The 144,179-nt window shown below is 39.3% G+C and overlaps 1 protein-coding gene across 1 annotated transcript; it reads right to left on the bottom strand.

Moving 5' to 3' along the window:
• Positions 1–68,393: 68,393 nt before the first annotated feature.
• Positions 68,394–123,247, bottom strand: SLC36A4 (solute carrier family 36 member 4). Its single transcript, XM_044752354.2, has 11 exons — positions 122,956–123,247; positions 105,116–105,239; positions 103,870–103,960; positions 102,565–102,653; positions 101,296–101,391; positions 99,378–99,462; positions 94,398–94,625; positions 92,415–92,513; positions 88,947–89,116; positions 78,882–79,051; positions 68,394–72,648 (listed from the first exon to the last, which is right to left on the bottom strand). Exons 1-11 carry the CDS (start codon positions 123,005–123,007, stop codon positions 72,335–72,337), a joined length of 1,518 nt encoding a protein of 505 aa, XP_044608289.1. The 5' UTR covers positions 123,008–123,247; the 3' UTR covers positions 68,394–72,334.
• Between the last annotated feature and the right edge of the window lie 20,932 nt (positions 123,248–144,179).

Below are 144,179 nucleotides of genomic sequence, written 5' to 3'. Positions count from 1 at the left end.
TTCCTCTAGAAAGAATTTGTTTCCTTCTCTAAGGCATCTCAGGAGGCATTTCCAGGCTAGTGCCACCAAGTAATGTGATGTGAATTTGGACTGCAAATCCTTTAGAGGGCTGGTTTTTGGTTTCCCTTCCACAAGGATAAGTTGTTTTGGTTTTGATTCCTCCCTGGCTCTATTCAATGCTAAGTTAACTTTCTTTGAAGTCCGTTGGGCTGGGAGTGAGCTTACTTCTGATTCAGATGTATTCTGATGTGTAGCCCCTTTAGAATCCCAGCTTAACATGAGAGGGGTCTCCTTTGAGCGTCACCAGACTTTGATCCCTATTCCCAACACCACAAGGCCATCAAAAACCAAGTTCAAATTTGCCCAGCTCAGCAAGTGTCATCAGGGTAAAAGCAGATTCTGTGTGTTTATTCCTGATTAAGCCATCTGAGTTCCTGCTCTCCTTTACAATTAAGTCTGGTAATTTCTTATAATGTTAACATATAATTCAGAATAGACTAATGTGTGCTGTGGTACAAAACCCCCTAATATCAGTAACTTAAAACAATAGAGATATATTCGTGATAATATACGTCTCCACGTCAAGTTGCAGGCGATGTGCTTCGTATTTCCCTCATCCATGGATGTCTGCAGGCTGAAAGAGGCATGATCATCTGGAATGTTCATGGTTGCCATGGCAGCAGGAGGGGATCATGGCGAGTCACATATTGACCTTAAAGTTCTGCCAAGAATTAATACAAAACAGTTAACTCTGCTCGTTTTACTGTCCAAAGCAAATCACATGGCCACATCAACTGCAAGAGGGTGGGGAAGCACAATGCTACCATGTGCTCCAAAGGAGGAGAAATTACCAATTAAATATTGATAAATATCCCTAATGACTAGCATACTTATCAACACTTCTATGCTTGTAAAGACGTGTTTTTTTTAAATATTTCCAGTATTTTTGTTGTTTTTAGAAGGAAATTTGGCTCAAATAATCCTATTTCCATAATTATATTCCCTTTTTTGCTGATATACAATGAATCTTGGTTAAATATCTCATGGTTACATATCTCTGTCTAGGTTAAAATATCTCTCTCTCGCCAATAGTCCCAACATGTTGAAAAGCAAATTTATGGCTCTCCAAGACGTTCAGCTATTGAAATACGAAAATTTCATTTTCTTTCACAGGTCTGTAAACTTTAACCAGCGAAGTGTTATAACCACAAAACTTGTTTAACATTTATTTTAGGAAACTTTGTTTTTTCATTTAGACTGTTAAATATATTTGTTAGAGGAAATTGATTTTGCTCACAAGCCTTAAATGCACTCACCAGGTCTTCTATTAATTAACCCACTATTTTACATATATTGAGTGGTTTCTTTCATTAGCAAGAAAACATCAGACTCTGGTGAAGACTTTTCTGTCTGCATCCTGCTTGAAATAAAAAGTGCTTCTAGCGGATTTCAGTTCGAACACAATACGAAAGTTCTTTCTTAAGAAGGTCAAGTATGTTTGAACACATAGGAGATAGAGAGTGAACAAGACAGGTAAGGCTCCTGATCTCATGGAGCTGACATTCTCAAGCAAGGGTCAACAAATGACAGGCTGCAGGCCAATTCTACTGTCTCTGCCCTTGTCAGCTGCCTGGAAGTCCATGTCCAGAGTGACGTTGAAGCCACATGTGAAAATGGCATCTCTCAGCCTGGACCCTAGAGTGACAGAAAGGAGACAGAGGCTCTCTCACCATAAATGAAAAGCAAAATTCTATTGCATAAAGTCGTTCACATTTCGGTACTATGGCCACACAAAAGTGTTCTGGATGTTGGATGATATGAGGATTCACTGGGTGAAATAGAGGCAGAGAAGGAGGAGCAGCAGCCAACAACAGGTTTTGGGGAGAGGATAATGAACATGTGTGAGACACTGGAGCCAGACAGCTGGATGGACCTGTCTGGAGCTCAGGTGAGAGTTCCTAGCTGGAGAGAATAGATCTGGAGTTGTCGTTCTTCTAAAGGTAATTAAAGCTGTTGGTGAATGGAAAGGCCCACCAAGCAGTTGAACGTTTCTTTTCTCTTTAGGCACAGAGCAGATGTGCAGAGCCCCATTGTGGTGTCCTGGGTCTTTCATTGTGAAAGAGTTATCTATTCCAAAAAATGCTTTTTCTTGCCCTATGAACTATACGATAAGATACATGTCTCCTCTGTAAATGTGAAGAGATTCTTCCCTTTCATTAGCAGGGCCCAAGCAAACAGATGAAGCAGTGGCCTCTGACTCCAATTCGCAGATAGTGAGTACTAATGAGAACAGGTGCCTTCAAACACCAGCATATGCAGAAAGCAGCAACTAGCTACGCCGCACGGCTGAGAGGGAATCAGGCTCAAGAGTCAGCCAAATTTCTGAAAAGTTCTTCTCTCCAGGGTCGGTGGAATCCTGCTGTCTGTTGAGATGAGTGACACTGTCAGTTAAACAAATTTTTCTGATTAAGCTGCACATTGATTTCTACCATACTGTTAATACTGAAGTATTTTAAAATAAATTACCATAAAGTAAATATAATATACTGTATTCTTTAACAGCATAAAATTCTCACAAAGTCATACTCAACATTCTTACCACTGACCTTTGATGATTCCAATCATTGCTGGCAATGTAAAAATGTACCTCCCTGTTTCCATACCACTAAAAAATTAAAATTTTCCAGAAAAGAGAGAATAATACCTAAAACAAAACAAAACATTCCATCAGCATACACATCACTCATTTTAGACACAGTGTTAGAAGGAAACGACTTGGGTCTATCTATCCTGACATAGCAATCCATCAATTCCCAAGGTTATCATCAGCAGGGTTAAAATAACTCCCACGAGACTCATTTTGGCTACTCTACTGTTTTTATCAACTATTTTGGGGAAGAGTAGTAATTTGTTAATATGTTTTTTCAACAATATGTAGGGGTACCTTGTCAGCATATGAGTATAACATCTTTTGATTCAAAAAAATTATGGATAAAGGTTTGCCAGCACTGTCGTAGATAGAGTAGTTCTAAAAGTTTGTCGTATTAAACACTTAACAAGGGAATAAGCTTGTTATCAGGATCATAAGTTTTGCTAACAGTTAGATGGTATAATGTTGATCTCCCCTGCAGTATTTAAGAAAGAAGCTTTCTGAGTGAGGTGTCTCTGGGCCTACAGTGTAACTCCATTAGGATTCAAGTCTCTAGAAAGAAAACTTATTCTTACTATATTCTGACCAGGGCAAGGGAAAATACACTGTCAATGTAATCACAAAATACACAGTTCTTTTTAACGCCTGCCTAAGACAAATTACAGATACCTACATGGACCAGATACTCCATCCATGTGTGCTTCCTTCTGGAAGCTTTCCATGGTTCCTCCTAGCTGTCCCTACAGAGACCTCTGGGTAAATTAAATGTACGTGAGACTCCTTGACGTGTTAACTCCTTGACAAACTCCCACTGAAAGCCTGTGCCTTTGCACCCAATTGGCTGCCTCTGAGTGTCTCAAGGAAGTGCTCATTCTGGGAAGCTGAAAGGAGAGTAATCCTCCAGCAATCTGTGGCCACACACTTTCTCACCACGCAGACTCAGCAACGCCTGATGGCATACTAAGGAATGTGAACCGATTGGAATTACTTATGTGAGCATCCCCCAAGCAAAGCGGAACTACAAATAATCTAGTTCCTATCATCTCAGAGATTGCCCTCGATACACTGCAAGGTACAAATTCCTCTATCAACCCAAACCAGATCTGCATTTCAAGCAAAGGTGGTCGCTGACTAAAACCGTGGTGAGACAGTAAGATTCCTCAAATGTTAGCATGTTCTGGTTCTGAGACTTCTGACCACTTGTTAACAAAAAGTGGAATATAGCAAGAAGTTGTAGGTGAACTGTCATCAGACGGAGCAAATGAAGAATATTCCCCTATTCCTCTTCAGAGAAAAATATGATTATTACTTTTACCCACCATCTAGACATGTGCTGTTCAATACAGTAGCCGCTAGCCACGTGGGGCCACTGAACACTTGAAATGTGGCTGATCCAAAGTGAGACATGCTCTAAGCATAAAATACACACCAAATTTCAGAGATAGAGTATTTTTTAAAGTATTAAATATCTCATTAATGATTTTTATATTTATTACATGTTCAATTGATATTTTTGGTATATTTATTAAGTAAACTATATCATTACACTTAATGTCACCTTTTACTTTTAAAATATAGCAAATTTTAAATTACATATGTTGCTTGCATTTGTAGGTCATATGGTGTTTTTACTGGACAGTGATAATGAAGAAATTTCATCCTGCTCTGATTTAAATAGAGTGGGGAAGATAAAGTCTTCAACTGCGCTCTAACACCAGCTCTGGACTAACAGTGTGGTCAAAGAGAGGAGATGCTTAGACTTGCCTGTCCCGAGGGTCAGTGTACCATCTGCTGATCCTTGCATGCTAGAAGCACCGAACTTGGACTGCATGTGCAGAAATCCTGGACAACATGAACTGACGCTACAGAGAAAATCCAGAGCTCCTGCTGAGTAAGATGCAGCAACGTAAGCAAGTGGCTGTGAGGTCAGAGGCAGGTTCTAGGAGAGCGTCTTGTGTGTTAAAATTGACCTGGATGGCTTTGCCATGCAACCTGGCACAGGTAAGCACCAGCCCAGGGGAGGGACATTTCCAACACAGCTTAACCATATGACAAATTCCATTGTTTACCCTGAGGAAACATGGAGACATGGAAGGATGGGCAGCTTCCCAGACGTGCTCATCTTATGGGTCTGGGGAATTAAAGATGATCCTGGTGTTGATGAGTATAGCTGCTACTAAGGGAAAAGCCTGGCTTATTGTACGCAAGGAAGAGTTTTTACGCATCATGCTTTTCTTCTTTCAAAACAAAGTGGAATACATTTCTTAGTTTTAGTGTGGGAGAAAGTATGAGTTTGAGGAAAGAGTGAAAAATCACCCGTAAGGAAATAAAAAATAGCACGAGTCAGTTTATGACTGACAGATTATAATCTTTATTTCAACAACTGATGCAACTCCTGTCAGGAGATGCATGTCTGTAGAGAGTGGAAGATTGGCAGTAGCAGTCTAATTGCTCCAATACCAGTTGTTTTATTTATAAAATAAATAGGCATCCTGTTATTTAGACAGAAGAAGATGGAATATACTTTTACATTCTGGCTAAAAGATAATCCTTGCTGATGTTAATATTAAAAAAAAAAACCCTGATTAATCATAACACACCAAGTAAATAAAAATCCATAGCCACAATAATCCTTAAAAAAGGGGGAAGTGTAAGATAAAGCTCTTCTTTATAGAAGAGTGTCAGCTAATGAATGTAAAAGGAATAACGGAATCAGAAATTCAGTAATTCCAGCCTCCATTATAATAATTGATTCAGGCAAGCATCTTCAATGGTTGCTAAAATCAGTAGGTGAAATTTGGTTGGGAAACGGAATATTTACAGGGTGCCAAAGTATCAACTCATGGATTTCTCACTAATGTGAAAGTAAAAATATACCTTTGTAATGAAGGCATCTGATGACCACGTGCTTAATCAAGTGATAAAACTTACATTACTAATTGCGGAACATCATGACATTCTGGGCTTCCTGATGTGATGTGATATAAAGTATATGACATTGTCTATGAAGTATTCTTGCCAAAAATGTTTATCCTGAATCCAATCAGGCCTAGAACTGCACTATCCAATACTGGCCATGTGAGGCTAGTGAGCAATTGAAATGAGGCTAGCCTGAATCAAGATGTGCTATAAATGGAAAATATTGAATACTGAAAACTTTATATGAGATAGAAGAATGTAAAATATCTCATATTGATTACATGTTAAAATGATAATATTTTGGACATACTGGGTTAAATGAAGCATATTATTAAAATTAATTTTACCTGTTTCATTTTATTTTTTAAAAGAGTAGCCTTAAAGTTTTGACAGTTGTATCAAGTTTCAATACTTCAAGAGTCTTAACAAACAAAAAGTAGAGGAAATTGGCATTGGCATCACTCTCTCCAGCAGTATTTCAACAGACCTGGCCATATATGATCACTATAATTATGTGACAACTCAATAAGGGTCCCTTAAGGGTGCCAAATTTTTCTTTGGCTGATAGGTCAGGCTCACATTTAATTAAGAGATGGAGTTATTGACTGGGCCCACAGAAGCTCCTCTATTAGGATCTTCTTTCCTAATATTATAAGACAGGAGGAACAGATGCTCACTGCAGAAAAACCTTCATGATTACTAGTTACATACAGTTCAAGAAGGATCAGATACAGCTAGAGGTTATAACTTCATCACAGATGCTTTTCTCAATGCACACACCTGTGTGTGTTATCTCAGACCCCAACTCCGACTTGGTTCATTCTTTGAGCTGTAATATATTTAAAAGCGATTGTCACTATTTGTGGAGTGTGTGTAAAGCATTCTGAGAAAAACCTATGGAGTGATGGTGTGACCTTCCATGGGAATCCTCTAATGCTTACTGCTTTTGTCACCTTTCTTTTAATGCATTGTTTGTCTGAGTTTTTTACTTTTCCTAAAGTTTTCTCCTAAGTTTCCTCTTACATTCTGTAGAAGTCCCATCTCCTTTTTGATTAATTTCTTTACTAACCACAGTCGTATAACATTCTTCAACACATCCACAGTCATACTTTGTAACTATCCTCATGTGAGGACTAAAAATATCAACATTTCTTTCAAAAGAGATGCAATCCTTCAAAATAAACCTTGGAAGCTTCTTCCCCATCCCTGCCCCATTCGTGAGGTCCGTGAGGTTATATTAACTCCAAACCAACATGGATCTTCTTTACCTTGCTACAGCTTCCAATTCCTCTCCTCTTTTTGGAAAACCATTTGTTTCTCTTAAATATTCCCATCTCTCAGGAGGCACAGGTGTATCCTCACAGTGAGAATGAGAAAAATACAAAGTTTGTCTATTCAACCTTGACCTAGTGATCCTAGCCAATGCAATAAGGCAAGGGAAACAAATACAAGGTGTAAAGATTAGAAAGGAAGAAGTAAAACTTTCATTATTCACAGATGAAATGATTGTTTATAGAAAAAAATCCAAAATAAACATTCATTATGGAAGTCAGAATAATGGTATCTGTTGCAGGGGTGGAGGGAGATTGACTGGGAAAACGACAATGGAATTTTATAGGGTGATAAAAATGTTTGATATCTTGATCTAAATGGTGGTTATGTGAGTATTTTCAAGTGGAATAATTCAATAAGCTGTACACTTAGGATTAGTGCATTTTGCTGTATTATTTACACCTCATTTATACAAAATATCTTTTTAGAAAACAATAAAAATTTGCATAGTGGAGTTGGTGCCCACTAAAGGAAATTTTGCAAATATAGAAATATTTTAAGGATTGTCTTTATTTTGTCATAATTGTCCAGAAACACAATTCCTTCAAGTCAGAACAAATTCGTCTGCTTTTAAAACAAACTTAAGCCTCCTAAGTGAAGTCTTTCCTGGAGGGAGAGAGACAGCTTACACAAACAGCTTCTGTCTTAAAGACCATGTTTTTGTCATGGCCTACAAACAATTGCAAACACTGCCAGTAGCCTTTGGGCATCCGTTTTTTTCCTTTATTTCTTGCTAGCAGAGCCTCAATTTTGTTTAATGTCCACCAGTTCTCCACCTGACTTCTGGGAAGATGACCCCATTCCTAGCTCCAAGGTAAACCTGATTCAGTGAATTATAGCAATTCCCATTCTCTTGGCAGGAACTGGTGTAGGAGCATGTGACACAGTTCTGTTCAATCACATGGAAAAGAGAGAAAGTGTGTGTGTGTGTGTGCGTGTCGGAGAGGTGCTTCGGGGAAAGATCTGTCTTTCCTAAGAAGGAGATACCAGAAGAGAAGTTTATTTCTGCCTCTGGATGCTGTTTCTGGGAAGGAGTACAGCTTAGAGCTGTCAACAGCAGCCTCGATGAGAACCAGTCCTGAAAGAAGGCTAATGTTGATGATGAGGGATGAAAGCCCTCTGGACCTTTTATAACATTAAAGTTTGTGTCATGCCTCTTTTTCTACCTCTAGACTTCTGCTAAGGTGACTGAGGGTCTTTTGTTACTTGCAATCAGATACCCTGGTTGATACTGAGATGGCTACCTGCCTCTCTAGATTAGTCACTCTAAATCATCATCATTACATTCCAGCCAAACTAGCCATTTTAAATTCCTCAAACTTATTATTTTTCTCTCTCACCTCGGGACCTTTGCATGTGCTTTTGGCCTTTACCTGGAATATTCTCTGTCCTCCCTCAACCCTTCTACTCCTCAGCACCTACCCATCTTTCAGATGTCAGCCCAAGCATTATTTCCTCAGAGAAAGATCCCTGACTCCTCAGACTAGGTCAGGCTCCCTCTTATCCTCTTTCCTTACACCCAGAACAGGCTCCTAAACCAGTCAGTTCTTTCTTAAAATGGTCAAACCAGCTTTACGAGCAGAAAATTTCCACTTGTGGCTTTCTGGTAACTAGGTATTCTTTCCTGTGAAATGGAATCCTGTGACTTGGAGGACTTTTTTTTTTTTCATGAAAATACTTTTTGTCTGTTTTGGTACCTGAATATAGATTTACATTTCTTTCTGGTTTTGGGGTTTAAAAAAAATTTTTATTGCAGTAACATCAGATTATAACATTTTATAACTTTCAGGTGTACATTGTAATGTCTTTCGAATTCTAAATTAATTACATCAGTTCACCACTCAACTGCTAATTACAATCCATCACCACATACGTGTCTAATCACCTCTTTTGCCCTCCTTCCTCCCCCCTTCCCCTATGGTAACCACCAATCCAATCTCTGTTGCTATGTGTCAGTTTGTCATTGTTTTTATCTTCTACTTATGAGTGAGATCATTCATTATATAGCTTTCTCACTCTGACTTATTTCATTTAGCTTAATACCCTCAAGGTCCATCCATGCTGTCACAAATGGGTGGGTTTCATCAGTTTTTATGGCTGAGTAGTATTCCATTGTGTATATATACCACATCTTCTTTATCCATTCATCCCTAGACGGGGATTCCAAGTCTTGGCTATTGTAAATAATGCTGTGATGAACATAGGGGTGCATGTATCTTTATGCATTGTGTTTTCAAGTTCTTGGGATAAATACCCAGCAGTGGGATAGCTGGATCATACGGTAGATCTATTCTTAATTTTCTGAGGAATCTCCATACTGCTTTCCATAGTGGCTGCACCAGTTTGAACTCCTACCAGCAGTGTACAAGGGTTCCCTTTTCTTCTCCACAACCTCTCCACACGTATTCTTTTCTGTCTTGTTAATTATAGCAATTCCGACCAAGTGAGGTGATATCTCATTGTAGTTTTGATTTGCATTTCCCTGATAGTTAATGATGTTGAATACCTTTTCATGTGTCTGTCGGCCATCAGTATATTTTCTTTGGATAAATCTCTGTTCAGATCTTTTGCCCATTTTTTAATTAGGTTGTTGGTTTTTTTGTTGTTGAGATGTCTGCATTCTTTGTATATTTTGGATATTAACCCCTTATCTGATATATGGTTTACAAATATCTTCTCCTGATTGTTAGGTTGTCTTTTCATTTTGTTGATGGTTTCCCTTGCTGTGCAGAAGCTTTTTAGTTTGATGTAGTCCCATTTGTTTATTTTCTCTATTGTTTCCCTTGCCCAGTCAGACATGGTATTTGAAAAAATGCTAAGACTGATGTCAAAGAGTGTACTGCCTATGTTTTCTTCTAGAAGTTTCATGGTTTCAGGTCTCACATTCAAGTCTTTAATCCATTTTGAGTTGATTTTTGTGCATGATGTAAGATAATGGTCTACTTTCATTCTTTTGCATGTGGCTGTCTAGTTTTCCCAACACCGTTTATTGAAGAGACTCTCCTTCCTCCATTGTGTGTTCTTGGCTCCCTTCTCGAAAATGAGCTGTCCATAGATGTGCAGGTTTACTTCTGTGTTCTCAATTCTGTTCCATTGATCTCTGTGTCTGTTTTTGTGCTAGTACCATGCTGTTTTGGTTACTATGGCTTTATAGTACGTTTTGAAATCAGGGAGTGTGATACCTCCAGTTTTTTCTTTTTCCTCAGGATTATTTTGGCTATTCGGGGTCTTTTGTTGTTCCACATACATTTTAGGATTCTTTGTTCTATTTCTGTAAAAAATGTTGGAACTTTGATAGGGATTGCATTAAATCTATAGATTGCTTTAGGAACGATGGACATTTTAACTATGTTAATTCTTCTAATCCAAGAGCACAGCATATCTTTCCATTTGTTTGTGTCTTCTTCAATTTCTTTCAACAATCTCTTATAGTTTTCTGTGCATAGATCTTTCACTTCTTTGGTTAAGTTTATTCCTAGGTATTTTATTCTTTTTGTTGCAATTTTAAATGTGATTATATTCCTAATTTCTCTTTCTGCTACTTCATTGTTAGTGTATAGAAATGCAACTGATTTTTGTATGTTGATTTTGTACCCTGTGACTTGACTGTATTCATTTATGATTTCTAAAAGATTTTTAGTGGATTCTTTAGAGTTTTCTATACATAAAAGCATGTTGTCTGCAAATAGTGAAAGTTTCACTTCTTTTCCAATTTGGACCCCTTTTATTTCTTTTTCTTTCCTGACTGCTCTGGCTAGGACTTCCAATACCATGTTAAATAAGAGTGGTGACAGTGGGCATCCTTGTGTGGTTCCTGTTCTTAGAGGGATAGCTTTCAGTTTTTCTCCATTGAGAATGATATTAGCTGTGGATTTGTTGTATACAGGCTTTATTATGTTGAGGTATTTTCCTTCTATACCCATTTTATTTAGAGTTTTTATCATAAATGGATGCTGTATCTTATCAAATGCTTTCTCTGCATCTATTGAGATGATCATGTGATTTTTATTCTTCATTTTGTTAATGTGGTGTATCATGTTGATAGATTTGCAGATGTTGAACCATCCCTGCATCCCTGGAATGAAACCCACTTGATCATGATGTATGATCTTTTTAATGTATTGTTGTATTCGATTTGCTAGTATTTTGTTGAGGATTTTTGCATCAATGTGCATCAGTGTTATTGGTCTATACTTTTCTCTTTTTTGTGTTGTCCTTGTCTGGTTTTGGTATCAGGATAATGTTGGCTTTATAGAATGAGTTAGGAATCCTCCCTTCCTTTTCAATTTTTTGGAAGAGTTTGAGACGGATAGGTATTAAATCTTCTTTGGATGTTTGGTAGAATTCACCAGGGAAGCCGTCTGGTCCTGGACTTTTATTTTTTGGGAGGTTTTTGATTACTGTTTCAATCTCCTTACTGGTGATTGATCTATTCAAATTCTCTACTTCTTCTTGATTCAGTTTTGGAAGGTTATATGATTCTAAGATGTTATCCATTTCTTCTAGATTGTCCAATTTGTTCATGTACAGCTTTTCATAGTATTCTCTTATAATCTTTTGTATTTATGAGGTGTCCATTGTAATTTCTCCTCTTTCATTTCTGATTTTACTTATTTGAGCATTCTCTCTTTTTTTCTTGGTGAGTCTAGCTAAAGTTTTCTCAATTTTGTTCATCTCTTCAAAGAACCAGCTCTTGGTTTCAGTAATTTTTTCTATTGTTTTTTTAGTCTCTATTTCATTTATTTCTGCTCTGATTTTTATTATTTCCTTCCTTCTGCTGATTTGGGGTTTTGTTTGTTCTTCTTTTTCCAGTTCCTTTAAGTGCACTGTTAGATTGTTTATTTGGGATTTTTCTTGTTTGTTGAGGTAGGCCTGAATTACTATAAACTTCCCTCTTAGAACCACTTTTGCTGTATCCCGTAGATTTTGGCATGTCGTGTTTTCATTTTCATTTGTCTCTAGGTATTTTTTGATTTCTCCTTTGATTCCTTCATTGACCCATTCGTTGTTCAGTAGCATTTTGTTTAATCTCCACATTTTTGTGGCTTTACTGATTTCCTTCCTGTAGTTGATTTCTAGTTTCATATCTTTGTGGTCAGAACAGATGCTTGGTATTATTTTGATCGTCTTAAATTTATTGAGACTTGTTTTGTGACCTAATATGTGATCAATCCTGGAGAATGTTCCATGTGCATTTGAAAAGAATGTATATTCTGTGATTTTTGGATGGAATGTTCTGTATATATCCACTAAGTCCATCTGGTCAAATGTGTCTTTTAAGGCCAGTGTTTCCTTATTGATCTTCTGTTTGGATGATCTATCCACTGGCGTCAGTGGAGCGTTAAAGTCCCCTACTGCTATTGTGTTATTGTCTATTTCTCCTTTATGTCTGTTAATAATTGCTTTATATATTTAGGTGCTCCTATGTTGGGTGCACAGATACTTATAAGTGTTATATCTTCTTGTTGGATTGTTCCCTTTATCATTATGTAGTGCCCTTCTTTGTCTCTTGTTACAATTTTTGTTTTAAAGTCTATTTTGTCTGATATAAGTATTGCTACCCCCCCTTTCTTTCCTTTGCCATTTGCATGGAATATCTTTTTCCATCCTTTCACTTTCAATTTGTGAGTGTCTTTAGGTCTGAAGTGTGTCTCTTGTGTCCAGGACATATAGGGGTACTGTTTTTTTTATCCATTTGGCCACTCTGTGCCTTTTGATTGGAGCATTTAGTCCATGGATATTTAAAGTAGCTATTGATAAATATGTATCTATTGCCCTTTTGTTACTTTTTTTTCCTGAAAGTTTTAGTAGTTCTTCTCTGTTCCTTTCTTCTTCTCTTGCTTTCTTCCCTTGTGGTTTGATGGCTTTCTTTAGTAGTATGTTTGATTTCTGTCCTCTTACTTATTTGTTTACTTGTTATAAGTTTCTGATTTGTGATTACCATGAGGGTTCATATGTAACATTCTACATATATAGCGACCTATGTTGAGTTGATAGTCTCTTTAGTTTGACCTCTTTCTAAAAGCTATCCTCTTTTATTCCCCTCCTCCCGCATTTTAAGTTTTTTTTTTTATTAATGTTATGATAGATTACAACCTTGTGAGATTTCAGTTGTACATTTTTGTTAGTCATGTTGTGGGTACACCACTTCCCCCTCTGTGCCCTCCCCCCACCCCCGCATTTTAAGTTTTGAAATCATATCTAATCTCTTATTTTGTGTGTGTCTATCCATTACCCTCTTATCATCAAAATAGGCAATTTTAGAACTTTTGTCTTTTAATGTTCTTATTATCTCCATATGTGGTTGATCTGCTACCTTTACTGTATTTTTGCCTTTACCAGTGGTTTTATTGCCTTTCTTTTTTTTTTTTTTTTTTTGATAATTTTCTTATCCCTATTTGTGATCTTCTCTTTCCCACCTATATAAGTCCCTTTAGCATTTCTTGTAGAACTGGTTTCTGGGAGATAAACTCCTTTAATTTTTGCTTATCTGGGAAACTCTATCTCTCCTTCCATTCTGAATGATAACCTTGCTGGATAGTGTATTCTTGGCTGTAGGCTTTTCCTTTCAGCACTTTAATAAGTTGTGCCACTCTCTTCTAGCCTGTAGGGTTTTGGCTGAGAAGTCCACTGATAGTCTTATCGGCTTTCCTTTGTATGTCACTTGTTGCCTTTCTCTTGCAGCTTTTAGGATTCTCTCTTTATCTTTAATTTTGGACATTTTAATTATAAAGTATCTTGGTATGGGCCTCTTTGGGTTTATCTTGTTTGGTGCTTTCCATGCTTTTTGCATTTGGACATCTGTTTCCTTCCTTACGTTAGGAAACTTTTCCACTATTATTTCTTTAAATAGATTCTCTTCCCCTTTGTCTCTGTCTTCTTCTTCTGGGACACCTATAATATGAACATTAGTGCACTTGATATTGTCCCACAATTCCCTTAGACCTACCTTGTTCTTTTTAATTAATTTTTCTTTTATCTGTTCAACTTGGGTGATTTCCTCTAGTCTTTTGTCCAACTCACTGATCCATTCTTCTGTATCATCTACTCTGCTATTGAGTCCCTCTAGTGAATTTTTCATTTCCAGTATTGTATTCTTCATTTCCGATTGTTTTTTTTTTTCATATTTTCCAGTCTTTTGCTGATGAGTTCACTGTTTTCATCCAGTCTTCTCCCAATATCTGTGAGCATCCTTATGAGTTTTTGTTTGAACTCTTTGTCAGGTAGATTGCTTATTTCTGTTTCATTTAGTTCTTTTTCTGGAGTTTTATTCTGTTCCCTTGCTTGGAACGTATTCCTTTGCCTCCTCATTATGCCTCTTTCTCTGTGCTTATATCTACGTATTAGGTGAGTCAGATATTTCTCCTTTCCTTGGAGAAGTGGCCTTATGTAAGAGACACCTTTTGAGGCCCAGCAGTGTGCTTCCCTCTCGTCACTAGTCCAAATGTTCCAGGAGTGACTGCTGTATGGGCTATGTGTGTCCTTCTGCTGTGGCATGGTTGCTCTTACTGCAGGTACCCAGGGAGTCTAGGCTTTTCCCCCATGGCCAGCTATTTGTAAATCAGGTTTGAGGAGCCCCAGCACCATTGGCTACAGGGTCTAGTAGCACACTCCTGTTTCAGTTTTCTTGTTAAATGAGTAGGCACCCAGTGTAGCTGGTTGCTAGGCTCAGGGACTTACAGCTTCTGTATACCTCAGGCCTGCAAGGCTGTTGTCAGCCCTCTTAAGATTGCGGCTGAGTGGGACTGGCTCCAGCCATGGGAGCACCCAGTTGTTTCAGGCTTTGGAAGATCCTGCTGATCCCCTTTGTGGTTGTTTGCGAAGCACAGGTCTTCTGCCACTGATGAGCCCCACCTCCCCCCCACAGGTCCGCACACACTGTCAACACAGTCCCATGGAGTGCACCCAGTCGCCCCACTGCAGAGGACCCCACCTCTTCATCAATGCCCCCCAAAGTTCACCTGGTCCACACACCAGTCCTGCTTCACAGAGGCAGACACACTCGTCTGCCTCTAGAAGATCCAGGCACCCAGCCTATGCAGGCTGAAAAGTTGCCTGACAGCTTGCTGTTGGGTGGGGCTGATCCCTAGGGTGTGTTCCCTGCCATGGCTGAGCTGGATGAAATCTGCACTCTAGTGAGTGTGGCAGACCCCTGGGCTAACAGTCCAGGGGAAGAACTCCAATGGCATCTGCCAGCATCTGTGTCAGCTCACCTGTACTAGGTCACAACAACGGCCACCACCAATGTCTCAGTCTCCAGAGAGGTCTCACCTCTCACCGAGATGCACCTAGAGCCTACCAGGTGAGTCTCTTTTCACCAAATGGCTGTGTACCTTTCTTTCTGGTGATTTTAGGTTGCTCTCTGAGATGGATGAATTTGTGCACGGGCCCTTTAAGAGCTGGCCTTATTCTGCTTATGTCAATAGCTTTGCTGGGGATATTTTCCATTGCAGTTAGTAGCTAGTGAAGCCAGATACTATGACACTTGTCTCAGTTGTGCTGAGTCTGAAGGATGCTTATAGTGGTAATGTGCCCTCACTCAGGTTTCTGCTCCTCCAGGAAGGGCTGTATACCTTAGGGTGGCTCCTGCCCAACTGGCTGTGAAGCTCTGCTGCTCAGGAAGGTGGCTTTTTCTCTCCAGAAGAAATTTCTGCCTCTTCTGCCTCAGTCAGGACTGTCCCTGGTTGTTGGGGTCCTTTTTGCCCAGTTTTCAGTTCTCTCTCCAGGGTAATTTTTCCAAGAATAGTTGTAACCTGGTCGAGTTCAGAGTCTGCTTACACTGCCGTCTTGATGAGATCTCTCAGAGGACTTTTATTCAAAGGACAAACAGGCCCTTGCAAGCTCATCAGCTGTGTAGGAACTACATTCTGTGCAAAGAGAAAGATGAAAAAGCAGCTTATGCTAGATAACTACGCTACAGATCAGTCTGCTCTCAGTCTGAAGTGTCTGGAGAGAGTCTGAGCTAGGAGCAATGTCAGAATATGTATTCCACATGTGTCCTTGGAGAAAAAGACTACGAGCAAATTATATTAATCTCCTTGTTGGTACCCAAAGCCTGCATTTCAGTCATTTTTTAAAGAAAGGGAGTTTGGTTGTGTTTACAAACGTGGGAAGTGTTTTTTCCTCTGGAACCTCAGGGTGTATTATTAAAATGATGAATTCCCAGCCTAGTAAAGTGAAATGACACTCTGAGTCATGATAAGGAATGTCTTTTCTGAATAATGCATACAGAAACTTGTTTACTTCTGACTCTGGTACCAAGGCTGTTTTTTTCTTCCTAGGTTTGAGTGCTATTTGTTCTCTGGGGAAGGCTTTGCCCTGCACTGCGGAAGATACTTCTAATTTGATACTTTCTTGGAGCCTTGGGTTCTCTTGAGGAATCAGGCTTTGTACCAAGTACTCTCCAGGACCCTGAATAGGCAGGGAGATAGGAAACCTGAGTTCAATCCCTGGCCTTGCCCCAGACCTGGCCTTAAGCTGGTTTCTGGACTTCTCTGGGCTTGCTTTCTCTGCTGTAGAAAGGTAGTGGTAATACTCACTTGGCCTAGCTCACCAAGTGTTGACTGGGGGAAAGGGCAATAAGTGTGAAATGCAATGCAAACGTAAGACATTCCCATATTCCTATAGCACAAGCACACTGCCAAGTGGATGACCTGAATGACTGGGAGCTACTTTGTATGGAACAAAGTGTTCTCAGCTCCTTTTTTGCTTTCTATAAAGGGCTCCAGCTACTATTCTCCTGCCATGGGGCCCAACTAAACTCCTGCAAAGTAAGCCATGACTGTGTTACAGACACTGGGGGGATACATGGTTCCTGTGTTCAGGGAGCTTATACTTTAGCTGAGGAAAGAAGATGTATATATGTGTGAAGAGTTCATGGAAGGCAGACTGTAGTTAATGTCTTTGTTAGTGTATTAGTTTGCTAGGGCTGCCATAACAAAGTATCACCGACTAGGTAATTTAAACAGCAGAAACTTGCTTTCTCACAATTCTGGAAGGTAGACATCCAAGATAAAGGTGTCGTCAAGGTTGGCTACTTCTGAGGCCTTTCTCCTTGGCTTGCAGATGGCCATCTTCTCCTTGTCTCTTCACATGGCTTCCCTCTGTACGTGTTTGTGTTCTAACCTCCTCTCTTTATAAGGACATGTGCCCATTGGATTAGGACCCACCCGTATGACCTCATTTTAACTTAATTACCTCTTTAAAGACCCTGTCTCCAAATATAGTCGCATTCTGAGGTACTGGGGGTTAGGACTTCAAAATAAGAGTGCTAGGAGGTACACAATTCATCCTATAACACCTGGTTTCTAAATGTTGGAGTGTCTCAGCGTTCTGTCCTTTTTCGTCTCCATCTTTAATCTTTCTGCATATGATTTCATTCCCTCCTGTGATGTTAAATACCATTTATGCTGATGACTCCCATAGCTATACCCTCAGGATTGGATCCCTCTGAGCCCTAGAATCTATGTAGAAATTGTCTAATTGCATCTCCTCCTTGGATGTCTAACAAGCATCTGAAACCTAACATATAAAACCAAACCCCACTCCTCTGCCTCGCCTCCTCATTTCTGCTCATCCATTAGTCTCTCTCATCCCTATAAGAGGTCCCTCTCACCCCCAGTCACAATCCTGTTGGTGGAACTGATTACATCTGAAAATGTGTTTTTATTTCCATATGTGCTTTTTGCCTGATCCCTGAACCAGAATGTCTAGTGCATAGTATGCACTCAATACATATTTCCTTGAATGAATTGTCAAAATGGTTATACAGATGGTATTAGCATACAGAGGGAGATTTCTCTGGGCTAGGGAAGTAAAGTCGATTCAGGGGTGGGCTGGAGCTGGCTTGAACCAGCTCACAAGAGACAATTGTCAAATTTTCGATTGTTAAATACAGCCATTATTAAAAATTAAGTTAAAATTAAACTGTATTAATAATAAAGGTAATAAATACTTGACATCATTTCTTAATTATTTCACTTTTTCTTACTATTATCTATGCTTTTGAGATTAATTTTTTTGCATCTGATGATAGACATACTTTATATTGGCAAGCTACTGCTCTTCTCTTCCCAACTCTTCTTTCAATGACATCACACTAGTAGACTGAAATTGGCTATAGTGGGAGTATTTACCCTATGGAAATCAGTAAATGCTATGAATTAATTTGCCTGTTCTTTTTTTTTTTCTGGAGAGCTAGTTGTGAAATATTTACCAGCAGGCCATAGCTTCCTTTTAAGGTGTCCTTGAAGCACGGTGAGAATCCATATATATGTGTATATATATATATATAGGGATGGGAGGAGGACTTTAGGCAGTAGCCAGACCATAAACAAAGGTCCCAAAAAAGAGACAGTATTTAGGTTTGGAGACTCATGTTTGGATAGAGAGAGAGAGAGAGAGAGAGAGTCTGTGTGTGTGTGTGTGTGTGTGTGTGTGTGTGTGTGTGTTGGTAGGAACTGGGGGGAGATGGGGAATGGAATCACCCCAGCAGGGCCTAGAATATTAGGCTAAGGGGTTTGGATTTTATTTATAAGCAATGGAGCACCACCACTGAAAAATTTTTAGCAGCCATGTCATGGGATAAAGCATATCGTAAATGCTCAGTGAATACCTGAGGAATGAAATGAAAGGGGGCACTTTTAGTGGAGCAATCACTATTCCTAGTTCTTCATAAGCTCTACCAAGTCTGTAAAGAACCTACGGAATCTCTCTGAATGTGTGAGCTGAAGATGCTCACCAGAGAAAAGAATTATTCTCTCAGCTAAAACTTCTCCAGATTTCTGTGAGCAGAATGAAATTAAACTGAGACTGCATTTAGGCTATAGATTGAGGGTTCCTCATCCCTGAATAGAGAAAACTCAATGAAAAACTAAAGCCAAAATATAGAGTGAAGATGATCAGTTTGATGAAAATTCAAAATGGTTATCCACAGGAAAAAAACTCACCGTGACTTTAACTGCGAATAAACCTGCTAATATACCTTCTCCACTGGCCTGAAAAGGTGAGAAAATGTAGTTTTCAATATATTTACTTAAGGGCACATTTCTTTCCACAGCTGAAGCTCATTAGTAGCAGCTAAAAGTAATTCGAGGGCTAATTAAAACAGAATAATAAGGTTACTGAGCACTAATGATATGATACTCATTGTTATCCATTCAGTGCTGCTCTTTGTGCCTCATCCGTTCTTGGAGGAAGAGCATGTGTTCTGCTAAATACAAAGGGGTCTTGCCATTTTTATGGTAAAAATGTCACAATTATGCACACAGAAAGAAAATCTTGGAAGAAGAAAAACTTGCTACCTCTCCCCTTACATAAAGTAAATGATAAATCCAACAGCGTGAGAGGTATCTGGACCCCAGTGGCCAATCTTCCCTTCTTGATATGAAGACAGTTATATATGGAAAGATAGAAACTACTTAAATATTAAAGGGAGAATAAGGAGACCTTAACAATGACATGAGTGTATTTGCAAAAGCAAAATGAAAGCATAAAGCTTTAATAAGCAACAAGAATCCCTTTGTTCAGAAGGACATGATCAACCTCAAAATAATGAGAAAATAAGAAACTTCATTGTTTTAACTTGAGCTCATCCGGTAATATTGATATTGCCAAGTAAGAAATGACTATATTGCAAATATTATTTTTCCAGAAATGAGTCTAGACAAGAAAATTACACCATCAGTTTCAAGTACAAAACAAGTATTTGCATATACACTTATATAAAAGCCTGCTGGACAATTTGATGACGATGACGAAAAGGATGTCATATTGAAATTTCCAAGGAAATGTATATAATATGACGTAAATACAGAAACCCGCCTATTCTAAGACTCATTCAAAACCAGTCAACACATTACAAATGGGGAACTCTTGGTAATGGAAATACCAGCTAATATCTCAGTTGAGTTTAGCAGAATATACCCAACAACTAATCTACTACAAGATGTTTTGAGTCTCGAAGGTTCTGAGAACTTTATATATCGTCTTGAAAGCCAGAGAAACCTCTGGTGAGTGGTTGGTTTAACCTGCCTAACCCAATTCAGAAGATTTGATGGATTAGAGAGATTTTAATCTGCTTTCTTGGCCATAGACAGACATTGTGCCTAACCACATCCCCTGACTCTTGTTCAGTCCCAGTGGTTTTCCCCATTGTTGTCAGTAAAAGCTTTGTCCCATCTCGGTCTGGTCACATCACAGCTGTTTGATTGCTCCCCATTCCCTGAAGATGAGATGAGAGCCTGCAGGCACACACACAAGGCCCTCGTCTTGGATTATCCATCGATGTCTGCTCTGCTGTATCTTATGCCCAACCAGAGCTAAGCGATGGCAAACTGCAATTTTTGAAAAGAACTTTGCTCTTTCTTGCTCCCTGAACCTTCGCATATCCAATCCTCTGTTCAGAAAGCCTTCTCCCTCACTTTTTCCCATGCCGATTCCTACTCATGTGACAAGACTCAGCTCAAGTAACATCTCTTTAAGCTTTTCACTATTCTACCCTCTCTCTAGTCTGAATTCTCAAACACGTATTGTTCTCTTTCTCTCCCAGTTTTTTCTGTCTCTACCCCTAGCCCATGGGAGACTTGAGATCATTCAACATTCAACAAATACTTATTGAGCGCCTACTATGAGCTAGGAGCTACTCAAGATGCTGAGGACGCAGCCATGAACAAAGTAAATCCCTGTCCTCATGGAGTCTCCCCTCTAGCAAGGAAAAGTAGGTTAAAAAACAAACAATTGCATACTGTTTCCTAACATTAGTAAAGATTTTAGATTCTGCAAAGAAAGAAGCAAGACAAAACCTTAGCAGTTTATACCCTGAATTAACTTAAGCAAACCTTTTTCTGGTTGTTTTCAGTGTGAGGAAACCTAAGGCAAAGAGATGTGCATAGACTTATTCAAGGAAAGTTGTAGGGTTTGTTGGTAGCAGAGCTGGGTCCTCAATCCCATTCCCTAACTGCTGGTTGAGTGTTGTTTCCATTCTTCTAAAATATGATGATGCTCAGGCAATTCATTTACAGTACAGCCTTGACTGTGATCAGGATATTTTCCCCCCAGCTTTGTTGAGATATAATTGACATATTGTGTATGTTTAAGGTGTACAATGGTGTTGATTTGATACACTTATATATTGCAAAATTATTACCACCATTGCATTAGCTAATACTACTATCATGTCACATTATTCCCGTTTCTTTTTTGTGGTGAGAACATTTAAAATCTACTCTCTTAGGAACTTTCAAGTATATAATACAGTAATATAATGTAAACTATAAGCATTGTGCTGTACATTAGATCCCCAGAATTTATTCACCCTATAGCTGGAAGTTTGTATACTTTGACTAACATCTCCCCATTTCCCCCACCCCCACCTCTGGTAACTCTATGAGTTTGGCTTTTTTAGATGCCACATACAAGTGATATTATATAGTATTGTCTTTCTCTGTCTGACTTAGTTTATTTACCATAATGTCCTCAAGTTCTATTCATGTTGTCGCAAATGGCAGGATTACCTTCTATCTCATGGCTGAATCATATTCTATTGTGCATGTATGTATATAAAACATCTTTATTCATTTATCCATTGACGGACACTTACTTTGTTTCCATATCTTGGCTATTGTGAATAATGCTGCAGTGGGGGTGCAGATAAAATCAACTCAAAATGGATTAAAGACTTGAACATAAAACGTGAAACAGTAAAACCCCTAGAAGAAAACACAGGAGATAAGCTTCTTGATATCTGTCTTAGCAATGATTTTTTTGAATTTCATACCAAAAGAAAAGGCAAAAAGGCAAAAATAAACAAATGAGACTAAATCAGTGTCTTGTTAATAGTAAGGGTGTAAGGTTATTTGCATGAGGTCGAGTATGGAGTCCAAAGCCCAGCTGATTTAAACCATAGCCAAGCTATGGTTTAGCCAAAATGATCAGCTTCCTGTGAAAGCTAGTACTCTAGAAGGTCACGAAGTTTCTAGAGGAAACATGATTTTAGAAGGCAGGACTCTGGAGAGGTAGCTGCATTAGCTGTGCCTCCTCTCATTGTCTGAGGGTTTCTGACCGAGTGGTGGTTCTGTGGAATGCTGATTGACAGGAGAGAGAAGTCAGGGACATATCCTGCAGGAATGTCTTCTTCCTCAGAGGGACGACAGACGATTGTGTGAAATTTCTGTTGGAAAAGCAACCTGAATGGAGATTCCTATCTGACATTGCCTTTCTGAGTCAGTGATTTCCATCATCTCTGGGAGGGTTTGGATGTGCAACTTAGTAACAAAGGTAGAGAAGACAAGGTCCCACCTTCAAGCCTTTGCTCCTGTCATTCCCATGCCTGGAATGCCCTCCAAGCCAAATACACTCATCCTTCTGAGCCCTCCTTCCCCGCAGTGTGCCCAGACTCCCCTGGTCTTCACTGGGCTCTCCTCCTCATGAATTACTGTTCTTTTATAGTTCTTAGAATATATTTTGTTTTGTTTTGTTTTTATTTAAGCCAGAGTTTCTTGACCACAGGACTGTTGACATTTTGGATTAAACAATTCTTTGTTGTCCTGTGAATTGTAGGATGTTTAGCAGCATCCTTGGTCTTTATCTTCTAGATGCCCAGAGCCACTACCCCCAAGTCAGGACAATCAAAAATATTTTCAGGCATTGCTGAATGTCCTTCGAGCAACAAAATCACCCTGGATTGAGAAGCCCTGATTTGAACCCTCATGCATTTATTAATAGCAATCATAGCAATACTGCATTAGGCGTTTATGTACTAAGTACTTTGCCAAGCACTTTACACAGAATGTCACTCTTGATCCTCTGATAGGGAATATCAGATAAAGATTATTAGCCCCATTTTATGTCTGGGAAAACTGAGGAGGTTAACTTGCCCAAGGTCACAGAGCTAGAAAGTGGTGAAGCTTGGATGCAAAAGCAGTCCTTCTGACTCCAGAGCAGGTACTTGTAGCCACCACTCTGCACAGCCTGGTCTCCCTTCCTGCCAGCATCCCCCAGCCACGTATCTTCTTTTCCCTGACAGTGGCAGTTTTTTCCAGAACCAGAAACTTTTCCAACACTCACAGAGCTAGACTTACTGTACCACCTCAGAGACTCCAGCACCAGTTAGCCAGTGCCCCCTCCTCAGAGGTGTGGGTCTCAGGTCCTTGGGGCCCCTTTGCTAAGCACAGAAATGCCGGAACCAGCTGTGGAGCGCCCCCTCCTCTGCGATCTAAGTTACGGCTTGGCAGCAGTTCTTCCTTAAGCTTCTAAATTTTAATAGTCCCAAACTCTTCCCTCTGTTTCCCTAGCCCAGGGTGGACGCTGCTTCTTGCATTTGTCACCTCTGTGATACTTTTTTATTCTCTTTCTGACTTTTTAGTTACCTCGTTAACAATTCTTGATACCTAGCTAACAATCCTGTATGTTAAATTCTCTCTATTATATAATAACTGGTGTAGTTTCTGTGTCTTGACTGGCCCGTGACCAATTCAGATGATCCCTAGGACTCATCAAGCTTCATTGTTAAGTACCTCCAGAGGCAAGTGGCAGAACCGAACACATTTATTTTATGAAACTCAGGCAATTATCATATATACTCAGAGATTTGAATGTGCCTCCTGGGAATTGTGATATTTCTCACGAATGTCAACATATCTGATATTTTGTTTATGATGAAATCATGGAGGGAAATGAAATAGAGACCATGGTACAAGTAATGACGGAGAGAGTTATCATTTAATTTTATCCTACTTTTCACATGGGGCCTCTAAACACGCAGGCAACAGGCAAACACAATACACTGGAGAGGGCAGCAGAATCTGTCTAAAATGAAGTTTAAAAAGAGGTACATTTAATACAGCAATAAACCGTTGGTAGGAAATTAAGTTGAAATAGGTCCTTGGGGGCCCTTTGGATCTGCACACTAGGGAATTTCTTCAAGGGAAGAAATCAGTGGGGAACAGAGTCTAGGATGATAAATCCCACCAGTCCATTTTGATTAACAAACGCTTTTTCTCCCAAGTGATAAGATGTAACATTAACGAGTTTTAATCATGGAAAACCACACTTCATACGTATATCCCCAGCATGGCAGTTTTAACATCTTTTCAGGTATAGTGCTGTGCCTGCAAAATGTCTGAGGGCTTCAATCACACAGTTTTTGTAGTAAATTTTAAAAACTTGCTTCAAAAGGCTAACCTTATGCCTAAAACATCCTAAATTATTTTGAGCCGTCTGTTACCTGCTCCCAAGGGTTCATAGGCTCCCTGTAGGCCTAGGAATCACGTGCAGGAGACTCTGAGGCCTCCACAGAGAGCCAGCTTCCTGAGTGGTAACCCAGCCCATCTGACTTGGGCCACAGGAGGCCTGCAGCCCTGGAAGACTGCATTCCCATCAGGGGCCCTTTGCTGCTCCAACGATAGACTCCCACAGAGCCCAAGACTCTCTGAAAAATGACAGCTTCTTGGTAGATTAGCTAAGGATTCCCTGCAAGTCTTCTCAAAACTCCCACAACATTTCTTCTTTTCCTTGAGAGTGTGACATTCACTAGATTTCAATGTTTACAACTTCACAATTCTAGGGATATATCTGGGGTTCTACACAAAGGACTTTTGTAGGCCATGCTTAGTTGAAAATTCTGCATAGATCCTAATAAGATTTATTAAATAAGCAGATAAAAATTACGGTCTAGTGGAAAGACTCTGGGATTCTTACACTAATTCTAACAACAGTTAGCCTTGAAACTTAAATGAGTTGCCTAATCTGCGTTAATTACCTCAGTTGTAAAGTGGGAAAAATACTATCTTTAAAATCTTGCCCTCCTCATTGGAGAAATGGCTGATTCTGGAACTGGGGCAGGAAATAAGATGAGCCCGTAGCCCTCTGCAGTGCAAGAAAATAGGAAAGAACTCAAAAATAAGCAAACAAACTACCTACTTCGACAGGGATATGTCAAAGGCGTACAGGAGCCAAGTGACAGAGCTCCCAATGGTCAAAGCTGAAACAATTTGAGCAACAAAATAAATAAAGTAGCATTGGATTATAAACCCAAAGTATAAAATTAATGTCCATAGTCTATACAGATATAAATAAATGATTGAATAAATAAGAGAGAAGTGACAAGTCTCCCATGCATAAAAATTCCAAATAAAGTATGCATATATTCCACCCTTGACGGGGGAGAGCATAACTCTCTATTTCCTAAGTGTGGGCTGTGCAAAGTACTTCTTGCCAAAGAGATAGTCTGGAAAGAGAAGAAAGAAAGAGAATAACTTCATAGTGGAAAACCTGACAAACACTACCTCAGTCAGGTGATCAAGGCTGTATCAACAGTGATAAATCATCTTGATAGTACGTACCCCTGATATGATGCGATTAAAATGGCACTTTAGTTCTGTCGTCTACCTCCCAAGAGTGAATAAGCCCAGTCTAATCATGAGAAAAACCTCAGACAAATTCCAACAGAGGAGCATTCTAAAAAATACTTTAACAGTATAACCCAGAACTGTCAAGGTCATCAAAAACAAGGAAAGTCTGAAAAATTGTCACAGCCAAGAGGAACCTGAGGAGACACAACAAGTAAATGTAATGTGGTATTCTGGGTGGGATCCTAGAACAGAAAAAACATTAAGTAAGACTAAGGAAATATGAATAAACTATTCACTTTAATTAATAATAAGATATCTAATAATAAGATTAATAATAAATAATAAGATATAATTAACAATAATAATGAATATCACTTCATTAACTATAACAAATGTGCCATACTGTAAGATGCTAGGGGAAATTGAGTAAGAGAGTATATAGGAATTCTCTATACTTTCTTCTCAATTGTTCTATAAATCTAAAAAAACTGTCTATTTTAAAAAATATGAAAGATTCAGAAATCACCTACACTCACACAAAAATCCTCCCTTCCTGAAACTCAGGGAAGGTGTGAGAATAAGGAAATTGATATGTCTTACTTTACTTTTTTGAGGTCAGAAAGTTAAAAGTTGAATGGCAAGTATTGTTAATTGTGCACCCAATATCTATTCTTCCTTCCTTCAATAACAACAAACACCCAATTTTGTTTGGGAAATCAAGATGCTCAATTAAAAATATTCATTTCTCCAGGCTCCCTTGCCTCTAGGAGTGGCCATGTGACCAAGAACTAGCTATTGAGACACACGTTAATATGAGTCTCTTGGAAAGCTTGTTAAAAAGTTCATGCATCTTTTGCCTTTTATCCTTAAGCCTTTGTCCCCACTTCTTCCTGCCTGGAACACAGACACATACCTAGAGAGGAAGCATCCATTTTTCAAAGATGAGGAAACAAGCCACACACTATGGATGGTGGAACAAAAGTGAGGAAGAGCCTAGATTCCTGTTGTCACCATGAAACTACCCGATCCATCCTCTGCCCAGCTCCAGATTCCTTTTCACATGAAAAAAAGTAAACCTTTCTATTTGAAGGAGGGGGGATATGACTATTTGGATAAGTTGTGCCCCTGTTCATGCCAGCAGGTGTATCAGCCAAGATGATACAGGTTGATTCTGATCATATCAAATCATTGGTCAATTCACCTCAGCCAAAAAAACAGACCAGTCAACGAAATGGACAAAACAAATTTGTTGTGTGGGCACTGCATTGGGCAGTTACACACCTTTTTATTTCAGTCTTTGGCAGTGACGCATGGCGTTGGCTGTTGAGTCAGCGTCTGGGGAGTTTTACTTGGCCTTCCAGGATGGATCAGTGGGTGAGAAGGTTCAGCAGAGAGCACTATGAAATCATCGGTGGCTCCGTGTTTCTTCCATTCTTCAATTCTGACAGCCTTGCAAGCTGTCTTTATTTCTGATAATGAGGCTCTCTTTTCGCCTGGGCTTCCAGGAAGTTTAGAACAAATTTTATGCTAATTATATGTTAAGCATGCTATTTCCTGAGAAGTGGTAATAATTTTTTTCCTTTTCTAATTTTGTTATTCTTTTTGAGAATCCTTTATTATAAGGTACTTTGAAATCCTTTGAAGAAGTAAGTCGAGTACAAATACATATTTTCATATGTACATAGTTTGGTTAAGATTACGTAATAATTTGAAGTGGCTGCAGTCCTTTCTGAAAGACTGATTCAAAATAACAGGGCTTATTCCTAATGCTCTGTGGACTTTCCTTTTTATGCCATGTATTCTTTCATGCTCGCCATTCAGGAGACAGCCCTACAAACTTCTCCAGATGTGATGAAGGGAGATGTTTGGATGGCTCCCTACAGAGTTGAGCTCCAAGGTTTTTATATGAGTTTTCTAGAGAACAAATGTACGCCAGCGTCAATGGATGGCATTTATTTTCCCAACTCAGGAATAAATCAAATACATTGCTGTTTTCGATGACCAAACTGTCAAATACATCTAGATATCTTTTGGTCCTCTTCTATGTTTTATTTTTTTATTCACTGTTTTGCTCTTTGAAAATAAGACTATGAAAATTCAAGCTTTGAAAATATCTAAGGGCCTTGGCAGCCAAATGATTTTAAAAACGACAAAAGAAGTTTTAAAGCTCATAGTTAGAAAGGTAAAGAAGTGGAAGGACACATTTCCTCAAGAAACTAAAAGGTACTGGCTGCTAACATTGAATCATCTCTACGTTCCTTCTGATAAAAAGTTAATGTTTGGTTTCCAGGGAAGTATAATGATGATAAGATTTATTGTTTTTTCATTGCCAGTCATTGTGCTAAGAACTTGGCAAACACTTATATCATTTAATCTCTATAACAAGCCCATAAGAATAAAATCAGGCCTCTTTTTGAGGAAGGAAAATATGCAATCTGAAATAGGAATGGTCAGGGGCCGGCTGGTGGCCGAGTGGTTAAGTTCATGTGCATGACTTCAGTGGCCCAGGGTTTCACTGGTTCAGATCCTGGGCGCAGACCTAGCACCGCTCATCAAACCATGCCGAGGTGGCAGCAGAACTAGAAGAATCTGCAACTAGAATATACAACTAGGTACTGGGGGGCTTTGGGGAGAAGAAGAAGAAAAAGTTAAGATTGACAACAGATGTTGTCAATCTAAAAAAATAAATAAATAAATAAATAAAATACTTAATTCCTGTTTTAAAAAATAAGTAAAATAAAATAGACATGTTCCTTTAAGAAGGGAATCAGCTTTAATTAAAGATAAAATACAAAGGAAAACATTCCTGAAAATACTTAGTTTCTACAGATACTATGCTCTAAAGGCTTTATTCGGTGCTGCCAAAGAAGCTGAACCAAAGCTAGAGACCCGGAGCCCATTTGCTGATCCCAAGGAGGATGAAACCTGTTACGCCAGCTCCTCCTCAAACTGACGCTTTGCTCTGATGCTCTCCTCCTGGGCAAGGGAAAGCCGTGAAAACTCTTATGATGGGAAATTGTCTTATTTAAAAACCTGCTCTTATCTACGTCTGACTAGATGTCAAGATTTGTCAAATGTGTTTTGGTAACTGTAGGCAGTCATTTAATAAGTTGTATATATTTTCAATCACTTTAGATGTAACTGAGCTTAAATTTATTGGGCTTTCTATTCTCTCTCTCTCCCTTTTTCTCTTTCTATTCCTTTCTCTCTCTATTTCTGTCTTTTATTTCCTGCCTAAAGCTAAACTCATTGTTGTTTAACACCATAAGAAACTCAAAACACTTCTAGTATTTGAGATAACAGCCATTTTGTTATCTTCCATCTGTGCTAGTTCAAAATAGATACACTCCGGCAATCTTGAAAATAATAAAACAGCACAAAACTTTGTTCTTAAACAAAGTTAAAATTCCCCGATTGAGGGAACCAAGACCTAGAGAAGCACTTGGAGAAAGTCACACAGCTAATAGGTGACAGAATTGTAATTCAAACCCAGGTCGGCCTGATTTGAAAACCTATGTTTCTGGCCAAAGGCAAAAACTACACTTTACAGAATTTATTACCTATAAGATGGGATAAGAACTATAAATAATAATGCTGAGAGCTAGCATATTAGAAGCTAGGACTGTTTTAATGATTTAAATTTATTAATCCATTTAATTCTCACAATAACCCCAGGAGACAGGTATTATTATTATCCCCATCATACAGATAAAGTAACTAAGGCACAAAACTGAGATTAAATACCTTGCCCAAGGTCACAGAGCAAGGGGTCAACTGCAGATGGTGAGGATCCAGAGCGTAGACTCTAACTGCAGCGTCACAGACCTTACAACAATTAACAACATCCATTTCTACCAGCAACCACCAACTGGAAAATGCTATAACAGCAACAAAACTATAGTTTAGAGGAATTAATCTAAGAAAGAATAACAAGATATCCATGGAGAAAATTCCTTGAAGATAACTCTGTTTTTAAAAAACCTTAAAAATGGGGGCCGGCCCAGTGGTGCAGCAACTAAGTTCGCACGTTCCGCTTTGGCGGCCTGGGGTCCACCCGTTCAGATCCCGGGTGTGGACATGGCATTGCCTGGCAAGCCATGCTGTGGCAGGTGTCCCACATATAAAGTAGAGTAAGATGGGCACGGATGTTAGCTCAGGGCCAGTCTTCCTCAGCAAAAAGGAGGAGGATTGGCAGCAGATGTTAGCTCAGGGCTAATCTTCCTAAAAAAAAAAAAAAAACCTTAAAAATGGCTAACTAAAATGAGAAATATCTCATGTTCATGGGTGCTGCCTCACAGGTTTTGGGAAAATTGAATGAGTGAATAGATGTAAAGCCCTTATAATAGCTCCTAGACAAAGGAAATGCTCCATAATATTAGCTATCATTCTGCTTTGGAATCAGACTCACCACTTATTGATAGTATGACCTTGGACAAAGTCAAATGATTCTCTCTGAGCTTCAATTTCCTCATCCATAAGAATCGAATTAATAACCAGTGTCTAGTGCTGCTATGAGAATTAGACGAGATAACCAGTAAAACCAAACCTTGCCCAGTGCCTACTACATGAGAGGGACTCCATTGAGGTTGATAGTCTTCCTTCTCTGGGAAAAGACAGTGTCTTCTTTTTCTTTTGAATCTGCTTATCCCGTGTTCCCCAGGCTTTGAGATTTCAGGCATCAACAATATGTCTTCTTTGTTTGTGTGTTAGTTTCCCAGGGCTGCCATGGCCAAGTGACACTGAGTGGCTTAAACCACAGACATTTACTGTCTCACAGTTCTGGAGGCTAGAAGTCCGAAATCCAGGTCTCAGCAGCTTGGTTCCTTCTGAGGAGCTTGAGGGAGAATCTGGTCCATGCTGCTCCGCTCCTAGCATCTGGAAGCTTCTTGCATTCCTTGGCTTGTATATGCTGTTCTGTGTCTTCACATCATCTTCCCTCTACATGTCTGCCTCTGTGTCCAAATTTCCCGCTTTTTATAAGGACACTAATATCGGATGAGTGTCTATCATAATAATCTCATTTTAATTTAATTACCTCAGTAGAGGATTTATTTCCAAATAAGGTCACATTCTGAGGCAATGGGGGTTAAGATTTCAACATCTTTTGGGGAGATGCAAATCAACCCAGAACAGTTTGATATTTTTTTTTAATTTAAGAAGCTGATATGTAATTGCCAGGTTTGTTGCTTTACTTTTTGCCAAACCAAGTCTTAAAAACAAAATACTTGCCATCTATTAATTAATTATTTCATTTAAAACATTTTTAACGCTAAGCCAAAAAAAAAAGGGCCTCTTCGGCGGCCCACGGTTCACTGGTTCGGATCCCGGGTGTGGACATGGCACAGCTTGGCAAAAGCCATGCTGTGGTAGGCGTCCCACATATAAAGTAGAGGAAGATGGTCCTGGATGTTAGCTCAGGGTCAGTCTTCCTCAGCGAAAATAGGAGGATTCGCAGCAGTTAGCTCAGGGCTAATCTTCCTCAAAAAAAAAAAAAGGAAATTTTATTGCTCTGAAGCAGACACGGTTTTCCAATATGTTCTAAAAAAGCAACTTAGATGAAGTGGAGGAAACAGAACCATCTGGGTTTGTGGGCTGTTTTCCCCACTAAGATCAGACAGATTCTGTATTTATTTATTTAACATACTGGGAGTCCTGAGAAAGACTGAAAGAATTTATTTGAAAATCAGGAAGTTTGCTACTAAAATGACGACAACAACAAAACATCTCTTGACTGCCGCTGCTTCTAGGTAGTAGTATGAAGCTCACTAAATTCTTCTTGAGTTATTTGTCTTACGTTTCTCCTTAGATTATACTGTTCACATATTAGCAGGTGCTATAGACCGAATGTTTGCATCCCCCCAAAATTCACATGTTAATGTCCTAATCCCCAGTGTGATGGCATTCGGAGGTGGGGCTTGTGGAAGATGGAAGATGGTCATGAAGGTGGCTTCCTCATGAATGGAGTCAGCACTCTTATAAGAAGAGACACAAGAGAGATGATCTTTCTCTCCACCATGTGAGGATACAACTGAGAGACACATATTCTGCAAACCAAGCAAGGAGATTTGACCAGGAACCAAATCTGCCAGTACCTTGATCTTGGACTTTCCAGCCTTCAAAACAATGAGAAATAAATGCTTGTTGATTAAGCCATCTAGTCAGTAGTATTTTGTTAGAGCAGCCTAAACCGACTAAGAGTGCAAGTCCAAAGCAAAATTCTTCTTCAGCGTCCTTGCTGGTGCATTGGGCATGTCAGCACTCTGCTTGGCTCCTTTCTTCCATTGTTGCCAATTTCTTCTTCCAGCGAAGTAGTCTCAGGTATTTCAACTTATCTCTTGGGAAAGCCGTAGGAAGGCTGTGTTCTAGGCCACTTCCAAATCAGGGAACAAGGATTTAGTAGTCAGATTTTTCCATGCTGAAGAAAATAGTCATCAGTGTGCACCTCTCTCCCTCTCTCTCTCTCTCTTCCTCTTCCTCTTTCTTTCTCTGCACTTTGTACTGAGCTTTGAAACTTTCCAGCAAAAAGTATTCCCAAATGGCCAGTTCATTTGACTCTCATTTCAGACTGACAGTTTTATAGACAAACACTATTTAGAACATTTGCCTTCAAAAATAAGTGATGGCTCCCTTCTGCCCCAATTATTATTTTTTCTTTCTTCTGGTAACTGGTTTTCACTTATGCTCCATTTGAGTTTTCTTCACCCACAGAAAACATCAGCTACTTGATGCTGTGAAGCAGCTGGTTTAAGACATCTATTTACTGTCCTTTGATATTAGTGATACTGCTAGCTAGCTATACAGTAGAAATGCTGTATTTTAACAGTTTATGTAGCATTTAATTAAGAAATAAAGTGTAATGGGATGTGGTTTATAAGACTCATTAAACATGCTCTGGAGAGCCTAACTGGTCTAATACGTATTTTCATCTTGTAGTACGTGTCTTTTTAATAAAATCCAGCCCCAGAAGATGCTTGCCAAACTGTTTTATTTTTTTCCAGTCTAAACACCTAATGAAACAGCATTTCCTTAAATGAGTATATCCGTGAATAAAATGCCAAGTCCAAAAATGACTGAGATTTTCTATGCCAGAAATGCTGGGCAGGCTTTGTGGTGTCTGGACTTGGTGTGAAATTTGATTCTGAATCCCAGTTTCAATGCATAATGGTTTGATCTTGGGTAACTAATTTAGACTCTGAGTCACAATTATTTTTTTATCTGAAATGATTAGAACAGTACCCATCTTATAGACCTGTTGTAAGCATTAAATTATACACAAAAATGGACTAAAAAATGGATCGTAGACCTAAATATAACAGCTAAAACTCTTGGGACTAAATCAAAATTAAAAACTTTTGTTTTCCAAACAGTACCACTAAGAAAGCAAAAAGACGACCCACAGAATGGGAAAAAATATTTGCAAATCATATATCTAATAAGGGATTTGTATCCAGGATATATAAAGAACTCTTACAACTCAAGAAATGGAACACACATTCACAAAATACTTGTACATGAATGTTCACAGCAGCATTATTTACAAGAGCCAAAAAGTGGAAACAAACCAAATGTTATTCAACTGATGAATGGATAAACAAAATATGGTAGATCCATGTAATGGAATATTATTCAGCCATAAAAAGGAATGAAGTACTGATACATGCTGCAAGATGAGAGAATCTTGAAAACATTATGCTAAGTGAAAAAAGCCAGTCACGAAAGACAATATATTGTAAGATTTCATTTATATGAAATGTCTCTAAAAGGCAAATTTATAGTGAGAAAGTAGATTAGCGGTTGCAAGGGGCTTGGTGGGGGAGGGGAGAGTGAAAAGGAAAGGGGAATGACTGCCTAGGAGTATGGGGTTTCTTTATGTGGGGACCAAAATGTTCTAAAGTTAGAGTGGGATTATGCTTCCACAACCCTGTGAATATACTACAACCACTGAATTCTATGTTTTAAATAGACGAACTTTATGATATGTGAATTATATCTCAATAAAGCTAGTAAAAAAGAATTAAATTACATAGCATTTTTAAAGGCCTTACAGATTGTAAAGCACGTAATGGGCGTGCAGCAAATTTCACTGCCTTTCCCCTAGGCTGTCGTAGATCACGCTGGCTTTGTTGATCTAGTGTACTTTTTTCCTATTTCATTAATTTCTGTTCTTGCCATTATTTCTTTAGATTTTATTTGCAGTTCTTTATCCAACTTTTTTAGATGAATTCTGAGCTCTTTATTTTTCAGCTTTTCTTCCTTTCAAATATATGTATTTAAGGAAGAACATTTTTCTTTAAGCACTGCTTTAGCTACAGCCGAGTGTTTCAATACATATGCAGTTCAAAATATTTATACTTTACCATTTAACATGTTAAACGTTTAGAAATATGTTTATTTATTTCAGAATATAAAGGATTTTCTAGTTATATTTTGTTATGATTTCTGGCTTAGTTGCATTATGGTCAGAAAATATGGTGTATGTCTTTCAGGTCTGAGACCAATTCTGATATGCCTGGGGGGGGCCCCCAAACCACCAAGCAATTCTCTGGACACCAGCTAGGTGCCCTACAATTCAACTCACTTCTGACACTATCCACCAGGAGATAGCATGAGGTTACACAGGTTAATGGTTCAGTCCTACAAGACGGGCCCTTCCTACTTCAGACGCCAGCCACAAGTCCAGGTTGTTACCTGTACTTCTGACCAACCAGCTCTAAATCAGAGGTTCCCACAACCTTCTGCTGGAGTTCAATGAATTTGCTAGAGTGGCTCACAGAACTCAGAGAAACATTTTACTTATTAGGTTACCAGTTTATTATAAAAGGATATAATTCAGAGAAAGTCAGATGGAAGAGATGCACAGGGCAGAGTATGGGGAAAGAGAGTGGAGCTTCCATGCCTTCTCCAGGTGTGCCACTCTCTCCAAATCTCCACATCTTCACCAGCTTGGAAGCTCTCTGAACCCTGTTCTTTTCAGGATTTATGGATGTTCCATTCCATAGGCAAGATTGATTAAATCATTGACCATTGACGATTGAACTCAATCTCCAGCCCCTCTCCCCTCCTCAGAGGTCAGTGGGTAGGACTGAAAGTTCCAACCCTCTAATCACAGGGTTGACTCCACTGGCAACAAGCTCCCATCCCTAGGTGCTTTCCAAAAGTCACCTCATTAACATAACAAAAATCACGTTTTATGACCTACGGCAACTGGGAAATTCCAAGGGTTTGGGGAGCTGTGAGTCAAGAACATTGGAGGAAGACCAAATATGAGAAATATATTTTGCTCATCTGAATGACCAAATATATATTTTTCTTATAAATCACAATGTGGCAGTATGATTGCCAACTCTCTAAAGTTTGTTGCAACTTGCTATATGACCCATTAGAAGGTGTATTCCAACTGTCACGTACAATGTTCTTGATATGTCCATTAATTCAAGTTTATCATGTGGGTTAAATCTTCTATAGCCTTAATGATTAGTGTCTGTTTGTTCCATCTGTTACTGAGAGGAGTATGCTAAATTTTCCGTTATAATTGTTATTTGTCAATTTCTCCTTGTAGTTCTGTCAGTGTTTGCTTTATATATTTTGATTCCATGTTATTGCATCCATACAAATTTAGAATTACTACATTATCCTGGTGAATTGAACCTTCATATGAAGGTTCTCTTTAATCTCTAGTAATGCTTTCAGACTTAAAATCTACTTTTTCTAACGTTAGTATTGCCATGTCTTTTTCTGTCCTTTTACATTCAGCTGTCTGTATTCATATATTTAAAGTATGTCACTGGTAGGCAATATGCGTTTGGGTTTTTTCTTTAATGTCTGAATTTTTTGCCTTTTTATAGAGAAATTGAGCTATTTACATTAAATGTACATACTAATATATTTGGATTTGTATCTAATCAATAGATATTTGTACATACATACACATATACTTTCTATTTGTCCTGCCTAGTCTATATTTCTTTTCCTTTCCTTCTTTGCCTTTTTTTCAGATTGGAAATCTTGCACTGTCTGGCTCTGTCCCACTGGGATGTGAATCATCTCTTTGTCCAGCGTGTCCATGAAGTCTTCTCTACCTGCCCGTTAATCACATAGTCTCCAACTTGGTTATCAGATCGACTGTCGAGGTACCAGAGTGCTTGAGTTCAAGCAACACTTGTTTTACTTAATAATGGCTCCAAAGAGCAAGAATAGTGGTGCTGGCAATTCGGATATGCCAAAGAGAAGCCATAAAGTGCTTCCTTTAGGTGAAAGTTCTTGACTTAATAAGGAAAGAAATGGTATGCTAAAGCTGCTAAGGTCTGTGGTAATTTTTATTATAGTATGTTTTTATAATTGTTCTATTTTATTATTAGTTATTGTTGTTAATCTCTTACTGTGCCTAGTTTATAAGTTAAACTTTATCTTAGGTACACATGTATAGGAAAAAACATAGTATATATATATAGGGTTCAGTACTATCCACGGTTTCAGGCATCCACGGGGGGATCTTGGAACGTATCCTCTGTAAATAAGGGGGGACTACTGTATTTGTAAACTTATTTCAGGGATAATATCCTTTTTGCCTTCAGAGTCTGCTGGTGATTACTTCCTTCAATTTGTGTATCTGAAATGTCTTTATTTCACGTTCATTCTTGAAGGAAATTTTTGTTAGATATAGAAGGCTAGGCTGACAGGTGTTTTTCCTACAGAACTCCCTATTTTGACTTTCAATGTTTTCTTTGAGAAGTCACCTATCAGTCTTATGGTTTTGAAACCTCTTTGAACATGATCTTTTTTTCTCTACTTTTGAAATTTTCTATTTGTCTTTCATTTTTCACCATTTTTATTTTGAGATGTCTACACATGGATTTCTTTTTATTTATCATACTTGGGGTTTGCAGAACTTTTTTTGGTCTGTGAATTGAACTCATTCATCTGGGAAATTCCAAGCCATTATCACTTCAAATATTGCATCTGCTCTGTTCTTTCTCTCCTATCTTACTGGAAATCCATTAAGCATATGGTACAGCTTCTCACCGTCTCCTCTATGTCTCTTACCTTCTCTTTTGTGTTTTTCATCCTTTTCTTTCCCCATGTTTCATTCTGTATAATTTCTTCTGGCCTACCTTCTAGTTCTCTGGTGTTCTATTCAGCTGTGTCTAATCTCCTGTCAAACACAACCCTTGAATTATTAATTTTTCTTATTTTATAGTTCAAAAATTTCATTTAGGGGGCTGACCCAGTGGCATTGTGGTTAAGTTGGTGCACTCCGCTTTGGCAGCCCAGGGTTCATAGGTTCGGATCCCTGGTGCAGAGCTACACATCACTCATCAAACCATGCTGTGGTTCCATCCCACATACAAAAAAAAAAAAAATAGAGGCAGATTGGCACAGACGTAAACTCAGGGACAATCTTCCTCAAGCAAACAGAGGAAGATTGACAACAGACGTTAGCTCAGGGCCAATCTTCCTCACCAAAAAAAGAAGAAAAAATTCAGTTAGTTCTTTTAAAATATTTTTTAGGTTTAGAAATTTAATTTAATTATTTTTATATTCCAAATCTCTAACGAAAATTTACATCTTTTCACCTATTTTTCCATCACAAAGTGACTGCAAATGAGGAGGGCCTGCAGGAGAGAGACCCCAAAAAGAAATTCCTGAGGCTGTGAAAGCCTCATCCCATGTAAAGGGGGCAATGGGATGGGCGCTGTAGCTTGGAATGCTGGGTACGTACCATGCAGCTTCAACAGAAGGAGACAGAGGGGTGGGGAAGAGGAACCATGGATAGGGGGCATGGCAAGAGAACAGAGAACTGAGGGAAGGCTGTGGCCAGCACTGGTCTGCAGGCTTTGCAGGGCTCAGGGGGAACAGCAGGGCTGCAAGTGTGCTTCATCTTTCTGAAGCATCTTTCTGAGACAGAAGCCACCTGGGGATAGCAGAGGGAGGAAGCTAGGAAGGGCTGGCCCAATAGCTGTTGCTCCACTGAGGTCTGAGGGCAAGGCCCTCCACTCCTACCTGGGCCTTCCCTGTTGGCTGGGTTGGGGAAAGCACTGGGACAGCCAGGGGCCCTGCCAGAGACAGAACTCCTTACCCCATCAGATCTGGCTTGGGGGATCTCTGGGGCAGCACAGGGTGAGGAGCATAAAGGGGATAGCTGAGGGCCTGGCGGTGGCCCAGAGCAGCTGGCAGGTGCTCCAAAGAGAGAGTTCCTTCATACCCTCCTGCCAGCATGGGTGCTAGTCCCAGGAAGAGGTACCTGGCTCCCTGGAGCTTCTGGGAAAGAGCCATCTCTCTGCAGGGTGACCCCAGCTGCACCTGTGGCAGTGGGCGTGGGTGGGAACACCAACTATTTCTGGTGTCTGCTCAAAGTGGGCTTCTGGCAGGCTGTCTGAGCCTCCCAGGGATGCTGGGCTGGCTGGATGAGAGATGTCTCTGGGGGAACTGAATGCAGGATGGGGTCGGGGTTGGTGAGGAAGATTGTTGCTGAGCTGACATCTGTTGCCAATCTTCCTCTTTCCCCACTGGTCTCCAAACTCTAACCTTGCCTCACAAGATTGCTGGCAAACTCCATTCTGCTTTTCAAAGGTTTTCCCACTATACATTTTAGCCTTTTGCCCCATGCATTCCAAGTATTCCAGAAATGTCCAAAGGGCAAAAACAGCTCTGTGCTTGAGGCCCCCCACTACATCTCTGCCAAAAGTTTGGTGTTTTCTTGGTTCTGCGGCAGCATTCCTCCCAAATTGTGTATCGAGTTTTCACTGGGCTCTCAGCTTCCTGACCACACTCAGAATTGGCACATGCCTTTGGGATGAAAGTGGCTGCAGAAGTCAGCTCGCCTCTGCAAGGTTCTTTCCTCTCTGGAGTCTTAGGCCCACTAATTCTCATTGCTTCAGCAGCTCTCCACTGCCTTAAGGACACGACTCGTGAACTGTGTCCAGGTTTTCTTGTTGTTCTAGGTGGAACTGCTGGTCTGCTGCAAGTTATCTCATCCCACCCCCAAAGCAGAAGTCCTTTCAAAATGGTTATGTCACTTTTGACAGTTCCCAGCTCTTGGCTGAAACTTTCAAACTTGTCTTTTATCTTTGTGAACATAACAAGCAGAGTTTATTTTAAAGTTTGTATCAAATAATTCTCATATCTGGAGTCACTGCCTGTTTGTTGCTGTCGTCTGTTGCTTCTGTTGATGTTTGTTCTTATTATCTCATGTCCTCAAATGCCTGGTTACCATTGATTATGTGCCAGACATAATATTTGAAAAAGTGCTTTGAGTAACGCTTTAAAGTCTGGAATTATTTTATCTTCCTGCAGAGAGAATTTTCATTTGTTTCTGCCAGGTGCCAAGTGACATTAGTCATGAAGATGATCTTAATACAGCTCCATAGATTAAGATATCTTTGGTCATCCAGTTGATTCAGACCTGGTGTTCAATCCCTGCGAAAGCTGTTTTACTTTTTATTCATCTTTACACCTGCGGAACTCTTCTCACTGGACTTAGAAATTGAGACAAACCCTTTCCACTGAAGAAAAGAAGAAGATAGAAAACCTAAAAGCTATCGGTGGCTATACTTCCTGCAATGTGGAAAAAGAACAATTCTCACCAGAAAATGAGGTTGACATGAAGTCAGAAACAGAGACAGTAATCATAATAATAGCTATTACTTATATGGTGCTTGCTACCTGCCCACCTGTTTTAAGCACTACCTATATCAACTCAGTTGTTCTTGCCACAACCTTGAGACAAAAAGAGCAAGTCTTGCTGTTGTCTGAGTCTCTGGCTCCAGGTGTTCCAAATGCCCAGCAAACCACGGTCCTCTTGTAACAGTCAGAAAGATGGCAAGGTGAGCTTACTCACCTTGCAGCCGTGTGTTTGCACAGATTTCATAAGCTGCCTCAGGAGTGACCTCCTAATGTCCCATGTTCCAGCTCTGGGTCTTATGGCTGCCAGGTCTGCCCTTTTTGTAAATAATGGCATTGCTTGCCAATTTCTTCATTTATATTCATCAAACAAGCTGCTACTGAAGGGCAGAAATTGCTGCAAACCTTTTCCCAAGTATGTCTCTAAATAACCAGAGCACACAGAGACTTTTTTTTGAACAGTTAAACAGTACAGTTTCACAAAGTACCCCTAGAAAGGCATTTTATAATTTGTATTTATTACACATAAAGTGTTATATCAACCATAAACGAAATTATAAATAAATCCCTCACAGTCCCATTACCTTAATAGTTGTTGCGCTGTCTTTATAATTCTTATCCATATTTTTTCTTAAAGATTGGCACCTGAGCTAAAATCTGTTGCCAATCTCCTTTTTTTTTCCCTTCTTCTCCCCAAAACCCCCAAGTACACAGTTGTATATTCTGGTTTTAGGTCATTCAGCTTCTGCTTTGTGGGATGCCACCTCAGCATGGCTTGTTGAGCAGCGCTAGGTCTGCACCCAGGGTCTAAACTGGTGAAACTCTGGGCCGCCAAAGCAGAGTGCATGAACTTAACCACTGGGCCACGGGGCTGGTCCCCTTATCCATAGTTTTGAAAACATGGTTGCAATCAGTCCGTAGACACATCGTTAAATGCACTTTACAATTAATTAGTATTTCTCAAGTTATGATTAGAAGCCCCCAGAAAAAAATGATGGGTCCTTATGGGACAGACATGAGAATTGTTCACTCTATAAAGGTGGATTAAAGCAAGTGTGGACAGTGATAAAAAAAAAAAAAAGGGAGTAACATTTCTCAAGGCTTCTAAAATGGAGCTGGGAGGCCATTAAGGAAATGGGGCTTACGCATGCACACCACGTCTCTACCCAGATGGAATGTAACTTTTATTTTTTTGCTAAGAAGGACTCACCCTGAGCTAATATCTGCTGCCAATCTTCCTCTTTTTGTATGTGAGCCTCTGCCACAGCATGGTCATTCACAGAAGAGTGGTGTAGGTCTACCCCTGGGAACCGAATCTGGGCTGCTGAAGTGGACCACGCCGAACCTAACCACTAGGCCACCAGGGTTTGCCTAGGAATGTAACTTTCGAACTGTGCTTCCCTATTGTCATCTTAACCTTCTTTCAAGAAATATGCTTACTCCCATGGATAAGAACTTTTTGTCTTAGGGATGGCTTTAGCAACCATCACATATAGCCAAGAAGTAACAGTCGTTGCCAGCACCAATCGCAAATTTTGCAAAACAACCTATGTAATTAATCTCTTTTTGCCTTAAGAAATCCTTGCTTCCTTTGTCTTCCTTGGAGCACATTTTTGGGTTTCTGCCTAAATCTGTGTCTCCCAAATTGCAATTCTTATTGCCCAAATAAACATTTGCTGTTTGAATTGTAGTGATTTTTTCTTGGTGGACGTTTCTTAGCGTAGCCAACAGGGTCAAGAGCAACTGATGCCAGACCTCCAGCACTGCTGTGGACAGTTACCTCCAAGAGACCCTTGTTCTCGAGCATTTCTACTAGCAAGCCTTGAAGTTCCAGCAGTAAATTCTCCCAAATCCAAATCTCCTCTTTTCGGCTGAGGTCCAGACCAGATTTTATCGGGCAGAGTAACTAGTTCTGTCCTCACTGCGTTGGAGGGAAGAGTCCCTCCTCGCCTTAACTAGGTGGAGGATGCGGGTTCAAGGATTGCTTTCCTGTCCTCACTCCTTTGGAGGGAGGACTCCATTCTTGTCTTAAGTAGGTGGAGGATTCGGGGTTAAGGATTTTTCTTGGTAAATGTTATTGTAGTGCTCATAGTTTTTCATTTTATTGAAGTGGCCACATTCTCTTCCTAAATTAAGTCACATGCATGTTTAGAAAATAGATCTCACACTAAGCATGTGGAAGTGGGTGAACTTTTGAGATAATTTGGAATTGTAACAGTCATTCTGAGGAAACTTTGTTTCAGATAAGTCCACCTTAAGGGACACCCTTAAAAGAGAGGGTCCCAAATCTCTCAGAGACAATGAAATTTATTGTTTGATTGATATGCAGAAGCTGCCAAAAGGTAAAATGACTTCAAAAGCACCTCTAAAAATGATCTTTAAGGCAGACAAAAAGAAAAACAATCTTTAGTAAAAATCTTTGGCCATCTAAGCAGGTAATCTTTATTTAGTCCATCTGCTAGAAACACAATTTGGACTCAATTACTTTTTTGAGTTTTGTACTTGAGACATGACTAAAATTTTTAAAGATCTCTGTTTGTGTCTATCTTTATGTCAACATATGTATGTATCTCTCTCTCTATACATATGATATTTTTCTATCTCTGGATGATATTGCCAAAATTTATATTTGTATAAATTAAATATTCCTAAAACTCTCAGAAATACAAAAACTGGGGCCAGCCCCATGGCTGAGTGGTTAAGTTTGCACAATCCACTTCAGCAGCCTGGGGTTTGTTGGTTTGGATCCTGGGTATGGACCTACACACCACACATCAAGCCAGGCTGTGGCAGCATCCCACACAGAAGAACTAGAATGACCTACAACGAGGATACACAACTGTGTACTGGGGCTTTAGGGGAAAGGAAAAAAAAGAGAGAGGAAGATTGGTTTCAGGTATGAGCTCAGGGCCAATCTTAAAAAAAAAGAAATATAGAAACTAACCCAATGTTTTTCAAGTTCACGTGATCTGAGATAATCTGTGATGAAAGATAGTTTAAGTTTGTTGGTCTAATAAAAACAGACATCTTCAGAGTTATCAATACTGAATGTAACGCAAATGTATAATTTTTCTACCTGGATTTATTGGTCGGTAGACCTCTGCTGTTTCTGTTGCAGAATTTGTCAGTATGGGGAATGACTTGGCATAATGGTCAACTATTTAATGTCTAATCCAAGCATAATTGTTAAAAACAAGTGTTTAAATAAATGTAAGTAAAATAAAGTTCATGCTAGGTTAAACTAAATAATAGATATTCATTGAATATCCAAATCATTTCCAGAGAAGATGGTATACTGAGACATTGATTGCTAAACATGTTTGTCTAGTTTTGGCTTTCTAATTTCTTTTTAGAGAGACAGACAATATTTGGGTTATCAATAGACACGTTTTGTGCCACATCGAAAAGTTTGCTATAAGGAGAAATATGCTTCTATAAATTATGAAATGTGTTCCTGGGTTTGCTGATCTACTGTAGGATGCTAATATATGACAGACAGTTTATGATTGCCTGCTTCCTAGTTTTCACGGGAAGGCATAGATTACAAATAGTTAAAAAAAAAAAAGCAAGTTGGAGAAGCTTGGGCCTCTACTGCCTGGTGCTCGCCTCTCTACTTTGGGCAACTTCGCACCCTGAGAAGGATTCAACATGTCACAACTCCTGGTTTTGCTCGTTGCCCTTCTCTAATATTTGAGCAGGAGCTGAGGAGTAGGGCTGTTAATAAACATGATGGAAAGCATATACAAACCTTTCCTTGGTCCACACAAGGGAAAAGAAAAGGCTAAAATGGAACTAAAAATTACTAAGTGATAAAAGAAAAAGATAAGAACAAGGCCAGAGTCGACAGGACAGTTACCGTGACCACCTCAAGGCTGAACTCTGGGCAGAAACAAAGAATTGCATTTTAACCTTGACTGTCACCAGATGGCTGGAGAACAGTGCAGTAGTCTTTCCCTGCAGTTAGGACATTTAGAAAGCCCCGGGCACAAGATACACTGTAGCTGGGAAGGGCAGCCAATCAGGACTGGACTCGGCCTTGGCCTTGCAAACCCTGCACTTTTTACCTTTAAAAACCAGCCATCCAAAGACCGAGGTGGTGCTCGCCTATGAACTCACGGGTTGAGGTGTGCTTCCCCGATTTGCAAACATTTTAATAAAGCCTCAGTTTTCTTTAAAACATCTTTGCCTCACAAAACTGCTCATTCTGGTTAACATGAGTCTCCACCATTTGTCAGGAGCCTGACTGTACCTGATGGGGTCTTCAGTCTGGCTCCTGACTCCCAGGGTCAAATCTGCAGCCCACTCACATTAGCTTTATTTTTCACTGCATTCATATTTTAATTTGGAACAAAGCGGGATGTAAATAATTATCTTGTTTAATTATTTTTATTTAATAAGATAGTTATTCCCATTTGGAAACTTACATTCAGAAGTTTACACAATGCAAACTTGTTATAAACGGCAAAGCTGATATTTGAGCCCTAGACCGGAAGACAAAAAAGGTGCTCTTTAATGATTCTGTTTTCCTTGGCCCCCATAGTAGAGTCTTCCGAGTGCCCCTCTATGGGGTGGCCAGACTTAGCCAATAAAAATATAGGTCACCCAGTTAAATTTGAATTTCAAGTGATAAAAACTTAGTTTTTAGTATAAGAATGCCCCAATACTGCATGACAACTTTATCCATATAGCCCATACTGAAGAGCTGGGCAGAAGTGCCACATTTATGCCAGGGGACTCCACCCTGGACACACAGCTGTTGGCTCTCTCTAACTAACTAACTAACCAACTGGCACAGGAAGTGTGTCAGAGGGCTGTGAGCGTTGGAGTTGTAAGGTCTTGTCAAGCTGGGATCAGTCAGCACCATGGTGCACCAAGCCACATGCAAGCCGGATTTAGGGGAGGGTAGAGAAAGCTGTTTGCAGAGAGAAGCCTGGAGCGGAAATGCAGAGAGAATCCAAGGTAAGAGGTTATGTGGTCATGGAGCATAAGGTGGAGAGAGCAGCTGCCCAGCAACTTCCCAGACCCCATAAGGCACAGCTGTGCATGCCTCACGGGTCCAGAAGATTCCCCTTTATCTATACTAACTTGAGAGAGTTCCCCTTCTTTGGCATCCGAGTCCTGACCAAACATCCTCCTTGCGTTGGCAGGCTTTCATGGCTGGTAGCATGGTTCAACTTTCTGGCTGGGTCTGAAAGGCGGGCCCTCTGCCCTGGCTGTCTGAGGGCATGCGGTGGGCACTGTGCATATGTGGGCACCATGCGGTGTGTTCCAACTGCTCCCTCCCTGCTCACCCTTCTAGGAACTTAATGTCCAGGTGACTCAGACCTGCAGACCAGATTCTTCAGACAAATAAGAAAACTAAGGGACACGCAGAGTTAGGGAACTTTCTGGAATATGCTTAGGGGTAGCCTCCAATGAGGCATTTATCAATCCACCTCTTCTGGTCCAATCATATATCACACACGCATGTACACACTTACATGTGTACACACTCACGCGTGCATGCCCCGCATGCTCCAGCTGTTCTGCCCTCTCCTTTCCATCACGTTTACTATCATCCCTGCTCCCCAGCTCCTCCTCAAATATTAAGGAAGGGCAACGAGAAAACCCAGGAGTCGTGATATGTCACATCCTTCTCAGGCACAAAGTGGCCCAAAGCAGAGAGGCAAGCACTGGGCAGCTGAGACCAAGCTTCTCTAAGGGACCCTGTCCCCAAGGATGGAGCTTACTTTCCCAGGTTTAGGATATTTGCAAGACACTTGCTTTAAGCATTTTTCTGACTGCCGAGATCCTCTTCTGAGCTTCTTTGCCACAAAGAAGCAGAATCTCAAGTTGTTATTTTTCTCTCTGTCCTGGGAACGCAAATCAGCCAACACAGACAGCATCAAAGGCGTTGCTGACCCCCAGGGGGCACAGTGGGCTTTTCCTCCTCATTCTCAGCCAAGTTGCTTAAAGCCCAGGAGAAAACTACCCAGCCAGGTGAAGAGTTCATACTCAGCCAGGCCACCATTTCAGCTCTGACCCCTGAAAAGAAAGATTTCACTGTGTAACTGAAAACAAAAGGGCCCTCACATCTAGTCACTGTCCTTAGCTCTAGAAAGAATTACTCAGAAAGTTCACAGCCAACATTGTTCTATTTACACTCCTGGTTTTATTCACTCCAGAGCTATGATCTCATTTAAGCTCACAGTTCCCATACGGTGTCCACAGGGGACTTAGTTGACATTTATGAGGGTTTGCAGAGCACCTGTCGCTCCTTCCCTCTTGCTCACAGTACCCGGGTTTCCACCCCGTCCCTGGTAGACCCTGCACTTGGGGAGACTCGCCTGGCCCTTGGGCCCACAGCAGCCTGGATAATGAGGACTGAGCAGCACACGTGACCATGAGACTGGCTTCACCATGGTTGTTTCTGGAAACTTTGCACCTGATCTACTCTAGGCCAACCAGGATTCCTGCTGGAATGCTGGGGCAGAAGCCGTGTCTTTTCTCCTCCAAGTCTTGAATTAGAAGTCAAACAGCTTCCAGTTTGCTGGGATCCACTTGTAAATGGAGCTAGCTGCCTGGGCGGCAGAACAGGAAGAAGTGCAAAGTGCAACCCTGATGATAACACTGTTGAGCTGCTGGATCAGCCACGCTGAGGCCTGCTCTGCTGTAGGAATTTCCAGGCACACTGTCCAACAAATCTCCTTTCTTATTTATCCTAGTTCGGATTGCATTTTTTACTATGTGCAACTAAAGACACATAAATGTGAAACAACTAATGAATATTCTAGTGAGTAGTGAGAGACTGGCCATTCCAAAAACGCTAGTGCTTTTGCATGGTACCTCATACCATTGAGCAGTATTCAACCTGCACAACTATACTAGGTATGCCCTGGGATAGGGGCAGGTTTCTATTGTAAAGCTGCATTTGCAAAACAAAGACAAAGTTTACATTTAGATTGTATATTCTTGGTGGTTTGAAGGGGTGGACTGATGGAGATTATGCCCTACTAATTCATTTATTCAATCAGTTACTAGTACAAAAATATTAATGAGTGCCTAATATTTGCCAGGCCCTCATAGACAAGTGAGCAAGACAAGGTCATTGCCCTCATGCTTTTAATGGGAGAAATTAATCATAAACAAACTAGTATATAATACAAGGACAAATGGTGATGTGTTATAAATAAAAATAAATCAAGGTGAGGAGATAGTGCAGAGAGTGGCAGGGGAGTAAATTAAATAGGACCCCTCTAAGAAGTGACATTTGGGAAGAGACCTGAATGAAGTAAGGGAACAAATAGTATAAAGGGAAGGGAATTCTGGGCAAAAGGAACAGCCAATGTAAAGACTCTGAGGCAAGAAAAATGCTGGCATGTTTGAGAAACAACTAGAAATTCAGTGTAGCTGGAGGAGAGTGTAGGAGATGAGGCAAGAGAAACAAGCAAGGACCAATCATGCAGGGCCTTCAGGGACAAGAAAGGAGATGGCATTTGATTCCTAAGTGTGGTGGGCGGCTGTGAAGGCTTTTGAGCAGGTACATGACGTAATCTGATTTATGCTTTAAGATGCATCAATATAGATGAATCTCAAAAACATAATGTTGAAAAGAAGCAAGTCAGAGAAGAATTAATGAGTCTAAAGTGAACAGTACTAGTTGATTTATTAATATGTAGGGATAGAATTTTATAAAAAATAAAATGAAAAGCAAAGAAATAATTACCACAAAATTCAGGATGTGGGTTACCTCCGAGAGGAGGTGGGGAATGAATTTGGGAGGGAATACGGGAGACTTCTAGAGTGCTGGTAAATTCCATTTCTTAAGCTGGGTCGTGGCTATGGAGTGTTCATTTCAGTATTTTTCTTTAAATCATGTATACTCTCATAGATATAGATATCATAATAAAAACGTTTTTAAAAATACTATGGTTACTGTGGATAATTGACTATGAGGAAGGCAAGACTGATACTGGGAGATGCTTATTTTAAAAATCCAGGTAGCATGATAGCAAAGAGAGCAAAGAGGGAGCAGATGTGGGCCGTTTTGAAAGTGGAGCTAATAGGAATTGCTTGTGCATTGGATATAGGGTATGAGTGAAAAAGGAAAAAAGGAGATGGGGCAAGACTTCGAGAGGAGCAGATTGGGGGCAGGGCTGTTTGCGTGGTGCGAGAGGTTGATCTCTCCAGATCCTTCTAGTTCTGAAGAGCTTGTGACCCACAGTTCTAAGAGGCCTTGGTGAAGATCTTTGAGCAAAGCCCAGAGAACGTGTGTATCAGGAGCTAGAAAAGAAGCCCAGGCTTCTCCAGGCCCCATCTCCACCGAGGCATCACAATACACTGCCCTCCAGGGACCCTTGGAGCACATGACCTTGCTCCCTCTGGGAGAGGACTTGGGCTTTGATTTCTCATTCCAGGGGCACAGACTGAAACAGAGGAGAAAACGCAGATTTGGGAGCAAGAGTCTGAAAAGGAACCTCTTGCCGTTTTTCCAATAAGTAATTCACTAGGTAACCGGGCTTCTAACTGGTATAAGCAGAGAAAGTAAAGGAAGAGGTGAAAACCAAAAGAAACCCCCCAAATCAATACAACTAAACAACTTTCGGAGGAGGAGGGAGGCAAGGTCAGGAGAGAGGCTGCCTCACCTTGGAGAACTATTCAGTCAAGGTCAAAGCCACTCTGTGCAGAGCCATCTGAGGGCACCCTGACTCCTCCCTGGTCTGCAGAACCGGTTCTCCTCATCAGGCTTGTGCAGTGGGAGCCAAAAGAAGACCAGAGAGGGTTCCTGTCTGGCCCCTCCCTCCCTGTTCTCACCCAACAACTACTAGAAGAGAGCGCCCTCAGCACTATGGCTCCTTCCCCCTTGCCTTGGGGCAGCCAGGAGGAGTCACAGGCCACGGCTGGACTCTGGGGGCTGGATGGTACTGGGGCCCTAATTTAAAGCTGAAGGCAACCATGGTTCTTTGTTGGGATTATCAAAACAAATATTGGGTATGTGTGTGAGGACTGAAGCTCCCTCTCCTCCCCTCCCCCCCTGTTCCTGAATCACACTAAAATAATAATCTAAACAATCCTAATGATGGCTACTCCTCTTACCTACCATGTATTGATCACTATTTTTGTGCCAGGCACACCATTAAGTAATTTCCTTACATTAACTCATTTTGTCATTGTAGCAACCTTGTGAGGTAGGTCTTATTATCTTGATTTCACATGTAATAACACTAGCCCACATTTGTCTAAATCTTTCCATCCGCCAGGAACTGTGCAAAGAACACGTGTTATGTCATTATAGAGAAAGTGTTACTCCCATCCCCATAGCACAGAGGAGGAAACACACTCAGAGAATTGCAGTAACTCGCCCAGGGTCTTACAGCTGTCAAGATCAGGCGTGAGTTGCACTGGCAGGGTTCCCTGGAAGGGCTCCCAGCCTGGGACTCCTCAGCAGCTGCCGGCCAAAATTAAGGTACTAGACAGGCCTCCCCATGGGCATTTTTACCAAAAGCTTTATTGAGATCTAACTCACACCCCATCTAATTCACTCATTTAAAGTGCAGGATTCAATGGCTTTTAGTATATTGACAGTGTTGTACAATCGTCACTACAGTCAGTTAATTTTAGAACATCTGCGTCACACCAAAAAAGAAACCCATCAAACCTTAGTCGTCATCCCCCAACCCTCCCATCCCCACAGCACACGGCAACTACTAATCCACTTTCTTTTTCTGTGAATTTGTGTATTCCGGATACTTCATATAAGTGGAATCAGACAATATGTGACTTTTGGTGACTGGGTTCTTTCACTCAGCAGAATGTTTTCAAAGTTCATCCTTATTATAGTCGTGCATCAGTGCTTCATTCCTTCTTATTGACAAATGATGTTTCATTGTAGGGCTATACCACATTTTATTTATCCATTCGTCAGTTGATGGACTTATGTGTTGTTTCCACTTTGGGGCTCTATGAACACTCATGTACAAGTTTTTGTGTGGACATAAGTTTTCATTTCCTGTTGGCATTTTTCACAGGCCTCTGAGATGGTGTTAAAGACAGACATTTGAAATTCAACTTTGACGGTGTTCAGAAAAGAAGATTGAGCTGCAGCGCCCACATCCCTCTTTGCCATTAGTGTTTACCGAAGCATGGACCAGGGCACTGCCCTGTTGCCTACCCAAGGGAGGAGTCCAAACCCAGGGCTGCCTGGCCCAAAGTTAGTTCCCGATTGACACTGTCTCTGACCAACAGAGAAGGTGTCTGTTACCAGCTGCGAATGTCGGGAGGCAGGGACCAAAGCGGAGACCAATGGAAGGTGGGACTGCAGAATGCCAACCTGTGTCTCTGACCCAGCCAGACCAACCTGGTCATGGGCTCCTGATACAATAGGCTGATGTCTGGTGGCTTTTTTCCTTAAATAAGTGGTTTCAACTGGTTCAAAGGTCAACTATATTAAAACGTGTTCACGTCATAGGTGAGCAAATGGAAGACAAATAACAGCTTCTTCGGGACCAATATTGGGACTGTGCATGCCCTTCCAGTTGCTGCATGAAGAGAGAGTTCTCCTAGAGAGAAGAAGACCTGGAGGCTCATGGAAGCTGCAACGCAAACATGATCTTCTGCTCTGGCAGCAATACGGGGAGACCTGCGAGGCCCAGGCAAACTGCTACACCCTCCTCTGCTCCAACCTTCTCCTCTCCTTCCCTTCCCAGCCAACTTCCTTGAAAGACGTCCCCAGATGCTGTGATATTCTTTACTTTTCACTCACTTTTATCCTCACCACCCTCAAAGGCAATGTACTCCCTTCTGAGGAGCAACAAGGTGCAAAGGCCAGTGGCCTCTGCTTCACCTTCATCTTACTTGACTTCCTATCATATTAGACTATTGCCTACTTTCTTCTAGAAGTTCTTCTCCCCCGTCTAGAGGCGGCTTCCGCCTCTGTCTGTTTGAGCTCCTTTTCTTCTGATTGCCTCTTCAATGTGCCCAAGGCTCTGTCCCTGGTCCACTTTACCTCTCTCTACCACTCCCTGCATGATCTCATTTGCTTTCATGACTGTAACTTCCTCCTACACACAGATGGTAGACGAAGGGCGTGAAGAGTTTAGGCTGTTTCCAGGAGACGCCAACTGGCGGGTGTGCCAGGAGTCTCCCGGGGCATTCACCTTCATGAAGGGTCTGGCATTCAGATCCTCCCTCTGGATGGGGTTATAAAGTTGATTAAACTTGAGATACTGAGATACGCCAAGAAAGCTATATTATAAAGACAGTGTGTAACCACAGGATCCAGCATATCAATTTATGGCAAATAAGATCATCCAGGAAGACTCGGCTTTTTTGTGTACCTGATTAGGCTTTTTCTCCCTGTGGGCAGACTGTATAAGGAGCCAGAGAAAAATCAGAATGTTCCTAATATGATTCTAGTACCCAATTCAATTGTGTGTATGTTGTGTGGCGGTGGGTGGGGGCGGTGGGGGGGGGCACACATCCAACAATTCTTGGACACCAGCAAAGTATCTTACAATTCAATTTTGACACTATCTACCTTGAGACAGAATCAGATGCCACAGGTGAAGGGCACAGTCCTACAAGATTGTCCCCCAACCCCTACTTCAGACAACAGTTGCAACCCAGTTGTCACCTGTGCTTCTGACTGACTGGCTATAGACTGGAGGGTCCAACAACCGCTGTGTTGGGTTTGATTAATTTGCTAGAGTGGCTCACAGAAGTCAGAGAAATATTTTATTTACTAAATCAACGGTTTATTATGAAAGGATGTTACTCAGGAACAGCCAGATGGAAGAGATGCACAGGGCAAGGTATGGGGAAGGGGTACAGAGCTTCCACACCTCTCCGGATGTGCCACTCTCGCCAAATCTCCAAGTGTTCACCAATCGAGAAGCTCTCCCAACCGTTTTCTTTTGGTTGTTTATGGAGGCTTCATTATATAGGCATAATTGGTTAAATCATTTGCCATTGGCAATTAATTCAACCTCCAGCCCTTTTGCCCTCCACAGAGGTCAGGGTGGGACTGAAAGTTAGCACTCTAAAGTTAGCACTCTTACAAGCTCTGGAGGGAATACATTGCCATTTGGCCCCTCTAGAGTCTTGCCGCTTTGAGAGTGTCTGAGCCTTGCTTCCTGGGGTGGGCAATGTTTATTGCACAGAGCACACCAACAGCCATGGCAGAGGAAAAGCTTCTTCTTTAAGTGACTCATGGCTGATGGACATCAGCTAGGAAGCTGGCACAGAAGAACACAAGAGGATCATTATGGCACTCAAGTGAGACACCTCTGGAGTCTTCCAGAGAAAGGTGGAAGGGGTAGGTAGGGGCCTAAGATCTATACTTATGCAAGTGGAGAAGATGAGCCATTGAAATGATGAAATTAATGCTAATGTGAGCCCATTTGTACCTATAAGTTGGGAAGCCTGGAGAAACTTGGGTTAAACATACTACTCATATCAAGGCTCTTGTCTTTCTCTTACTGTCCTTTCTGTCTGGACCCTCCTCTCTCCTTATTGCCAGTGTGGGAATATGCTGAAACCAGCTGCACGTTTATCTACCTTAGGTGTTAACATAGGACTGGGGAGTATTCCAGTCTAAAACCCCAATTGCTGCTTCTATTTGGGGCTGTTGACTCTACTCACACTTTGAAACTCAGATGCTCTTTGAAGTCTTCTTTCCTCAGCACTCCAAGGAGGGTACATCATTCTCTCCTCTGAGCTCCTGGACCCATGGAAATTGCCTTTAAATCACTTTGTTGGTTCTCCTTTGACTTTCAGAAAGCACCAAACAGATGCCACTTTCTAGATGGTAAGTGCTTGAAAAACAATGATCATTTATATTCTTATAGTAAGTTGAAAGATTTTTTAAAAAGGTCATTTCATTGGAATCTTATTTTCTCATCTCCTACCTAGAAAGAGAGATCCACATGGTGTTTCAAAGGTTGGTGCTTTTTTTGTATTCTACCATCCACCCAACTGCCAACTAAGGAGCTTTCTGGGGTTTTGAGCGCATTGAGGATGCCCCTAGAGGCAGAGACGAGGGCAAATATTTCTAGAAGTAACCGTAATGGATGAGAAAGAGAGAAAGGTTTTTAGGGATTCTCTCTATCCACAGACCTGGGAAGGGAGCCAGGGTCTGGGGATTTCACCTCTGCCTCTCCTACACAGAGCACCCTGAAGGTTCACTTTCCTCTGTGGTGGCAAATGATGGTGGTGGTTCTGGGGAAGGGAGAAGAGGTGGTGGTGTGCTCTTTAAAATCTAGGTCATTGGGAAAAGATTCCTATGTTCAAACACGGCTGAGAAGTAGGGTGGAAATAGGGTACCTGCCTGCCTCAATCCAGAAGAAGCATATCGACAGTGACAGGTGTGGACTAGAGACCAGAAAGATTGTACTCAATAGTCTGGACTGTGCGAGACACCTGGATTGGAGGTGGTGGGGGGACACACAATAGATATGTGTAGCCCTGTTAGAAAATGAAGGCAGGAGTCCACGTGTGGTGCTGGAGAACTCTCATACAGAGAGTCAAGGAGGCAGACGGCAGCTTGATTGAGAACCTTGGCCTTGGTGCCAGACACACCACAATTCAAATCCTGGCTCTATGACTTATACCAATAGTGTGACCTTGACCTACGTGCTTGGTCTCTCTGAGGCTTCATTTTCTCATCCAGTAAAAGCCTACTGCATAGGTTTTTATAAGGACTGAATCAGTTAATACCTTTGAAATAGTAACAAGTATCAGCCCAAAAGCTTAGGTGCCCAGGAACACGATGCCCTTAATGTTTCTAAAACTGAAATTCATTTTTACTTTAAGACCCATTTTGCCAAAGCTGACTGAAAACTTGAACCAACTTTAACGCACATACCCTTGACGTGGAAATCTTGTTTAAATAAAGATTTGATTCAGTAGGTCTGAGGTGGGGCCTGAGAGTCTTCATTTCTAACACGCTCTCAGGTGATGCCGCTGATGCTGCTGACCCCAGGACCACAATTTGAATGCAAAGATCTCAAGGCAATGAATACAGAGCTGACACCTGCCTAAATGAGGGTTGGAAAAGAGGGAAAAACAGGAGGAAGAAAACACAAGCCCATCTCAGTTTAAAAGTGCCAGCCCAGTAAATAGCACAGTAGCCACTCAAGAAATGATAGCTGTTTCTCTTACTGTTTGAGAACAGAAATGATCTACACCCCACGGCTTATTGTCTACATTAACATGACTATATTAGTCCACTGTTTTCAGCAACAGATTTATTGTTTCAGGACATTCTTGCCCAGGAAGATAAAGTTGCAAGTAACTGTACTATTCATTTCAGGAATATCCTGAAAATGTATTTAAATGAACGTTAGACTACTTGGTCGTCTATATCTATTACCATATATAGACTCAAATAATTGTTTACGCTGGAAGATTCCTTTAAGAATTCTTGTCCCACTCTGTCCACCCATCTCAAATATGTCACACGATTGCCCCAACCTAATCAACCCGCCTGCATCAGAGGGCTGGTCTCAAACCGGACCCCAAAACGTCGTAAATATCTTGTCTTTGCCTTCTCCACTTTGAGATGCTGCTAAGAATCTCTCAAAGTATAATTGCCCTTATCATGTGAGAGAGAAACTCAACTTTGCTTTATCAACAGGTTATTTTAATGGTGTTTTGGGAGATTCAGTATTTTTAAAAATAGACTTCATTTTTTACAGCAGTTTCAGGTTCACAGCAAAATTGAATGGAAAGTACAGAGATTTCCCATAAACCCCTGGCCCCTGCACACACATGGCCTACCCTACTATCAACATCCTCCCCCAGAGTGGTACATTTGTTACAATCGATGAACCTACGTTGACACATCATCATCACCCTAAGTCCAGTTTACATCAGTGTTCACTCTTGGCGCTGTAGATTCTATGGGTTTAGACAGGTGTATAATGACATGTATCCACCATTGTAGTATCATACAGGATATTTTCTCTGCCTTGAAAATCCTCTGTGCTCCACCTATTCATTCCTCCCTCACACCTCCAACCCCTGACAACCACTGATCTTTTTAGTGTCTCCATAGTTTTGCCTTTTCCAGAACGTTCTATAGTTGGAATAATACAGTATGTAGCCTTTACAGATTGGCTTCTTTCACTTAGTAATATTCGTTTAAAGTCCCTCCATGTCTTTTCATGACTTGATAGCTCATTTCTTTTTATCACTGAATATTATTTCATTTCTGGATGTACCACAGTCTGTCTATTCGTCTACTGAAGGACATCTTCGTTGCAAGATTCAGCATTTTTCATGTTTGTAACTGTATCTGCTCACACAAGAGAAAAATAAATACAGGTGGGTGCTGCTGTGAGGAGTGTTAAGAAGGGAGGAGAGAGAACCTGAGGGAGTTCCCACGTGGTGTCTCTGTTGTGAGTAAAGTTGGAGGCAAGGCTGCCAGTGAGACAGAAGTTGACTATCCAGTTCAGTTCTGCTCACAGAAAAAAGGGTACTTTCCCCAGCATGTCTGATCCCTGCTCTTCCTAGTGGGTGACATTCCCCCGCCCAGGTGACAGGAACCATAGGAAGAGGAAGAGTCCAGAGAATAAGTTCCTCACACAGGCTACAGGATCCCTGGTCTTTGCGCTGGCCTCCTTGTCCCTCCCAAGTTGGATGATGGGGCTGATGGGTGACAGTGGAGCTTTCTTGCAGTGGAGGTTTCCACAAGGAGAAATGGTTCCCCTGGCAAGTGGCAGAGCTATGAAGGAAAAGAGATGGTTTCTCCAAAGTTTCCCATTTCTTTTTCTCGACTCCTGGCACCAACTTTTCCTTTCTGCTCCAAGCTTGGAAATGACATCTCCAACCTTCCGTGGGCTCTTTCCTCAAAACTTCCAATGCTCTTTTCATTTCACTTGGGTGTTAGAAAAGAATCAGATAGACATCAGTCATTGACGATCCTTTAATCCTTTCTGAGAAGTTTGAATTTTTATTGAGGATATTTGATAACCCAGGGAAATCTTTAATTGTTTATTTTTTCAACTTGTTATTTCTTCTTTCTTTTTACCATTCAGTCAACAAACATTTTGAGTACCTGCTATATGTTAAGCACTCTAGGTGCTAAGAACATACACAGGTGCAAGACACAAATTTTGAAAAAATCTCAGTCTGGTAGTGAAGGATGTAAGAGGAGGTAGTAGCGGGATTCCGGCAGTGGAAAGCAATGTGATGAGGTTTGGAATTCCGCTTTGGTACAATTATGGAGAAGTGAATAAGCATCCTGTTTGTCTGGACCATACAAAGGACTTTACGTCGCCATGAACTTGTATGTGAGGGTAGCAGGAGAGGCGTAGCTGCTCAGATCTTGATGGCTTGTGGAAATCTGGGTCCAAGGAGTAAGCATTTTCCAACCCTGCCTTACCCACTTTGCTTTCCCACCAGCTAAGCTCAAAAACTGTGCCTTGATCATAGCTCTTGCAGCCCTTCTACTCATGTTTAAAGCCTAAGGAAGGTCTGATTACAATTTGATTTAACAACAACATTTTCTTTGGTATCGAATAATGGAAGATAATGCTGGTTATCATGGTTCTGAGCACATAGTAAGGACATGTAACAAATGCTTGCTACACAAACTACTATGTGAAAATTAAAATGCATTGGACTTGCATTGCAGATGAAAGAATACATAAATCCCACAGCAAATAAGTCAACCATATGTCAAAATTTTAAGGAGACTGCTTCTCAGACTCCTTTGAATGTCAAATTTAGGTTGCTTACATTAAACCAGCACAGTCCATCTTCCCAGTCCATCTTCCTGGACTTCTGCAGCTTGACTCATGAACATAGGAGTGCATGTTTCTTCATTAAAGAGGGAAATTATTGATTGGAATAATTTCACATCTTTAAAAAAAATCTCTATTTTCGTTTGATAGAGTGTATGCCCTTTGTGCAAAAGCAATACACATATTTACCATGAGTTTCCATTTTACATTTATTTAATAGCTACTGTTTTTCTATCTGTTATCTTAGATAACCAAAGTGAAGTCACATTTGATGAGGATCATTTTAGGCTGGTTACTTTTAAAAACTGCAGACAGGAAGGAAGCTCTGAGGAGTGGAATTTGCTTGCCCTTTGATGAGAGACATTTGCATTTGTGAAGGAAGTCTCTATATGTGGGGGTGTCTGCCTCTCCCCAGGAGGAAGAGGGGATGACCTTATCTCTAGAAACTCTTAATGGGGAAGGCAGGGACTTAAGCTGTTTACTGTCTGGTAACCTCATGTAACTGACCCCCACGCCCCCAACATCTTCCTCTGTCTTTAGCTGAGCATAATATTTAAGGTGGTGTTTTCAGCCATTTACTTAATCCAGTTTGATTCTTATCTAAAAGTTATAGGACCATTCAATAACCAGACCCCATCTTCACTGATACTGTTTTAACAACTTTTTAAACATATTTTTCCTTTGTCTTGTAAAGAGATAACTCACATACGTATGCTTTAAATTTAGCCCTACCCTCAACCCATGTTTGCAGCAGCTCTTTACTCCTCATGGGTCCTGTCCCCATGCTATTCCACACTATTCCCTAAATAAAAGAGCACTAGTGCCAGACCTTGAGAGTCCAAGAAATCTTTCTTTTGACTCCTCGGCTCGCCGAGCCTGCATCAATATTTACAATATCCTCCTTCTGATTATTAATATTTGTGTTTGCTTTATTGTGTTTATGGGTTAAAAAGACACCAAGCACAAGCTATGAAAGAGATGTGTAGGTTCAGCAAATATGTTCTTTATTCTGCCTTCCCTAACTGTGCTTATGCAGAATTAGAGCTTGTATCACTGTAGAGAAAAGTTTAAGACTTTGGGATGAGCAAGAGATTATTGGACAGTCTTTCAATGAAAGGCCGAAGGCCTCAAGAATTATTTAATTCCATATAGAGGTGACTTTGGGCTATTTTACAACTCCGTAGAGATAGAAGTTAACTTGTAGTAAACTGACAGCAATGCAAACAATTCTTGTCTGTAGGAATGTGAATTAGACGTACCCTGTTGGAATACAATTGACTATTACTCTATGTGTAGAACAGTTTTTGCAAATTCATTTCAACATTTCTTCACTGCATTATAATTCGTGCATATAATAAGTTAAATAAAATCTTTTACATGTTCCTTTTATATCTGAAAGTCATGACTCCTATCAGTTCTTGAAAACTACCCTTTGACATCACATTTAATTTTCACAGCTTTTCAGTTAATTAGTAATTGTACTGAATTGTCAATCCAGAAATTAGTAAGATGTGGAATAGAAGTGTGGTCCTCTGCCATTTTGGTCAGCACAGCGAGATAGGCACAAAATATTTAGAAGCTGAAAGTCACAAGATGCGGGCCTAAAATCCAATTCAAGCAGAAGCAAATTGCTCTCACCCAAATTTTCAGTTCATTTGATAGTAATTCACATGCTTCTTGGCTAAACCAATGTACAGTGATGGTAGCAGCCAAAGGAGACAGCAATTGTCATGGGGAACCAGAAGGAGCTTCCATAACAAAGATACACATTCAGAGTGAGACTGGGATTTTGGTGAATAGTTGAATAAGTACAAGACTTTGTAAAAACCACAATGAAAACCAAAAACCAACCATAAGGTAAGCTTGGTTACAGAACATTTAAGAGCAAATAGCAAAATGGCTTTACAACACAAGAAGACCTACAGAACTTCAAAACACAAAAACAAAAATGGCCAACCAGGTCCTCACCACATTTACAAGCTACACTCTGAAAACCTGATGTGGGCAAGTGCCAAAAGGAGGCATTTCCCAGAGCAGCAGAACACACTGGCTGGGTAGCTAAACAGGAACATTCATTGCAGAAATCTCTCTGTAACACAGCACTTCCCAGGATGTGGGCCAGAGTAAGGGAGCAGTAGGTGTTCGTTGAATGAATGAACAAATGAATGAACCACTGACCATCCTCAGAAGTCAGAGCGTTCTGTCATGGGATCTGCCAGCCAAGGTATGCCACACGTGTTGTTTGGAAGGTTGAGGAAATATTTCACACGTCTACTGGTGCCTCCTAATTTCCAAGGTAATTGTGATAACACAATACAAATTTACCCAAAAAGCACCACTGAATTTTCTTGAAAAATAAACTGAGGCATCTTAAAAATTTTAAGAGTTTATTTAAGCAAAAATCTATTCAAATCAGGCAGCACCAAACGAGAACGTTCTGCTGACAGAACCTAAGGGAAAGACTTGTATGGAGAAAGTACAGAAGCAAAGAAAGGAAATTGTATGATGGGATACAGCTTAAAGCTTCGTTTGCTATTTGTGATTGGCTGTCCTTAGGTTTCAATTTCTTTACCTTGAGGCATTTACAGCCTTAGATTTTGGTTTGCTTGCATAGGCCACCACGTTATTAGAGCCACCTCAGTCTAATGGCCTGCTTGTTTAATTAATTTAACACATTGTAGTTTTTTGTTATTTGTATTTTTCCTATGATACTAATAAAAAGTATAGCAACTATGATGGGGAAGTCTCTGAAAATGTTTGATGTTTTAAAAAAGGAATGTCTTGCTCAAAAAAAGTCTGAATTATTATCATTTCTTCCAATATTCTGAGCCCACTCTTTTCCTCCTCCCTTTCTGAGTCTCTGCTTATACAAATGTTTGATCTATTGCTATAATTCTACAGGTCCCTGAGGTTCTGTTCATTTCTTTTCCATCTTTTTCCTCTCTGTTGTTCAGACTGGGTCATTTCTGTTTTCCTGTCTTCAAGTTCACTGACTCTTTTATCCGTCATATTCATTCTGCTATTGAGTGCCTTCAGTGAGCTTTTTACATCAGTTATTATATTTTCCAGTTCCAAAAATTTCCGTTTTGTTCTCCTCATGTCTTCTATTTCTTTGCTGAAACTATGTTATCTTTGCTTCAAGCATGGTTGTAATTCCTCGTTTTATAGTGGCTGCTTTAAACTTCTTGTTAGCTAATACCAACATCTGTGTCCGAGATGTCAGTGTCAGCATCTGTGGATTACCTTTTCTCATTTAAGTTGAGGTGGTTCTTGTTATGACAAGTGATTTTTTGTTGTATCCTAGATAGTTTGGATAATATGCTGTGAGACCCTGGATTCTATTTTTCTACTTTTTTGCAGGCAGTCACCCTGTTTAGGTGTAGTGTGCAGGTCTAGGTGGGGGTGGAAGTTCAGCTCCCAGTTGGGCTCCACTGATCTCTCCTGGTGAAACTGGATCACTAACTCGCACTGCTGCATTGCCATTGAGTGAGGGCAGAAGTCCTGCTCCCCATTTGGCCCCTCTGAGGAGGGCAGAGAAGGAGCGATAAGGAGTGCCAACTAGCCTGAAATCATCTGCCTTGTCAAGTCTCATTGCTCCCTGGTGGGGAAAGCAGAGTGCCCTTGGGTAGATTTTTTTATATCTTTCACCTTTTCTCTCATATTTCCCATCTTCTTATCCTCTTTTTGCTTCGTGGCCTGGGAGACTTGCTTGACTTTACAAGTCCTTCTGATGAATTATTTTATTTTGGTAATCATATTTTTAATTTCTTTTACTCTTTGTCGTTTCTCATAACATTCTGTTCTCAATTCGTGGCAGCAGTATTCTATCAAATCTTTCTAAAGAACATTAACTATAGACTTTTTTTAAAAAGTCTATTCTGTTCTTGGAATTGTGTCTATTTCTCTGAGGTTCAGTTTTTTCTGCTTGTTTATTTTGGTCTTCCTTTTCCATCTTGATGTTTTTCTTATATGTGTGATAATTCTTGATTGTCCAGTCATATTTAAGAATGATTATTGGGGATAAATTGTGTGAGTTTCTCTGCCATTGTGTAGGGGATCTGTGTATGTGGGCAGGACACATAATCTGAGAAGGTTGACTTTCGGGTGCTTGGGCAAGGATGTGGCCATTTGACTTGGGCTCACCAAGTACCAAGATGAAGAGGACTAGACTGATGTGGCAATATTCTTTCCAGGAAGTTTATTTTATTTATTTAAAGAAATTCTCTCTCTGTGTGTCTCTCTGTCTCTCTCTCTCTCCCCTGTGTGTGTATTTTTTTCTTGGGGATAAATATAAGGCTACATTAGCTTGGCTTTTTTCTCTCTCTTTCTCTTTTTTCAATAACACGTTCATTAAGATACAATTCACATCCTGTAAAGTTTACTTCCTAAAGTGTATAGTCCGTGGTTTTGAGTATATTCACAAAGTTGTACATGGCTCACCACTATCTAATTCCAGAACATTTCATGCCCGTCTCCCCAAAAAACTGCATGCCCATTAACAGTCACTTTCCATTTCTCTTTAACCTCCTCATTTTCAGGCAACCACTAATCTACTTTCTGACTCTACAGATTTGCTCATTATAGACCCTTCACTAAACGGAATAATGTAGTATGTGATCTTTCGTGACTGGCTTCTTTCACTTATCATATGGGTTTTGTTTTTTATTCTATTGATATGATGTGTTACATTAATTGATTTTTTGATGTTAAGCTAACCTTGAATTCCTGGGGTAAATCTCACTTGCTTATGATATATAACACTTTTTACATGTTGTGGGATTCGGTCTTCTAGTATTTTATGAAGATTTTTGTGTTTATATTCATAAGGGATATTGGTCTATAGTTTTCTCCTGATGTCTTTGTCTGGCTTTGGTATCAAGTATTTGGTGTCTGGCCTTATAGCATGAGTTGGGACATGTTCCCTCCTCTTCTATTTTTTGGGGGGAATTTATAAAGGTTTGGGGCTAATTCTTTAAAACAAGCACAGCTTCTAGAATTGGGGAGTGAAGTGAATTGGCATAGTTTTTCTATATATGAACTTACAATTAATTTCCCTATCTGAGTTCTACTTCTCTCACTTGTGGCTTCCACACCTGTAGGTGTGGGGATCAATGCTTTTCAGGGTTCTGCTGAGAAAATTGGCTCCCATCTCCACAGCAGTCCTTTAATGCTCATCTTCTGGGCTGTTCTTTTCTTCTGCTCTATTTCATCCATTTATATGTTTTCAATAGCTTATAATATTTCAGGAATCTTTCATTTGCTGATGTCTCTCCTGCAATTCTCTTTGGTATAATGCATTTATTCCCTTTGTATCTCTTTGCTGGTATTTCAAGGGAGTCTGATGAAAGAGGACAGCCAGACATGTGCTTAGTCCACTACCATGAGATGAAAGCCTAGTGTTTAACATAGAAGTTAACACTCAGTAGATGCTCCCTCAATGTTTGTGAAATTGAACTCAATTAAATCCGCAGTGTTGGGATTTCAGAAATTATAACATGTTGTTTAAGTACTGCTTTAGGTTTTTTGTGTTTACAAAATTGGAATACCATTTGGTTTGCTTTTATATCACTAAAACAATTTTGAAGAAGAATAAAGTTGTAGGAATAAGTCTACCAAATTTCAAGATATTCTACAGCTACAACAATCAGGACAGTGTAGTTGGTGGAGGAATAGACTCATTGATTAGTGGAACAGAATAAAGACCCCAGAAATAGAGTCACAAATACCCCAAATGATTTTTAACAATGGTGCAAAAGCAAGTCAATAGAGGAAAGACATTAAATGGTGCTGGAGCAATTGGACATCCACACGAGGAGAAATGAATCTTGACCCAAGTGTCATACCTTAAACAAAAATTAACTCAAACGGATCATGGACATAAATGTAAATGCAAAAATATAGAACTTTTTTTAAAAAGTAGGAGAAAGTTCTTAGGATCTAGGCCTAGACAGAGAGTTCTTAGACTTGAAACCAAAAGCATGATCTATAAGATGAAAAATTTGCAAATTGGGCTTCATCAAAATAAAAACATTTTGCTCTGCAAAATGGCCTGTTAAAAGGTTGAAAAGGCAACCTACAGTCTGGGAGAAAATATTTGCAAACCACGTAGGATTAATCTGTGATTTGGCGGGTCTGCACCCTATTCTAAGAGTTTGGTTGCTTTTGTTTTTATCTATTATCTCCAGAGGTATTTATTCTAATATTGTATTAAACCATGCTTTTTACTTAAAAATATGAAACAGAGTAACTATTTACTTACAGTCCTCTCATGGTTACATACATAACGCTATCGCAACTCTAGGAAATTCGTTCTCCTTAAGTAAGTATGGAGACTCAAAACAGTGAATTTAGTTATTGACTTTGTCTTTTTAATGAAAAATGATAGGGTGCTATATTCAAGAGTTGTCAGTACTGCAATACCATTCTTTACCTCTCTTCCTCAATTCGCGAAATTGTTCTTGACTCTTTGCCATGTTTAGAAAGGACTTTTAAATCTAGTTCAGTGGCTACATTCCTTGTCTGATGTTTGTTTAGTTCTGAGCATTAAGGTTTGAAGAGAAACAGTACATGCAAATTTCAGAAGCGAAACACACATGAAACATCACTCCATATTCCTCTCCATTGCCAATGTTTCTCGTCTCCTTTTTTGAACGTTAAAAGCTGCACAGACTGGATTCCTTCCATCTTGTTTGTAATAGCAATTAATCCTCAACCACTACCTCCTTTTAGGTTGCAATGTTGAGGCCGCTCGATTCAGATCACCGTGCTAATAAGATCAGCATCTCAGCTGTTTCCATCTTTCATATGAGTCAATTTTCTCTATTAAGGGAATGATGGGAGGGAATGGATAAGAAGAAATTTTGTGCTAAGTGCACAGATTGTATACCTGATCCTGACTCACTCATGTTGATCACCAAGCTGAAAATTAAAAGCTATGGATAGCTCAGTCCGAATCCATTGCTGCTAACTTCTCAAACTTCTTTACCAAGATACCTGTCAGAACAGCAGTGTGACTATGTTTCCTCAGGTGTCTACAGTTTAACCCAAATTGAAATCCTTAAACTCAAATTTTCTTTGAAGTATTCTGCTTTGTTTTAAAAACCACATGCTTTTAAGATCTTGATAATATAATCGTTTTCTGGTATAAAATAGTATTTTCTATTACCATCTCCACCTGAGACTTGCTAAATGTTTACGAATCCCATTTCCTCTTTCTGGGCACAGAGAAAGACTTTATTTCCCAGGCTTTCCGGGAATTAGTAACATGGGGCCATGTGAATAGGTTCTCGGCAATGGGACGGGGTGGAAGTGATGTGCCCCTCTTCTAGGTCTGGCCAAGAGCTCCATCCGAGGTTGCCCAAGCTTTCTCTGTCTCTTTCACAGTGACCTTGGAGGCCATGTGTTTAATTTGTCAGTGACATAGATTACAAATAGCTGGAATCCCTGTATCCCCACACAGAAGAGTTGGGCCCAATGCACGGCACATTGGAAGATGAGTAGGAAATAAACTTTCATTATGTGAAGCCACTAAGGCTTTAGGGGTGGTTTGCTACAGCAGTGATATTACTTGTCCTCACTAAAATAACATTAGAACAATTTTTTCCTACCAGCTATACTCACAAAGATGCAATCTCATTGAGTTAATTTTGAGAATGGGGCGGAATTGAAGGATGATAATATTATGAGATTTAGTATTTAGGCAATTTCTCTCCTTCTTGCTGTTACAACACTTCTAGACCTCATCCTGACAAAAATATGTGGACACCAAAAATTTTTGTTTTCATTTCTTTCTTTTTCCCCAAAGTTCAATGAGCTCTATCAGGGTAATCATTGAGAGAAAATGCCCAGAAACTATGCAAAAAAGCAATATTTTGGGGCTAGTTTGGGTTGAAATTTTGGCAAGTGAACTTCTTGTCAAGAGAAAAACTCGTTTGCATCATTTGCTTGATTTAAAGGGTCTCTGATCCATTGTCATTCTGTTAGTGTCTCAATTTTTATTGAAAAATGATGACTGATGATGCAATCTATTTTACACTAATGTGATAATTTCCATCACATATTTTGAGTCTCAAAAGATTCAGTCATCCCTGTATTCTTTGTCTTCATCAAGGGCAAATCCTAGGACTGGCAACACTCCCTCTCTTGCAGCAGTTCTCAATGCTTACTCCCTATTTTTCGTGGCCACAACTAGGAAAAACCACTTGGGGGCGCGCTTTCACCACTTTCAGGCCTTGCGTAGCCTAGACAATTCCGTTCCCCCTTCATTCCAACAGTCTTACCGGCGTTTCTCAAATTTTTTTTTATCCCCAAACCACTAAACGGTTTATTCAGAGTACTCTTGGACCATTAATTTTAAGTTAATAGAAAGAGACACAAGTATTTAAATTATAAAAATGCAACATAATATTAATGGTAAGAACAGGCGTTTCATGTCAGTGGAAGAGGGATGATCTCATTGCCAGCATTTCACTAAGCTTTTGGCTCAATAATTCAAGCATTAGGTTCCACATGCCATATTGATTCTTTCCTGCCTCTTTATTGCAACTAAATTAGAGGATTAAAATTACAGTTATAGATGATTGGGAATGTCGGCCAGTATTTGGTGGCTCCATCTGATAATTCTGGATATTCAGGCCAAACAGAAAAACTCAAAGACCACTATCCAATTGAAACCTGGCAGTTTGATTTGGTCTCCTTGGGGGTAGTGACAAATAATTCCTATCTAATCTTTGATGCATTGCACTCTGTTGAGCAATTCTTTGGGTTTTATTTGCAGCCTCTTGATGTGGCTTTTAAACCTGCCCAAGATTTCATTGCTTTGTTTTCTCTAATGAGAAAGAAAATCATCAAATACTGAGAATGAGACAAATTCCTCATGACTGCAGCGTTTGTACCACAGCTCTTGGTTTTGTTTTAATCCTGACACCTTATCCTCACCATTGAAAATTGGCCATAGTTCATCTCTGCCATGATAGGTTCAGGCTTGTGAAGCTAACTGAAGATATTGTTGAGATATGCTATGGATTTGAAATGATAGAAATGGTCTTCATGGCATTATTAATGTCATGAAGGAATTTCTCCACCCCTTATTTCACAGCTTCTACGAGCACGTTTCCCTCTGCCAACCAACATTCTTCAGTGGGAGAAAGCAGTGTCATCTTCACTGTCCATTTCCTGGCAGAACATGCTGAAAAGGTGTATGCTCAATAGCTGCAAGTTGATCGCAGTTACCATTTTGACCATTTCCTTAAACATGAACTTGCCCTCCAGAGGCTCTACAGTAGACTGCTAATTCATATCAGCCAAGTGGCATGTGGATTTCCATTTAAGGGTTGCTCTTCTAACCTTATAAGAATCTGGGCCTCCATCAGAATTGACAGTCCATATAATGGCTCCAAAATAACTTTTAATTAAAACATCTCTTCTCCTGAAGTATGGGTTTTTTGTACTACAATAATCAAAACTCAGCAAGCACCTCCTTCACATGTATACTGTGCAGCGTTGGCTGCACAGTGAAATGCTGCAGATGTGCGCATTTGATGAGCATCTTCCACCTTGTCCACCTTTCATATTGTGCGATTTCCAGCAGTGTCTCTTAATATAGATATGGGCCAGGCATTAACACTGGGTGGCCAGTGTTCCAAGCATATTGTAAAGAAGGTCACCCGGATCTGTTTTTTCCTAGAGGAGTGTAACTCTTGTCATTTTCCAGTGGTAAAATTCGTCTATTTTATACTGAAAGGTATGACTGTGGTCCTTGCATTTGCCACAGAGCACACTCCGCTTTACGTGCAAATAACACACTTGGGCAAAGTCTTATATAAGAAAGACAATGTCCTGGAGCAAGTGGCTTTTCAGTTAAATTAATTCCGATTTCCAGATATTCATTGCTATTCTTCTTATTTTCACATTTCATTTTTAGCTCTTTCAACAAAATGATCATCTTGGCAGCCACTTTTCTCAGCATGTATTGACCCCCATTCTTGACCTGCACTGGGGTCCCTTTGTGGCAAACACTGACACGCTTTGACAATAGGTACAGCCAGAGAACACGCTCCTTTGTGAGAGGATTCCAATAAACTACGGAATGTAAGACTCTTACAAGGAGGGAACCCTTGGCATTAGAAGTTCAGGAAAATACTCTCAGATATCAGGGCTAGATGTTATACTTTAGACAGATACTTCTTTTTAGACAGAAATGGACCACTTGTATTCTAGGTCATATATAATTTTTTAAACAATGAGTAGAAAGTATAAATATAACCTCTGAGTTTTTTTCTACAAAACTTCATCTGCTCATATAAAACAGGAAGACACAAAGGCTTGTGAGGAAGGGTTTCAGTCTTCTCCTTCTCATAGACTTCACATACATTATCAGAAACTTCTGAATATGCTTTTTAAGGTTTGACTAATTCACAGGATTTCTATAAGACATTCAGACTGGAGTGTCTTTTCTCTGCAGTATTTCAGCATGCTGAGCTAGCACAGAAGGTGGAAAAGACGGTTGCTGGCCACAGTCATGCAACAAATAGGCACAGGGGTAGAGGGAACACTACAAAAAGCCTATGCTTGAAGATTTTATTAAGGATCAGAACTTGGAGTTCTGGTCCTTAATTTTTGTGCATTCATTCACTCAACAAATATTTTTTGAGCATCTCCTATGTACCCTACACTCTTCTAGGCACTGGATTTTCAGTAGTGAACACAACTGACAAAATTGCCTCCTTCGTGGAGCTTATCTTCTCTAGGCGAGGACAGAGAAGAAACCAAAAACTTAATGTAAGTAGCATGCTTGTAGAGCACCCAACTTAATGGAGAGGCAGACACAGAAACTGAAAGACCAAACAGTGTGGCAAGTGGGATGATAGACCCAAGGCCATTTGCTAGTGTGGAGGAAGGCATACACAACTCACTCTGGGTAGGGGACAGGATGGATGGGAAGGCTTCCTGGCAGAACAAACACCTACACTGAATCTTAACAATAACTAAGGATTAGCCAGGAAGAAAATTGGGGAGGGAGTAGAAGGAAACAGTTTCAGTATGAGGAGGTGATGGACTCACGCAGATGAAAAACAGAATGTGTGTGGTGTGCTTGCAGTGCAACCAGCACCTTGGTGTTGCTGTAACTTGTAGGGGGAGGCAGGGAGTGAGGCCTGCCAGGGAACCACACTAAGGAGCTTAGTCTTTGTACAGCTGAGACTGGGGAAGGAGAGAAGAGTCGAGACAGGAAAGGGACAAGACCAGATTTTCTAGCACCTATTCTGTGCCTTTGTGGAATAGCACCAGGTACCAGAGCTACAAAGATACATGACGTTATCGGCCCGTGACCTGAAGATGTTCCTTCTGCTCTGCCCATGTTTTTTGTCCCTTTTCTTGTTCTACTCCAGACCTGCTCAACCTTGATCCACACCCAGAACACCTGTCCTCTCCACTCAGTGCAGGTTGGGTGGTCAGCGTCCAATCCCCCTCCTTTATTTTAGCCCAGATCGAGACTCAGGATGGAGGATAACAAAATTACTCCCTAATTCCCCGTCAAGATTAACAGCGGGCTTTAGTTTGAGAATCATTCTATCATCTAGTACCAGGTAGCTCTGTGCTTCACGGCACCAGAAAACTGTGAAGACCAAGAGACCTGATCCCATGGCTCCACGTTAAGCCTTCAAACAAATCTACCTTTATTGGCAGACTTTGAACCAATTTGTTCTTCAAATTGATGCACGTTTCCCCTGAGGTCTGTGGACCCCTCAAAATGTGAACCCCATCACTTTATATGCAAAATTTGAGAGCATGTGTATATCTGTTAAGAATAACCACTAAACGTTTTACATTTTAAAAAAAACCCTAAAATTATTTTTACCAAGTGGCTGTATTTAATTTTTTCTCTCCAACAAGTATTCTGTAGGGCTTTTCATCATTGCATTTGCATCTCTATGTACCTAGTCTTATCCCTTTTGGTCCTTATGTTCTTTCCGTTGCTTGCCGAAAGCATGTACCACCACTAGGTGTTATAAACTCCCTGTTCCCTCCCCAAAAACTATTTCCCCTTACTTCTCTCACAGCCTTCCCTTGACGACTCACTTAAAAATACTGAAACCCATCTCTTTTTTCCTAACACGATGGCTCCAATTTCTACATTTCTCCTTGTCTTGGCCCAAAAGCATACTTTTGTAGAGCTGCAGTTAAAAATATTATGTATTTATTCTATCCTAAATTACTAATCTTCAGTATAACAGCATAATTAATCTTCATTGTATTCTAGGTTATCACAATTTATGACTCCCTTATTGTTAAACATTTAGGTTGTTTCCAGTTTTCCGTTATTACAACATAATGTTGCCAACACACCTTTAGGCATAGAGTCTTTGTCTTCTGATGATGTCCTTGTGTTAAGTTCCCAAGAGCAGGATTATTGACGTCAAGGTATAAATATCTTCATGGTCTTTGATATGGGGTTGGCATAATGCAAGCAAAATGTATTAACGTCTGATTGATACATATTCCTGACCTTAAGAGAGTGGCAAATTAAATCACGGATGCAGCATCTGCACACCGCTCATCTTGCATTCACTCGGCAGGAAGTTAAGGTCACGGCTTTGAGCATGTTCTTTCATTTTTAATCAACTTCTGCTCTTAAATCTTGGAGGTACATAATATCAACTACCAAGGTTGAAGATCACATCACAAAAAACCACAAAGACATTAAAATGTTATTACGAGAATATTATACTAGTGCCATTTTCGGCTTATGACATTTGTCAATGTCATTTAACCTTCCAAAAGACAAATTTATTTAAAAAGGCATTTGCAAGCAAAATAATATTTTATTGAAAATCAGAAGTTACAGTACTTTAAGACAGATATTTTTCATACGATAAAGAAAAATAAGTTAAAAGAAAAGGAATTGACTCAAGTGCAATGATATTTACTTTTCATTCAAACAAAATCACTTGAAAAACATAAAAATTGACACTTTTATATTATTCACGGCATAAACATGTATTTACCTATTTGTTATCAAAAAAACTTTAATGGAATAATTTTCAGAGTGACCTTTCAACACATCATCTTCCTGGACCCAATTTAAATGGTAAATTACTATTAGTATCTAATTCATGTAGATTACTGGTATGTGTGTGTGCATAAGAACTAGCTAATGTGAAATATTAAGAATGAGAGTGATTCGTCATTTCGTTTATCACAGGGCAATAAATAGCATTTCTAAAGCATATTTTTTTACCTCCTACGTCAAAAACAACCACTTTCGGAAAGGTGGTTAGCCTGGTGAGCACTAGCAGCATAAACAAGATTAACCGTAACACTACTGAAGTGCTTACTGTTAAAGCCAGCCGCTTCATGTCAGGGAGCAACTTCTTACACTTTTCAGATCAAAGTTTCTCAACTTTCTTACAAGGGGAAGGTAGTTGAGCCAAAAAGATTAAAATAGACTCATTTTTTAAAAACTCATTTTACCAAATTATTTTATTCCCCAACAGAAAATATTCACTGAGCTACTGTCTTCAATAATTTTACTTATTATTGCCATTAGCTCTATTTTGTATCTTCTCCCTTTCAAATGAAGAAAAGAGAAGTGAGGTCAAGACCTAATGTGGTATCTAGTACCAGTAAACAAACGCACTAGGCAGACCCTGTATTGACAACTACGATGAGGAGATGCCACACGGAAGCTACAGTAAGACCTGTGCTTTGCCACCACTGAAATAGCACTAGTGTAGATCTTTAATTAATAAATATTTTCATAGTATTTTGCTGTTAGAGAGCTTTCCTGTAACTATTATGAAAATACTGAATGAAATAGGCTCTGTTAGGACATTTACAACATGCACATTACACAAAATGCTTACAAAAATGTTAAGTGCATCACCCAAGCAAGAGGCAGAAATGGTTTTAATTAAGGAGAATCCCGTGAAGACAGAATTAAAACATAACGTGGCATTTGCTAATACAGTACTTCTTTCATTTGGTAACACCACACAAATTGGTCTTTAACCAAGAAAAACTCTAGTTCTTATTTCTTTGTAGAGAAATCTGTCCACGTGGGGAAAAGAAGATCTTTTGACCAAACAAAGTGTTTGAGAACCAGTGTTTTGACAAGTCAACTCTGAAACTAGTATGGGAATGGTGATCACTGACTCAGATCAGAGGTCATCAGAGGTAAACACAGCTTTCCTTTCTCTCCCCACCCCAGGAGTAGAAACGGCTCCCAGACACCTGATGAGCTTTCAGAGAAGAGAGTATTTACTGTGCCTGCAGATGAAATGCTGAAGTCATTTTAGCCATAATGTAACGGACGAAGATACTGGATACAAAATTTGACAGGTGCAATCATTCTTCTTTTTCCAGGCCCCAAAATAAAAGCAACAGCTGGTATAATCAAAATATCTCCTCCAAAAATCTTTAGAAAACGTTATGAGTCATTAAAATAAATTTTCAGAGGAAAAATACTTCCACTGATTTTTTTTGCAAATAAAATACATTATCAAAAATCCTTAAATAAGTGCATTTGTACTTTGCATCTACATAGTATTTTTTGTGAAGAATTAAAACTGCTGTCCCCGTTTAGCCCCTCTTCCTTTCTGCATTCCAACTTTCCTTTCGTATTTAGAGCACGGACAGCCTAGTGAAGTAAGCCCTGGAGGTCGGCTGAGCGCTCACTGCATGAGGAAGCCTGGCTGGTAACATGCACAGCATTTGTTCAAGCTGAATTTAAAATATATTTATTGTGATGATCAACTATTCAAAATTTTGTTGAATCTGATGAATTCCATAAGGAAAATGAACAACAGGTAAAAAGGATAAAAATAAAATTTCACACATAGACTAGAAACATTATCTGAAGACAGCTGACAAAAACCTAATAGTGCTTTCTATTAAATAATGGTTTTCAAGTCATTTTATACCAAGCTATACATTGTTTTTAAAAAACACCTTATTGATAAAGATTATATATAACAGTTTCCACAATGATTACTTTTTCTGTAACTTCTGCATCCTTTCAATGCGCCTAAAGGCTCAACATAACAGATTTGACATAAAAGTATCACAATTATTGGTGATATCTAATGCAAACATTTTAAAAAGTTTTGATTCTTATGAGTTTGTACCAAAATAAAGCTTCTGATATATCTTGAGGATTATATTTGATGACTCGTTAATGATGTAAGCAAAAAATACATGAACTAAGTTAATATTTACATATAAAAATAGAGACTATATGCACTACAGTGATCCTGATGATACCGTGTGTTACAAATTAGAGTACCACTAGCTGATTAAAAAGGTCAACACGTTTTAAAGTATGAATTTAAAAAAAAATCAGGATTCTTAATGTTTTAGACCTTCCACGCCAGCTGAGATCTTTGTTTCGGTGAATAACTGGGCTTGAAGAAGGTGGAGCAACAGAAGGTGTTTCTCTGCAGGAAGCCTCAACATTTAGTAGGCAGTTTATTACTGTCTCAATTTTTCCTAAGCATGAATCTCATTATTCTTTTATTCTGCCCATTCAGATCACTAAAAGGCTGTAATAAGGAAGCCACAGGCTGGAGAGAGGGCACACATCCTGTATTTTGTCAGATATCTATTTTCTGCCATTAAGAAAAACAGTGCCTACAGCACCAGGAAAGGGAAGAAACAGGAGTGGGGCTCAGTCACACAGCACACCAGGGCAGCTTCTGCCAGCCAGCAGTTACACCAGCAGGTGCTTTCTATTCTGTTTAAAAAAGGATGGCTCCTCCCCCTGCTGAGGCTTAATGACCGTTGGTGGGCTTTTCAGAGTTCCTGACTCTCTGCTCAGGTCATATACAATACTCAAAGATCGCCACTTTCAAAATAGCAAAATATAATTAAATGGATGCAACACTAGAGTTAAACTAAACATAATTTACTCTTTTCCTTGGATGTGATGTGAAAAATAAAAAATCCTGAACTTGGAATCAAAACAGATTCTCTCGATCTCAAGGCTGAGCGGTGTTGACCAAGTTACTTAACCTTTCTGAGCATCCATTTCCTCAGGTTAAAAATAAGGGGACTATATTGGATCACCTTTAAAGTCTCTTTCGAATTTGGCTGCAACACTAAGACAGAACCTGGCACAGTGCTTCTTGGTTTTCATTATGAAGATCAACCACCATTACAGAAGAGTGTAAAAATAATTCTGGTTTTTGGGATTTTCTGATGCTTACATTACAGCTAATCGAGTTTTCTATACTTCCAGGAATTAACCATAAGTATTTGGCTCTCTAATAAAAACATAATTGAGATATCTTTAATTAAACACAACGTATACTTTGACATTCACTGGGATGTCTGGAGATTTCTGTCCCCGGTGTCCTTCTCTAATTCTCTTATTGTTGAAACCCTGTTCTGTCCTCAACTGGGTGGCAGAGTAGCATGGGGGTAAAAGAGAGAATCTTGGTTAAAGTATTTCTGACTGAAGAAGAATAATACAAGTCTTTTTATTCTTTAATCTTAACATTTTAATTTTAATTTTTTCAACTTTGAAAACTAAAATTTTGAAATTACTGCTAATACTTATAACCAAGAATCTGTCATAGTTTATCACTACTGGTAAAGAATTATAATTTACTGACAAAATATCGATACTGTGCCAAAAGAAAACAGAGTTTGGTCCTATTTTTAGGTTTATGGCAAGGTATTCTACTAGTTCTTCTTTTAATCACTTTCAAAACTCAGACAAAAGTAGAAGTCTCATAATTCTGCTTCTACTATTTCAAACCGGATGTAAAGCACGTTGAATTCAAATTTAGAGAGGGACCTTGCGGAGTGCCAGCTATAACTACGGGCACGGGCGTAGGATAAAGAATTTCTTCAACAGTTACATACGTACCTAACAAGAAACCAACAACTCCAGTGAATGCTATGGAAATATTTTTCAGGATCATCCATATATTGTAGTGTTCCTTAGAAAAGGTAAGAATTTCAACTAAAGGCGGCAGGATCAGGGCCAGTGTGCTGCTGCTCACAGCTCCAACGAAAGAAATGACAATGTCCAAACGAGGAATCAGAATTGCTCCAGCACCTAGAAAACAAAACCACACATTTGTCTGGCTTAAATATCTAATACTTATGTGAATACTAAATGTAGATATTTTCAATGCATTACAAGTAATTAATGCAAGTAGGCACTATTAAACTATTGCTTGTGAAAGAGTATGTCACGTTTTGCTCTGAGCTAATAAAGAAAACAAACCAAAACAGTGAGTGAAATTTCTTGGACTTTGACTTGTCGACAGAGTTTCTTATATAAACAACTTTTAATTTTTTGCTGTGAAATTCCAGGTGAAGAAGTTCTCATAGTTTACTTCCAAAGCATTTTCATTACTCTGCCATACAGCGCATTCTAAAATGCACAAAACATGGGGTGGTATGACATAAATAAATCCTTAAATAAGTGGGGAGAAGGGATAGCTATTCCTTACACTAGAATGCCAACTAACCAAAATATAAGGAACAATGGAAACAGAAAATCATTATTAAGCAAACACCACAAAATAGTTATTTCAGGAAAAGGCACTGAAGGATGCTAAAATTAGTGGGCAAAAACAGTAGGAGAACAGGACATTTACATAGTCTCAAAATATCTCCTTACAAGATACTTCTTAATTATAAAGGGAAAAAGAGTACCTTTACAGTAGAGAAATCTTTCAGACACCATCATAGCCGAGTGATCAAAGTTAAAATCACCAGTAATAAGACATACCGACACCAGGAAATGATGCATTGAGAAGTGCAAAGCATCACCTGTGGAATTGTTGTTAAAAATGCTTAACTTCAGGGGCCGGCCCCGTGGCTGAGTAGTTAAGTTCACAAGCTCTGCTTTGGTGGCCCAGTGTTTCGCCGGTTCAAATCCTGGGCATGGACATGGCACCGCTCATCAGGCCACGCTGAGGCAGCATCCCACATGCCACAACTAGAAGGACCCACAACTAAAAATACGTATGGTACAACTATGTACCAGGGGGCTTTGGGAGAAAAAGGAAAAATAAAACCTTTTAAAAAAAACTGCTTAACTTCAATCTAATCATAAGAAAGAATCACAGAAATCCAAATGGAAGGAAATTCTACAAAATTACTGACACTTCAAAATGTCACGCTGAAGAAATAGAAAGACAAGAACTGTCACGAATGGAGGAGACTAAGGAGACATGACAACTAACCTCAAGTGGGACCTTGGCTTGGTTCCTGGATCAGAAAAAGGTTATCAGTGGGAAAACTGGAGAAATCAGAATAAGGTCTATAGATGCGTTAGTAGGATTGTATCAATGTCAATTTCCTGGTTTTAATAACTGTATTGTGGAATGTGAGCTGTTAACATTATGGGAAGTTGAGTAAAGGGTTTATGGTAACTCTACTTTCTTTTACAACTTTTTGAAATTATTCAAAACTAAAAAGTCAGAAAAAAAATAATGCATCACTATGGTCAACAGGATTTTCTTTCAAACCACTGATAAGTTTTCTGCAAGTTTTGATCTGGCACTTTCTTGATCTTATCTTTATCTTACCAAAGGATATCAACAGAAGGTTTGCAAAAACCAAGACTCATATTCTTTCTTCAAATAGTCCTTAAATGGTTTGGTGAATGACTGACAGTTTGGAGTTGCCACGAGAAATAACTGAGTTTGCTCACATGCAAGTTGTGACAACTATATCACCACTGCCACCAATGACGATCACGTCACCATAGTTCTGGCTGTGAGGACTCCAATTATGCACGTGTTGGCTCTCCTTTACTTGTCTTCTAAAGCTATCATCTTCCTCTCTCATCTTTGTTATCCCTTTCTTGTATTTCTAAATTTGCTTCCTTTTTATTTTCTCACATCTAGCCTCTTTGTCTCTTACTGAACTGCTATAAATATATAATTTAACTTGTGCTCTTTGTAATTAAGTCTTAGGTTTACAGTCTACTGGTTTCTCTACTTCTTAATTTTTAATTTAGGCTTTTCTTTCCTTCTTCGATTCTCTTCGTGGCTCTCAATGTTTTTTAGGAGTATGTGGAATTAATTTGGAACCACCATGTTTCTTGGAACCACAAGTTATTATTTACCATTTTCTATTTAAATTATGAAAGTTAAATCCCTAAAAATTATTTTGAAATTATAAACCTAGCCTCATACCTACAGGATTGAAGTATAATAAACCTTCCTAAATAAAATAACTGACTTTGAAGAAGTTGGAACTCTAAACTAGAAATACTTTATAAAGTGGATTCCCTGTTTAATGGATGCTTGCTACATCCTTTTAACATTTCTCTCAAGGGAACTATAATGTAAATCATAACTCTCAAACAGTTAGGACCTCTGAAAATTCACTGAATATATCCATTTTGTGGAGGCACACTTCACCTACTTCGGTAAGCGGCAGTATAAAAGGAAAGCCAGGCAAACGTGACTAGAACCTTGCCATCTGAAGAGACTTTCATTTTGGAATCTGTTTTTCCTCATTAATGTTTTCAATAATCCAAGCTGCCACTAGTAAATCAGGTGAAATATTGCTAGAAAACCAAGTGAAGGATTTTAGAATTTATTCATTCACACTAAAATTCCATTTTCAAACACTTTCAAATAATGAAATTTATCAATTGGATAAAGTCATCCTTTAAATGTTATATAACCAATAGGTATTTGCTAGTAAAAATGGCTTAATATGTTATTTGGTAATGTTATTAGCAGACAAGGAAGAGAAGTATATATACTTTAGGCAAAACCAACATTTTTAAAAGCTCAAAATTACAAAAACAATAAGTCAAAGGACAATTTGGGACAAGAATAGTCCATTCGTTACAAATATTCACTATAGGATTACTATAAATGGGTTGCTCTATGTCATTTACAGACAGCTATTATGGGTAGATCTATTAAGTACTAATTAAGCTTATTCACTAATTCCCAAAACTATATTATAGAGAAAAAGAATGTATCCTTAAGGTGCAAAGTTTCCTCTGATATGGAAAACAAAGCCTACTTTTTAAGTCCATTCTTTGCATCTGAGGAATGAAAGAGGCTATATCAGAGAAAAAAATAAAATACTTGATAATATAACATCAACAATAAAACGGTGGGAAACACTTAGAACATAAATTTTAATTACACAGTTGTTAATTTTGCTCTCCATACACCTACTGACTCTAAAATAGAATATTAGGATACAGAATGATACTTTTTCTCATCTGCAGCGGCAACTAACTCAAAGAGGGTTTTAGTGTCTTTAGTATTCTACAAACTACTAAAGATTTACGCTTTTTGGTACTTATCTAGTCATAGACTACTAAAAAGCAGAAAGCATACTCTCAAAACCAACAACTCTTCAAATCAGAAGTAGTAGAAGAGTCAACGAACTGGACAGGAACAGAAATAAACAGGATTTAACATATTTTTCAGATTCAATTCAAACGTGGAATCAAAATACTGGTCTCAGTGTTCATTACAATTCAAAATTTAACATCTCTTTCCACAGGTTTGCTTTTAAATTAGTCATGTACCCACATAACAATGTTTTGGTCAACAACGTCTGCACATACATAGGTGGTCCCATGAGGTTAGTACCATAGAGCCTAGGTGTGTAATAAGCTATATCATCTAGGTTTGTGTAAGTACACACTCTATGATGTTCACACAATGACAAATTGCCTAATGATGCACTTCTCAGATGTATCCCCATCATTAGGTGATGCATGACTGTAAAAGGTATTTATCGTTGTCCATGGTGGCCTCTGGCCAGTTTCTATCCACTCTTCTTCCTCACCTGTGAGATGCCTACATGCCAAGTAAGTGCCTACAGGGAATATGTAGGAAGAGGCTGACCCATCTTTTCAAGCTTTTGAGTTCCACTAAGAAGATATTCTGAAATGATGATTCAAATGCTAAATGCAGACTTGGACATAACCAATATAATCCAAGTTGATAAGCCCACTACTTTGAAAACCAACACTACAAATTTGGATTCAGTCCTTGGAAAGGATTACGGAACACTGAAAGATACTCAGTGTTCAACACAAATCCAGCTGAGCCGCCACTCTCATGGCTAGTGTTACACAGCCTGCTCTATGGACATTACAAGGTCCTGTCGGCTGTCTACACGCACATTAGTAAGGAACCTGCCCAAAAATCTTTTCAAGTGCTTTGGAGAACAGATAAAAAACATTTCAGTCATGAATATCAGTTGGCTTTTACTTAAATTTGGAAGGTTGGGCCAAAGACTCAAATGAAGTTCAGTGTCCAATGATGTATCCCAACGAAGCAGAAGCGAGTATCGCATGATTTCTGTTCTCTTTGTGCAAAGCATGCTACAAATATAACCCTCGTATATGCTTGAGCAGCTTTAACTATTCTTAACTAAAACAAAGAAAGAGCAAGGAAAAAGCTACAATGCTCTATGCTTCAGCACATAGGTAGCTCCAACATAACGATGGCAGCCAATGTGCAGAAATGGATGAAATTATTAAAATTTCTGATCTCAACATTTTTCTCAAGCTCATTTAAGTGAATTTCAGTAATTAATTTTAAAAGGAGACACACTTTAAGAATAGAACTGTCGGGCTGGCCCCGTGGCCGAGTGGTTAAGTTCGCGCGCTCTGCTGCAGGCGGCCCAGTGTTTCGTCGGTTCGAATCCTGGGCGCGAACATGGCACTGCTCGTCAGACCACGCTGAGGCAGCGTCCCACATGCCACAACTAGAGGAACCCACAACGAAGAATACACAACTATGTACCGGGGGGCTTTGGGGAGAAAAAGGAAAAAATAAAATCTTTAAAAAAAAAAAAAAAAAAAGAATAGAACTGTCTTACACCTATTGATAAAAGGACTTTTACTGAAATTAGTCTTTTTATTTAGTATAGTTGTCAAAATTTCAATAAAAGCAGTGTACTAAAAAAATTTTCAAAAAACAATTTTTTTAAAGATTTTATTTTTGCTTTTTCTCCCCAAAGCCCCCCGGTACATAGTTGTATATTTTTAGTTGTGGATCCTTCTAGTTGTGGCATGTGGGACGCCACCTCAGCGTGCGGTGCCATGTCTACGCCCAGGATCCGAAGCAGCTGCCGAAGCGGAGCACGCAAACTTAACCACTCAGCCACAGGGCCAGCCCCTCAAAATGTTTTAAAGTAACTTTTTCATATTAAATGTTTCATTGGTCATCAGAGAATGGGTTTATTGACTTCATTCCTCAATATGATTCCCTTATTAGTTGATACAATTCATGTAAATACTACTTTGAAAAATAAGTTTCATTTCCTTTTCCCAGCTTTGTTTTTTCTTCAAACAAAATGGAATGCACCAAGTTCTTTCAAATCTAGGCATAAGCTCCACCTCAAGCTGCTCAGTGCAACTTACAGAGTTGCCCAGAATTTCTAGCTGCACCATTCTCTAACCTTCAACGGGCCAGGAAGTTTATTAATATCGTCCACAGAAGTTCCAAAGCTGCTTGTTCCCCAGAACACCAGTAATCTGGTCCCTGCCATCATTCTAGGCAATCCCATCGTCAGTTGTTGCAGTCATCCTTATATTTGTGGTTACAATAATAAAGGTGACAATAATCACTTCTAGCCACTTCATTAATATTTTAAAACCCTATAAAAATGCCATAAGGAATTCTTACCTTCGTTTCATAGTTAAGAGGGGCTCAAAGGTGGTATGTAACTTGCCTAAAGACACCAATAAGTAAGCAGGCCTGAGTGTGAACCATCGGATCAGGGTGACTCCAAAACTCACACTCTTCCCACTATACCAAACTCAAGCTCCCTCTCTACAAGCCTCCATTATAATGTTATCTCCTGGAGGTATTTTATAATGTGAAACCCTAATAAGAGATTATAGACACTCCTCCAAATAATAAGTAAAATTAGCCACTGAAATTATTAAAGACCAAAACGAAACAAAACCCATTCCTGTTGGTAGTGATGGAGAGTTAAACTGTTATATATACAACAGTGAGCAGATAGGAAAAACCTGAGGAAAACTAGAGCCAAAGTAAAATGTGTATCAACAATATAAGGGGTCCCTTATGCATCTGATTTAAATACATATTTTAATCACCACTGACGTCATTTTTAAAATAATCTGATTTGTTCTTTTAAGTGTGATAGGATCTGGTTTGTGTTTTTCTCATATAGTAGAATAAAAAAATTTTAAACCAAAAAGTATCCCAGCTAGGTGAATAAAATTGCTTCAAAAATATTAAAAAATATACTTTCAGTAGCTTCATTATAGGAAATTCAACAATGAAAATTATTATGATATAAATATGCAGCGATACTTACAAGTAATACTAACCAAGAAGGACCTCATCACAAATTCACAGATTTGCTTCCATTTAGCGTGAAATTTGGATGTGATCACAGGGATAATGATCTCTGCTGGAACATAGAACTGGATTGAATATGTCACAAAAATGCCAAAGGAATATAGAATTTTCACTGATTGATATAACCTGTTAAAAAAAAAATTTCAAAATTTAGTCATTCTTTTCTTTCCAGCTTTATTGGGGTATAACCGACAAATAAAATTGTAATATATTTAAAGTGTACAATGTGATGATTTGATATACATATACATTGTGAAAGGAGTGCCACAATTGAGTTAATTAACACATCTATTACTTCATATATTGCCTTTTTTTTTTTGGTGAGAACGCTTTGGATCTACTCTCTTAGCAAAACTCAATCATACAATACATTGTTATCAACTATAGTTACCAGGTTATACATTAGATCCTCAGACCTTTCTCATCACTAAAAGTTTGTCCCTTTTTACCAAACTCTCCTTTGTTCCCCCATCCACCAGCCCCTGGCAACCACCAATCTACTCTCTGTTTATATGAGGTTGACTTTTTTTTTCTTAGATTCCACATATAAGTGATACTATGCAGTATTTGCCTTTCTCTGTCTGGCTTGTTTCACTTAGCATAATGCCTTTCAGGTTCATCCGCATTGTTGTCTTAATATGAATCTAGCTTTCTTCCTTTATTTTTAATGTTAAGATAGACAAGAAATCCAATACAAACTTAGGCCACTATCTTACTAATTAAATGCTTGTTTATAAAAAAGCCAGCTGATCTCTATGAAATTTCTAGATGACAGACAGACAATTCATTTTGACAAGCCTAGAAAGCTTGACTGTGGCATGCAAAGTTTTGGGACATCTTGTTGGAAAGATTTCATTTTAGGCTAAGCCAATGTTCTGAGGGTTAAGCTGAGCTCCGGGAAGAGCTAACGTTTTCTCAACTTTCTTTTAAAAAGTTGAGCATACTGCGTGTCTTTGATATCTCAGTGATCCGTATATAGAAGAAAAACTTCATATTGAACTCTGAGTTGGTTCTCCTTGTTTGATAATCTTTGTGGGTATGTCATTAGTTGCAGAAATGTCATCATTCTTAAGTCCAAAAGGAAGGCATCTAAATGATTTCAAGTTGCAAAGTTCTCTAGATTATATAGGAATTCCACCTATGTTAAACTTACATTAATAAGGGAAATAAAGTTGTTGGGTTGGGTGGTGGTTGTTCTGTCCAAGTAAATTTATCCTTTTGATGCCCAGTGCTTCGAAACAGCACAGCAATTTTCAGTTTTATAATTATCTTTATAATTATATTTTTTCCCTGCATGGTAGACAGCCTCTTGTCAAAACTCAGCATGCATGTCTTGATAAAGACTTTGGTAGACTTCCTTTGTCTGGCAAAAGACGACGTTTTAAATGATAACGACAGAGAGAGAAAATGTAGAAGCATGGGACTCAGAGGGACATATAGAACCTACTCCCTTGGGTTACAGCTAATAAAATGGTATGTTGTATTTTTTGAAATTTTGAATATTTTATAGCAATCAAAATAAAAACCCAATCACTCTTATATTCTTTAAGAAGCAAACGAAAGAGGAGACTATGGATGGAAAGTGCAGCAGCATTAGGGGTAATGAGTAACACGGACGTCCTCCTTCAGCAGAAACGTCATTGATAGCCACAGCCTTCCCACTGAAAAGTTCTACTCTCTCATCTAAGAGGCCTATGCACAGGAAGAGTGTTTCTTTCTTAAGAAAAAAGGCAATCATTTTAAAGGGATAGAAAATATTCCACTTTTGGTAAAGAAAGCCCTTGATATTAATTAGGCTTTAAGCTTATTTCTGAAGTCTTAAGACTTAAAGTAGTTAAGATCATAAACAGTTGTCTAAACTGTGGCCAAGAAAGAAAGAATTCATAAGTCTCCTCCCATAATGTATTCATCATAGGAGTGAGTAAAAAGGAAATAAAAAAGGTGAGTAGAAATAGATTTGAAAATACTACGAACATCATAATTAAGAAGAAACTCCTTATGGCTAGTGACAATAAAATCTTAATTTTAAAATGATCTCAGGATATATTTCTCAGCTTGAGGCTCAAAGTTTAAACATAAATGGTCAAGTTACTGAAATGTATAAAATAACTAAAAGACTCCTGCTTCATATACTCTCATACGTAATTGTGGAGAATCAGATGAATATTCTTATTAGATTATTATTCAAACACTTCCTTTTTTCTAATTATCTTTTAACTTACTTGCTTTTTTTGGTTTGTTTTTGAGGAAGATTAGCCCTGAGCTAACTGTTGTCAATCCTCCTCTTTTCACTGAGGAAGACTGGCCCTGAGCTCACATCCATGCCCATCTTCCTCTACTTTATATGTGGGACGCCTACCACAGCATGGCATGCCAAGCGGTGCCATGCCTGCACCTGGGATCCAAACCACTGAACCCCGGGCTGCCGAAGCAGAATGTGCGCACTGGGCCGGCCCCCAATTAACTTACTTGTTTTTAAAGTATGGTTAACAACATATTTAAAAAAACATCATAATGTATAATTATAATTACTTTTCTACTGATATAAACAAGTTATATAGGCTAGTAATCTGATTTTTATTAATGACATTCAATAACATTAATTATATACAATTACTATCATTTGGTGTTACACAGAGTGAAAATGGGAAATAAGTGGCTTGGGTCTTTTAGAAGCTGGCATACTTGCTAATCATCAACCAAAGAACACTAATATAGAAATAAGAGTGTTTAAGAAAAGCCTGCAGTCTTGTAAAATCAACTGTTCCACTCTTACTTCTGTTCTGTTTCAAGAACCCACTAATTTCTATGTTTGACATCTAAATTTTCAATCATTCTAGACTATTTTTCTCTACTCAGCTTTTCTACAGATAATATCAACCTTTGTTCTCATTTTGGTTTTAAGCAGGCATCTATGGCAGGGGCCTTTATGTCTAAGTCTTAGGAATGAAGAGTTGAAGGAAGAATCTACCCAGTAAACTCTCTCTCCAAAAAATACACTTTCTTTTTATTTTTTTTTTGAGGAAGATTAGCCCTGAGCTAACTGCTGCCAATCCTCCTCTTTTCACTGAGGAAGCCTGGCCCTGAGCTCACATCCATGCCCATCTTCCCCTACTTTATATGTGGGACGCCTACCACAGCGTGGCTTGCCAAGCGGTGCCATGTCCACACCTGGGATCCAAACCCACGAACCCTGGGCTGCTGAAGCAGAATGTGCGCACTTAACCACTGCACCACCGGGCCAGCCCCAAAAATAAACTTTCTTAAACTCATAGGAACTTGTTTTGAGGATATATAAGGACATAAAATAACTTTTAAATAATATTTAGTGTACATTAAAAGGCATTTAAAAATTCACTCCCAAAGTTCTTGCAAGTTAGACTCTGTTCTATTCTTCACTGTATTTCCCCCAACGCACTTAGTAGGTGACAGATACTTATTAAATATTAATTAAATGAATATTAATGGTCAAAAATGGGTTTGGAGAGGTAATTCTTAGAAATTACATCCAATCATCACAACTAAAAATACTTCACAGAATATAAATGATTATTGCTTGAAAACAAAATCTGCTATACTGGTAGCAAATAAATTTAATACCTTAGTAAAGCGCAGAAATGTATTTTTTAAATAAGTTTGCAGTCGATATATGAAACCAGATTATGGGAGGAAAAACAACTAACAGGTCCAGTGAAAACATGAGTTTTGAAAATACAGGATTTCAAAATTTTTAATGCTTCTATTCTTCTCTCTACATTGGCTCAAATCAATACTTAACCTAAATTCACAGATACGAACATTTAAAAATTGTTTAAAAGCCAACCTGGGAAATAAGCTGTTGACTGGCTCGCTCTCTCTCAGGTTGAATACAGAAGCTACTCTGGGAAAGAATCTGATACACGACTTTCCCTCAGGGCCGCTTCATGACACTCGGGTTAAGAATCTTGAGGGTTTAAGCTCTATTAAGAAGAAAAGGAGTCTTCTTGAGGACCAGCTACAATTCTTACCAAGAACCTCACCTCGCTCTACGCTAAACGCTAAGACAGCCAGGGTTATGTGGCATCCACCGCTAGACTGACTGCTTTGAACCACCACGCTTGCTACATGCTCACTGGAGTGTCAGGATTATGAAGAGATTGTTATCTCTTCACTGCTGTTTCTCTTGTGCCTGGAACAGCACCTCGTACATAAAAGGCACACAACAAATATCTGTTAAGTGAATAAAGGAATTTGGTAGACGTTCTTCATTTTGGATTCAATATAATTAATGACAGTCATTCTGATGAGGAAAGGCAGAGGCAGTTTTGGGCCAGGATTTCCAGATACAGGCAACTTTAATATTGGAAGAAGATTATTAAGAATTTGTGAGGGAGAGGACAGAGAAAACAGTCCAGGATACATGAATCTTCTTTCTCTAGTTACCTTAAATTTCTTTCTCTATTTCTTTATTTATTGTGCCTCTTGGTGAGTCCATTCTTGCCTAAACATTTTCATCTCGGGCAACAAGCTCCTCGGAGTTCAACCCCTTGACCGCCTGTGGGATCAATGAAGATCAATTGATTACCTGCCGCTACCAGGCACCCAGCTCCTGTATTTGCTACAAACATGGGCTTAGACTCGGGGGCTGTTCTGTTTTGGAGGGAAAATGAAGTCCCAGTTTAATTATCTTAATAAATTAAAATGCCTACCTCATCCCTGTTCTTATATGCTTCTACCCTACTTTTTGATTCAGCCTTTCCTATCCAATATCTGCTTCACAAAGAATGCCACATGTGAGACAGCAGAAGTCACCTTACTGCTTCCCTGTGTCTGTTCGTGTGAAAAATCTAATACCCTTGATATTTCTTAGAAGTCCATGTCTGCTGATTTAATGAGTAACGTATGAATTTAGTCTAGGCCAGTATTTTTCAAACCCTCATCATGACCCATTAGTGGGTTAGGATATCAATTGAGTGGATTGTAAGAAGTTTTTTCCCTAATATATAGACTAGAGTAGAGAATATCACGGAACACTGTATGTAGAAAAACTAAAGGTTTTTACTTAACCTTTCACTTATTTCAGTTATTTATGTGTGTGGGCGACGTGTACCACAAAGATTCTTATGCACACGGACACATACACACTTCTATTACGGTTTTTCCATAGAACATATTTTCCTTTCTTACTGTAGGTTGCCATTTACAAAGTTAGGGGCTGGCCCAGTGGCGTAGTGGTTAAGTTCATGCACTCTGCTTTGGCAGCCCAGGGTTCACAGGTTCAGATCCTAGGCATGGACCTACACACCACTCATTAAGCCATGCTGTGGCGGCATCCCACATACAAAAGAATAGAGAACAATTGGCCAGATGTTAGCTTAGGGACAATCTTCCTCACCAAAAAAAAAGTTAAAGAGCCACTAACTGAAACCAAATAAGCTGGTATAGTAAACTGTGATGGGAAAAAGAAGAAGGAGTATGGAACAGACCTTGTGTTTCAGACTGGTAAAAAGAAAACAACAAAACAAAACTGAACAAATGAGACCAACAACAAAAAAAGATGTTTGTTCCTATGATGTATATACTATCACTCAAGAGGACACAGTGACAGAACCCAAATAAATACTATTGGCTATGTTAAGTCCTCTTAAGAACTTAGACCATCACTGATACTCAATGATTACCATCAAGTCTCTACATCTCCAACCTTCCCTGACAAGAATGACAGAAGCTGGAAACCACCTTCTGGTTTAAATTCCATAAATTACTATCAGAGGAGTCGGAGAGTATAATCTAAACACAATCGCCCAGAATATTTTCTAATGATCTGACACTCACTCAACACAAACTCAAAAGATAATACCCTTCTTTTAAAGCCTCTGCTGGGGGCCTGCCTAACTCCACAGCCATTTTTTTCTTCAGACTAATCTCACGCCAACTTTTCCCATTTGGGACCTCCTTGTTGGTGAGGAGATCCTGTAAGTTAAAGTGCTACATAGTAACTCACATCAGAACCTGAGACCATTTGTGTGAAAGAAAAGAATCCACATAAAGTGAAAGGAAAAATTCTACAAATCAATCCCGATGACAAGGAACACCATTTTATGGTCTGTGTTACTGTCACATGACCTTATTTAAATAGATTTTTGAACTCCAGTATTCAAGAGGTTCATCAGCTCCTCTTGGTGGTTTTGCTTGCCCCTGCACTGCGCCTGTCCTTCTCAGAGCACATATTCCCTCCTCGGTGTGGCAGTTGCTAAGGGTTCTCAAAGCTTTAGGCTAAACATGGTGCTGAAGCATCAATTTCACTCAAAGGTTTTTTTGAGGGGGAATTATTTTTATATAAAAAGCAACATGGAGATTATGAACTAGAATGTAAAAGTGTACTTGTTTTTAATAGAGCATGAATTGATGCAATCCTTGAGGCAGGCTATTTGGGATAATGCACCAGGATAGCCAAGGGAACGCTTTTTTTCTCTTCTCTGCTATTTGGGTTACTTCAGTGGAAATCTCAGAGAAACATGCTAAAACATCACTCAGCTAGGACTAGTAGTGGTGCCTTGGTTATATTATCAGGCAACAGGGTTTTAAGCCTAGAACACTATCTGACAAACATTTACAGCCTAAGTGCTGAGCAAGGTGCTAGATTGTGGAGATGCATCACAAACCAGGAAGATGCAGGGTTCCGGCCCTCAAGGTGCTCATGTTCTAGCTCAGAACTGTGATTTTACTTCATTATCATCTTTTTTTTTTGTTTAAAGGTTTTATTTTTCCTTTTTCTCCCAAAGCCCCCCAGTGCATAGTTGTGTATTTTTAGTTTTGGGTCTTTCTAATTGTGGCATGTGGGACACCGCCTCAGCATGGCTTGATGAGCAGTGCCATGTCCTTGCCCAGGATTCGAACTGGTGAAATCCTAGGCCGCCAAAGAGGAGTGTGCAAACCCGACCACTCGGCCACAGGGCCGGCCCCTCCGTATCATCTTTAAAATATATTCTTTATTTCAAAAACTAAATGCAAGATGTTAAACAATATCATTCATAACTAGTTTTCAAAGATGATGCCTCAATAAGATTGAGGGTAATAAATAATTAATAATAATTTGGAGCCTCTCTAATCCATACTTGCTTTATCCTGGGGCTGCTTTCTAATTCCATCTTTTCTTGTAAAAATATCCCTTACGAACTCTGAGACTTTAAGTCAATAGGGAATCAAAAGCCCTTTACAGGGCTGGCCCAGCAGCACAGGGGTTAAGTTCATGACCTCTGTTTTGGCAGCCTGGGGTTTGGAGATTAGGATCCTGAGCACAGACCTACACATGGCTCATCAAGCCATGCTGTGGCAGCGTCCCACATGTAAAATAGAGGAAGACTGGCACAGAGGTTACTTCAGCGACAATCTTCCTCAAGCAAAAAGAGGAAGATTGGCAATGGATGTTAACTCACAGCCAATCTTCCTTACCAAGAAAAAAAAAAAATCCCTTTACAGCTTCTCAAAGCTAGTAGCTATTAGTCCCTAGGATCCTGTGGCAGTCATTGGCTGTCATACTTGGCCAGTACAGGGTACAGTGCACATTCTCTAACTTTGTAGGTCTACTTCCTGAAGCACAGGGAGAAAAGGGAAGAAGAGATTCATATGTGGTATATCAAGAAAGGAATCTTAGCCATAATTCCATGATTATTTTAATGCAAGTTACTCATTTTACGCAAGACTATCAGTGTATAAGACAAGCATCTCCTCTCCAGTATCTATCAGTCGTGGCTGTTATTTTCGCTGTGCCGGCTGCAGAGACCATAAAGAAATAGACTACGGGCCACAAGAGGCATATCTCCACAATGAAAAGGTATTACCCAACAGAAGTTCTCTAAAGGAGAATACTTATCTTGATGTGCTTTCCTGTGTTTTCCAGATTTTGTTTCTTAGGATATTTGTACTAGGCTTTCCTCTAAGTGAAAAGCAGGTGTCTAGCTAGGCTTTCATGAATAGAAACTATGATCTGATAGTCCGTTTTTAATTAAGACTTGCAACTAGGTCCATTCTAACTGGAAAGCCATAGCAATTAAGGATAAGGCGAGTGGTGGGAAGGGGAGGCAGAAAAACGGAAGGATTAATGAGAGCTACGGCAGGGACAGTATCCTGCCTTCACATTTAGTTGTGCATACCAAAAGGACTCCCTACTTATCTTTGCCCACTGTCCCTCCACATGGTCTTAACTCTCTGGGGATGGGAACATCTTAACCTAACATGCACGCATACTCACTTCAGTTTCTTCTCCTGTAAGATTTTCTTTAAATATTTTTGTAAATTAAGAGTAGGGAAGAATTCTGAGCTTGTTTCCACCTACATTTTATACTTGACACTAAAAGTACTTGTCAAATTTATTTATAAAATTATTTTTAAGATTTAGTCTAAAAATTATTCTAAGTGGGGAAAAATATCATTCTATTTTCTAGATATTGTATAGTATTTGAAAAGAGGAACTATCCTACCATAATTTTTAGCCTTGATTCTCTTATATTAAGCTGTTCAAGCTTCTAGTCCATATTCAACTATTACATAAAAGAAAAAGAAACCATTTGAATGGAACAAAACTATTATAATCAACTGTAACATATGTTGTTGAAATAAACGCTAAACACTATGTATCTTATTTGTAGTCATATCTCCAGTTTAAAATAAATGTATAACATTTGAAACGTTTCCATCTTGAAATATATTTATAAACTATGTCATAGCTTAAGTAAAACTCTAAGATAAGCACACTGCGGGTGTGGCCCTTGTGCAACCTGGAAACTATTCTGGGTACATGCCCTCTACCGTAAATGGCTTCCTATATACATTTGTTCTAACAATGTTTTTGACTCCAGTAAAGACCCAGGATTAAAATGATTACTGAATGGTAGACTCTCATCAGGAAGCCAGTCAGAAGATATAATATTTAACATTTAAGGTTTCACAGACTTCTATCCAAGCAGCTAAAGGAGCAGTGACATTAACTAAATCAGCCATGTAGCTTTTACTTTGCATTTACCAAAATTAAGGAGTTACCTTCCATTTTATAAATAAGGGAGCAAGTTTGCATAGTAATCACTGACAATTTTAAACCTTTACAGACCAATCTCTGGAAGAAGGGAAAACCTTATATATTGCTTCCTTTAGCAGAATATGGTTCTAGTATTAAATATTAAGACACACCATATTATTTTATTTATTTACAATGAGTCCTAACTGTGTTCTGAAAGGCTTGGGGTACATAAAATATTGAAGCTGACCAGTAAGTTGGTCTAGTGGCTAAGATTCAGTGCTCCTACTGCTATGGCCCAGCTTTGCTTCCCAGTCAGGGAATCATGCTACCTCTTTGTCAACTGTCATCCTGTGATGACTGCGTGTTGCTCTGATGCTCAAAGCTCTGCCACCAGCAATTCAAACACCAGCACGGTCACCCATGGTGGACAGCTTTCAGTGGAGCTTCCAGACTAGACAGACTAGGAAGAGGACCTCGCCACCCACTTCCAAAAAAATTGGCTCTGAAAACCCTGTGAAGAGCAGGCAGCATTGTCTGACAGCGCCGGAAGGTGAGAGGATGGCATGAACAGACCGGGCAGGGTTCTGCTCTGCGGTACACAGGGGTGCTAGGAGTTGGAATGGACTGGACAGCACTAACAACAACAAAAAATAACAAGGGCCCTAAGTGATGGGTTTTATTATTTTATAAGAAACCCAGAGAGCTGGATTTTTTGGCAGCAAGGATAAGTATTAAATTTTTTATAAAATGAGTCCATATTAAAAGAATCCATGCTTTACTCTTTATTCAAATTTGGAACATCCTATAATTTTTCATCTTTTTAAAAAATCCCACAAGGATCTGCAAAATCATCGATAGTCTCCTCTGAAGATTATAAAATAATTCTAGATTACACAAATAAATGACAGCAAAAATTTCAAATGTTTGAACCATAAATCCAAGAACACACCTTTATCATCAAACATGGGTAAACTATAACTATAAAGTATACAAACGAGGATTAACAAACTCATATCTACCTACCATACGTCTTGGGGAAGATTTAAAGTGATGCTGCCTTTGATTTCATCGCGGAAACACATATATCCTAAGGTGGCTAAGGTCACATACAGAGTTGTAACAATTCCCATGCCAATATTCAATGCCTGGGGGAAGCGTTTTGATTCTTTCATTTGATTTTCCAGCGGAAGGACCTAAGAAGAGAATGCAAGTAATACAAGTAATTTAAAACAATCTATTATTGTCTTACACACACACAAATTAATCTTTCTATAGTGTATAATGCAAAACTTTTTTCCTTTACAACAACACTTACAATTGTTGAAATTCTTTTTCTAGGTGTTATATCTTTTTTTTATACTACAGAGTTTCACATTCTTCTAACAAAAAGATTTGAAATCAGCTCTTAGCAGGCAAACCTGTCAGTTTTTGTTTTAAACAAACTTTTTCCTTTGGAATAATTTCAGATTTACAGAAAAGTCGCAAAGATAAACAGAAAACTCCCACGTACCTGTGACCAGCTTCCCCTACTGTCAACATTTTACACAACATTTTACACAAGGTACATTTGCTACAACTAAGAACCAACATTGGTACGTCACTGCTGAACTCCACACTTTATTTGGGTTTCACGAGTTCTCCCACCCGTGTCCTTCTGTTCCAGGTCCCATCCAGGACACCACACTGCACCTGTCACACACTTCCCTAGTCTCCTCCAGTGTGTGACAGTTTCTCAGTCTTTCCCTATTGTTCCTTGTCTGGACAGTGTTGAGGAGTATTAATTAGGTCGTTGGTATAATGTCCCTCTATTTGGGTTTCTCCGATATTTTCCTCATGACTAGACTGAGATTACAGGTATAGGAAGATACCACAGAGGTGAAGTGCCCTGCCCATCACACATGCTGCGGACACGACCTATCCCTGGGAAAGTTAATTTTGATCACCTGGTTAGGTGCTATCTGCCAGGTTTCTCTGCTTGTGAAGTTCTTTTCTTCCCCCTCATACTCTGTTCACTGGAAGCAAGTCACTGAATGCAGCCCACACTCCAGGGACGAGGACGGACACCTCCAGGAGCGGAAGTATCTATATACATTATTTGTAGATAATATATATACTACTTCTATATACTTCTTAAGCATTTATTTATATTAGTATGGATTCATTTGTATTTGTTTTATACTTTGCGTATGATCCAGAACACTGCTGTTTATTTTGTTGCTCATATGTTTCCAGCTTTAGTCATGGTGAATTCTATCAGGTGGGTTCTTGTGTCCCTCTGACATGCCTCCAGTCTTTTGTTTTTTGAGCATGTCCAAACTTTCTGGCACTACACGATACTCCAGACTCATCTTGAATTTCCTTGCATCAGCCCATTTCTTGAAAGAACTTTGGTTCTTTCGTTGGAGAATGGTATTTAGAATTCAAGATCTGGGTGCTTGCTGCTACTGAGGCATGACTACTTACAGGCTCTCTCAGTAGAGAGTGCTAGGAAATCTACATACGTATGCTACCCATGTATACACGTTTATAATTGTTTCTTTGTCTCTCTATCTGTATCTATTGTCTGTCAATTTAGTGAGATGAATAAATTATTTTAAGTATGTTAAAAAAATACCTTTAACGAAAAGAAATAAAGGCTACTTGAAAAGTTAAGTTTTTTACGAAAATCTTTAGAGGTTTTGGCCATATGATTTGACCATATAATGAAACACATTAAGTAATAATAGCAAGTATTTACTAAGTGTTTACACTGTGCCAGGTATTCTTCTAAAAGCTTTGCATGCAGCATCTCATTTAGTCCTCACAGTAACCATGAGATAATAACTCTAATATTATCTCCACTTTTCAGGTTAGTCAGGTCGATATGGAAATATTAGCTGTTAATTAGAGAGAACAGAGAACAATTTGCATGCTCTGGAGATAATCCAGACCTGAAATAAGGGGATATGGTCAAGAATGGTGCCAGTGCAGCTAGAAACTAAGGAGAAAGGGAAGGAAACGAACATTTATGGAGGCTTCCCCTGTGTCAAGCAGTATCATAGGTATTTTTACATATAATCTCATTTACAAAACAGATTTGGGGAAATATGAAAGAAGAATCAACATCCCTTAATTACTGACTGGAATGGGGAAAACCGGGGACAGAGTGAAAAGAGTTACTCCAGTGTTTCAAGCTTGAGTGACTGAAAGTAAAACCAAAAGAAATAGGGAAATGAGAAAGTAAAGCTGGTTTTGGACAAGAGAGTATGTGTCCGACTCTGGAACTGTTGAATTTGAAATGTCAGAGGAATAACACAACTGGAAATGTCCGACAGTTAACTAGAGCTTACTAGATAAAGACAGAAATGAAAATCTGCAGTGATGTCTGCAACAGTGATAAGTGGAGCTGTAACAATTTGTGAGAATTTCCTAAAGGAGAATTCAGAGAGAGCAGAAACTCAAGTAAAATGGTACAAAATGGTCTCTTGGGTCTATTTTGTCTGTGATTCATATGAATAAATGTTTATAAGTGGTTTTGCTCCCATACCAAACCATTAGACTATGAAACATAAGCTGTAGAGTAGACAGCAATATTCTGTTTTCCCCAAATCTACACATTCTAGGCTTCAAATAAACTGGAAGCATCCTGAATGGGTGCTTGTGTCTCTTAGTTATTAGCTTTATGATAACATCGTTTCTCAAAACAAATATGATATGCACAAATCTGAAGGGAGAATTTATATTTGACTCTTCTTAATGTAATATAAACTTTGTAACGATTTCAATTCACATCAAATCATCCAGACTATAAAATATGACATTTGGGATTTGTCTGAATTTAACTTGGGCTTGGTAGAGTAGATGGAATAGAGATAAAATAAAATTGTCCGAGTTAATCGTTTTTGAAGCTGGGTGATGCTTACATAGGAGCTCATTATACTATGCTCTAAATTTTGTAAAGGTTTGAAATTTTCCACACTAAAATGTTAAAAATCATCTATTCTAATGTCTCCATTTAACAGATTAAGAAAAAGAGAATTAGAGACTTTAAAAAATACGTCTAAGATTAAACTCTTGGTTAGTGGAAGCACTAAACTATAATTCAAGTCCATCACACCAAACTGCAAATTGTGTTCCAGGAATAAAGTAAATAGAAACAAAAAAGAAAAACATGCATTTTTAAATGTAGCTTGACTATATAAATCTTTACGTTGACTTAAGATTTTAAAAAATAATAATAGGGGCTGGGCTGGTGGGATAGTGGTTAAGTTGATGCATTCTGCTTTGGTGGCCCAGGGTTCATGGGTTCAGAACCCAGGTACGGACCTACACACTGTTCATCAAGCATGCTGTGGTGGCATCCCACATACAAAAGAGAGGAAGACTGGCACAGATGTTAGCTCAGGGACAATCTTCCTCAAGCAAAAAGAGGAAGATTGGCAACAGATGTTAGCTTAGGGCCAATCTTCCTCATCTAAATAAATACATAAATAATAAAGAGTAAATCCTTACCACTCCTATGCCTTCAAAAGCAAACACAGCAGTACCAAAAAAGAGTGGGTATTTTTTCCAACCAGCCACTATTGGAAGGTTGTGGGGATCTGGCATATTCTGGAGAAAGAAAGAAAAAATAAGACAAGTTACATCTTTACTTATCTTAAAGGATTTAAAGTGAAAAAGCAAAACCATACACTTCTGAGCTTCACAACAGCAAATATGTGTTACAAAAGTGAATACTTCTTTCAATAAACACTTAAAGCACCCTATGTTAAATGTAGCCAAGCTGTTAGGATTTCACTGCCAAAAGCAACTGTATCCCTCGAGCCCACACATTCCACCTGAGCTAAATGCTCCTGATTACCTGTTTCCACCTGCAAGTCCTAGGCTGTTCACACTGGCTATGGCTCCTGCCACAACAGGAAGACATAAGCATACTCAGTGTCTGAGCTGACAGCCACGTAGTCAGTTGTTACCAACTCCTGATGGTGTCTAATGAAATTCATTCTCCACTCTATTCCCATTGCTCTTTCAGTCTCTATGATACCTGGTTCCTGACTTTGGCTTTTTATCTCCTAACTCTGTGCTGCTCCCTGGTACAGGTCTCCTCTTGGTTTCAGTGTTTTATTCTTTGACCTGACAGTTGCCATTACCCTTACTATTTGTGTCTATGCCTTGACTCTGGCTTTGATTACCTGGTCCTGACTCATAGCCTTGTTCCAGTTCTCACTATCTGGAAATTCACGAACTGCACATCTTGTTGAAGATCTCTCACTCCACAATGGCCACTTCTTCCAGCTACTCAAGTCTAAGTTCCTGCTCTCCTCACCATCCTCTGTTCTCTGCTCTACCTGACTGGAAGTGGAACTCAAGGCCAAGGAAAGAGGATGAACAAAGAACCTGAACTGTGAAGCATATGGATAATTTGGGGAATAGAGAGGTCTAGAGCATCTGAAGCATATGAAGAATTGTGTGATATAATGGTGGTACATGATTAAAAACATAAGCCAGGGTCAGAGTGAAAAGAGTATTAAAGTATTTGAATTATTTGATAACACTAAACTGTCACAAACTCCAGAAAGCCTTAGATCTTTCTGCCTGTCCCATTCTACTCTTACATGCTATGAGTCTACGGGTTTTGGAAGTCAGAGTGGAAAAGAAAATGAAACAGAGACCCATCATAAGAGAGCTTGTAATGAACTGCTAATGGAGACTTTATAACAATTACTTTGGCAGCAATATGTAAGATGAATTAGATCAGGAAAGAATAAAAGAGAGATTCTTGACCTTTTTGGAGTCATTGGCCCTTTGAGAGATAAAAGTTATACAGCTGTTCAGTAGAAAACATACATATCTATAAAGAAACTCTAAATCTTGCAAATAATTTTAAGGGATTTTCAGACCCCCTAAATCCCATCAATGGATTCTTTTAAGGAAACTGGGTTAAGAATCCCCAGACTATGGACAATGAAGTCAGTTGAGGTTATTGCACGCTTCAGATAAAGAGTTTATTAAAGACTAGTGTAGTAGCAGTGGACTGAAGTGGTGACAGTAAATAAAGGTTCAGAAGTGAAAGAAAATCATAAAGTTACATCTACATTCCCATGTCTTACGATTGGTTCAAATCATAAAGGAATAAGCAAAACACTAATGAGTTCTTTGTTTCATGTTAGGCAATGTACTATGGCATGATCCTAAACCTCACAACTCTAAGAGGTAGGTATTACTATCTTCTGAAGCAATGTCATAAAGCCCAGAAGCATATTCATCAAGATTTAAAATCAGATCCAACAACAAAGCCTGTGCTTTCAATCTCTGTGTCATACACTTTTCTCACTAAGCAGAACCCCCAAAGGAAACCAAAGTTCACTGATGGTCTCCTGTGTGCCATCTATGAAGTAGGGGTCTTTACATATCATTAATTGTACCTCCAAAGTCAACAAAGAATTTACTTATTAAGAAACACATGACACTCAGTTAAAAACAAGTTATACTTACCCGAACAATGTATTGATAAATTATCACAAGACTGACAGCCATGGAAACGTTGGCAAGGAATGAAAGCACAAATAGATTCTTTAGCTCACGAATGAAGACCAAAAGAATTATAAACGGAAGAAAGCAAAGCATATATATCCTTAGGTCAATACTTCTTCTCTCACATGGATTTGATGAATTGGTACTATTCAAAACAATCACTTTACTCTCCAAGAATCCTTCATGAACCTATATAGGATATCAGAATAAGGAAGAGGGGGAAAAAACTTCCATCAATTTATAATCATAGAAGAGAAATACAAAAAATTGTGGTCTATACACTTATGATAAATTCCTTTAAAATAAATATTTGCATTTTCTCAAGATACTCTAGCTTCCTAGAAATATATATGTCAAATTTAAAGGTAATTAAAATAGGATAATCTTCTTTGCAAGATAACTTCTATCATACTGTGAAAAGAAAGTTCACTAGAGATAATCAAAAGTGGAAGCATACTTGTCTAAAAAGGCCATTGGGTATTCTACTCCAACTTATTTTCTTCAGCGTAGGAAACAAGCTCTAAGTACCTCTTAGAAATGTAAAGCAGTCAAAATAAAATTTAGAAATGACAGCCTAATTTTCAAAATGTTTTATACACTAATTGTTTCTAAATTATCACCACTATTAATAAATATTTATTAAGAAACCACTAAATTATGCACAGCCATATGCTAGACAGTAGATAAACGTTTGCTAGAACAAAAAAAGGTCTACAGGATAAATCAACTTTACCTTAAAATTTATTCAGCCACTTCTATAAACCAATATTCAGTTTGCAAAAGAGATACAATGATTTATAGGCTCTATAGATTAAAAATTGCCTCTGATCAATAAATTACATAATCCAGTTTACTAAAATAGAAATGAAATTCTAGAGGACTTTAAAAACTCACAGCAGAGGTAGATCAGACCATAATTTAAATACCAGTGAAAATCTATTTGCCCCCCAAACACTGTGCCCTCCTTTGAACACAAGGATGTTATCAAGTCTCTGGATACATAAATTCTTAAGAACTAGATCCTACAGTAATAATAGCAAGCATTCTTTGTGTACTTTCTGTGTGTCAGGTACTGAACTAAATACCTTATATACATCTCTTTTGATCCTCAAAACAACTCTCTGGGGTGGGTGGTAGTATTAATTTCAATTTATAGTTGAGGAAACTGAGGTTCAGGGAGGGTGAAAAAAACTTACATAAAATGAAGTCAGTAAGTGGTGGTTCTAGGATTCAAATCCAGGCCTGAGACTCCAGAATCCAGTTTGTGACAGCTACATGTTGACCTGACCAAAACACTGCAACTCTGAAAAGGGCTCTGCCCAAGCAGCCAGCCACCTGGCCCCCACTTTGACATTTCCCTCTCTGAATATAGTAAGTACCAAGAGGCCAACAAGTAGGAGTTTAGAACAAAATTCTGATAGGATTCACAATTCAAATGTTTCCTTTAATTTTACACTTACAATCCACAATGTTCAGTGTCACTACAAATGTACACATCATCTTAAATTGCACAGAATATATCTACTAGTTTTAAGTTACATAGGCAATTTATAACTCGTACTGGACTAAAAATCTCTCAGGTTACACCATGCACCATTTAAGAAATGCGCAGATCACATTTATCTTGTAATTGGCCATCAAAACTTTATGCTTTATTTTCTATAATTTGAAATAGAATCAAAACTGGTAATTCACATTACTTGGCTTTTAAAGACATTTTTTATTTCTTGGCTCAATTTTCTCAGTAACCAAATTATTTAGAGCCAAATACTTCTGTATCAAAGTACCTCCAATAATGAGATTAGGTAATGATCAAAATCAAGCTCTAACAAGGATACCCAGCAAAAGAAAAGCAGGTACATAACCAATTTATAAAAGGGCTGTTTGAATTGTTAGGTGTTTGGGAATTTTAAATTAATTCTATCACAAATATCTCATAATTTAGTAATCTTTGGCAGAAAGATGATTATAAAAATTCTGAGGATTAAAAAATAAAATAAAATAAAAATGTAGATACATACCAGAGCAAGATTCAGGTAAACATTTGAGTCCTTTGGTGCCCTCTAGAGACAGAGATTGGCTATCTAATAGGACTTCCTATGATCTCACATGTTTACCAAAATGCAAAACACTGAAATAAATATTATAAAATAAAATTACTAATTTCAGTTGTTTCCATTTAGAGCTCATTTTACTAAAATCCACTACTTATTAACTTTTCAATGTTTCGGTAATTTAATGGTTAAAATTCCAAAGGCAGATTATGTACTTCAGTAAAGCTAAAACGCAGAATTAAAGCCATAACACCCTACATGTGTACATGCTTGACACTTACAAAGGCTTTCACAAAACTTTTGTCAACTGAGCCTCACAATAAGTTTATGAGTAACAAGGAGAGATTTTGTTACTATTCCCATTTTACAAATAAGGAAACTGAGGCTTGACCAGGGACAAAGGGGTCTTGCCCAACGTGTGAGTTAAAACAGAGAGCAGGGATTTGAATTCAGATCTTCTGACTCTCAAGTCCATGGTCTTTGGTATCACTACATTTTTTTCTCTTAACGTAATATCCCTTCCCTTCTCTTCATGCAGGATTTATCTATCTGAAATTTCCTAGAGTATCTTAGAGTACGAACAGAGAGGAGCTACTGTAACCACGATGGACTGGAGTCATCGGAAGCACTATGCTTCTTTTTCCTCTGCCAACGGTCCACAGTGGCTTAATGGGACCAAGAACAGCTCTGTGGCAGTCACAGAGAAGGAGGTTCACACATCTGTATGGCAATTAAATCCTTAATTCTTTGATTTGATGAAATACTGAGCCTTCAGTTTTATGCAGATTAAGGTGGTAATAATCTTACAGTTTTTAACTGTACCAGCAGCAGTATTGGTAAAATTTAATCAACTGGTGTATCTGCTATTGGAGAGTGCTATCAAACGTGAGAGAATGCCTCTGCAGAGGGGCTGAAAATCCCCGATGACGCTGTTTCAGTGACTACCTGTCTGCTCTGCCGAGGTGATGGGTTCATCTCTCAACTTTTATGGTCTGAGGTCTTTTTCCATGTTGCTCTTTATGCCTTAAAAGAACTTTAATCTTTATCTCTACAGCAGGCATTCTCCTTACCTTCCAGAGAGTCACTTTTTCTACCTCGTCTTCTTAGGATATGTGCAAAAGAGTTAAATTCTGCCATTCAACTTTGGAAGCAACTGATAATATTACATCAGAGAAAGTCACCAATCCTAAGCTTAGAGACACTTATTTTATGCATTTCATATACTCTTTATGTCATACACACTTTATATGCTCTTTAGGTCATACACACACACACAACTAAAATCAGTGTCCTGTTCAGTACTGGACAATTAATTAAAGTGGGTGGCAGCTGTGTCAGAGACTTAGGGTTCAGCCTAACTCACATGACGTAGGGCACACTGCTCATGCTTTGTGAGACTCGGTTTCCTCATTCATAAAATGAACATAGTGCTTACGTTACAGAGTAGTTGTAAAAATTAAATGATATATGTCATAGCTTATAAATTTAAGATTATAAGGCATTATTAGTATTATTCATAAATTCAAATCAAGCTTACTGGTAGCTCTCTTAGGAGATAATAGAAAAGATACAGTACTACCATGTTGCACAATCCCAGAAAGGCATCATTTCCACGGTATTCTATGTAAATGACTGGTAAAATGGTATTTCTTATCAGGTCTTGACAATAAATACTCTTTTAACTGAGTCAGTAGTCCTAGGAATATGCAACTTGTGGAATCAAATACTTGTAAAATCAAAAGCACACCATCTACAATGAGTAATGCTAATGAAAGCATCACCTGTTTCATCTATAAAAGAGGGTTCGACTCAATGAGACTTTCCAACATTAAAAATCTAAGCTGGCGGCTTTAGCAAACTATGGCCCACAGACCAAATCCAGTCTACCAACTATTTTTGCAAATAAAATGTTATTGGAATACAGCCATATCTATTTAAGCCTTGTCAGCGGCTGAGTTGAGCCAGAGATCATATGGCCAACAAAACCGAAAATACTTATCATTTGGCCCTTTACAGAAAAAGTTTGCCAATTTTTGGTCTAATTATAGAATGAAGCACACTTTACACTTAGAAAAGTAAATATATATTTATGTACATAGAAGTTCTTTAGAAAACACACTCACATCATCATTTTGCATTAAAATATCGACAAGTACTTCATATTACTATGCATAATGCCTACTATTGTACCATGCACATGTGGAAAATTAATAAATGTTATTGATTAAAATAATAATTAAAGAAGAGCAGGGGGTGATGCAGGAATAACAAAGGCAGACTTCCAGTTAAAGCACATAAAGAAACATGCTTTGGCATTGTTTTGATGGGGGAGCTTTTTTATTTCAGTGCTTTGCATGTTTGTTCAAATTGACAGTCGGTCTTGACCAAGACTGCAAACCACTCCCTCTTAAAGCAAACCTCTATAACATGGAGAGAACTACAGAACACTGTACGTTTCTAGAGAGATCTTTTTAGACAATGGCAATAATTATTGGATCTTTCTAATGTCCACTTTTTTACTTCACTTTTTGGGCTGCTGCCTAAAACCTTATATATTTCTTTAAAAAACACCAATGTAAAGAACATGCTCCCAAAACATCTGTGTATCTGCTTTTGAGATCTAAATTTCAAATAGCTAAGAATCAGTAAATTACGTCCTGTTCTGCTGAAAGAATAAGCATTATTGATATAATGGCAAGAAAAGTAAAATCAACAATAGCAGAAATCCAACTTGTAAAACAGAAGACTAAAGGAAAATCTACAAAGAAACGTGATTTATGAAAGGAACACATTTTTATATTCAACCATGGCTTACTCAGAGGAACCACAATGCCATAGTTATAGTGTTAGAAGAAAATGATTTCAGTAACTGGAGAAAAACACTTACTTGTTTCACATTTTCAGCTAAGAAGACAATATAAACACTACAGAATCCCAGCTGTGTTATCACCAGAAAAAAGTCAACCACACTCCTGAAAAGGAATACCCACAAATAAGCATCAATAAGTGCTGCTGAAATGCCAACATATATTTTCTCTTTTTAACTATTTTAAAATTTTATAATAGCGTATATTCTTTTTACTTCCTTAAAATAAGAAACAGACTTAAAATATTTATTTTCTACAAAGATCATACATTCCTAACCAGTATGCCACTAGAATTATTATTGAGCAAAAGGAAGTTCTTTCATTAAGCTAAAAGGCCAAAATTTCTCGTTTATTTCTGAAATTCAACAGTTTAAGAGTATCTCCTTATACAATGATTTCATTAAAAATTTCATCTTTTAGATTAAGCCCATCTCTCCTACTTCTCAAAATCTTTTTCAGATTAACCTGGTATATTTCCCAGACCTCCCAGTTTCATGTCATTTGCACATATCATGAGCATGCTCTCTACTAGCCAAATCACTAATAAGACTAGGGAACGAGAAGGGACTGGGGGCTTGGCCTTAAATCATACCACCAGAGACCTCTCCAGTAGCTTAGCTCTGTTCTTATTTTTTAATGAGATACTCTAGAAAACTCTAGCTCTATAATATAGTGTGTGGAAGTGGGGAAGGGATATCACCAGACAAATTAGTATTATTTGGGTATGGTGGTTAATCAAGTTACAAATTTGCCACGTTATTAGTATATAGCCCATACTTCTCCACTTTGTTCTGGGAACAACCAGTGACTAAAATAGCACGCGCTTATTAATTCATTACAGTGTTTTTGCTTGACCTTCAATGTCAAGCTGTCAAACAATCTTGTGTACAAATCTTCTGACTCTTCTTCTCCCATTTGAAACTGGAAGGGCCCTTGCCTATCTTTGTTCTTGCCATAACTCTACAGTTCTCCACGGTTCCTCAGGGATCTCATTTGTAAGTCATCTTGGTACCCTGAAATGAATTCAAGTTTCTTCTTTCTGATGAATTACATTCAAGTATTCCCTTAAGATCTCTTCATCCGACTTTGATTTTAGTAACCTGCCAACAACCATTCCAGCCACTTCGATCTGAAAGCCATTCTTCTTGACAGAAAAAAATGGACCGAGCTGCCTCTAGACTGGGGCAGAAGAAGAAAGAAGACAAGGTTCTGGGGGCAAATCCCCAGGGCATTACGCTCTGTTTTCTTCCTTCTCCTGCTCAGCAAGTCAGGAACTCTGAGGAGCTCATAAACAAATCTAACTTCCTGAGAATCCCCAGAAAAGCAATACTTAACCATAAACTACTCTACTGACACTGTTCTTTTTCTTCTAATTTCCACGACCCATATCCTTTGTACAATAGTCAGCATTTTGTTGATTGCTTATGCTTATTTTTTTAGTCCTGTATTCATTTGACTCTGATTAGCCATGTCCACTAAAGTTACATTTAAACAATAAGATAAAAGACTTATACCAAAATATATAGTTCAGATGTCTTATGAGCATGTAGCTAAACACCACAAGTTTATGTGAAATAACGAGATCATTAACTGTTTTCTTGCTTTTTTCCTTTACTTAAAAAATTATTGAACGTGATTACATCATAGGTTAGCCAGGTGCTTTATAAATATCATTTTATTTAAACTAATATAATAATCCTGTGAAGTGTTGTTATAAACTAATTTGATAGTGAGAAAACCAAAACAAAATAATAAATAATTTGACCCAGATCATAAAATTGACAGGTGGTAGAGTTGAGATTTGAACCAAGTTTGTCTAACTTTAAAGATTATGTTTATTCCCCCAACTTTATCATACTTCTATTCTTGTATCTTGTCAAATACTTAAAATTAATGTAATTTAGATAACCAGGCATTAAGAATATAGCAAATACTTACCGTCCCCACGCTGCTTGCTTCTGAAGGCAATTCCAAGGACTGACTTCCAAAGCAAAACTCACAGTGTCACTATAACCTAACGTTGACTTTTTAAACCTGTAATTAAATGACACACATGCATACAAAAAATAAAAATTTTAAGTTGGTACATAAATCCATCCCTTGAAAAGAACATCAAATAAATGGGAATTAATCAATGCAGGCTATGCACTGACAGTTTTCAAGATTTCAAGATCTGCATACTCCTTAAGGATGTCTCAGGAAATTTTAAAATTTTACATCTGTACTTTTTACCAATATATTAGTTGTTATCTACCGTTAAAGTTTATATATTTGTAGTATTCATATAATGTATAATTCACATAATGTATAAGTATTTGTGCTTCACTGATTTAAACATTTCAATTACCTAAAAACATCAACTACATTGTTCATGCCTAAATTATTCTGTTCTTGGAACAGCATTATTTAATACATCTGTTTAATACAGGGCTTTATGATATATTTTCATATAAACTATCTTATTTAATCCTCACAATAGTCCCATGAGGTAGGTATTATTTCCCCATGTCTCATTCTCACTTTTTTTTCCAAGTATACATTCTTATTTAAACATCATATATGCTTGCCCAAAGTTTTAAGAATAAAGATTAGAATATTAGTTTACCAGAATAGGCAATATTTATTTTTTAAAAGTTAGTCCATTGTCCAGTAGTAGTATTTCATAATACAAAAATAAAGAATAAAGAATACTATTTTATCGACTATCTACCAATCCACACGTTAGTAAAGAGCATCAAAGGCATTATACCCAAAACTGAATTCCTACCAAATTGAAGACCACTACGCTATAACTAAAATAACACTGCTCCCTCCATTTCCCCCATATAACCTTCCTGATTTTCTTTCATTTATCCTGAATAAAAGAAACCATTCTATTTTACTAATAAGCCTATATTTTAAGAGAAGTAAGCACATTCCGAGCAGATTTCAACCATATGAAATGCTACCGTTTTCCATATTCACTATCTTAGACTTGTCCATATAATAGATTACAGGAAATACAACTGCTGGTTGCAAAGTACAGTAGAAATACAATAGATTACAGGAAATACAACTGCTGGTTGCAAAGTACCGTAGAAATACAATAGATTACAGGAAATACAACTGCTGGTTGCAAAGTACAGTAGAAATACAGGAGTATCTGATGCTTTAAATAAATACATAGCTTTAAAACAAGTTAAATAGACTTAACGAATCCACATTTACCTCTGACATAGAAAGTGACTGCAACGTACCAAAATGTGCATACAGTGAACAGAAATAATTCCTATAAACACAAGGCTGATTGGTCCAAGCTGTTGGAGAGAAAATTTATAAAGTTCAAATATTTAAGTTTAATAGAAATTAAGTTGCCTATAGCAATGAGACAATGGACTACTCATTTGCAGTGAAGAAGTATTTGCTGGACAAAATAATTAAGTAGTCATTTGCATAAGGGAAAATTACTAAACTTGATACAGAAAGAATTTCAGTAATACTTAACAACTACATATGATTCCATCTTATCAACTTGGCTATCCAAACCTATGAACACAGAGTATAGATAAGCAACAAAGTAGGATAGAATACAACATCACATTTCACACTAGATGGCAAGTCTATGACTATCAGTGTTCCACCATTATGATTATATGCAACCATGAATCACTATCTAAATGCCCAAAAAGCACTATATCAATCTTGGATTGTGGGCAATCCACGTCTACAGATTGCTTGTTGAGCACTTACTATGTGTGAGAAACTGTGCCATGAAAATTATTATTTGAAAAAGTGGTACATAAAAAACTTCCAGTATTTCTTGACTAAAATTAAAGTAACGCCTGGATTATTAAGACACAGACAAAATACTGCCAAAGTTTATTTTTATAATCAGAAATTTTTAAGTTTCTCTAAATTAACATAGACAAAGTCAAATGCAGAGAAAGATGATAGTTTAAACCACTTTTTAGAAAACTGAACAATTAAAAAATGGTTAAGTATAACTTCATTACTTCATAAGTGAATTCCTCCCATGAAAATCCTCTATAATTACAATAATTGGTTCTAACAATACTTTGAATATTTGTTTTCAAAAAATATTGTTATTCCTTTTCTTAAGTACTATTTTTTAAATCTGAAAACTACAAATTTTATTCTGAATCTAAAAAACTATAAAGTTTCACCGACACAAATAATCTGCTCTATAAATATATTTGCTGACATGAGTACACTGCTTACATCTCTGAAAATCCAAAAGAATAATAAGATATAACCATACCTGGAAAGCAAATACTGTTTTGCATCTCTCTGTCAAATATTATAAATAAGTAAATAAGTTGAAATGAAAATAGTAATTCTCATTTTTTGTTAGACGTTATCATAGTTCACATAATTTTATCAATACAATGGCTAAATGATTATCTAATTGTCACCTAACCAGGTTATATTTGACTAGGCCAGATGTTAACTTGTAGTAATTTCGTCTGTCAATTAAGCCTGATAACTGTATCTTAACGAGATACAAAGTCTTACCACTATGCCTGCATTTTTAATCGCCAATGGAAGTCCTAAAAGGCCAGTTCCAATATTTCCTTTAAGAAGATGCACAAGAGTCTGTACAAATCTGAAAAGAAAAAGTCGTAAGGTTTAAACGCTTTAGAACAAAAGCTATTAAGACGACACAATCATAGTTTCAGCACTAGAAGGGAACTGAAAATTAACCTAGGCAAGGAACCAAATAACATTTCATTTAACCAGAAGTTGAACGGGCCAGAAGTCATATTTGATTCAAGTCCTTGCCACTTAGAAGTAAAAATACAGAGGGTTATTTATAGAGATTAAGTGAGATATTTAAGTGAAAGTATTTTTGTACATATTAATGTAACTAAGGTAATTTTCTCATAAAATTCTTTGCTGCTATGATATTCAGAACAACGCTGAAGATTACATATGGTTACATTAGTAAGACAGAGCAATTTAATTGACACTACCTATGTAATCAAGATACTAAACATATTTGATCTATAATTCTCAACTTAAGAGGAAGTTAATTAAAAGAAAAACATACAAGTTTTAAAACTATATGTATCATCAGGCAAGATAAATACTAATTAAGTTTTAGCCATCATGATCTCCCTAAAGGATTTCACCTAAGAAAAGTGTCAAAGAGCCATTGGACGGTCTCTTGACCAAGAAAAAAATAAACTAAACTAGGAAGAACAGCACAAACCTTAAACTTAGGAAACAAAAATGCTTGCATAAAAATACTTTTTAGTTTATACTATTCTTTTCTGATCAATTAAAATGTTACTTTGCTTAACTGTTAAATTACTATTGGGATAAGAACTTACTCAAATTTATTAATGATGACAAAATAACAAGAAAGGTTTAAAAAGTGTTCCACTGCTTTCCTACCACCATGACTTGGTTTCATACCATTCACTCAGCATAAAGAAGTGTTTACTCCCACCGTCTAGCTCCTAACCATTTCAGAAGCCACGTCTCTGAAAATTCATGTTCCTCTCAGTCATGTCTCCCTTCTTTCAAGAGCCAAAGCATCTGATACGTATCATCATTGTACTAACCCCTATACACTGCTCTGTCATTTAGACGTCTTTCTTCTTTCCCAAATAGACTATAAATGCCTTGGGGAGGGGGCTACGTCTTATTCATCTTTGTGTCTTCTGTAGTATCTAGTAAAGTGCCTTGCCTATAGAAGATGATTACAAAACATACACTGACTGAAAAGAAAAGGAGACATATAAACCGTAACACTTACGAAATGCCCTCCTGGTCATCCAGCTGGTAATGCTTCTGAACAGGCAGCAGCTCTTGCTCATGTTCTTCATCTGATGTCCCATCAAAATTCTGCTCATTTATTAAGGGCCTCATTACATCCATATCTTTAAAAAGAAAAACAAAGTACTTCACTATCATTTTAAAAATTGGGTTAAAGATGGTATAAATGAAATTTTGTAAGTAGGATATACCACATATAGTCATCTTTACTATTTCCATCCTAAGTTAATTCGTATTAATACCCTGAAGTTTCAGTATATTTAAAAAGTAACAACGAGACTTATTTGCTGGATATTTTGTCTGGACTAAGCAGTGCAAAGTAACAGGCGTTAAGTCTTCAATGTAAAATTTTTCTGCTTTGTCTACATGAGGTTTACAGTAAATGACCATAGAACTATGGGATGAAAAATGTGAAGAAATAATCAAATGAATTTTCATCTCATGTTAGCTTCAAATCAGACTGTATCCATAAACAGCAATCATATTTTTAAATACTTTAAGAAAATTGTAAAGCCATTCCAATCTTTAAAATTTTAATACCAAAATTTGCTTTTATATCTAACAATTTTTAGCATAATTTTGCTCCTCTCAGGGAGAAAGACAACACTAGTCATCACTGTCTATCTTGTTCTAGCAAAATTCACTAAATTCAAATTTATTAGATGACTCACACGCATTAGTAAGGTCTGAAGTACAGGATGTTTTAAAGAAATGAAAGTTTGTTCCATTCAAATAGATAATAAACCTAAGTTAACAGGAAGCTGGAGTAACCTAAATGATTTACTTGAGAATGACTGACTGACATATAACTTTTTAAAACTTTTTATTTTGGAATAATTTCAAACTTATATTAAATTTGCAAGAATAGTACAAAAAAACTCTTACATATCCTTTACAGATTCACTAATTTTTTAACATTTTGCCACATTTGCTTTTTCTCTCTCAAATGTATATTATGTTTTATTCACTATTTGAGAGTAGGTTACATATATTGTGCCACTCCACCGTCATTAGCATGTATTCCCTAAGAACAAGAATATTTTCTTCAATATTCACATTACTGTTATCAAATTCAGGTAGTTTAATATTGATACTTTTCTTTATTCTACATTCCATACTCCAACTCATCAACTGTACCAATAAAGCTCTCTTAGCAACTTTTTTTTCAGTGCAGGGTCATGTATTGCATTTACTTGAGTTATTCTGCTTGTTACCTTTGCCACTATATCTTTTATGATGCCCTTATTCCCCTTTTTTTCTTCATCTTTTACTATCTTGTTCATTAGTTTTAAATGGTATCCTCTGAATTCCACCTATTACCTATACAGCAATTAATGGTCTTATTCTAATTTTGCTTTTCTCTGTCTCTTATCCTCTCATTTTTCAGTTGTATTCTTTCAACTTTGGCAATATATATGATGTTTTATATACTGTTATTCCAGTCACGTCCCCACGCACGTCTTAGACTCAAATCTCCAATCACTGTGTTAAACGCTTCCATCAGTGTTCTGCCAAAGTCTCCTCAATCATCCCTTGACCGGGAGAAGTTCATCCTCTAGTAGAATGTGCATCAGAATGACCTGTAGGGCTTGTTAAAACACAAATTGATGTACTCCACCCCAAAGCTTCTCATTCCATAGGTCAGGGGTGGGCCTGAGAAGATACATTTCTGACAAGTTCCCAGGTGATTCTGACGTTGCTGGTCTGGGTACCACACTTTGACAACCACTGCTCTAGTAGATTCCTCAGGAAGGGCTCATTGGCACAGTACTCCCTGAGTTTTTGCATGTTTTAAACTGTTTTTCTATAGCCTTGATATGAAGGACAGCTAGATATAACATCCTTGGCTCACACTTTCTATCCTTGAGTTTCTTGAAAATGCTGCTCCACAATTGCCTTGCTTTGTATGCTACTCTTGAGAAGTCTGATGCCAGACTAATTTTCTTAGTCAGTCTGTAATCTGTTCTTTTTGCTTGAGATCCTAAGGACCTTTTCTTTGTCTTTAAAGTCTAATGGTTTTACTATGATATGTCTTGGGGCTGAGCATTCTAAGTCAATTTTCCCAGGGACACAGTTGATATGTAGATTTAGGTTTTGTCTTATTCTGGAAAATTTTCTTGGATTATAGCTTTAAATATTTGTTTAGTTCTAATATTTTGTTCTTCTTCTTTAGAGATCCTAATTACATGTTGGATCTTCTTTGTCTTCCATTTCAGCCACTTTCTCTTTGACCCTGTTGATGTCTTTCTTTACCTCACTTAAACTCTTCTTTGAAATTCAATGAGTCCATTAAATTTCCATTTCAATATCTTCTCCCTTGGACACCTTGTAATTTATTATTTATGATTCTTCCTATTGCCAGGCATTTCATGGACATGGACCCTAGTTTGAGAGTATTCCCTTCTGTCAGGATAGGGAAGCTCAGTTTATTTTGATGATGTGAGTTATTAGGGGTGATAGCGAGTAACTGGCATGTCTTCTGGGTGTCCTTCATTTCTGCGTGATCTTCAATTTCCCCCATTACCTCCTTCTTTCTCTTAACTTCCAGGTATGTGAGGGGCATTTCCACTGCTCTTTTTATCTACTCCTCCTCCAGAAGCAATGTGTTGCCAAGGCTACCCCCTCTATTCCTGCTGATGTTTAAATTCCTTCCCTGGGGGCCAGCCTGGTGGTGGAGCGGTTAAGTGTGCATGTTCCACTTCAGCGGCCCAGGGTTCGCAGGTTCAGATCCTGGGTGCAGACATGGCACCGCTTGGCATGCCATGCTGTGGTAGGCGTCCCACATATAAAGTAGAGGAAGATGGGCTTGGAAGTTAGCTCAAGGCCAGTTTTCCTCAGTGAAAAGAGGAGGATTGGCAGCAGTTAGCTCAGGGCTAATCTTCCTAAAAAATAAATAAATAAATTCCTTGCCTGTACTCAGTGCTGTGAATTACCAACTCCCAGACTTGACCTCTGTTTAGACTTTTAACACTTTACTTTAGAATTTCTCTTTCTGAAGGAGATTTTCACTGTGCTTCTTCCAAGCTTCTTGCTTCCCTCTCCTCTTTTTGAGAGAGATTCTAAGACCCCTCCCCCACTCTCTATGCTATTTATTTTTCTATTTGTAGACAATTTAAAGTTTGTGGTATTCTTGGTCTCCTAGTAATGCTAAAAGAATAATTTCATAAATGGGTTTAGTTGCGCTCCTTGTTAAATTAACAGGTTTTTGGGGAGGATATGTGGAGAAATTAGGATTCAGGCAGCCGCCATTATACCAGAAAGCCAGCCTTAGTGGTCAGGTGGTTAAGATTCAGCACTCACTACCACCACAGCCCGGGTTCATTTCCCAGTCAGGGAACCACACTACCCATCTGTCAGTTGTCATACTGTTGAAGCTACATGTTACTGGGATGCAGAAAGCTATGCCATCAGTATTTCAAATACCAGCAGGGTCACCCATGGTGGACACGTTTCAGCAGAGCTTTCAGACTAGACAGACTAAAAGGAAGGACCTGGCCTCCCACTTCCGAAAAAAATTGGCCATGAAAACACAATGAATGGCAATGGAGCACTGTCTGATACAGCAGCACCTGAGGGTGAGAGGATGGTACAAAAACACCAGATAGGGTTCTCCTCTGCTATACACAGGGTCGCTAAGAGTTAGAGTCAAGTCCTCAGCACTAACAACAGCAACGTTATCCCAATGCTAACTGGAACTCAGCACAACAGTTTTTCATAAGTTAAGCTTTTTTTCTTTTCCCCCAAAGCCCCCAGTACACAGTTGTATATCCTAGTTGTGAGTGCCTCTGGTTGTGCTATGTGGGACACCACCTCAGCATGGCCTGATGAGCAGCGCCAGGCCCGCACCCAGGATCCAAACTCGTGCAACCCTGGGCCACCGAATCAGAACGCGGGAACTTAACCACTCGGCCATGGGGCTGGTCCCCATAAGTTAAGCTTTAAGATAGTGGAAGGTGCTTTAGCTTTGTAACATGTTTTTTTTGTAATATATTTTGAAATCAGGAATTGTGATCAGCTTTATTCTTCTTTTTCAAGATTGTTTTGGCTACATGGGTCGTTTTTAAATTAAAATAGTACAATATCGGCATAAAGACAAACACATAGACCAATGGAACAGAACAGAGAGCCCAGAAATAAATCTATGCATATATGGTCAACTCATCTTCGACAGGGGTGCCAAGAATACACAATGGGGAAAAGAAAGTCTCTTCAACAAATGGGGTTGGGAAAACTGGATAGCTACATGCGAAAGAATGAAACTGGGTCTTTATCTTACACTATACACAAAAATTAACTCAAAATATATTAAAGACTTAAATATAAAACTTGAAACTTATAAAACGCCTACAAGAAAATACAGGGAGAAAGCGCCACACATTGGTTTTGGCAATGATTTCATGGATCTGACATAATAAGCACAGCCCAAAAAAAGCAAAAATTGACAACTGGGACTACATCAAACTAAAAAGCTTCTGCACAGTAAAGGAAATAATCAACAGAGTGAAAAGCAAGCCGACAGAATGAATATATTTGCAAACCATCTATCTGATGAGGGGTAATTTCCAAAATATACAAGGAACTCCTACAACTCCACAGCAAAACAACTAATCTGATTAATAAATTGGCTAAAGATTTGAACAGACACTTCTCCAAAGAAGACATACAAATGGCCAAAAGGTATAAGAAAAGATGCTTAATGTCACTAACCAGTAAGGAAACGCAAATCAAAACCACAATGAGATACCACTTCACACCTATTATGGCGGCCATTATCAAAACAACAAAAGGCAACAAGCTTGGCAAAGATGTGGAGAAACTGGAATCCTTGCACACAGTTGACGGGAATGCAAAATATTGCAGCTGCTATGGAAAACAGTATGGAGATTCCTCAAAGAATGAAAAACAGAACTACCATAAGATCCAGCAATCCCACTTCTGGGTATTTATGCAAAAGAACTGAAATCAGGAGCTTGAAATATTAGCACTTCCATGTTCACTGCAATGCTATACACAATAGCCAAAATGTGGAAACCTAAAGTCCACAGACAAGTGAATGGATACAGAAAATGGGGCATATACATAAAATGAAAAATTATTTAGCCTTAAAAAAGAAAAATCTTGTAATATGCAACAACATGGATGAACCTTGAAGATATTATTCTAAATGAAATGTCACAGTCAGAGAAATTCAAATACACATGATTCTACCTACACAAGGTGTCTGAAACAGTCAAACTCATAGAAGCAAAGAACAGAATGGTGGTTTCCAGGGCCTGGCTGGAGGGGGAAATGGGAAGCTGCTAGTTAACATGTATAAAATTTCAGCTATGCAAGATAAATAAGTTCTAGAGATGTGATGCACAACATTGTGCCTATAGTTAACAATACTGTACTGTACACTTGAAGGTCTCTTAAGAGGGTAGATCTCATGTTAAGTGTTCACACCACAATTAAAAAAACAAGATGCCTGAAATGAGTCTATTCTTAAGTCATTTAACTATTCTTCCTCTAAAAATGTTACTGATACGTGTAAAGTAAAATCCACTGAATTACCAGAAGTTCAAAATTCCTGGAGTCCAAATAAATGAGGATTTTCTATAATTCAAATGCCCCAACTTTTTGTCTTTGGGTGGTTTTTCTAACCCTTTAATCTTTGAGACATTCTCCACAGATTGTTTTGTAGGAGTTTCTTGCTTCTTGTTCTCCAATATCAAAAATGGCTCAGCCTAGACACGTGCACAATGAAAATTAAGGAAATTAAGTGTTTCCCAGTATTAGGTCTACTGGACTATCTATTACCTCACATTTACCCTAGATATCTATTAATATTATAAATCACGTTCATCTTTCGCTTGAACAGATCCTATATGCTCTTCTATACCAAGTAAATGGGTGCTTTGTCTTGTAAATCCATTGTATTAACTTGCTAGAGCTGCCATAACAAACTACTACAAAATGGGAGGCTTGAATGATAGAAATTTATCGTCTCACAGTTCCAGAGGCTAGAAGCCCAAAATCAAGGTGTTGGAAAGGTTGGTTCCTTCTGAGGGTTAGGAGAGAAGGATCTGTTCCACGCTTCTCTCCTTAGCTTGTAGATGGCTGTCTTTGAGTTCACAGGGCATTCTCCCCGTATGCGTGTTTGTGTCCAAATTTCCCCTTATTATAAAGACATGAGTCATATTGGATTAGAGGCCCACTCCACTCCAGTATGGCCACATCTTAACTAACTACATCTACAATGATCCCATCTCCAAATAAAGTCACATTCCGTGGTACTGAGTGTTAGTACTTCAACATTTGAATTTAACCCATAACAACCATCATTATTAGTTGTACCAGCTTCAAACAGACACGTTAGTATTTTCATTCCTAAATTTATTCCATTGCCCTTGCTGACTCTTGAGTTCATTTGCATTTTTTATCAACTATCCAAATTGTCAATTATTTGAACTCTCTTCTTTCTGCCAAGAGGCTGTACATATGTTTTGGACAGTATGCAGTACTCAGTATACCATTTAAGTTCTCAATAAAGATAGCTATCATTACCAATATTTCAAAAACTGAAAAATCTGTTATTGAAAGTACACTTCCCAAGAGATCATAGCAGCAGTGGAAAGTGAAGATGAAGTAAATTTCTCATAACTTTAAAAAATATGAAATCTAAATGGTAAGGATACTTTTAACAGTATCATAAGAGAATTTATTTTTAATATCTTTTTAGGTAAACCTGAATATCTGAAATTGTTAAAATGATCTATAAATACTAGTTGTATAATTTACAGAATCAAGTTTTTAAAATAGTATTACAATGTGCACTCATATTCCCAAGGAAAAGTTAGTTGGTCTCTCAATTTAACAAATTTACATTGTATAGCAATTGTCTTATTTAATCTTGTTGAACAGTGTAATGCCTTATGGTTTACACTTTTCCCTAATTCTTAAATTCATTATTTCTAAATTTCATGTGGTCTAGGAAACATTAAACATGACTCACTATGAACAGTAGCTTTTACATATATTTCCTCCCTTTAAATACATTTGTCTTATCCTCCATATTTAAAACCTTAATGAAAATTTAATTATTCCAGGAAGCTTCTCTAACTAACCTTCCCAAAATGAGATTAAAAACAGTTAATTTTTAAACTTTGCAACTATTTGAGAGAAAAATACTTATTAACAATGTTAAGAATTTTAAAAGTACATATTTACATATTGTTTCAATTCTACCATTAAAGCTGTGAGATATTATTAGCTAACTTCTAACTATATCCTTTAATATATTTTTAAAAACTACATTAAAAAAGAAAGAACTGAGGGGCCAGCCCAGTGGTGCAGCAGTTAAGTTTGCATGTTCTGCTTCGGCAACCCGGGGTTCGCCAGCTAGGATCTGGGGTGTGGACATATGTACCGCTTGGCAAGCCATGCTGTGGCAGGCGTCCCACATACAAAGTAGAGGAAGATAGGCATGGATGTTAGCTCAGGGCCAGTATTCCTCAGCAAAAAGAGGAGGATTGGCAGCAGATGTTAGCTCAAGGCTAATCTTCCTCAAAAAAAAACAAAAAAAAAAAGAACGAACTGAGCCAGCTTTGATGGCAAGTTTGGCAAGCTCCACTTTGGTGGCCTGTATTCAGTTCCTCGGTGCAGAACCACACCACTCATCTCTCAGTAGCCATGCCATGGCAGTGGCCCACACAGAAGAACTAGAAGGATCTACAACTAGAATATACAACTACGTACTGGGGCTTTGGGGAGGAAGGAATAAAAAAGAGAGGAAGATTGGCAATAGATGTTAGCTCAAAGAAAATCTTTCCTAGAAAAAAAAGAAAGAACGAACTAAGACTTCCCCTGCTGTTTTAGTCTACATTATTTAGGCAACATTACATACTAAGAAGTATGTATTATTAAACTAAGTAAACTAAGAGTAGGTGAAGCAACCAGGTTTCAGGGCTGAGTATGTTAGTTTGAATGGTACAAAATAGTTCCTGAGTCTAAAGGATAAATTAAAAGACATCTAACTACAAATATCTGGGAAAGTGATATCCTTACATACCCAAGAAGTTGCATCTTTAAAAAGTAATAACCCGGGGGCTGGCCCTGTGGCCGAGTGGTCAAGTCTGTGCGCTCCACTGCAGGCAGCCCAGTGTTCCGTTGGTTCGGATCCTGGGCGCGGACATGGCACTGCTCCATCAGGCCACACTGGGGCAGCATCCCACATGCCACAATTAGAGGGACCCACAACAAAGAATATACAACTATGTACCAGGGGGCTTTGGGGAGAAAAAGGAAAAAATAAAAATCTTTAAAAAAAAAAAAAAGGTAATAGCCCATTTAAGCCTAGATCTCTGAGGATGGGATTTATTAATAAATAGAGTCAACTAGTTATTTATAACTTTTATAAGCTCCAGGTAATACTAAATATAAAATGCAAAATTGTATTTTTGTTCCAAAGTTAGGCATACAGCACAGGAAAATGCAATAATATTATTTTCTTATATTTAATTCTTCAATTTCTTAGGAGCGGTAACAGCATTGGCATCAGCCACGAGACTGAGTGGGGCATTCTAGGTTTGAGAATACACACCTGCTTGATAAACTTTACGGTGGTTTAACATGGCTGAAACAGAAGGTACATGTATACAACAGAAAATTAACCTGGAAAGCTTGAAAAGATTTTACAAACTGTGCTAAGGAATTTGAACTTCATCTTACAGGCTGTAAGAAGCCAGAGAAGGACTTAAGGTTTAAATAGTCAGATCTGCATTTGAGCAGTACCACCCTGGCAGCAGTGAAAAGGAGCAGCAGCAGAGCCAGAGACCAATTAGAAGACAGTCCAGGCAAGAGATAGTGAGGGCTTGAACTAACTCAGTTCGGTTGAAGAGAAAAGAATGGTTACTCAGAGGACAGAAACAAGACTCATTGATTCACCACATGTGGAAGGTAAAGGGGTTGAGGATGCTTCCTAGGTCACTGTCACAGAGAAAAAGGAATGGATGGTGATATCAGTGAGAACGGAAACACAGGGAGGCAGGGTCGTGTGGTCAAGAGCCCATGATGGCACCTAGGTTGAAACCCAAGCCCACCAGCAGTAGTTCTGGGAATCTAAGTTAGTCTCATGACTTCAGTTCAGCCACAGGAAATTATTTCTCCTCCCTTGGTGGCCTTATTTTCTCTCGCTTCTGGCCTCATATAGGCTGTTCCTGCTGAATCATACTCTGTTCTCCCATTCCTTCTTCTTTCTTTCCAGCTTTATCTAACTGCTATATGTCTTACTCATTTTTCAAGTCTCAGTTTACACACCATTTCTTCCCAGTATCTTCCTTTACCCCAGTCTGGCTTAAGTCTCTCCCCGAGGTATTCCCACAGCACCCTACAATCCCCCTATATTAGCACTTAACACATTGCATTGTAATGGTCCATTTACTTTTCTGCATTCTCTACTAAGAGACAGGAATGATGTCTGACTTGTCTAGTGGTGTAGCCTCAGTATTTGGAACATGGTAGATACTCAACAAATGAACAAATAAATTCATGAAAGAAAAAGCATGTTAAGGAGGAAGTATGAGTTCAATTTTTAAATCATTTAACCTCAGATTGTAGTGAATGAGTAGTTAGAAATGGAGTCTGGAGATGAGGAGAGAATTCTGAGCTGAAGATGAAGATTTGAAAATTACATTAGAATGAAGGTAATAAATAATTGGAGCCAAAAGACAGGATGAGGTCACTCAGAGATCGTATGGAGAAGAAAAGAGCTGAAGACAGAATACTAGGGATCCAGTAACATTTTAAATTTAAGGAAAAAGTTGGCAAAGGTAACTGAAAAGGATTGATCACAGCCTCTATTAGTTTGGTACAACAAGCACCTAAAATTGTAAGCAAAACATTAAAGTTTTCACATCAGTCCTGTCAATAAACACAATCCATTTCCCGTGAGCAGTTTCTAGCTCAGGTTCCGGGAAGGAAGCACCCATCACCACTCCCATATCCTTCCCTTGGTTATTTCACACTGTCACGTCACTGTTGCCTCTCCAATCTCATTTCCTACTCCGCCCCTTGCAAACTCCTCTGAGTGCTCACTCGCTGCCAGAGAAGTAGGAGGTAAAGAATTAGTGTCCATCTTCTCTCCTGGAACCTCCTGTGGGATTCCCAGAAAGATGTGTATGTGCAAGCAGTTAGTTGGATGTCATGGACTGGACGTTTGTGTCCCCGCCAAATTCATATGTTGAAACTCCTGGGGCCAGCCCAGTGGTGCAGTGGTTAAGTGCGCACATTCTGCTTCGGCGGCCCAGGGTTGGCTGGTTCAGATCCCGGGTGCGCACATGGCACCACTTGGCACGCCATGCTGTGGTAGGCGTCCCACATATAAAGTAGAGGAAGATGGGCATGGATGTTAGCTTAGGGCCAGTCTTCCTCAGCAAAAAGAGGAGGATTGGCAGCAGTTAGCTTAGGGCTAATCTTCCTCAACCAAAAAAAAAGAAAAAAGAAACCCCATCCCCCAGTGTGATAGTATTAGGATGTAGGTCCTTTGGGAGGTAATTAGGTTTATATAAAGTCATGAGGGTGGACCCCCATGATGGGATTAGTGTCCTTATAAGAAGAGGAAGACTATAGAGCTCTCTTATTCCACCATCTGGGGACACAGCACGAAGATGGCCATCTGTAAACCAGGAAGAGGGCTCTGACCAGGAACTAAATCAGCTGGCATTTTATCTCAGACTCTTCCACCTTCTGAACTGTGAGAAATAAATGTTTGTTGCTTAAGCCACCCAATCGACGGCATTTGTTATAGCAGCCTGAGCTGACTAAGACACAAGTGTTGCTTTCCCTGGCACAATGCATTCCGCCAGCTTACCCGCCAACTTGCAGGTGAGAAGGGTGGCAAGGACTAACATGGCTTTGCGCCCATCAGCATTGCAGGCAGAGCACAATACAGGAGCTGGTGCAGAGGCACAAGTCCTCCCACAAATTTTATTGGTTGCTGGCCCTTTTCAAGAGCCTCTGTTAATGGACTGTCATCACCTCCCACCAATACCTACTAACAATAGCCCCTCATCACAAACGGTCTATGCCTCCTGACTGAATGAATGCAATAAAAGAGGTTGCAATCTTTTTCAATTCAGTTTCACAAATATTAACGGAGCTCCAATATATGTGTCAGATACTATTAGATGCTGGGAATGAAGCAATTATCGAAACTAACAAAAATTCTTGCCCTCATGGAGCTCAAATTCTAGTGGAGGAAAGACAACAAATACGCAAAACAGAGTATACTAGTGTTAAGTGCTAAGGAGAAAAATAGGGATTAGGAGGGAGAGCCTGTAACTTTAGACAGGATAGTTTTATGGTTTTAGGTCTTACATTCAAGTCTTTAATCCTTTTTGAGTTAATTTTGGACATGGTGTAAGATAGTAGTCTAATTTCATTCTTTTGCATGTGTCTGCTCAGTTTTTCCAACACCATTTATTGAAAAGACTCTCCTTTCCCCATTGTATATTCACAGCTCCTTTGTCATAAATTAGTTGAGCATATATGCGTGGCTTTATTTCTTGGCTCTCTATTCTGTTCCACTGGTCTTTGTGTCTGTTTTTATACCAATATCATAATGTTTTGAATACTACAGCTTTGTAAGACAGTTTGAAATCAGGCAGCATGATACCTCCAGCTTTGTTCCTCTTTCTCAAGATTGCTTTGGCTATTTGGGATCTTTTGTGGTTCCATACAAATTTTAAGACTGTTCTATTTCTGGAAAAATGCTATTGGAATTTTGATAGAGATTGCATTGAATCTGTAGATTGCTTTGGGTAATATGGACATTTTAATAATATTAACCCTTTCAATTCATGAGCACAGAATATCTTTCCATTTATTTGTGTCTTCGTCAATTTCTTTCATCAATGTCGTATAGTTTTCAGTGTACAGGTTTTTCACCTCCTTGGTTAAATTTACTCCTAAGTATGTTATTCTTTTTGATGCAGTTGTAAATGGGGTTGTTTTCTTTATTTCTCTTTCTGATAGTTTGTTGCTGGTGTATAAAAACTCAACAGACTTTTGTATATTGATTCTGTATCCTGCACTGGACTGAATTCGTTTATTCTAAAAGTTTTTTGGTGGAATCTTCAAGGTTTTCTTATATAAAATCATGCTGTCTGCAAACAGTGATAGTTTTACTTCTTCCTTTCCAATTTGGATGCATTTTATTCCTTTTTCTTGCCTAATTGTTCTGGATAGGACTTCCAATACCAAGTTGAATAAAAGTGGACATCCTTGTCTTGTTCCTGATCTTAGGGGAAAAGTTTTCAGCTTTTCACCATTGAGCGAGATGTTAGCTGTGGGTTTGTCATCTAGGACCTTTATTATGCTGAGATATGTTCCCTCTATACCCGCCCTGTTGAGAGTTTTTATCATAAATGGATAGCCAAAGTAGGCCGCACTGAGAAAGTGGGATTTTAAAGAAGATCTAAAAGAGGAGTGAGAGTGAACAATGTGGATATCTGGGGGAAGAGCAATTAGGCCACGGGCACAACAAGGGCAAAGGCTCTGAGTTTGCAGAGCACCTGGTGTATTTAAGAAGGAAGGAGGCCAGAGTAGCTAGAGAGGAGTGAGCAAGGCGGAGAGCGGTAAGAGAGGAGATGAGAGAGGTAACAGAGGACGGAGGTACACAGCCTTGTAGACCATTCTGAGTGACACAAAAGCCACTAAAGCAGTGCTGCACCATAGAAACACAATGTGAGTCACACTCATAATTTAAAATTTTCTAGTAACCGCATTAAACAAAAAAGCAACAGATGAAATTAATTTTGATGATATATTTTATTTAACCCAATATACCCAAAATATTATCATTTCAACATCTAATCAACATAAAAAATTATTAACAAGATATTTTACATCCTATTTTTCATACTAAGTCTTGGAAATCCACAGTGTATTTTACATATACAGCATATTTTAATTCGGACAGACCACATTTCAAATGCACATATGGCTAAAGGCTACTGTACTGGGCAACAGACCAGCAGAGTTTTGTGCAGAGGAGTGACGTGATCTGATTTATATTTTAACCAGGACTCCTCTGGGCCCATCTTTTCACGTGTAAAATGAGAGTACTAACTTCTGTCTCATGGGGGTCTCGAGATAATGAAATGAGATAATGTATATGAAGCACAGAGCCTGGTCCTTGGCACATAATAATCAATAAATACTAGTTTTCTTCCCCTTCCTACACAAAATGATATACTAGAAGGAAATTATGTCGTCTAGGACTTTTCAATGTAAATCTTTGATGAGAAATTAATTTACTTCTAATAATTAGTAATTCTGAGTATTTATGAGCTACAAACTGTGCTATAATACTGAGTATGGAAAGAGAGGCAAAATACGTTACATCAGCCAGAAGGAAATAGAGACTAGTGGAGGAGACAAATACTTAAAAACCTAACATGATAAATGCTTTAAGAGAGTTGATAACATATGAAATAAAATTGGAACACTCATGCAAAGTAATGAAAAATTACAAAATTCAATTTACATTAGACATAAAGTCTACTATTTGCCAAAGTCTTCCTGTAATTTTTGGCCAAGTACTCAATCAGGCAGCTCTGAAAAACGCTATGTGATTACCACAGGTAAGAATTAACAATGCTTTATAATAAAAAACACAATTAAGCAATGAATATCAAAAGATCTAGACATAATTATTTCTATTTACAAATGGAAAAATTATAGACAAGACAGACCAGTTTCATTCAATATTATACACTACACATTATACACCATATGTATATTAATGGTGTATACAATTGGAACATTCTTAAATTAGGCAGTGCTGGTATGCTCTCTTTTACTACCCAGACAACTGTTTTAACCTCAATTTCCAATCTAAAACCAAGAATCAGGAAACTGCTAAATTAACTACAGCACATCCACTTTATAAAGTATTACACTGTCATTAAATTATGGTTTTGAAGTCTAAGTAAAACAGGGAAAAATGTAGCATTTGCTGAGTGGGAAAAAGCTGGATAATCACAGTATGAGCACAATGATGTTTTTAAAAAAAATAAAAATGAAAGGAAGGAAATAAATATATCAAAATGCAAATAAGTTAACAGGAATATAGATGTACAATGGGCTCATGAGTACCTTTTTCTTTCTCTGCAAAATGTAAAAAAGAAGAAGAAAATAATAAACTCGCATTACTTTTATAATAACAAAATTAAGGAAATCATTTACTTATATTCTGTTAATGGACAAATGAAAAGAAAGTAGAAACAGTTTTTAAGATAACACAATGTTGCACCCAAATGTATAAATTACTAGCTATATAAGACAGGAAAAGTAACTATTTTATTCATTTCTGAGGTGGAAAAAATATGCAGAGCAAGAAAGCTTCCAGAAGTCCCCATTGCCTAGGAGATAAAGGGCAGACTTTCATCTATTTATATAGTTGAAGAAAATCTGTATTTTAACATCTTTACCAGTGATTTTCACACAGATATCCAATTTTTAAAATTCTTTTCCAAATTAAATAATATTTGGTCATCGCAGAAAAGCAGAAAATATATAGATAAGCAACATTTTTGAAAGTAAAATTACCTTACCACCCAGAAGTTACCACTGGTAACATTTTAGAGTAGACGCAAGCACACACACACAATCCCAGGCATTCTCAGTCAGTTCCACGGCTTTAAATACTATCTATACGGGGATGACTTCCAAATTTGTATCTGCAGACGAGACTTCTCGCTAACTCCAGACATAAATCCAATTGGCTACGTGACATCTGCACTTTGAGGTCTAACAAACATCTCAAACCTAACATGCCCCGAACCGAACTCCCGATCTTCACCACCAAAACTGCTCCTCCCGCAGCATTACCCATCTGTCTGGTTCTCTATTGCTGTATAACAACTTATGGCTGTTGTCAGGAGGCCTCACTTCCATGCAACATGGCTTCCTAAGGCTTGTGTATCTTCACAACACGGCAGCTGGCTTTCGCGCAAGTGAGTGATCCAAAAAAGAGAGCAAAGCACAATGCCTTTTAGGACCTAGCTTTGAAGTCACACATCACTTCCACCATAATCTAGTCTTTAGAAGCAAAGTACTAAATCCAGCCCACACTCAAAAGGAAGGAAATTAAGCTCCTCCTCTTGAAGAGAGAAACATGAAAGAATTTGTAGACATATTATAAAACCACCAATAACATCTCAGATGATGGCAATTTCATTCTTCTAGATACTCAGGTCCCTGAAGTCATCCTTGTTGCCTCTGTTTCACCCTTGCTCCTCATCCAATCTGTCAGGAAATCATTCTGGTTCTACTTTCAAAATATATTCAGAGTCTAACCATTTCTCTCCACTCCCACTGCTACTACCACAGTGCTGTGAAGGACACATACATCTCTTTCCTGAATTGCTGAAATACCCGTCTGCTTCTGCTTTTACCCCTTACAGTCTATTCTTCACACAGCAGCCAGCGTAATCCTTTTGGAATTTAAGTGAGATCATGTCACTCCTTTGCTGAAACCCTGCACTGGCTCCCCATTCTCTTAGAATAAAAGCCAAAGTCTTTATCTGACCCCTAAGACCTTACAGAGTCTGGCCTTATCACCACCTTGATCATTTGATCATTCTGCTTCAGCCACCTTGGCCTCCTTGCTATTCCTGTCTTTACCCTAACTGTTCTTCCTGCCTGGAATGGTCTTTCCCCAGACATCCACTTAGCTAATTCCCTCACCTCTTCCAAGTCTTTGCTCAAATGTGTTTTCAGTAAGGTCCATCCTGATCACTTTATCAAATACTATAAACTGCCCAGCCCCACCCTCGCTCCTGATTTCCCTTACACCGCTGTCTGTCTCCACAGCACTTTTCACCTAAGGCACTATATAATTAACTGATTATCTTTACTGTTTATCGTCTGCTTCCTCTTAATAAAATAGCAGCTCCACAAGAGCAGGAATCTTGGTCTGTTTTGTTCACAGATGTACCTCAAGTGCAAAAACAGTGCCTGGCAAATAGGAGAAGCTCAATGAATATGTGGTGAATTAAAGAACAGATGTAACTTTAAAAAAAATTTTACATATTGGGGGGCCGGCCCCGTGGCCAAGTGGTTAACTTTGCGCGGTCTGCTTCGGCAGCCCAGGCTTTCCCTGGTTCAAGTCCTGGGCGCGGACATGGCACCACACATAAGGCAACGCTGAGGCGGCATCCCACATACCACAACTAGAAGGACTCACAACTAAAAATACACAACTATGTACCAGGGGGCTTTGGGGAGAAAATGGAAAAATAAAATCTTTTAAAAAAAATTTTACATATTGGAAACTGTTCTAGTTAATAAAAATGTATACGGTGAACATCTTCCCATGTTACTTTTAATGGTTATTCAGCATATGACTATATGGCTATATCATAATTTACCTAAACAATTTCCTTTAATGGGACATTTAGATAGTTATCAGCTTTTCTCTACTATAAGTAATGTAATGAACATTTTTCACTATGTTTCTGTTACATGACTTATTCCCTTGGGGAAATATTTCTAGAAGCACAACTGCTGGGTCAAAGGATATGTGCATTTTTAAGGATAAATATATTTATCCTGCTCTTACCAGCAATGCATGAGAATGCACATTTCCCCACATCCTAAGATGGGTTATTAACGAATTTAAAAGTCAGATAACTTGGGTTCATATCTGGGTTCTGCCATTAATGAGCTTTAAATTACTGTATCTATAAAATGGGAATAATAGCAGTTCCCTCACCCGATCGTGTGAGGATTAGGGAGACAATGCATATGCAAAGTACTTGGCACACGGACACACAGTGAACATTCAATAAAATGTTTATTTCTACCATTATTATGACTTGGAAGAAATCAACTGCTAAGTGCCCCGCACATTATTACAGGAATGCCAACCTATTAGTTACTATAATAAAGTATTTCTTTAAAGCTCAACCTCTTTTTTCATTATTTAATCATTCAGCATCGAATTAAAAATATTCCTAAATATAATGCATATCCTTCCTTTTGTTTTCCTTCTGACAGCTGGAAACCACAAACGACATTCGCTGTCGCCAACAAGAGAAGAGGCCCGAGGAAAGCAGGAAAACAAACTTTGCCAAGGGAGCAGCTACAGGTTATCTCCTGTCCAGGCTGCTCAGCACGGCCTGCTCGCCACTCCTGGAGTGGCCGAGGGTAAACTAAGGATTCCCCTGGAACCCAGAGCTGGGCTGCCGCGTCTGAAAAGCCAAACAATGACAACTTCCTTAAAGCAACAGTGGAAAAACCCGCGGGAGGCACAGCGCAGGCTCTGGCTTGCCTTTGCCGTGTGGACCCTGCGCACCCTACCCACAACACACACACACACACCCCCACCCAAACACACCCAAACAAACACACCCACGCCCATTTTGACGCCCTTTATCGTCCCTGGCTTTTCGCCTGGGAACAACCGGTTTCTGTGCCCGGGCTGGCGCCGAGGTCAGTCCCCTCCCAAACCTCAGCTCATCTCGAAAGTCCCGGGGAGGTTTGCTTGGCTGGGTTTTCAATTCAAAGCCGTGCCAGACCCACAACCCCAAGCCTGGACCAAAAAAACAAAACCCAGTAACAACAAGAAAACCATCCCGCGTCACGCCCGGTCCAGGTACAAGCAACTTGAGCCCGGACGCGGCCGGGCCCCGCGCGTGGGGCAGGGTCTGCGGCGGCCCGGCGCCCGCAGCCGCCTCCGGGCCCGAGGCCGAGCGCGGGCCCTCAGCCCCCGCGCACCCCACGGCCGCGCAGCCCCGCGCCACGTCGGCCCGCGCCCCTGCCCTGCGCAGCACCCACCTAGCTCCTCGCGCCCCGCCGCCTCGGCCGCCGCCGGCGCCGCCGCTTCCATCTCTCGGGGGTCTCCAGGACGCCGCCGCCCCGGTGCGCCCTCCCCCGCCGCGGCGTGTCCGGCGTCCGGCCGAAGCCTCCCCAGCCGAAAACCACCCGCTCCTGGCGCCCGCCTCCCCGCCGGCGCACCCCACAGGCCAGGCGAGGCGCATGCGCAATGGGGCGGCCCGCCCCCGCCGAGGCGCTGGGGTGCAAGGGGCCCTCCCGGGGCGCGGGGCGTAGAGGCGGGGCCTTGGCGGTGAGGGGCGCTAGGGATAGTGACGGGAGGCCAGGCTGGAGAAGGGCAGAATAACGGAAGAGGAGGGGCGTTTGGGGATCACTGGAGATAGGAGTTTAGAGCTGGGGGAGACCCAGCCTATAGCTCCTTGGGGGAGAGAAGGGGAAAGAGGAGTAGCAATAAAGATAACCACGAACTTAAATTTGAGGAGCCGGTCTGCTTGTAAGGCTTTAACATTCTATAAGGCACCTTGGAGAATGCAAAGTAGGAGGGGATCTGCCCCTCTCCATGTCGGAGGTCTGACTACTCCTTGGTTATGCGCCTCCCGAATCCCCTGCGTAGAGATTCAGGATGGATGCACTGTAGCAGAATTAAATAGTTAAATAGTTTCACTTTAAGGATTTTTCAGTGCCGGTCAAAGATATTTGACGTTAACCGCAGGGCTGAAAGGAAATTAAGGTTAAGAGTAATTATACTGATGCCTTGTCAAATACTCTTAAGCACTGTACATGCATTGTCTTATTTAATTCTGATGACAAACCTGTGAGATAATTCTAATGTTTATATCCATTTTACAGATGAGGCAACTAAGGCACACAGAGCTAAATAACTTGTCCAAAGATAGTAAACTAATAAATGGCAAAGGTGGAATTCTATCTGCTGCCAGAGCTGGGCCTCTCAACAATGTGCAAAGCTGGCTTCTCAGATGGGAACCAATAAATATTTGGCTAACCAATGGATGAAACAAGCTTTTGGATAGAAAGGAAAAGATTTTAATTTTGAAATTACTTTCATTTTTTCCATTTCATACATCTTTAAAGTCAGGACACCAGACAACACTTTTTCTTTTGTCTGTTCCATTTCGGTGGAGTTTTCTTGGGAAAGTTGTTTTTTTTTTTTTGAGGGGTGTGTGGGTGTGTCTAATTTCTAGGATCACTGATATAACTATGTGGTGATGGTGTTAAATATTTAAAATTCCAAGACTAAAAAGGTACATAGTTACGTAATAGCTATATCTTTCCTCCTGTTGCATCCTTTGTTGGTTTCATTAATGATAATGATGGTTTACCAAAACCCTTTGTTTTCCTTTAGATAAACCCCAATTACTCACACACATACACATTCAAACCCCAAAGAAAGGTTTTATTTAAAATGTTCCTGACGTGTAACAAAGATGTAGGGGAGACACACGAAAAAGAACTCTATCCTGGATCATAACGAGAAGAATAGTCCCTAACCTGTGTTGGGGTGGGGCACCCAGTTAGAGATCACTGGGAGAGGAGACGCATCAGACAGGTGATTGTTCATAAAACTACCTATTGTAATGAGAACACTTGGGACAGTGTTTGAAAGAGGAACATTATCCTTTAAGTGTTAAAAGGGATCAAAAGCCATTGTCCTCTAATGTCAGCATCAGGAAAAGCAGATCTGGCAGTGTGGAGAGAAAAAAGGCCTGACCTCTTTGGAGAAGCCCGGGCTAAAGCAGGCAGCCAGGCTTAGCGTCTTTGCAGAGCGATATAGAGATAAACCAATCTCTATGATAGGAATGATCATAAGATTCAAGAGAATTATGGGTTTTGTCTACCACTCCTTGAGAAGATATTTTCTGTGACTTCTACTCCAGGTCTTGTAAATTGGAAGGGGGTATAGGGAAAAGCTGTATCAGAATTGAGATGTTGTAAGGAATTTGACGGTTTGAACCCTGGCAATTCCTTTTCTCACTTTAACTTCCTGGATCATATCTCAATTGCTTCCTTCTTTGTAACCGCGGCACTTTGTTCATATCTCTGTTTTAACCCTTCTCCCCATGTATTATAATTATTTCCCTATCTGAGTCTTATGCTATACTGTTGGCCCTTGTAGGAGAGAAGCTGTGTCTTTGTCTCAACAGGGCCTAGCAGAGTTCCGTGCGTGTACTACTCGCTCAATAAATAGGGGTCAAAAGTTGTTGAATATAGCTTCATGGATACCTGAAAGGAAATATTTAGAAATCTTTAATTTATCGAACGCATTTATGGAGCACCTTCCTTGTGTCAAGGGCTGTGCTAGATGCCGGGGCTGTAATGACGAACAACACTGGTATAGTCCTGGCCATCAGGGAGTTCCTAGTCAACTACAGGAGCATGCAAAAGAAAAGAACTAAACAAAATACTAATTTGTAATTACAGTTGTTGGTGAGGAAAATAGGAGAATAGCTGCTGGAGAACCTGCTTTAGATTGGGTATGCAGGACAGGCTTCTCTGAGGACATGTAAGCTGATACCTCGAGGTAAGAAGGTGTTGGCTAGGTGTATGTACGCAGAAGAGCAGTTCAGGCGGTGAGAACAGCCTTCCCCCATTTTATGGGTGGAAAAATGGTTGTGTTTTAGGCATGTTGATTTATGATACCTAGATGTGGAACATCTAGATAGCGTTGTTTATTATACAGTAGTTGGATCTATAAAGTTTCCTCATGTATAAAATAATATTACCAACCTCACAGGTTGTTGTGAAGATTTGAGATAAAGTTTATAAAGCATTACTACATTGCCTAGTTCATAGAAAGCATCTATTAAACTGAGCGTATTAGTTAGGAGTTTTTATTGCAATAAGAAGGCAAACTCAACTAGCTTCTGCCAAAAGGGGAATTTAATGAGGATGTTGAGATCCCCTGGACAGAGATGTGGCTGGAGTCAGGAACAGCTGACTTTGATGCCTCTGACATGCTATCTCCTTCTCCAGTCGTTGCTTTTCTTTGTGCATCTGTGTGCTTTTCACTGCAGAATTCCTCTGCTTCTCAGCTTCACCTGGCAGGACACATGGTTCGTAAAAACTCTCAATTTCTATATTTTATAGTTCAGATGTCCAGAAAGATACTAGTTTCTTTTTCTCAGTTCCGGTTTAAAAATTTCCCAGGGTAAAATTGTGATTAAATCACCTTGGATCAGGTTTCCACTCCAGACTAGTCAAGTGAGTAATGAACAAAGTCATATATTGTGGTAGGTACTGATGGAACCATGTGGGTGACAGTGAGGGGAAGGGAACAATTCTTGATTTATCTGCCACCGATCCTCCAAAGGTGGAGCTAGAATTCAAAACTTAGTCTGTGTATTCTTTTCTTTATTGTAATAATTGTAGCTACTATTTATATGCTGGGCAAAATACTATGTACCTGATGACTTTCTCCAGCTGTCTTCCATTTTTCCTCCAGATCTGCTTTCCCTCTTTTTCCATCTTGCTCTGGACCCCTGAAGGCACTCCCATATAGAATGTTTCATGGAGTTCCCTTGAACTCTGGCTTCCAATTAGGTTTGACAGTTGGAGGTAGAAGAAGGAGACCAAGGGACAGAGGTGACATAGATCAGGAGTTCATTGCCCTGGCGCCCTCCTTACTGAGTCACTACAGGTTGGCCGTGTTCCTCTATGAAATCCACAGCTTCCATCAGGCAGCCCTCTCCAGGGGTCCTATAAACGCTCCTTCCCATTGCCTGTCTAGGCCCAGAAGTACGACTACTCCTCCTCCCCACTGCCTGCCCCAGGATACTACAGCTTCCCCTGTTGGTTTTACTAAAAATCTGCCCATACCATTGTAAATAGTTCCTTCATTCAACCCCCCTCAATAAGCAGTTTGCGTGGGTGTGTGTGCCATCTGTTTCCTAGCGAGGCCCTTATAAATGCACACGCATAATCTCATTTATTTCTATTAAAAAACTCCAAGTATTATGTCCATTTTACAAATGAAGAAACTGAGATTAAGAGAAGGTAAGCAATTTGGTCAAAATCTAATAGTAGAGTCAAGGTTCAACTGTGCTGTCCCCAGGAACATTTGTTCAGGCAATGGGAAATCACATCCCCATCCAGAAAGTTCTCAAAATCTGGAATCCAATGGGCTTTCATTAGCACCTCAGTAAGCCTGTTGGGGATGGTTCTTGATACAGGCCAATAATTGTCAGGGTGGAGGACACTGGTTTACTGAAGCAGCTGTTACCTTGATTTTGGCCAAACAACCGGGCCTCTGACCAGAAAAATAAGTATGCTAGATAGAGTGGTACATGGGTACCAAGTGAGGGCCCATGTCATACATCATTCACTCTGCCTATTCATCTGTCATCTCCAGCCTCTTCCCCTTTCTTCAGGGCTGTTAAGTTGGGAACAAAAATTTCTACAATCTCCTCCTCTTATCTTCCCTTCCTCCTGTCCAGTCCCAAGAGGGCCCTACTGAGGATAGATTCTCCTAGGGCTGGGCCATAAGATTGTAAATTATCCTGGAACAATGGTCCACGAAGTCTCCATTTTTCTGCAGTGGGGCAGGGATGAGGGTTAAAAATGGGGTGAAATGGTAGGAGAAGGGTTACTTGGGTTCAGTTTAGGACCCTTAACTGGATTTTTACTCTTGACCTTTTTCTTCTCTTAGTCATATAGAAAGAAAAAATGAGTTTTCACATCACAATGGTCGAGTTAATTTTGTTGAAAGTAGTAATAGTAATAAAAATAATAGCAAGGAAATCTAACTTTCATTGAGCCAGGCTCCATGCTAAGGGAGTTTCAGCATTACTTCATTTATCCTGCACAACAGCCCTATGAGGTAGGTGTTGTATTGCCCCATTTTTAAGTTGAAAAAACTGAGGCTTAGACAGACTAAACAACTTGCCCTAAGTATCACAGCTGGAAACCAAGTTCAGTTGCAACTGTAGGATGTGTGCTCTAAACCACTCTGCCTCACGGCCGCATGAGGACCTGAGCTCCGAGCTGGCAGACTGGGGATGCCTTTCCATACTGCTGACCACTGTTTGGTGGGGTGGTTTAGTTGTTAGAGCATCTGACATGTCTGTCTATCCATTCTCATATAGCTAATGAAAGATTAGGAAAATCAGCATGAACTCAAGTGTTTGAGCTTCACTGCTGGGGCTGAACTCTGACATATCACTACTAACATATCTAACTTTGTCTTCTGAAAATATAACTCTTTGAAGGGCAATAGAAAAAGTGACCTATGGCAAGTTCTAGGAAGCACACACTTATTTTCCCACATGTTATTTATTCCTCTTGGTATTTAACGTAAATGGTAAAAAGGCTTTAATGCTGTACTTAAATAAATCCCAAGTGTATTTCCAAAGGCTCAAAAGAAAGAATACTTTAAAAAATTTGCTTCTTTCCATTTTAAGCATTATGTATTGGTTAAGCATTAACCTACAAGGAAATCATTTAACTTATGTTGTCTTCTAATGAAACTATTGTCACGCCAAATACAAAAGTCTCGGTTTTCTCTGGACACTAAGAATTCAAGATCCTCACATATAAATTTAATTTGATAAGTCCTCTCTGTTTCAGGATTTTAACATCAAAGTCTGGCTTGGGATTTGATTTGAAAGGCTGTACCTGTCAGCTTTTGTGTAGGCTACTTTTCATCATAGTTCAAAGGGAACGTGTGAAAGACTTACTTATGGTAAGTAGGTCACCCGAGACTCATGTCATGCATAAGGAATCCTAGAATCCTGCTACCTGAAACACTTTCCATGGTGATTCGAGGATGTTGCTCGCAACTTTGTAACATTGTTGAGTGATACCAGCCACATTGGGAAGGAAGAGAACCATGCATCACTGGGGAAATCTGCCTAAGAGCTGCCAAGCCCCCGTAGACCTCATTAGAAGAAGTAAACACAAACACATAACCCGCTTTTTCGTAACAAAGAAAGTGGCTTGGAAGTTAGAAAGCTTCCACTCAGGAGGAAGGAGATGTCCTAGTTAGAGGATTGCATTCCAGCTCATGTCCTCAGAAGCTTTTAAGACAAGAAGTCCTTAGAAAAAGTTACTATTTTAAAAAGAAAATATCACCAACCTGTTTCCTTTAAGACCAGGCTGGTAGCCAATCACATTAGGCTCCATTTATGTAATACCATTCCTGTCAATTTTGTTTTTAAGTCACAATAACACATAATTGTTCATCTGATTTTTTCCTCATGGAAACACTAAGCCACTTTAACCTGGTTTTCTCAATAGACAGTATCCTTTCTATAATAAATTAGATCAGTGACTGATTTCTTAAAGATAAGTCATTGTATAAAGTCAGAAAAGTGAGAAATTGAGCAAGGAATAGTTCATTTTGCATAATATAAATGTTTCCTAATTCACTCTCTAGTCAGCTCTTCGGACCTCCATTAGCTGTGTCAAGAGACTCTATACCATCCAACAAGTTTGACCTTATTTTCATCGGTGATCACTCAAATGTGGCTCTTTAAGGAAATCAAAACCAAAGTTATTTATATCACAACATTTAGGTTTTTAAAAATAAAATTCTTAATTATATCTTTATTTTCACGTCAATTATCAAAACTTGCTTCTGAAATATGGAGCTCCATGGGTAAAACTGGCCTGGCCTCACACCTTCTGGACGCGGCCCAGTACAGTAGGGGTGGGGACAGAGAAAACTTTCTGTTCATGGGGGATAAATCTTCCGTGCATAACAGGGTGTGTCCTGAAGCTGACCATAAATTACAGCCTCACGCTGTACTAAATAGTGCCTCTCAATTGCTGTGCATCTCCCCCAGCTTGATTTCTCTAGATGTGTCCTGGAATCAATGAAGCCTCTAGCCCAGATTGGGCTGAATTCTGGTTTGTCACAACTGAATGGTCAAAGAATTCCAAAAAACAAAAGCTGCTCTCTTATACACTGTAGTCCAAAGCAACAGAAGAGCATGTTGTTAACTGCTGCCATTTGCAGGAACTGGTTCCTTGCAGGACTCTTTTGAAATGCATTTCACTGTGTTTATAAAGATTTGCTGCTGAAACATCTGCCATCTTTATAGCTCTCTTCTTTTACTGTTGAGAAAAAATATAAGCCAGGGAACATTTAAATGCTGTGCTCTACAACAGAATTTTCCACCAAGTCTACAGTAGCATACAAACATATCTTAATGCCTTAAGTGATTATTCCTCAAGCAAATTGTTATTCCCATGCCCCCATTTTCCCTCTCCTTCCACAACTTGTTATTAGCATCGTTGCTATAACAGAGACTATTCATTGTCCCTTCCCTTCTTTTATTGAAATACAACTTTTAACTGTTTGCGTGGCAGCCTAGCCATCTCTGCTATGTGACTAGACTCTGATCAATGAGATATGACAGGAAGAATATGTGCAACATATGGGTCTTGCCCTTGTGCCATGCAAATAAAGGCAACGCGTAGGGACGGTCAGTGGACACAAGAGAAGGATCCTGAGCTCTTGATAATTTCCTACTGTAGAATTGGTCATATCATCTTGGACTTTTATGTGAGAGAGAAATCTTGTTTAAGTCATTGTTATTTTGGATTTCTGTCACACATGTGCTTTCATTCAGATGACTATAAGTTAGGGTAAATCCTCTGAAGAAAAGATTACAGACTTTTACTCAAGTCTGCGTTAGCTTAATAGATAATGTCAGAAAAGTTCCTCCACTCAAATCCTGTGTGAAATTTTGCATGTGCTTATCCAGATATACAAAGGAAATCAGTTTACTTTTCAGTTAACTCAGAATTTACAGAGATACTTACCAGAAGTTTTTCTGGAAGGATTCTTCACTACTTGGAGAGCAAAAGGGCTTGGGCAGTATCACGTTCTATTGACTTACTTCTCAAAGTCGGGTTCACGGACCAACAGCATCCTCATCTTTTTCAAATGCAGAATCTCAGGCCCCACGCCAGATCTATTGAATCAGAGTCTCTATTTTTAGAAGAATACCGGATGATTGGTGTGCACATTCAAGTTTGAGAGGTACCATTCTAGGAGATAACATGGAAGAGCTTGATGGAATTTCTATGTTCTAAACAGTAGTTCTCAAAGTGTGGTCCTAAGACCAGCAGCATCAGCGTCACCTGAAACTTGTTAGAACTACAAACTCTTGGGCTCCACTTCACACTTACTGACTCAGAAACTCTGAGGGTATGTACAAGAAATTTGTCTGTTAACAAGCCCTCTAGGGTGATTCTGACACATGTTAAAGTTTGAGAGCCACTGTTTTAAAGCAATATTTTCTGAAATTTATTTTTTGGAATAGTAAAGTCTCTGTAAACAGATGTTATGTGAAAAAGGTTCCATGATCGAATAAGTTTCAGAAACATTGGGTTAAGCAAAACTAAAGCTTTATTTAATGCAGAATTTTTTATAGTCTTTAATATGATAATGTGCATGACTCTATCTCCAAGGAGGTGATATAGAATGCAGTATTTAACATCTCACTTGACGTCAGAACCATTTTTCATGAATCAACTCTTAGGACTGGTGTTCTGTGGACCAAACTTTGGGAAATGCTGTTCTGTAGTTTCCCAAATTCACTCAAATATTTTCAGGCTGAGGAGACAGTTCACAATTGGTTGCATTTAGCATGAAAGGTTCCAGAGAGGCCAATTCAAACTTCAAGATTATTATTTCTTTACCACACTCCTTTCCAGGTATCTGGCATCAGGTACAATCAGTAGGGTTCTTTATTCCTCTTTTTCTCACAACCACTCCCATGCTTCTGTCCTGTAATTACAGGATTAGACATCCCCTAAAACAGCATCAGTGGCCCATTCAGCTTGACAATTATTTAACATTTACTGAGTATGTATTCTATTCTAGGCATCATGCTAAGTGCTTTCTTGTATGTTAACTCATTTAATCCTTATGCTAGCCCTGAAAAATAGATGCTATTATCAATATTTTAAAAATAAACAAAGTGATGCTCAGAGAGGAAGTGAATCCCAAAGCCCCATAATCAATAAGAACCAGACTCAGGAGCCCAGCTCTGATCTGATGGATTGCAAAGCTTCTACTCATTCCACCATTTCCCCTGCTTACTTTAGGCTTCCTGCATCACCTTGCAGCCTGAAATATTGACTCCATGCCCCTACACCTCTAAGGAGTCTGATGTGAATTCCTGATTATGATAGATTTTTTTTTTGGTTATACATTCAGAAATGAGGGGAAAGTCGAGAATAGCTCTTCCATTCACAGAAAAACCAGGGTGGTTCTACATACAAAATAAACTTTTCAAAATCAATAAGTATTGTTGATAACTAAGTCATGTGGATAGAGGAAGGACAATAATACATGGTTCGTATGCCCAATCAATTTGGGAAGACAAAACTATCCATAAAAAAGAATGGTTACCAATATACAGCAGTATATGCCAAGGGCCAACTGGGTTGAACAACTTCTCAATGCTACAGGGATTAAAAATAAGTAGAGGTACCTTCTTGTTGGGCTGGTGTTGAATTTCCCCTTAAGTCTCAAGACCTATGGTAGAGAAGGCCATGGCGGTTCTGAGGAAGGAGAAAGCAATGGGATTTGGAGGACAGGAATTCACCCCACAGTGAGACTTGAAAATAAGGCCAGGATTTGGAGAGGCCCTGGGATGACCACTTGGCTGGAGAGTTCAGAAAACATTGGATGCAGTGAGTGTGACTGCCAAGTTCAGGTACTTGCTTCAGCCTTCAGGCAGAGTCCATGCCTACCCATTGCCACAGGGTGGTATCCACAGGAGAGGCCTGACTTTCCTCAGCCGCCCAAGCATGACACACTCTTTTCACTGAGAAGCCTGCTCTTACACTGGGTCACAGGGCAGGGATTTATTGAATCAGTCCCTTAGCTTTGTTCAGTTGCTTCAGGATTAATCCAGCACATTCGGAGTATCTTTACATTTTCTCTCAGGATTCACACCTTCTCTTTTGGCGCTTGTTTGGAGCTGAGAGAAGCGGCTGACACTGACTCCATTCCTAATGGGGTAGTCCATGATCTGATAGCTAAGGTCCGAGTTGCCTGGGATAGTCTTAATTTACTGTGTTATTTCAAGTGTCGTGGTTTGAACAGTAAGTTATATGGCTTCCCTATGCATAGCACCAGTTTTCTTCCAACGTGGGAGCATGTGCCCAGAGAACCACTTTGGTCCCTTATCTCAGCAAGGCAGACCTACATTTCTGGTACTGTTCAGACCTGTTTCTGTTCACAGGGACATAATGTCGTGGGCCAATATCCTCACCTCTCCAGGAGCGTGGATTTGAGTAAGGCCGCTGCCCTTTGAAACTCATTCTCCTTCTAAACCAATTAAACAGCTACCTGGCTAATAATCATGGCAAATTATCCAGATATTTTGACTTTTAACAGTATGTTATGCTTTTCAAAGAGCGCCGTTTAGGGGCTGGCCCCGTGGCCGAGTGGTTAAGTTCGCGCGCTCCACTGCAGGCGGCCCAGTGTTTCGTTGGTTCGAATACTGGGCGCAGACATGACACTGCTCATCAAACCACGCTGAGGCGGCGTCCCACATACCACAACTGGAAGGACCCACAACGAAGAATATACAACTATGTACCGGGGGGGCTTTGGGGAGAAAAAGGAAAAAATAAAATCTTTAAAAATAAAAAAAAACAAAAAACCATTTTTTTAAAAAAAAAAAAACAAAAACAAAGAGCGCCGTTTATACATCAGTCACAAGTTCTGCTCTGCTCCACAACTCTGGTCCTGAATACTCAGAGGAAAAGTTGAGTGTCTGGTGTTGCGACCCAGTGAACTGTTTTCTCTTTACATTGCTCAGAAACAGTGGGAGAGGTGTGCTGAGCAAATATCAGATGTAAATGTTACATTAAGCAAACAGTGGGAGGGAAGAATACAGGATAGGTCAGAAGCGGCTCCATGCTGCACAGCTGTTCCAGGGGCACACAGACCATAGTGTTCTGGCAGACAGCATGTACTCAGCAAATGTTGATGTCATCTTCCCCCAGCTCTCACTGCAAATTCTTTTGCCATGTAAATGCACTTTTAATTTAAAAGCCTCCGAGTCAGTCTCCTCCCTTACTCAGCCCTGAGACAAAACATGCTGGGCCCGAAGGCTGGAAACGCCCCTGAACATCTGGTTCTGGCTGGGGTGGCAGTTAACATAAATCATTTAGAACTCAAATGAAAAGAAGAAAAATTTCTTGAGCATATAATGTGTGCAGGACTAAGTGGAAAATGTAGAGTTTTAAATATAATGACGTCCCTGACCAAGGCAGGGTTCACCAACAAGGTTGCACTTTACCAGGGGAGGTAAGGCAGGTGCAAAAATAGCTGTAAAGTGAAGCAGAATCTGACAAGTCTCCTAAAAGGAGTCGAAACGAAGTGCAACGGCAACACAGAGGAAAGAGACAGTTCTGACTTAGGGGATGGTAAGGATTCATGGAGCTAGAATTTTTTAACTTCTCATCATCCTAATAACAACATAAACTAGTATTTATGGAGAGCTTATTATGATTCAAGAGCTATTCTAAGGGCCGGCCCAGTGGCGCAGTGGTTAAATTCACACGTTCCGCTTCAGTGACCCAGGGTTTGCTGTTTTGGATCACGGGTGCAGACCTACGCACCATTCAGTCAAGCCATGCTGTGGCAGGCGTCCAACATATAAAGTAGAAGTAGATGGGCATGGATATTAGCTCAGGGCCAGTCTTCCTCAGCAAAAAAGAGGAAGATTGGTGGTAGATGCTAGCTCAGGGCTAATCTTCCTCAAAAAAAAAAAGAGCTATACTAAGTAATTTAAATGTATTTTTATCTAAATGAGTCTCATTTAAGCTTGCCCTTGAAGAAAAGGTATAATTGAGAGAAACAGAAATGGAGAAGAAAGGGTATTCTTGGTAGCAAGAACAGACTAACGAGAGGTGTGATGTCAAGAGGCATTCAGGAAACAGTAACTATCATAATCCATTTTGGCCAGACTTTGGGATATGTAAGGAATGAAGGGAGCTAAAAGGCAAAGCAAAAGTTAGTGCCTTAAATATCATGATGAGAAATCTGAGATTTATTCACTAGGCCTTGAGGTTCCATTACAGCAATGACTCTTAACCACAGGTTGACATCAGAATCCTTTAAGGAGCTTTCTCAGAATGGACGTGCCCGTGCCCAACTCCCAGACACTGAGTCAGTGAGTCTTATGTGCAGTCTAGGAATATACATTGTTTCAAAACGCCTGGGCGATTTGGGTGGACATCGCAGTTGAGAAACTACTAATATAAAGGTTTCTCTTCTGGGAACTGTTATGATTAGATCTGAGTTTTAGGAAGACTTAAGCAGAAAAGTAGAGTATAATCGGGTGGTGCACAGCCTGGTTTCAGGGTGCTGAGTTAGCAAACCCCTGCAACAGCAAGTGAAATGGAAGGAGGCCTGATGGGAGGTGACGGGGGGCATGTTCTGCTGGGGTGAACGCACCACAGAGCTAGAATCAGCGGGATCTGTGCACCGGCCAGATGGGAGGACGGAATTAGAGATGACTCTGGTATTTAAGCCCGTGCTAGAGGGATGGCACTGTTCTTGGTAAAGATAGGAAAGACAGAAAAAGGCTCATATGTGAAGACTAAAATGATGATTCTGGTTTTAAATTTAAGGAATTTGAGGCGACAGTAGGCGACCCTCTGTGGAGATGGGCACCAGACAATCAGAAATGTACATCTAGAACTTGGACATCTTGTTGGTGCTTGATGACACCTATTTGGAGTCATTTGAATTGAGGTGGTGGGATTTCTGGTTCATTCAAATTTTTTGAATAAATGAGCATGTAAAAATGATTCCCAAGAGTAAGATTTTAGGAAGCTTCCCATTAAGGGGTAGGAGAAAGAAAAGGAGTAACAGTGGAGACCAAGAAGATGCTGAAGGAGAAGAAGCCAAAAGAATGCAAAGGCAGCAAAGACACATAGAAAAAGATTTTCAGCAGGCAAGGGTTTCTTCAACATCCAATACTTCTAGATTGTTAAAGAGGGTAAGAGAGTGAATTGGCTAAGGGTGTTTGGGTGTAAAGAACAGAAGTGGATTCTGGCTAGCATAAACAAAAAAAGAAGTGAGTGAAGGCCAGTGTATGAAGGATTCTGGAACAGCTCACAGAGAGTTATGGGGAGAGACAAGCAAGAAAGGCTCAAGGAGACTCGGAATGAGGGAGCCCTGGGGGCCTCCCAGGAATTCACAAACCCTTGCTACAGGTGGTGCAGCCATGAATGCAGCTCTGCTCCAGAGAATTCTGTGCCTCTCAATCCCATCTCCAAATCCCAGGACAGGGAAGTTTGATTGGCCCAGCTTTTGTCCCTGTTTCTTTCCCTGGAACAATCTGCTATGGCCAAGGGAGCACTGTCAGCAAAGCCAGGCAGTCACCCCAGTTTGGGTCTGGCTCCTGGAGTTTGGCACTGATCATAAGGACTCCAGTATTCTGACAGTAATTTTTTATTGAAAATTAATCAGTTGATACCCTGTTGGGACAGATGCTGCTAATTGCCTATCCCATATCCTTGTTTAGTGACACACTGTCACCACTGGTCCATGTATGGCTCTCTTTTATTTATTCATTTGATCACACCATTGACAAATAAAAATAAAAACAATAAAAATTTAAAACTACAAATAAGAGATACGCTGGTTTGTGTATCACTCTTGTAAGGTTGATTAAAGTATGAAACTAATCCTTAGAAATAAGTTTTCTCTCCATACATAGACAAAATGAGGGTTCTTGGTCTATGTGGGTAAATTGAGGTCATGATGCCACCTCAGGAGGCCTGTGAGAGATCGCTGAGGGCCTCCTCCTGGAAGACGTGCCCTTGTCGTCATTGCTTGTTCTCTGCAATAGCCATGGTAGACACAAATGCTTATCTTTCCTTACTCCCTGTTTGGATCAATGGAAAATGTTGGTGGAACAAATACAACTGCCACAACTCTTGGTCACAGTAAAGAAATCCATTTCTTAACTTTTAGCCTCTTGCTTATATACCAGTAGAAATTAGCTGATAATTTTTGAGGTACAAAAACTAAAAATAGCTACCAGAAAGTAAGTTTTAACTATGTGCTGTGAACAGCACAATACGTTGACTTATGTTATCTCGTTGAATCCCGTCACAATCTGCCCAGCGCCCAGTGAGAATAAGCTCCTGGTACCTCGGCCACAAAGTGTCTGGAACATTTTGAGTTTACCCAGCTGTGACCTCTATTTCCTGCCGTGCCCTGATCTTGGCTCCTCACCCTCTGTCCCCAGCAATGCCACAGCCCAGGGATCCAGGTCTTACCCTGATCCTTTTGAATCTCCTCAGCCTTAGTTACTCCCACCCATCAGGGCAGACATTGACTTGTCTGGCTCCAGGCTGGAACACAGATGGGCAGCAACTGTCCAGGCTGCAGCCCATGGAGCTGGCATCCCCTCTAGGCTTGCCCCAACCCCTCCAGTGGGCAATAAGACACTTCACTTTTGTACCTCTCCCTGTTGCTCTCATACCTTGTGTTGGGCTGACCACCTCCACACTCTCCTCTGGAGATCAGGAGCACCAGATTTGTGCCACCTGAAGTACATCAAGTACCCCAGCTTCTCCCTTCTACCTCCTTCCCCACTGGAGTACCCAGCTTCCTAGTGCTAATCCTTAGTGCTCTAATTCTGTTGTTAAAATCATCCCAGTAGTGTTTTTCTTGATTTGCTAGAAAGTTCTTTAGAAAGAGAGATTTAGTTCCTTTCTAATTTTTTTAATTATTATTGATATTATTATTAAGATGATAATGATGATGTCTGTTCAATAAGCAGGTCTTTAATGATTTTCTTTGAATGCTATTTTCATCTTCTGGAGAAGCCTGACTGATCAGATGAAAACAGGAAAGGGACCAAATAGCGCCATGATCCAGGATGACCAAATCGTCCTGATTTGCCCAGGACTTTCCCACTTTTAGCCCTGAAAGTCCCTCATCCTTGGAAACCCCTCAATCCTGGGCAACCAGGGACAGTGGGTCACCTACCACCTCTAAAGAAAAGAGCACAGTGACCTTAGAACGATCATTAGATGGCCTGTAATGAACACTTTTATTCATTCAAAAGTTTTTTCTACTCTCTGATCCTATTGAAGGATAGAATAATATTAACAATAACAACAGCTATAATAATGCATTTATTGAGTGATTGCTACATTCTAGGCAATATGATAAGTTAATGCAAGAATGCTGTGAAATCGGTCTTATTCCCATTTTCAGATAAAGAAGGTGAAATTCAAAACAGTTAACAAGATCCTACAACCAGGCTTAAACTCCAGTATGTTCAATTCCAAAGCCCATGCTTTTAATGATTTATGGAGTTAATATTTTATGTTAGGTAAAAAGAGAAGGAGAGGAAAAGGTTGAATGTCTGAGTAAAGCAAAAGTCTAGTTCCAGTTCCATTTATCTGGACAAAAGTGAAAATCAAGAAACTGACAATTTATACTATAAATTACAACCAAAGCAATTATTTTGATAAACTTAGGATAAAGGATGCTCCCTTCACACAAATTCCTATCCTAACTCAATAGAACACATCACTTTTTATGGTAGATTACAAGAGGCATTCTACTGAAGTCAGGAAAAAGAAAAGCCTGCTATCACTGTGACTATTCAATTTCACCCTAGAAGTTTTAGATTCTAAAATAAGAATATTTAAAAGACTAAATAAAAAATATCAGAAAAATGTCAACATAATTATTAGCTGAAAATCAGGATTGTCTACCTGGAAAAGCTACGAAAATCAGATGAAAAACTTCCAGTTTTAATAAAAGACATTACACATATATCCAGAAGAATGTGCTTTAACAATGTTTAACCACTGGAAATTTCTAGTTGGGGATTATGGGAGGAGTTTTATTTTCTTCTTTTTCTCGTGTTGCACACGACATGCTAGGGATTAGAGAGGGGCCAAAAGGATTTTCCTAAGTCACTCTTCTCAGCGGTAACTTACCTTTGTGCTACTGAGTGTAGGTCTTGTTTGAAGAAAAGGAATATAGGGATTTAGGGCAGCCAGTCTGAGAAGAGAGGCCAGGGACTCCTGTAGTCTGGCCTGGAGGTGGAATTGGTCCTTTTGTGTTCAAGGGCCCCAGAAACAGGGGACTGCTAGATCCAGAAGAGGCCCCAGGGAAAGAAAGTAGTTGCGGCTTTGGGTCTGTAAGGGCCTAGACACCTAAGCCCATTCTAGCTCAGAGGGCCATAAGTGTTCCAACCCCCTGGAGGAGCTGTGCTGGGGGAGAAGAAGCACAGAGGAGCTGTGTTTAGAGTGATCATATCGTTTATTGACAAACTTAGGACATATTCTGAGACTGGAATAGAACTCTTAATAATGAAGGCAGGTGTCAACCGAGACGGTCCCGGATCAACCAGCACATGTGCTCACTCTTGTGAATGTACATTGGGCCGGTGCCAGAGGCCGGGGTATGCTTTCCTAGGCTGGCTGCCACTCTGTGTTGGTTGCTCCTTCTCGTGGTCCCCGCTGACACTGTGGAATATTCCTGGTGACCCTACGAGTCTCAGCTTCTCTCTCATGGAAACATTGTTTGCTAGTTCTTGAGCTGCTACGAGACTTGGAGACTGGAGCTAGGGTTCCATATTAAAGAACCAAATTGCGTCATATATATTCATATATATATAGATAGGTAAGTGCATATGTATTTAAGTGCATACAATACATGTGTACTCATTATGTAAATAAATGCACTTACATTAGGAGATATACTTACCTATATTTTTAAACTTTCATCTGAGAACATATGCCATTTCTATACTAGCAGTATACTGAATTTATCCAGGCTGCACCAGTCTATGGGTCTGAATAAGGGCCACCTTGTCATTAATTCCCGATTTTCTGTGATTCGTTTTCCCATGTGCTATGATCTCCTAGGCGCTGCGAATCATCAAGAGGTGTCATATATGCTTAACAAGCTCCACTATCTGAGCTACCCCTAGCTGCTGCCTCAGGAAGTCAACATCTCTACTGCAGCCCTGCCAAGCTCAGCAGAGGTCTCAGGGTGCCGAACCTGGGCAACGCTGGAAACTGGTAACTATGGTTATAGTGGGTCCCTTGGGGAGCACGTGTGGGAGGGAAAACTTACTTTTTAACTGCATGCCCTGTTGCACCTTTTGAAATTTTGTCTACGCACTTACAGCATTCCTTCAGAGGTAGGAATAATTAAAAAATTTAAAATGCTGTGTAGGAGCCAGCAGGAATGGCTTTCTGGTTTCTATGTTATATTCTGAGAGAAAAAACAGAAGCAGGACTGGTGGTGCATCAGCAGGTTCCAGAACAGACCTTTTTACTCCTCAGTCCTTGCTCTGCTCAGAACCAAGGAAAGCATTTGGGGGCCAATGCCAGCCACTCGCTGTAATTCCCGCTTCCTTCTGATGATTAAGGCTTTGTACCATGAGTCGTCAAACTCATTCTGCCTGGCTTCTCAGCCTCAGTCCCTCAAAAAAGATCCCATTGGGTCACCCAAAACTCACCAGATGTTCCCAAGATGAGTGAACCACCAACAGGGGACCCGACCAAGGGTTGTCATGAGTCTGAGGAAAAAAAGTTTTTACAAAAAGGAGATAAATGCTCTGAGAAATATGAATTATAACTGAAAATTGTTTATAAAACCCTGGAAAAGGCTCTTGACTAAAGTACTAATATGCTTTACCAAACTCCTCCTCTCCTAGGCGTGGTGGTTAAGCTGTGAGGGTGTATTTATGCAGTTAGCGTTATGGTTACAGGAGCGGGCCTGGGGAAGGCTGGCCCTTCATTAAAGGAGGACTTTCTGTCCCTGTGAAACCTCCCAGAAGTAGGTAGTCTCAGGGGGCCCTGCATGCTTATAACAGTACCTGGAACTTAGCAAATGCTTAATAAATGTTCGCTCTTTTTATTATTGCTGTAGTTGTTTCTATAAATTCAGGTGACTTCGAATGTCAAAAACTAAAGTCCATTTTAAAAATCTGGAGTTTCAATATCTCAGGAGAGTGACAATGACATCTCAAGGTCATATTTCATAGTTTTAGCAATACTGTAATTACTCTCTCCAGAATGGCAGGATCTTGATTCTCAAACACTATTTGAGAGGAACAATGATTAAGATGATACTCTGGGCTCTGCTGTCACCTAGTGGAAAATTAGATTATTATAAACTGTTCTTAATAAGCTCCTTGTGATAACTGCCAACTAGCTTCCATTGACTCGCATTATACACTGCAGCACAATTCCAAACCACAGACAGAGTCCACGTCTGTGTTGATGTGCCTCTTTTTTTTTTCCCCAAAACAGCAGAGCATGTGATCCGGTGTGAGCTGCCTCGTCAGAAACCAGTGACTGGAGAGAACATTCTTGGCAACTGTCAGGTCTTCTGGTTGCTGGAACATTGCCAGAGCCTACGAGCAGAGGGTGTGGCACGTGGTAAGCCTTTGCCAAATAACTGTTGGATAAATCTTTGCCACAATAATTATAAACAGACCAAAACAAACAAACCCACACACAACAAAAAATGAAACCTACCTAATCACATTTCCCCTTAGAGTTTTTAAAGTGTTTTTATGTTATCTTAATTTATTCTCAGAAAAACCTATGAAGTAGAGTACAGTTTCCCATTTTAAAGATGAGGAAATTGCCGCTTGGGAAGGATGACAATAGTCAGGAAGTCAAGCAAAAGAATCAAAGCTGTCTTCTGACTGCGAATTCTGAGTTCTACCCAGATCAGTACTCTGCTTTGCAAGATCCTGTGGGTGGCTCATCAGGGGCTATATCAGGAAAGAAGAGAACATTCCAGTTGTTTTTTGAGAGAGGACAGGAGAATGTTATAGGTAAGGAAAGGGCACCCAGGACAGAAGGCAAGGCCCTGGGGCCCACAGGCCACTAGGTGGGAAAAGATATTCCTCCACCTGCTCAGGCCTGGCCCACCGCTCCGTCCAGATCCCCTGCCCGCAGTCTTCTCTGGGCTCTTGCTAATCTGAGAATCCCCCTTTTCCACTTCTCCAATCTCCCCCTCTCCACAGGCAAATCCCTTCCAGTTTTAAAAATCAAAACCAACAATCCGCCTTCACCCAGCTGTCACTATGGATTCTATGGGACCACTTTCCTACTCTTCAAAATAGCGTTCTCGGAAGAGTGGACTCAGTGCCCTTCTCCTCCCGCAGTTACTCTTTAAGGCACCACAGCATGGTTTTGACACCTATTCCATGCCCATTCCCCTGGAAATTGCTGTTGCCCAGGTCACCAAGGACTACCTACTTGCCAAATCCAGTGGACTTTCAGATGTCTGCTTTACTCCTCAGGGCATTTCACACTGTAGACTATGGCCTCCCTACTGAAATGCTATCCTTCCACAGCTCCTGAGACCTGGCTCTCCCGGGTCCTCCCTTCACGGGTAGCACTTCCTAGTCTCATGCATGGGTGACACTCTTATTTTCCAAGCTCCCCCCAGGAGAACTCTCAAGGGGAGTTGACCCTTAATTCCATGTCTTAGGCTAGACCTCTCCCCTGAGTTCCTCTCTCACTGGATCTCCTCAACACATCTTAAATGCGCTGAATCCAAATTGTACCCACCACCTTCTTTCCACCAGCTTCTCAAACCAGGGAAGTAAAAGTTACCAACAGAAAAATGTAATATAACGAAATTAGTGGAGACCCCTAGGTTTAAAGGGAAAATAATTTTTTACGTCATCTGCTAGAGGAAAGAGCTTCCACTAAAGACTTCAAAAATCTGTTTCTTCATTTTATTTTGCAAAAGTTTCAAACTTACAGAAAGCTTGCAAAATTAGAACAATGAACTCACATATATCCTTCACTGAGATTCACCAATTGCTAATATTATGTCACATTTGCTTTCTCTCTCTCCATATATAATTATATTATTGTTGTTACTGTTATGGATAAATCATCTGAGAGCAAGTTGCAGACATCACGTTCATCCACTCCTAAGTAGTTCAACACCTACTTTTTTTTTTTTGAGGAAGATTAGCCCTGAGCTAACATTTGCCACCAATCCTTCTCTTTTTGCTGAGGAAGACTGGCCCTGAGCTAACATCTGTGCCCATCTTCCTCTATTTTATACGTGGGACACCTGCCACAGCATGGCTTGGTAAGCAATGTGTAGGTCTGCTCGCAGGATCTGAACTGGCAAACCCTGGGCTGCCAAAGAGGAACGTGCAAACTTAACTGCCATGCCACCAGGCCAGCCCCAGCATCTATCTTTTAAGAACAGAGACATTCTTTTACACGGAGCAACGATCATTTAGAAAATTTAGTGATGAAAAAACTATTATTTAGTATGCAGTTCATATGCAAATTTTACCACTGGTGCCAATAATGTCCTTTATAGCAATGTGGGTTTTTCCCTCCTAATTACTCATCCAATAGAGAATCATGCCTTGCATTTAGTTGTCATAGCTCTTTACTGTCCTTTAATCTGGAATGATTCTCCAGCCTCTTTGTCTCTTGTGACACTGATATTTTTGGGGAAAAGTACAGACCAGTTACTTTGTGGCTGGTCCTTGAATTTGGGTTTGGCTGATAGTTTTCTCGTGATTAAATTCAGGTTATATATTTTTGGCATGAATGTTACATAAGTGCTGATGTGTCTTTCTCAGTGTGTCTTAGCCAACATGTGATATCAGCTTGTCCCGTTGTTGATGATCACTTAGCTGCAGCGGTTTTTGCTGTAAAAGCACTTTTCCTTCTTGTAGGTAATAATCTGTGAGAAGAGATGTTCAGAATGTGTAAATATGCTCACCCCCTACAAACTTTTACCTAGTAGTTTTACCATTCCTTTATGATTCTTCTCTAAACCAAATATTACAATGACAGTTTTAAAATGATAATTTTCTAACTCTATGATTCCTCCTGCATTTAACTGTTTTTGTGTTTAAAGAAAAGCTTTCCCTTCACCCCTATGATTTGTTTCTTTTTAAAAATATCTTTAAGAACTCATGGGGGGCCGGCTCTGTGGCCGAGGGGTTAAGTTCACGCACTCCGCTTCAGTGGCCCAGGGTTTCACTGGTTTGGATCCTGGGCATGGACATGGCACTGCTCATCAGGTCATGCATCCCACATAGCACAACTAGAAGGACCCACAACTAGAATATACAACTATGTACTGGGGGGCTTTGGGGAGAAGAAGAAAAAAAAAAAAAGATGGGCAACAGATGTTAGCTCAGGTGCCAATCTTAAAAAGAAAATAAGAAAAAGAATTCATGGATTTTTGGTTGTTTTTTCCC

The sequence above is a fragment of the Equus asinus genome, chromosome 20 (genome assembly GCF_041296235.1).
Source record: "Equus asinus isolate D_3611 breed Donkey chromosome 20, EquAss-T2T_v2, whole genome shotgun sequence".
NCBI lineage: Eukaryota > Metazoa > Chordata > Mammalia > Perissodactyla > Equidae > Equus > Equus asinus.
Note: the sequence above shows the minus strand (reverse complement) of the source record. Positions and strands in the feature narration are given on the sequence as shown.

Bases quoted from the DNA above. Each gene is read 5' to 3' on its own strand.
- SLC36A4 (XM_044752354.2), bottom strand. From the start codon at position 123,007: ATGGAAGCGGCGGCGCCGGCGGCGGCCGAGGCGGCGGGGCGCGAGGAG. The intron at 101,392-102,564 runs GTAAATGTGGAT...ATTTAATTACAG, and splicing joins AGTCACTTTCTATGTCAGAG to GTTTAAAAAGTCAACGTTAG. The intron at 92,514-94,397 runs GTAAGTATAACT...TTCTTTCTCCAG, and splicing joins TTTATCAATACATTGTTCGG to AATATGCCAGATCCCCACAA.